At 35.5% G+C, this 112,798-nt stretch overlaps 2 protein-coding genes across 2 annotated transcripts; one reads left to right on the forward strand and one right to left on the reverse strand.

Moving 5' to 3' along the window:
* Positions 1 to 39,035: 39,035 nt before the first annotated feature.
* mical2a (microtubule associated monooxygenase, calponin and LIM domain containing 2a) lies at positions 39,036 to 102,366 on the reverse strand. The gene is made up of 22 exons (XM_059356495.1): positions 102,098 to 102,366; positions 80,810 to 81,174; positions 69,842 to 70,049; positions 68,793 to 68,909; positions 65,636 to 65,737; positions 60,562 to 60,717; positions 60,382 to 60,482; positions 59,470 to 59,727; positions 58,470 to 58,585; positions 57,813 to 57,939; positions 57,618 to 57,708; positions 56,385 to 56,532; positions 53,408 to 53,589; positions 50,639 to 50,742; positions 50,337 to 50,408; positions 49,913 to 50,047; positions 48,491 to 48,598; positions 45,453 to 45,716; positions 43,408 to 43,515; positions 40,796 to 40,976; positions 40,399 to 40,475; positions 39,036 to 40,022 (listed from the first exon to the last, which is right to left on the reverse strand). Exons 2-22 carry the CDS (start codon positions 81,062 to 81,064, stop codon positions 39,615 to 39,617), a joined length of 3,318 nt encoding a protein of 1,105 aa, XP_059212478.1. The 5' UTR covers positions 81,065 to 81,174; positions 102,098 to 102,366; the 3' UTR covers positions 39,036 to 39,614.
* A 1,577-nt stretch (positions 102,367 to 103,943) lies between these two features.
* On the forward strand, positions 103,944 to 112,331 carry dkk3a (dickkopf WNT signaling pathway inhibitor 3a). The gene is made up of 7 exons (XM_059356485.1): positions 103,944 to 104,239; positions 105,011 to 105,124; positions 105,200 to 105,259; positions 107,311 to 107,403; positions 110,596 to 110,740; positions 110,999 to 111,155; positions 111,804 to 112,331. The coding sequence occupies exons 1-7, from the start codon at positions 104,039 to 104,041 to the stop codon at positions 111,889 to 111,891; spliced, it is 858 nt and encodes a 285-aa protein (XP_059212468.1). The 5' UTR covers positions 103,944 to 104,038; the 3' UTR covers positions 111,892 to 112,331.
* The last annotated feature ends 467 nt before the right edge of the window (positions 112,332 to 112,798 follow it).

Below are 112,798 nucleotides of genomic sequence, written 5' to 3' on the forward strand. Positions count from 1 at the left end.
TACTAATATTATTATTTATTTATTTTAAAGTTTGTAGATTAATACTGAACATTATACTGAATTATATAGGATATATATATATATATATATATATATATATATATATATACAGTAGAAGTCAAAAGCTTGGACACATCTTCTCCTTCAGTGGTTTTTGTTTATTTTTACTGGTATTTTCCACATTTTGTACAATTAGAAAGGCATCAAAGCTATGATGGAACACATATGGAATGTGTTTTTTGTTTACGACATAATTTCATATGTGTTCCTTCATAGTTTTGATGTGTTCAGTATTAATATTCAATGTTGAAAATAATACTATTAATAATAATAATAATAATAAAGTTTAAAAAAAAAACATTGAATGAGAACTTTTGACTGGTGCTGTGTATATATTTTTTCAGTTCGACAATTCGACCCAAAATCATATATATATATATATATATATATATATATATGTATACACACATGTCATTATTTGTATTATAACTGTATTGTATAATTAGTATTATTATTGTTATTATTATATTTTTTAGACTTTTAAATTATATTATTGTATTATTATTTTATAGTATTTTTATTATTTTATTATTATTTTTCTTTTTTTTTAAATATTGTAGATTAATACTTAACATTATACTGGGAAAAAAACTACATATATACTGTATATATATATATATATATTCCAAATCTCCTGAGATATGTTTGGTGTCATTTGCACTTGGGTCCTGGCTGCATTCTGACAAAATCATACTAATAAATGCTCATTATTGTTTATTGTTAATTGTTAAAAGGATCCCCATTAGCTGACACCAAAATGGGACAAGCTAGTCTAAAAAAAAAAAAAAATTAAAACACTTAACAATGATAATGTAAAAACAATGAACATTGTAGACATCATTAAAAATCATCAGAAACTATTCAAATAAGTTGTTAAATTCACAAGTATTACATTCATTATTACATTCATACAGTCCATTCCCTACTCACTAATTTAAATAGTGCATTCTCAAATGGTACTTGAAAGATATTTAGCTATTCAGCTTATATATGTTCAGAACATTATGACCTATTAGTATTATAGGTCGGTTCATTTAGACTTAGAAGCTGTTTCATCTTCATAGTAAATCTCAAAATAAGGTATTCGGCTCCATTATGATATTTTTCTCTTTTTTTGGCCAACAATGGCCCTTAAGTTAGTAAAGGTTGCTGACCCCTCATAGCAGAATAAGAAAATAAAGCACCAGTGCAGAAATATGGCACATTGCTTACATTAATTAAAGAGTTCCCTCTTAAGCCTAAATGATGTATTCAGAATATTTACTCTGATTTATTTTATTTCAAAGTCTGTGAAGTCTCTGTTCAATGTTTGCTTTTTCGAGGCCAAGCGATGTTTTATCTGAGTGGAAGAAACAACCAATCTGTGGAATTTCTCAGCGGCTGAAAGGAATTACTTTTCACTTTGCTCTTGAAAAGAGTAGCTATTTTTCAAAAAACAAGCTTGATACATTTAAGAAATTGTTGAAAAATGTGAAAATGTTGTTTACAATTTCCTGGATGTTACATACAAATGATGGATGAATAATGTCATGATCCGACTGCTACTAGGGCTGATTTTTTATTATTAGAAATAATATTTAATTTATGTATTATTTGTTATTATTTTTGTTCCATTCATCTGCTTTTTTACATTATTGTCATATTTTTTTTATTATTAGAAATAATATTTAATTCATGTATTATTTGTTATTATTTTATGTTCACATTTAAAAATATATCAATATATTTTTTGTATTGAAATATCGCCCAGCCCTAATTCACATGTGAAATGTCTAAAATTGCATGTCAAAGTTTTTCATTTTTTCCATTTTTATTTGAGCAACTAAAACATCATATTAACATAATACTGAACTTTAACATCTGGGTTGGCTGCATGTTCAACCAGTGCACCAATGTGGAGGAACGAAATGTATAAATGCTTTTGATCATCAACAGAAGAAAAAATAGTTGCAGGAATTTGCACCATAAATTAAACCCTCTGAAATCTTTGGCTATTATGTCCTTTAAAAAAAAATTGTTAAAAAATCTTTACCATGCCATGTCGGTATCAGTTTTTTCAGCGTTACCTCACCTATATGTCCTGATAATTAATTTTTAACTTACTTGATAAAAATGTTGAACCCAAAAGAAACAAAGGAAAATATAAAATCTGATCTTGAAAATTATGTTTCAATACACAGAATTTTAAATGTTGCAAATATGAATACAGGTTGCAAATATTACATATAGCAGGTAAAATGAGGATAATCTCTAGTTCTATACTCAAACTCTAACTCAAATTACCTGGGGGCCTCTGGAGGCAGTATCAAAATGACCAAAAAAAGACACAGAATTACTAAAAACAAATTAAAAAAAGACATAAAATGACAGAAAAAAGACACAGAATTACTTTAAAAAAAGACAAAATGACAAAAAAAAAATCACAAAATTACAACAAAAAAAAATACACAAAATGACCGGGAAAAAAAACACTAAATTACTTAAAAAAGGCATAAAATTACCAGAAAAAGACACAAAATGACAGAAAAAAAACTAAATTAGTTTAAAAAAAGACACAAAATGACCAAAAAAAGACACAAAATTACCAAAAAAGACACAAAATTACCAAAAAAAGACACAAAATGACTGAAAAAACACTAAATTACTTTAAAAAGACACAAAATTACCACAAATAAAAGACACAGAATTACTTAAAAAAAGACACAAAATGACCAAAAAAAGACACAAAATTACCAAAAAAGACACAAAATTACCAAAAAAAGACACAAAATGACTGAAAAAACACTAAATTACTTTAAAAAGACACAAAATTACCACAAATAAAAGACACAGAATTACTTAAAAAAAGACACAAAATTACCAAAAAAAGACACAAAATTTCCTAAAAAAGTAATTAAAGGGACCTTCCGCACACAACACAGCCATTCATATAAAACTCACATTAAACTTTCATATCAAGGTGGGGGCCACAAAATATCGTCACAAGGGCCGCAATTGGCCCTCGGGCCACGAGTTTGAGACCCCTGATCTAGAGGGTTAATAATAATTCAATAACATGTTCATATGGTGGCTGTTGTTTCTGATAATCACATTCTATTGATGTGTCGGCATCACGAGATGGAGATCGACATTAGCAACGATTTCATGGTACAAATATTCACACCATCTCAAGACGCCGCGCTGTTAAAAATCAATAAACCGCCACAGCTACAGAAAGATACAATTATGAGGATTTAATGATGGAGCGAACACTGAAGCGTTCATGTTTGTTTGATAAACAGAGAGATCTGTTGTTTGTTTTCCCCGTCGTAATGTGGATTCATAAGATAAAACAACATGGTTGGCATTTTTTTTCCCATCAGTTTTTAGCTCATTCCTTTAGCACTCAGTTCTGGGATAAAATATTTCCTACAGGCCTTAAATGCAGCACCGGAATTCACAAATCTGGCCAAATTCAAACAGCAGAGAGGAGGAGAAAACAGGCCTTCATGCAGATTGAGTGTGGAGAAACTTTGTGAAGTTATAATCACCAGGCTGAACAGACTGTGGCCTCCAACCAATGTAAGCATGCATATATTATAAATATACATATATATATATATATATATATATATATATATGCTTACATTGGTTGGAGGCCACAGTCTGTTCAGCCTGTTCAGTCTCTTCAGACTATAAAATGATAAATGGTTAATAAAGATAGAAAAAAAAAAATAATAAATGATTAATTCAGTTCCAGTAACAACAAAACACCGTAAATGTATATATCAGCCAAAGCAGTATTTTTTACAGTTTTGTTGTTGTTGTTTTTTAAACCCCCACTGTAAAATTCACTGGCACCGTGTTTGTAACAAAAATATACTATAATATATATACAAGCCATCACTGTATTTTTTGCATTTATCTTTTGTAAAAATACATTTTCTAACTGTTAAATGTACTAAACACCATATCTCTTACGGAAATATACTGTAATATTTAATGGTAAAATCTTAATTTATATTAATTTATATTTAAATAATTTATGCAGCAGTTATAAAGTATTTTCTTGTCAATTATATGGCAGAACAGGGTTTCTTTTGTTGGAAAAACGTTTTATTTCTACGGTAAAAAATGGAATAAAATGGCAATCTTAAAACGTGAAATCAACAGTGCTAATATCTTTTTACCGTAATATTTTAAAAAGTTGCACCATATTTATTACGGTAAAGTTCTGGCAACCACAGCTGCTGTTTTTTTACTGTAAAAATAACAGTTTTTTTCTTTTTTTACAGTGTTTATGATGAATAAAAGCCAAATTTGACCTCACATTTAATCTTAAAGTCTATTAAATCTATAGTATTTTTGTTCACAGACCTGCTTTCTGTTTGTATAAAGGTTAAGCTGGAGTGTGAGTTCAAACACTTGCAGACAGAACAGCCAGTCAAAGACATCTGCGGTCCTGTCTGAACAAGTCGTCCATTAGAAGCCAGTGTTTTGACACCAATCCTTCAAAAGAAAAGGATCTATGAAGACGAACGACTGGCCCTCCGAAGACATCCATCAACACATTTTAACACCTGTCTGTGCACGTTTAGCCCACAGAGAGAAACACAAGGAGGTGTTTGATTTAAATGTTCTGATACGTGATTGTATTTCAGTGTCTGTCCTTTCAGACTGTGATCTGTTGAAAGTGCACTTGGTGGTGCAGCTCAAAGCTGTTGTCAGGTGTCGTTGTTTCACTCTATCACTTGTCCTTACTGTTCCCTCAATAACAAACTATTAATCATCAAAAGACATATGTATCCAGATGTAACAGTGGTAATTCATCAGCTGACAAAAGACTAAATTACTTCAAAAAGACACAAAATGACCAAAAAAAGACAAATTACTTCAAAAAAAGACACAAAATGACAAAAAAAAGACATAAATTACTTTTAAAAAAGACACAAAATGACAGAAAAAAACTAAATTACTTTTTTTTAAAAAGACACAAAATTACTAAAAAAATAAATAAAAATACACCAAATGACCAAAAAAGACACAGAATGACCAAAAAGACACAACATTACTAAAAATAAATAAATAAACTACACAAAATGACCAAAAAAGACACAAAATTACACAAAAAAAATACACCAAATGACCAAAAAAGACACAAAATGACAGAAACAACTAAATTGCTTAAAAAAAAGACACAAAATGACCAAAAAAGACACAAAATGACCAAAAAAAAGACACAAAATGACCAAAAAAGACACAAAATGACCAAAAAGACACAAAATGACTGAAAAAACACTAAATTACTTTAAAAAAAGACATCAGTTGTGAGCTGTCGTTGTTTCACTCTATCACTTGTCTTTACTGCTCCCTCAATAGCAAACTATTAATCATCAAAGGACATATGTATCCAGATGTAACAGTGGTAATTCATCAGCTGACAGTGTGTGAAAGCTAAACAGAATCTCTCATCACGTGTGGTCAGAAAACGCACCAATATGAGAATTCTTCAGTCTCGGTCTGCATTTTGTAGGTTGCTCAGCCAAATGATTGCAGTTAAATTATGTATATATGAATTCCTGATGTTCTTGTCTCTGTGTGTTGACTGTGTGGTTTGTGTATTTCATCATTCCTGCGTGTGGTGAAAGAGAAAAAAAGAAACCACCGAAGTGTTTACGCCAAAACAAATATGCGGCCCACCGAGCCCACCCCACTCTCACACTATTCATGCTCAGCCGCTCAGCTGTTGTGTAACAGGGTGTGGCCGCACAAGAGCCGGTGCAGCGGTGGAAGCTGCATAGGTGGCAAATAAGGCAAGACGGATAAATGTGTCAGCAGGGAACGAGCGTGACACAGAGTGGGAGAGTCACGTGCTCCGATCCATGATCCACTTATTAGAGACAGTACACACCTCTGTAAACACACACACACTATCACAATGGGGTGATTTAAATGAATGATTAGGACTTGTACAGGCTACTGTATGCAGAGTGCATATAGCTGTGTTTCCTTTAGGGAAAGTCTCAGGCCACGCCCTCTCAAATGTCCAATCACGCCACTACCAAAAGGCCCCCAGAGGGATTTAGAGACTCCGGAGGTGACAAATGTTTTTCCATCGTCATGTAATTGCTTAGTGATATTTTCAACCGTGATGACATACCCCACAGATTAAACAGATTAAACACTGCTGATCATAAACAAAGCAGCATGGCTAATTATGCTCCGCTTATCATAAATATTGTGATCGTGAATTAACCGGCATAGCTAACTGTGCACAGAGTGTCCGGTGCTTGTTGTAAACAAACAAAAAAAATTACTTTAAAAAAAGACACAAATGACAGAAAACAAACTAAATTACTCTGAAAAAAAGACACAAAATGACAGAAAAAAGACACAAAATTACTAAAAATAAATAAATAATACACCAAATGACCAAAAAAGACACAAAATGACCAAAAAAAGACAAAATTACAAAAAAAATACACAAAATGACCAAAAAAGACACAAAATGATAAAAAAAAAAGGACTGAAAATACATTAAATTACTTTAGAGATCGCTAAGTGAACACCTCCTGCAGCAGCAGCACATACAAGCTGTACTGCTACAGAGCTAACTGTTAGCCTGTTAGCACATACACACTGTACTGCTACAGAGCTAACTGTTAGCCTGTTAGCACATACACACTGTACTGCTACAGAGCTAACTGTTAGCCTGTTAGCACATACACACTGTACTGCTACAGAGCTGACTGTTAGCCTGTTAGCACATACACACTGTACTGCTACAGAGCTGACTGTTAGCCTGTGGCTCAGTTGGTAGAGCGTTCGTCCAGTAACCGGAAGGTCGGTGGTACAGCTACATGTCGACGTATCCTTGAGTGAGATACTGAACCCCAAATTGCTTCCGATGCTGCATTCATCGGTGTGTGAATTAATTCCCAATGGTGGCAGGTGGCACCAGTGTGCCCTGGTAGCCTCGGCCACCAGTATGAACGGGTGAATGAGCGTAGTGTGTACTGTAGAGCGCTTTGGATAAAATGGCTATATAAGTGCACTCCATTTATCATTTAGCCTATTAGCAATTTGCAGACTGGACGCTAAGGTGTTAACATCCCCTCCGGCTCTGCAGCTGGGAGAGACTGCTGCAGGAGGACTGTGGCGCTTTGACACGTTCTTAATCTTCTTAACGAGAAGAGTAAGTACGAGTCTCCAAAAGTCTCCAATAACACCAGAAAAAGTCGCTGGATTTTTCGCCAGTCACTTTCTTGAAAAATAGTCACTAAGGGGATCTGAAAAGTCGCTAAATATAGCAACAAAAAGTCGCTCAGTTGGCAACACTGCTTCGCCGGCTTTTACAAATGGCGCGTGTTGTTGTGGCGTCAAGTACTACATCACTTCCTGCTTAGCGTTCTATCCAATCAGCAACCAGGCTTTTTTCAGGGGCTCTGCTCTTCGACAGAGATGAAAAAAGTCCCGTCAAAAGACCTCTCAGGACGGCTCATATTTAAATTAGGGGCATTTAGGCGAGTGTACCCGCCTCATTCTGGGTATTAGACTGTAGTGGAAACACCCTTTATGCTTGTGCTCGTCTGGTGGGCGGGGCTTAGGGAAGAGCTGCAAGAGGAGGACTGTATTTCTTTGCCATTTCCAGAAAAGAAGCCTACCCCAGCTTTAAGGCCCTTATTATGAGCAAATTTCCAAACTAATTGTCAATTAAATTGTGAAACCCAGAGCATTCAGTGGGGAATCCTGTGGAAATGAGTTCCTTTGGCCAGGTGGTCCTCCAGCCTTGGAAGGACCGACCAGAGGACCTTCCTTCACAGGCCGTGTCCTCCACACAATGTTGTTCACTTTGTCCTCACCAATCTGTAAAAGTAAAAACAGGATAAGATATTCTTATCCACAAATGACATCTCATTGTGGAGCCACAGGCTTTATTCAGACCAGCATAATGGTGGCAGAGCAAATTATAATGAGAAACAGGAGGAACTCAGGTGAGCAAAGTTGGCATCATACGAACAAATCTCTTGCAATTTTAAAGAAAGGACTGAAAAATATACGACTATAAGTGGGGAGAATACTTGGATACATTGCAAATGTGGATATATCTTGATTTGAAGTATCCTGTATTAAAAATATCTTGCATATGCAGCTAGTTTGTACAATCTGTATGTGTCTAAGAATGGCAGAAAGATACACTAATTGATTTTTTGGTGTTTTCTTTTCCCTTTTTTTAAATGTTTTTTTTTTTGACAATGTTAAAAGATAAATAAAAACTTTCTCTATTGAGTTTTGTTCGTTTTTTAATTAAACACTACACAATGAACACAACAACCAATAATAGTCATAAAATCCCATAAAATAACCAACAGTCCTCTCGGAGCAAATTTATAATTGAGTCAGTAAAAAAAGAAAAAAGAAAAAAAATAAATAAATGAATAAATAAATAAATGAATAAATAAATAAATAAATAAATAAATAAATAAATAAATAAATAAATAAATAAACAATAATACAATAATAATAACATCTGTGTCTATTATTTATTTTTACTACGTTTACCTACTTCTTTTATTTAAATTATTATGTTTATCTGTTTGATTTTATTGTTTTATTTATAGCATAATTTAAGATTTATGCACTTATTTGATTATTTATTTGTTTATTGTTATATGGAAATGTTTGTTTTATTGTTTTTTATGATTCTATGTTCAGCACTTTGGAGACGTTTTTGTTGTTTAAATGTGCTATACAAATAAAGTTAATATGTAAATAGTTAAAAGTACTTATTGATGCACTAATGCTCTTACTGCACTCCGCCTTGATTGTTTGCTTTTTTCTTCCTGTAAGTCGCTTTGGATAAAAGCGTCTGATAAATGACTAAATGTAAATGTAAATGTAAGTGGATTGGATTGGTAATAATATTTTACATAATTAAAAATAATAAAATACTCATTGCCGAAAAAAAAGGATAAGAAAAAGACAAACCAAACAACAAAAAAGGCATAGAAAAAAAATGAAATAACTTAATTTTCTGCTGTATTTAAGGTATCAATGCTTATTATATGCAGCTTAAAAAATGATAAACATGATGTTGTTGTGGTTATTGTGCTGCACACTAATGGATTTTTTGTTGTTTTCTTTTCCTGTTTTTTAAATGTTTTTTTTTTACCAATGTGACAATGTTAAAAAAATAGATAAAATATAAATTTTTTCAAAACTTTCTCTATTGAGTTTTGTACATTTTTCATTAAACAATACACAATGAACACAACGACCAATAACAGTCATAAAATCCCACAAAATAACCAACAGTCCTCTTGGAGGAAAATTGATAATTGAGTCAGTAAAAAATAAATAAATAAAATATAATAAATAAATAAATAAATAAATAAATAAATAAATAAATAAATAATAATAATAATTATTATTATTATTATTATTATTATTAATATATAATTAAAAATAATAAAATACTCATTGCAAAAAAAGGATAAGAAAAAGACAAACCAAACAACAAAAAAGGCATAGAAAAAAATAAAATAACTTACATTTTCTGCTGTATTTAAGATATCAATTCTTATTATATGCAGCTTAAAAATGATAAACATGTTGTTGCAGACACAGACTGCTCCTGCATTACTGAGACCTACACTCTCCCATGTTGCACTCACTCTGCCCTGTGTGAGACGCTTTGCCCACAAATGGTCAACATTTTTTCCCAAACTGAACAAAAACAGGCTAATGGAAGTGACCCTGTCATGAAGCAGCATCACGGTCGTCCAGGAACAAACAACTCTGTAAATAACAAATAACATGTTGTGTCTACAGACACAGCTGTTTCCATGAGCCTAATAGTCTTCATTACTTTCAGTTATACTAACGAGAGCCCATCACCAGGGGCCGGATTCACAAAGCATTTTAAAGAAAAAAAAAAGCTTCTTAAGTGTCACTTTTTTCTCAACTTTGCTCTTAAGATGAAATTTAAGAAGATTTGGTATTCATGAAGAAATTCTTATCTTTTCTTAATTTTTTTCTTAACTTTCTTCTGAAGTTTTTCCTAAGATAGAACTTGAGAACAAATGAGATTCTTGAAAACAAAGTTCTTAGATTTCTTCTCAAATTTCTTCACAACTATAAGAGAGTTGCATGGGTCAGGCCCACTAAGCTCCTTTTTTTTTTAAATGTAAGTTTACAGCCGCTTTTCAACTTCAACATACATTGCACACAACAAAATAATAATAATAATAATAATAATAATAATAATAATAAATATATTTTAAATTATATTATTATTATTTTGTTGTTGTTATTATTATTATTATTATTATTTTGATGGTATAGTACTTATGTTAACAGCCAGTACAAGAAGAATATAATTTTAAAAATAATTAAATAATAATAATAATAATAATAGTAAATAAAAAAAGAAACAAGGAAACAGCATACTGTAGATATTGTATTTTCACCATTTTTAAATATAATTGCTTTATCGTTCATTCTGTCTAAACTTATTTTAATTATATTATTAGTAGTAGTAGTAGTAGTAGTCGTAGTAGTAGTAGTAGTAGTAGTAGTAGTAGTAGTAGTATTTTGTTGATGTTATAGTAATGATATTAACAGCCGGTACAAGAAAAATATAATAATAAAATAAAAATAATTAAAAAACAATTAAATCATAATAATAATAAAATGTAAAAAATGAAACAAGAAAACAGCATACTGTAGATACTGTATTTCACCATTTTAAAATATAATCTCCTTATCTGACACTTTCTAAACTTCTTTTTTATGCTTTTACATGTTTTTCCTGTCATGAAGGTGTGATGTTAACCATCTTTGTTCTGTCCATTCAAACAGACACAGCAGAACAAATCCCAAACCCTTTTATTATTTATAATCTTAATTTCTGTGTGCAGAACTCTCTCACTAATACCTTCACTCTGCTTCGTCACTCTCCACATTCATGCCATTTTCAGCTGAGATAAAATATGTCAGAGTCCTCTTCTTTTTTTTTATAAGCCAATTTGGGAGCTCGGGGGACGCCACCGATAATAACAGCCTAATCATTAAATGCATGCTTCAGAGAACACCAATCAGCTGTTCTGAACCAGTGAAGCTATAGTTCCCCTGCAGGTCTCACTCCTGCTTGATAAGGTTGCTCTGTGCTATAGAATTGCTTTGATTTGAACCTGCTGCTCCGAGCCTCTAAGGGAGGCCACGGTGCAATAGAATTAGCCTGCTTTAGTTCATTGTGCTCCAGATCTGCCACCGCCTGCCTGGCCTGGTCTGGTCTGGTCTGGTCTGGTCTGGTTCACCCTGGTCTGGCCTGCAACCTCCTCTAATCAGATACCCGTTCAAGTCCAGGTGCTCCTCTGGCTCTGAGCTGCGACTGCTCAGCCAGCCGCGCTGATTTGCTTTATTCAGAGATAAGAGAAGGACGAGTGAGAGCCACTTACTGGTTAAATGAATAGGAGTGGGGGGGCTGCAGCAATAATCAGCACAGCTTCTGATTATTTCATACTCTGTATTTGTGTTTAAGTGCTTCTGTTTTGTTTTGTTTGTGTTTAGTGTGAGTGCCTAAATAAATAAACCATCACTAAAGTTTGTTACCATGTGATTCAGAACAGCTATAGGAATTTTATTTAAGATGCTTCAACAACAAATAAATGAACAAAACAACCAGTAACAGTCATAAAATCCCATAAAATAACTAACAGTCCTCCTCGAGGAAAATGAATAATTGAGTCAGTAAAAAAATAAATTAATTAATTAATAAATAAAGGAATAAATAAATAAATAAATAAATAAACCATCACTAAAGTTTGTTACCATGTGATTCAGAACAGCTATAGGAATTTTATTTAAGATGCTTCAACAACAAATAAATGAACACAACAACCAATAACAGTCATAAAATCCCATAAAATAACCAACAGTCCTCTCGGAGGAATATGAATAATTGAGTCAGTAAAAAAAGAAAAATAATAAATAAATAAATAAACCATCACTAAAGTTTGTTACCATATGATTCAGAGCAGCTATAGGAATTGTATTTAAGATGCTTCAACAACAAATAAATGCAGTAGTTTAGCATTTAACTTAACCCTTTATTATTTTCTCTTAGGTTATTAAGTTTATTGATATACTGTATGTTTTTTGTGGTAATTATGTTTGATGTTTGTTTGTGTCTAGTTTAGTTGTAATGTTATTTAATGTGTTAAAGTTCTTATTTATTATTGTTGTTTTATTTATTTATTTATTCATTCATATATTTATTTATTTATTTAGGTTGGTTTTGTGATTTTGTTGTTGTTGTTCGTTTTCTTCTTTCTTTCTTTTCTTTTTTACTGTGTTTGTCCATTGGTGACTTATGTTGTGTTTGTGCAGTAGTTTAGCATTTTCACCTTTATTATTTTCTCTTAGGTTATTAAGTTTACTGATATACTGTATGTTTTTTGTGGTAATTATGTTTGATGTTTGTTTGTGTCTAGTTAATGTTATTTAATTTGTTAAAGTTCTTATTTATTTATTTAGGTTGTTGTTGTTGTTCTTTTTCTTTCTTTTTTTCTCTTTTTTTACTGTGTTTGTCCATTGGTGACTTATGTTGTGTTTTGTTTAAATTAATAATAAAATAATAAATAAATGGAGTAGTTTGTAATTTTTCTAAAATATTTTCTGAATACATATAAACCCTGTCAGTTTGGCATACTCAAATCAAATGTTGCTTTCGAAGCTCATAGATGAACTGATGAACAAGTGAGTGTGTAAATGCCCCCTTGTGGCAACTTAAAACCCTGTTTTCTGTTTCACTTATCAGCTCTTACACTTGAGAACATCTGCTCCAATTTATTCTGAATGATATTCTAAAGTTTCCATTCAGATATATATTAATTTAGATACTTTTTTCCAATCATTATCTATCTTTCTGATATTCTATTTCAACAATTGAAAGTAAATTATTATTCTTTTGACTCATCTGTCTGACAGAAATGAGCATAATTTTACCAAAAAAACAATACAAAATTACGAAAAATAAGACACAAAATTACGAAAAAAAAGACACAAAATTACAGAAAAAAGACACAAAATTACATTACATAACATTTCCACTTCTTGCGGTAACAACAACACGGCAGATAATAAACGCTCCGGTAGCAGCTGCCTTTCTTTTTGTTAACGTCGTCATAGAAACAAGTGAAACAAAGCTCCAGCTGGAGCAATAAAGGGACCTTCCACACACAACACGGTAAAGAGACATTCATATAAAACTCACATTAAACTTTCATATCAAGGTGAGGACCACAAAATATCATCAAGAGGGCCGCAATTACCAAATTGTTACCATATCGTGCAAACAGGTCTGTCACTGACGATGTGTCATTAGTTTTTCACTCAGCAACTTGCCGGCCACTTTTGTGATGATTCTGTTTGTTAGTTACAGCATTTTAAACATTTCTACTATCCAGGCTGTGAGCTGAACTCCTCCAGCTGGGAGTCCAAATGTCTTGGTGTCAGCAGATCTCACACTTCTTGAAACAGGTGGTCAGAGTTAAAAACAAGTTCTCCAAGAGTCCAGTTATCAATGAATGTATTTCCAACTCAGTTACTGATAGAACCAAAGGTCCAAGTTACTGTTTGTGATATGAGGTTTTGCACTGCAAAAAAGGTGTCTAAAAACAAGATAAAAACACTAAATCTGAGGGAAATGATCTTGCTGCATGGACAGATAATTTACCTTGACGAGATCATCTGTGGGGTTTTTTTTTTTTTTGCCCGTATCGCCCAGCCCTACTCTCATAATGCTGCTACACTTGGGTCACCAACGGTAATCTATGCTGTACTTTTATGTTACGAGGCTCAGATCAACAGAAATAAGCCCACCTCTTAACCCTTTGATGCACAACATGGGTCAAAATGACCCTTATTCATCTCCCATGTTATTTAAAGCTGCTGTGTGTTTCTGTGCTCTATCTTTTGATATCAACTTATTTTATGATTGAATATTCCAAGTATTCTTCAAATATCTTGTTTTTTATAACAACAGATCATTATTTCCATTTTGCTTCTCATACTTTATGAAGAAACAAAGTTTTACTACATTTACTATGTTTACTTAGCCAAGAAGTTAGCTAAGTAGTTAGCTTAGCAAGCTACTTAGCTAACTACTTGGCTGTAGCTTGCTAAGATAACTTCTTAGCCACAAAGTTAGCTAAGTAGTTAGCTTAGCAAGCTACTTAGCTAACAACTTAGCCAAGAAGTTAGCTAAGTAGATAGCTTAGCAAGCTACTTAGCTAACTACTTAGCCAAGAAGTTAGCTAAGTAGATAGCTTAGCAAGCTACTTAGCTAACTACTTAGCCAAGAAGTTAGCTAAGTAGTTAGCTTAACAAGCTACTTAGCTAAAAAAAAATGGATATGTGTCATTTTTGACTCATGTTGTGCATTAGAAGAGTAGTGACACAAAAAGGGATTTTAAAAAAAATGAATAAAGGAAAACATAAAATCAGGATGTATGATGATCAAAAACAAACTAATTAAGGAAAACCTGGAATACTGAATGATGAAGATAATTAATTGCAAAGATATAGAACATAAATGCTCATACATATCAGGTCACTTTAGACCCATGTTGTGCATCAAAGGGTTAAACCAACTCTGAAAATATTAAGTGACCATTTCTTTATGGTACTAATATTAAATCAAAGTTAGAGCCTTCTGATCAAAGTGAGGAGTAATGAACGGGATTGTAGTGAACTCAAATTGACTTAACAGACACAAAGGCTGTTGGCTTTCAGACTGGCACGGCCACTCTTCTGACCAGGATGATTTTTTTTTAATGCAGGATATAATAAATGTCGGCCCTCCACTCTGGTTATTAAGCAGGGCTCCTTTCAGAGGCAGGTCGGGTTGACTGTCTTTGGTCCTAATGAATGAAAATTACTGCTGCACTGTGTATTTGTACAGAAATGTACGAAAATGAATTTTAAATATGAGAGGAGTTTGCGATGACACAAACTGTTTTTTTCCTCGGTACAGTGGGGGATTTTTATTAAGAGTGGAATTATATTTTTTATGATCTCCACAGTGCATTTCATTAAGCTTTGTCAAAATGTCATAAATTATAAATGTCAAGAATCTATGGCTGAAGTAACTGCAGAAAATTATTGCATATTGCAAAATTACAAGTAGGATTTTTTCTCTCTGCAGTCTAATTTTATTTCTCTTGTGACATCCTGATAGAATTTATGAGAGCACCTGTTCTAAAAACGAGAAAACACGAATATTTTAGAAATCTTTCAAAAACTTAATTAAAAAAAAAAAATGTTATTGTTATTTATTTGTCAAATAAACTGAATTCACCTTTTTTGAGCCGGCTCACTGGGCTTCTCTGAGACTAACTAATTTCCCTGCAAGTAAATAACTATAGAAATAATAATGTGCTTTAATATTTTTACATTTTTTTTAGTAAAACAGTAAATTTGAAAATTTATGGATAACAATAATAATTATATTTTAGCATTAAAAATATCATTTTGATTCTAGGTGTAGCTATCTCTCTGTAAAGGGCCAAACTTTGGAACTCTCTATACACCGACTTAAAATTAGAGAAATAGTAAATAGTGAAGCTTTTAACAAAGGACTCAACAGTGGCTAGAATCTAATCAACAGTGCACACATGAATAGCTCTTAACTGGTTTACTGCCTGATCATATTGCCTTTGCTCTGTTGCCTTTTTATGTTCCTTATCGAAAATTGTTTATACTTCGTTGACTTCTTTTTCCCATTGTTTTGTTGCTATGTTATTTTAATTGCTCTATATTTTAATTGCCCTATCTTTTAAAAAACTGCCTTTGGACAAGTGTTGCAAATTAGCACTTGTGCTAAAACACTTAAACAATGCATCTGGTCTGTCCAATGTAATTGCTACGTCCATATCAAATAAACACTAAATAAATAAATAAATCACTCCCTGTCCGCTCTTTGCTATTTTTGGAGTTCCCTCAAATTATTCAGAATTCAGTAAGCAGACATTAAATGTTTTAGCTTTTGCCTCTCTGATTGTCTGCAGGCGCTTCCTTCTACACTGGAAGTTGCCTAAACCCCAGCAGAACAATGTTGGCAGACTGACCTAATGTCATTCCTTAAATTAGAAAAAAAAAATTTTAATGTTTAAATGTAAGATATTCTGTTTGAAAAGGGAAGACCAACTGGACATGCATCTATTTGTGTAGATAACACACTGTAACAAATTACTGTAAGAAAACAGCCAAATTGTGACAGTAACATACTGTTTTCCATTAAAAAGTTATTATACTGTAGAAAACAATGCATTCTGGGCAATATTTGTAGGTAGCTTGCCATTTACCATAATATATATATATATATATATATATATATATATATATATATATGATATTTTCTAAGTCTCTTCTTGTCCACATTTTTAATGGCTGTATTTTACTTAACTAACTCATTCAGTATATGGTATATCAAAATTACTGAGGTTACAGTGAAGACAGCACTAAATGTATTAATTGGCTTTCAGTAATTTACACTATTTACAAAAAAAATGACTGCATTGTATACTGTAACAATATTGCAACTAGCTTCAGCACTATACTGTGTTTTAGTCTACTGTAAAAATCAATGAATTGCATGATTTTACTGTAATTCAGTAAGTGGTTTTATCACAGTAAAATGCTGTAAATAACAGTAGAGGAACTGTTAAATTAACAGTAGAATCCTGGAAACCCTGCTGCCAGTAATTTACTGTTAATTTACAAGACAATTGTTTACAGTGCATGATGTGATGTGTTTCAATAAACAGATTATATATATATATATATATAATTTTGGTTAAAGAGCTTCTACATACTGATGAATTCACCATTACAGAAACATAAAAACCAGGGGTCTAATATATTTTTAAGCACTGTGTATTAACTGATACATTTAGTAGATTTAGTACTTTAAAATAAATAACCTGTTGCAGAATAAAAACGCTGTTACAACATACAAGCACATTAGCTTACGGTGCTGTTTGTGGAGGAGAAATGGGTCACTCGAGGAAATTGAGTTCTCACAAAATCCTCACAAATGCATTTTCAAATGTTTCAATAAACTGCTGCAGCCATTTGGGTGTTGTTGTTGTTTTTAAATATTTGATCACAGTTTTGAACAGTTTGCATACCTGCTAGTCTCCTGCAAATCTCTTTATCTCTGCGGCAGCTCAGTTGTCTATTCAACAGAAGACTCTGCCAGTAGGACACAGACATTAAAGACAGATTATTGCATAACCAATGTTTAAAATGTGATTATGACCAGATGTGCACGCAGATTGTATCTGAGGCAGAGGATTTTGTGATATCACACAGATGCATGCTTTTAGAACAGAGCTTTATGTCCTGCCATCAAAGAGAATCAGCGCGCCATCGAATTTATGCCATCTGGCAAAAATAATACTTGGACCTACAGTATGATGCAAAAAAAATTCAGAAGGAATAATTCCTGCAGAAAGTATGGTTTTAACTGCTACTTGTGTATATGTTTCTAATAAAGACATGTCTATAAAGTGTGTGTGTGTGTGTGTGTGTGTGTGTAGGGCATGGGTCTCAAAATCAAATTACCTGGAGGCAGTATTAAAATGACAAAAAAAGACACAAAATGACAGAAAAAAAAACTAAATTACTTAAAAAAGAAACAAAATTATTTAAAAAAGACACAAAATTACCAAAAAAAGACACAGAATTACCACAAGACAGAAAATTATTTAAAAAAGACACAGAATTACCGCAAAAGACAAAATTATTTAAATAGACACAAAATTACTAAAAAAGACACAGAATTACCACAAAAGACACAAAATTACAAAAAAAAAAAAGACACAAAATTACCACAAAAGACACAAAATTATTTTTAAAAAAGACACACAATTATTTAAAAAAGACACAAAATTACCCAAAAAAGACACAAAATTACCAAAAAAAAGTAATTAAAGGGACCTTCCACACACAACACGGTAAAGTGCCATTCATATAAAACTCACATTAAACTTTCATATCAAGGTGGGGGCCACAAAATATCGTCACGAGGGCCACAAATGGCCCGCAGGCCGTGAGTTTGAGACCCATGGTCTCAGGCATATCTCTCTGACCGTATGTGGCTTGAACATGTCTAACCATGTTGAATGATTAAGTTTCTTTTTCTTAAAATAACTATTTTTTTTATGTCTCTTTATATCTCAATGTACATCCATGTATTACCCAATATACACTTTGTATATTAACACTATTAGAGTATTACACCTCATTATACATCCCACTTTCACACACAACCTCATTTTGCCATAACTGAAAAATCTACTTAATCTCCCACTATATGAATACATACTTCCTACTTCGGGCACTGCACTAGTGGCTTTAAAAAAGAAAGAAAAGAACATTACAAACCACAGATGTGCAGTGATGATAGTGAGGAACATGGCCAACATTTGATAGATTCTCCTGCTCCGAGGCTTTAGCACAAATCAATAACAAACACATACGAGTTCTGAACCTCTAATAGACATTAACTACACCTCCTCAGTGTCAGCCTTACCTTTCTGTGGGTGTTTTTCTAAACTGCTGGCAGAACTGCTGTTGTCCTCCATAAAGGACAGACGGGGCTGTGGTCTTAGCATGTGCACAGAGGCTTATTTGATATGAATACAGAGGTATATAAAGGCAGATAGTGTAATTACACCTAATGGCTGGAAATGCTCCTGTTCAAGACATCTTGGCGTATGATGTCTGATTATAGGTGATCATTTTCTGCTTTTTGGTGAAAAAGCACAGCTCCCAGGTCCTGGGCTGTGCTGATGATAGTGGTTCAGAACAATGGGCTATTGAAGAGCATTGTCGCTATCCAAGCTTAAATGTCAGAGGATAAGGCTGGCGAGAAATCCAGGGCTCAATTTGTAGTAGCATCCTCAACTAAAACTAAAAGCAGCCTGCATGATGCTATGAACTGGAACCACACACACACACACACACACACACACACATACACACACACAGAGTGCTACAAATGTGAAATTCACATGTGAAAAAATTGATTTCTTCTTGTCGCTGCAGTGTCCCAATAATGTGCTCAAATTCTAATGATTATTTTTAAGTGGCGCTGTTACATATACAAGGTCCTTGTAATGACTAAAGTGTGCTGCTCGGGAATAAAAATGGCACGGTTTGTTAAAAACCTTGGAACCATGAAGAGAAATACAATACCATATAAAAGGGAGTAGTATATACTGCAAGAAGAAGACAGTAGCTTACATTAGCTGGCTGCCAACAGTGGTGGGAGAACCCTTTACAGAAACCTGCAGTATCAGAGCTTCACCCTTTAATCCTTAGAAGTCTAAGCATTCACATTACTTAACCCTTTGGAATTTGGGGCTATTTTGTCGGTTTTTGACTCCTTTTCATAAACCACTTAAAAATGTTTAACATGATGTGTTGGTATCATTGTTTTCAGCACAACCTCACCTATACGACCTGATTATTTTTTTCATTTTGACTTACTGGATCAACAATTTGAACACAAAAAAACAAACACAAAAACACAAAAAAAAAAATACAAAAACACACATAAAAACAAATAAAACACGAAAAACAAACCAAAAACACACAAAATTTCATTTTTGGTCATTTTGTGTCTGTTGTTGTGTCCTTTTCTCTCATTTTGTGTCTTTTTTGTCATTTAGTTTCTTTTTTGTCATTTTCTGTCTTTTTTTAGTCATTGTGTCTTTTTTTTTTGTCATTTTGTGTCTTTTTGTGTGTTTTTTGGTCATTTTTGTGTCTTATTTTGAAGTTGTGCTCCAGCGCTTTCGTGGACTCCAGAGGGTTAAACAAGCTTTTGAAAGATTTATAAAATATTTATGTTTTCTCGCTTTTATGACAGGGGGTCTAATACATTTCTTGTATTAGAAATTATTATTATTTACACTGTAAATGTTCTTTTTGAAGGTATATTTAACAGAAATAGTTTGTGGGTCACTCCATATATTATACAGCTTGTTATTCCCCGTCTTACAGTTGTTTCCAGTATTTCACCTGAATCCTACGTTCACCTGCACACCTGGTCTCACTCACTCACTCACCTCCTGGACATTAACAGACTGTTATCCAGAAATACTATGAAAAGCTGTGTTTCCATGGAACTCTGCATTTGACTAAGCATCAGAATATGAGTTCAAAAAGAATAAAAAAAAATGTCTTGTGTAGAGACACCCATGAAAAGGACAGAAATTTAACCATTCATTATGATCCTTGTATTTTAGGAACATCCATTCACTTAATGCACATGCTCATCTGCTTCAGTTAATGTTCTTGAATTAAAATGTTCTTGAGGAAAGATGCATCACTCTCTATTATACTCATTTTACAAGTGCTTACTCCCTTTTTTCTGGCGAGTGCATGTATCCTTGGGAGACTATCTTCTAAGAGGTGATATTGGTTTGTAGACAAGAGAGTTATATACTCAGATATAATTGTTGCTTCAGTACAAAAGGCACAGCCAATAACAGCACCTAGCACTCAAGCAAAGTCTTGAACTTTGCAGGGTGGAACCATCAGATTACACAACTCCTTATAACCTGCAGCATCTTTCAAACTGGGTTTTCACAACGACTGGAAATGCTGCTGAGAGATAAAACAAATAACCAGAGAGGCCAGACAGAAGCAGAGAGGTTTGGAAAGGAAGAGCTGTGATGCTTGCAGAGGAAGAGGCATGCTGATGTGCAGCTGATGTTTAATTTTTTTTTTTTTTTTAAATCAAAAGCCTCCTTATGGAGTAAAGGTTACTTCTTATTATTAACCCTTATTATTAACAAGATAAATTATCCAACACTTCTAAATCTAAAGTTTTTTTTTTATCTTGGTAAGAAACAAATAATCATCAGGTCACTCTGCTCGGGCCAGTTCATCGCTGCTGGCAGCTTAAATTTATCTTGTTTTAAGAGTTAATTTCTTATTTTAAGATTACAACATGCTTATTCCTAGATTAATAATCTTAATTCAAGAAACCTTGTCAAGGTAAATTATCTGTCCATGCAGCAAGATCATTTCCCTCAGATTTACTGTTTTTATCTTGTTTTTAGACACACCTTTTTTGCAGTGTACTGCAATATTGTTTACATTGTGCACAGCTCTACCCAAAGGGAGTTTATGTTTGTTGTAAATAAGGGTGTTTTTTTTGGGGGGGGGGTTTGCACAATGCTGTGAAAAAATTAGATTTGCAAAGAGCATATGCAGTAAAATGTGAAACATACATATTCAGTGTGTTGTACTCAGTTACCTCACTAAATACAGTAATAGATAGATAGATAGATAGATAGATAGATAGATAGATAGATAGATAGATAGATAGATAGATAGATAGATAGATAGATAGATAGATAGATAGATAGATAGATAGATAGATAGATAGATAGATAGATAGATAGATAGATAGATAGATAGATAGATAGATAGATAGATAGATAGATAGATAGATAGATAGATAGATAGATAGATAAACATGTCAATCATGCCATTATGAAATTTAATTTATTGAAAAACCTTGCATAAATTCAAAATATAGTTGTAAAACAGTACACAGTCACATTTTATAATGAATCACTTTGCTGGGACATGGTGGACATCATAGAAATATTTTGCATATCTTCATTATTTTTAAAAAGACGTCTCCCATTAACTGAAAATGTTTTTACTCTGCTCCAAATTCTTCCATGACGGGCTGGAAATGTCTTGCATTTTTCCGCATACATTTACTGCTCGCAGTTAATTCATAAAAAAACAAAAAATGCTGTAATTAACCCGGCATGCATATAAAATCTAAGCTCTTTCTTTTGGAAAATGTTGAGTCTAACAGGCACTTTATTGTGATTTTCACCTTTTTACTAGTAAATAAAACATAAGGACAGAAATGATGAAAACGTAAAAGGTCTTTGCACAAAAGTTATCATTACAAAAAATGATTAGAAACCTATAAATGCCAAAGCATCACATCCAAATTAGTAGCATGTTTAACATTAACAGACGAGGTGCAGACACTCGATTTGAGCAGCTTAATGGAATTTTGGTTCTTAGACAAAAGCAAAAATTTGAAGGATTCTGGTTGTAAAGGCTGTCGTGTTCAAATATCCCATTTTGAATCAGAAAATGCAATTACACATGTTTGTATTATGCTCTTAAGTATAATTCAGAAGAGACAGCGTGCAATTTGTTCAAGGATCTCGAACATCAACAACATTCTTTCAGTTAATAAAAATGACACAGCTGACTCAAAGCAATGATTACTGAATACTTTGTGGCATATTTGCACATTTAGAGTGATAAAGTTTCAAATATGCCTCTGAAAAATAAATCACTTTTATATAGAGTGCAGCTCAATCAATAAAAAGTACAGTTGGATAGTTGCAAAATGTGGCAATTAAAGCCATATACTTTAAGCTCCACATGTTCTTTAACTTCCCCAAAAACATTTTTTTAATACAGAACTTATAGGACGATGAGAGGGGTGTTTAAATCAACTTTGCATCAACTTATGAAGGTTGAAGGGAAATTTTTAGCATCATATTTGTTTCTGTTGAGTTATATTTTGCATTTTACAATCTAATAATATAATCAGTAAGTTATGCATGTCTGATATCGTTTTACCAAATTTTGTCAGTTTCTGAGCTCCATATGCAACTAGAGATGGAAAAAAATATTATATGACACGTACAGGTACTGCATTTAAAATATGACTGAAGTAAAAGTATGTAAGTATTAGCAAAATGTAATTAAAGGCAGGCAGGAGTATTGATAGCCTACTGTATCATGCACTGTTTAATCGAGCTATGCTTAAACTTCTGTCCTTGTTCCAGTTTACATGCAACTGAGAAAATCAAATAACTGACAGGAACTCGTCCTCCTCCTCAACACTGGGTGGCGATATGCGTAGTTTCAGCGGGTTAATATGGCGTCCTTTCTGGTTGACCTCAGTTCGACACTTTGTGCCGTTGCTAGTGACCGGCTAATGCGACCGGCTAATGTGTGACTAGCTAACGGGACCGGCTAATGTGACCAGCTAATGCAACCGGCTAACGTGACCAGCTAATGTGTGCCCGGCTAATGCAACCGGCTAACGTGACCGGTAAATGTGCAACCGGCTAATGCAAGACCAGTTAATATGGCCCCCTGTCCGGTTGACCTCAGTTTGACAATTTGTGCCGTTGCTACTGACCTGCTAATGCGACCGGCTAACCTGTGACCGGCTAACGTGACCGGCTAATGCGACCGACTAATGTGTGACCGGCTAATGTGCGACCGGCAAATGCAACCGGCTAATGTGCGACCGGCTAATGCGACCAGCTAATACAAGACCGGTTAATATGGCCCCCTGTCCGGTTGACCTCAGTTTGACAATTTGTGCCGTCGCTACTGACCGGCTAACGTGACCGGCTAATGTGACCAGCTAACGTGTGACCGGCTAACGCGCGACAGGCTAACGCGCGATCGGCTAATGTGTGACCGGCTAATGTGCGACGGGCAAATGCAACCGGCTAATGTGCGACCTGCTAATGTGTGACCGGCTAATGCAGTTGTGGTTGTGTAAAAACAAAATGACCAAAAAAGACACAAAAAGACATGAAATGGATTAAAAATTGGACAAAAAAACCCAAGACTCCATAGAGTTAATTGCTGCCAATAAGTTAATGTGAAAATCACAGTGAATTCCTTACAGTGCTCCTTTCAGACACACTGAGCAACAATATGAGCAAGCAGACTTTTTTCTGCCCAGTGATTATAATTAAATACTTTTTTATAAAGACATTTCCCCGTCGCTGCCGTCTGGTCAAACAGAGTGAATCAGAGTTCGATACAGACATCGAGGAGCCGTGCTGACGGGAAGCATCACCACACTGAACACAACTTCATTGTTCAGGCTTCTTTCATCCGTCCAGCCGGGCCTTAAATGTATTTCTGTGTTCTGTTATTTAGTATGAGATGCTCAGATACGATCTGAGTGGTTTGTTACACGAGGTTTATAAGATATAGAATGACATTCACTGCCATTAGTCCCTTTTTTTTTTTACATTTGTCAATGTGAAACAAGGAGCTCTGTCGTGTGTTTCTACTGGCATCTTTTACCATGTTTGCTTATATTTCATACAGCAGAAATAGTTTGTTTATTTGAATATTACCTTTTAACCCATAAGAACCCAGTTATCCTTAAAGGAAAATTATAGGGGATGTATACAGGAGCATGACTTCTTCTTGCTTTCCTCTTTTCAAGAACTCTGTCTTTTTTAGTTATTTTGTGTCTTTCTTTGGTCATTTTGTGTCTTTTTTTGGTCATTTTGTGTCTTTTTAGTTATTTTGTGTCTTTTTTGGGGGGGGTCATTTTGTGTCTTTTTTGGGGGGGGTCATTTTCTGTCTTTTTTTGGTCATTTTGTGTCTTTTTCAGTCATTTTGTGTCTTTTTGTGTCTTTTTTGGTCATTTTGTCTTCTCATTTTGTGTCTTTTTTTGTCATTTTGTGTCTTTTTTTAGTCGTTTTGTGTCTTTTTTGGTCATTTTGTGTCTTATTTTGGTCATTTTATGTCTTATTTAGTCCTTTAGTCCAACACAAAATGTGATTTTGAATCTTATTTTACTTTCAAAACACTATCATGCTCAATAAAGAATTTTAAATGTTGCAAATGTGAACAAAGGTTTCAAATCTAACATATAAGAGGGTTCCATCCAGTTCTATCATTTTATACTAAATATATTTGAGCTTGTCTCCAGTTTTACTTGGTATATCATCATCAAACTGAAACTGGCCTCATGGAGTTTACAGCCAGAACTTTAGAGGTAAATTTACAGTAGGGCTCCACGCTGCTTTGTTTTCTAGTCTGGATGTCATGAAGAAGTCTGGATTTGGAGCTTTTGGAGACTCCAGAGGGTTAAAGCCATTTTAAGAGCCCCACAACAAAATAAATGAGTTTGAGGAGTAAAAATGGCTCCAAAATGTCCTCCATTTATCCTTCTTTTATAATTTCCTCCTTAGAGGAAACATATATGTTTAAATAGAATATAGATTATTTACTCCGGCAGCTCCGGCGAGCGTCTTCTCTCCGCTTTGAAGATTTGTGTGTTGGCTGTTTTAAAAGGACGATTTGCGTGAAAGGGCTAAAATAATGACATTATATTTTTAGATTCAGCCCATCCCAGCGTCTGTTTTTCTTTTTTTTTTTCATCAACTTTCACAGCTTCTGTAATTTCAATGCAATTTCAGGCTCTGATTGCTCTGTTGCTTGAATGCTAATCATTGTTACTGTATAACTTGTTTTCTATTCTGCTCCTTTTGCATTTAAGGCCAAGGTTATTAAATAAATATAAGTGTGGGGACTTCTGCTCCTGCAAGACTTTGTCTTTTATAAAATAATCGCACCATCGTCCTGCGGGGTAGAAACTAAAAGAGATATTCTGTGCCTTCATGATGGAAAATGTCTGAAATTCAGTCAGAGCTCCAGCTTCCTGTTGAAAATCTCTCTCAAAATTAATTGAAATATTTAGTGAATGTCTGTCATCATGCTGTCAATACTCATATCCACAGAGCTCTTATTGTAGGTTTGATGGGACCACAATCAGATTTGCTAAATTCTGAATTAAAGTGAATTTCTTCAAATATCTCCCTCAGCAACTAATCACATAAACATTCCTGCTAATAAAAACACTCATTGAGGCTGAATTTATTTTCATGTCTGTTTTTTAAAACTTTTTAAAAACATTTTTTCTTTGAACACTTTCTTTTTTGCTGTTTTGGCGACATTGCAACCTGAAATAAGTGACTCAGGTGCAGCAGCACAAACAAGTTGTTGTGTAAGATGGCGCTTTGCAATCTTTTTTATTATTATTATAACAAAATGAACGACTCTACCAATATATTTCTCCCAACAGACTGTTCATTAATACAAACTACCGCCCAAAAAGTTTGGGGTCACTAAGAAATGTCCATATTTTTGAAAGAAAACCACAATCTTTTAAAATTAAAATAACATTAAATTGATCTGACATACAGTCTAGACCAGGGGTCTCAAACTCGCGGCCCGCGGGCCAATTGCGGCCCTCTTGACGATATTTTGTGGCCCCCATGTGTGGAAGGTCCCTTTATTTTCTTTTTTTGGTCTTTTTTAAATTATTTTGTGTATTTTTTTGGTAATTTTGTGTCTTTTTTTATAATTTTGTGTTTTTTTTTGTAATTCTGTGTCTTTTTTTTAGTAATGTGTATTTTTTGGTCATTTTGTGTCTTTTTGGGTCATTTTGTGTCTTTTTAAATTAATTTTGTGTCTTTTTTAAAGTAATTTAGTTTTTTTTTCCTGTCATTTTGTGTCTTTTTTTGGTCATTTTTTTGTCTTTTTGGGTCATTTTGTGTCTTTTTTTTAATTTTGTGTCTTTTTCTGGTCATTTTGATACTGCCTCCAGCGGCCCCCAGGTAATTTGAGTTTGAGACCCCTGCTCTAGACATTGCAAATGTGGTAAATGACTATTAAAGCTGGAAACAGCTGATTTTTTTAATGAAATATCTATTATATATTGTCATGTGTTCAAGTGGCACATTGTGTTAATCCACGTTTATAGTGTTGAATGGCTGATTGATCATTGAAACACCTGAGCATTATGTTAGCACAGCTGAAAAAAAACTAGTTTGTGCTGATTTGAGAAGCAATAAAATGATTCTTCCTCAGGCTAGTCGAGTACCAAGATGCAAAGTTGGAGATTTGTGCAGGTTAAAATGATTATTTTTACCCTTATCAATGTCTTTACTATATTTTCGATTCATTCTGTAACTTATTTCATGAATAAAACTGTTTGTTTTCATGGGTGACCCCAAACTTTTGAGCGCACGTGTATGTAATTTAATTAAACAGTAAATTAACTTTGTTTTTAACCCCATTTTACTGGTCGTTTTATCTTTCAAAGGCTGTAGCAGCTGTAGTTTTAATGTTGCAGAGGAGAAATTGTTATCATATGTAACTAGAAGGATACAACTTGCATCACATCTTTCAAAGTGACTCCTTAACCTTTAACCCTCTGTAGTTCAGGAGATTTTGGTTTTAATTTGTCAACTTCCTATGCATAAATTTCTGTTTCTGTTCAGCATCTTTCAGTCTGTCCTTACATCACATGCATGGCTCCTTTCTCTCGACAAACAGTCTGATTTTTCATTTTTTCAAACTAACAAAAGCTGCCAGGAACCCAAAATACAAACAAAAGACACAGGTTTCTATGGAAATGTACAATTTATTTTGTACTATTTATACACACAAAACAATAGAAAAAATAATGGATAAATAAAACTAAAAAACAGTCCTTTGCATGTAAACTAAAAATAGTAATAGTTTTCATTGTAGAAAGAAAATTCACATTTTAAAAATGGTCTAGAAACATAAATGGCACACTTTCAACTGGCTTTCTCAGCTTGTCTACATATCATATATAAATACAGTTATTACTGTAAATAAAAGATGCTCAGTATATTTTTAATGAATAGATGGACTCCAGAGGGTTAAACCTTAATATATCTGAATTAATGGATTCTGTAGGTACCCACAAGTGTCTCCTTTATGCCTCTACCCTACAGTTTAAGGCCTGTCATGCATTCATTTGTGTTATTTTCAACTATAGTATATGAATAGAAATACAGCTGAGACTCTTGTGGATTCAATGAGCACAATGTGCTGTGACCTCTGGGACAATCACAGCCTCTACATTCAGTTATTATTTATTGTACACTGAATACCAGTAAAATGTACAAGTTGTTCCGTACAGAACAGAATATAGAATATATATATATATATATATATATATATATATATATATATAGAATATTCTGCATATAAAAGTTGTTTACATTTGTACTGTATTTTTTGCAGCATTATTCTAGTAACCACAGCTGCCTTTTTTTTTCTGTAAAAGCAACGGAATTTTTTCACAGTGTACCTTTGATTGACAGGTCGCTAACAAGGCGAGTCGTCATCAGGAGAGAAGCGGAACAATGTGTATCCACGGCAACGTGTCAATAAAGTTCTATATAACGTTATATAGATTTTTAAAAAGGACGTTTAGCGGTTTGCTCAAGTCATTAAGTGAAAATACAGTGAAAGGGTCAAAGTTATGAGACCAAACCGCTAAACATCCTTTTTTATATCTATATAACGTTATATATAACTTTATTGACATGTTGCCGTGGATACGCATTGTTCTTCTTCTCTCCTGATGACGGCTCGCCTTGCTAGTGACCTGTCAATCAAAGGTAGCCCCGCCCCAAATCATATGATTCTTTTTCTGCTATTTTCTTCTAAATGGGGCCATTATTAGAACTATTAACATCAAATTATCTTGAAGATAATTTTTTACTAGTGATTGAGACTATAGTGTTGTCCTGAAAAAAAATTCTGAGGTAATAAATCAAGTGAGAAGTTTTCAAATTTTGCACTGAAATGAATGGACAGATTTTTTTTTAAGCCAAACTTAGCGCCCTCTGCTGGAATTTTCAGTAGAATGCAGCTTAAGACACTTCCTGGTTTGCCTCCCTGCTCAGACCAGGAGGTTGCCGCCTGGAAGAGAAGCAGAACAATGTGTATCTATGGCAACGTGTCAATAAAGTTAGGACGTTTAGCGGTTTGGTCTCATAACTTTGACCCTTTCACTGTATTTTCACTTAATGACAGTTTATTTGAACGTTTTGTTCATTAAAAATATCTTGTTCAGCGTTTGGTTGGACTAACAGACACTCCAAGGAGTCGCTGCTCAGTTTTCTGAGTTCAGTTATACAGTCTTTGGTCAAAACCTGGACCAGAGAAAGCTAAATCTCCCCCACTTATATTTTAAAAAGCGCTGCCATCAAACTGTGAGTCAAACTGATCTTTCATCTCTTTGATACTTAAAAACTTGAAAGTTTAATTAACCAAGTCAGGAGCTAAAGACTGTAATTCAGAACGTGAACTGATTTTTTAGAGTCAAGGACTTCTTTTAGTTCACAGTCTGAAGTACAATTGTACCACGCTGCCGAAAGTAATCTTTTGTTTTGGGCAATTTTCTCAAGTCAATGGACTCTAAGTGCATCGCTCAACACAGGAGACCGCTTTCCTTTTAACATCTTTGAGGAGTTAAGAGGATAAAAGGGAAATTCTGTTTTATTATGTGCTTTATTAAACAGATTTTAGTTCAGTTTTACAGGGCAGAGCAGAGATACAGAGGTCAAAATGTGCTCAGTGAAAGAGATGTGAGGGAATTCAGGAATTTAATAGTGTGATCATGAACCTTTGGACAGAAACCATCAAAGGTTCTTCACGGCCTTTGTGGAAATGTAACATAATTCTTTAGTTTGCAGGTTGAACATTTATTTTCATATCCATATCTGGAGCGTTGCCGTGTGCAGCTCAGCAGCCTTGGCCCTTTTTTCATTTCTTTTATTTTGAAAAATTGAGAGGGACAGCTGTGTTGGTCAAGCACAGAAAGAAAGACTTGATTTTTGAATGGGATCGTTTTTTACAAGATTAAAATAATTAATTGTAAAGAGACATGTTTGATATGGAGACAAACTCTATTCAGTAGTAACTGGTTTCAGCCTGAAGAGTCTTTATTCTGTAGGATTTACACTGATTATTAATGAAACTGAGCTTGAAATCCTTTAAAAATATTAAAGTCTTCTCTATCTAAAGTCAGACATCAGTAACAGAATATACACTGATTAAAAAAATACTGGCAGAAACTGCTCAAAACCATACGAGAAACATTTCTAACAGGTTTTTCAAGAAGTCAGCATTAATTATAAAGCGATATATACAACAACGTCATGAAGAATTGTCTTTAATCTCAGTCCTCTTGTGTGGCAGCTTCTGAATAAAAAACAACAGGAAACAACTATTGTAAAAGGGGATCAAGAAATCAATTTTTTTTTAAATCAAATAGAACCTGAAAGTGAGATATTAATTTAATAAATTTATTCAGATTTTATACACATCTTAAATTGTTCAGGATCTTAGAGGTTTTAATGCAAACAGTACTGTGAATGGCAGCTTTGTGATAATCTCATGCAGTTTGAGGCAGAAAAACATGCAGTTTCTCTCATGCATGTTATTTTTTTACCTATTTCTGCACACTGAGTTCCCATAATGTTGGTACCAACAGCAGCAGATTCACTGCTGTGAGAGCATTTATTGAAACTCAACCTCACTGTATAAAATTACCTGTTGTGACCTCTAGGACAGGGATGAGCAACTTAAATGCTGCAGGGGGCCACAATTTTTCATGGACACTACCACAGGGCCACATATTAACCAGATATGATGAAACTAATAATCACTAGAGACCTCAGGCATCCAGAGGATGTATCCTTCCAGTGACAATAAGGCCTGCGGGGTGTTCCATATCGTATCGTTCACGATTATACCGGTATAATTTTTTTATGAGTAAAAAAAATGCATATCATGATATTGGCACCATCCCTACTTCTTGACGTAGTGGCATAAGGGTTTCCCATAAATAACCTAGTGTGACGAAGCCCCGTCGCTAAGTTAACCACACATTTAGTTTCTCCAGTTTTTCTTGTTACTTACCTTTGTTTCTACTTCCACAGTCCCACAGTGTGAACCAGAGCTGAACACTGGTGCTGTCTTTTATTCAGGCTACAGTGATCACACACCTGAGGGCTAATCAGGATCGTACCATGTGTACCTAGAGCAGGGGGGATTCTTCCATTTTCAGGTAGGATTGGTAAAAAGTGGCACTTTATGATGGTGTATATCATGGGTCTCAAACTCGTGGTCATTTTGTGTCTTTTTTTGTCATTTTATGTATTTTTTAGTAATTTTGTGGTGTTTTGGGTCATTTTGTGTCTTTTTTTTAGTAATTTTATGGGGTTTTTTGGTCATTTTGTGTCTTTTTTAAGTAATTTAGTTTTCTTTGGTCATTTTGTGTCTTTTTTTGGTCAATTTGTGTCTTTTTTAAGTAATTTAGTTTTTTCGATCTTTTTGTGTCTTTTTGCTTTAGTAATTTTGTGTCTTTTTTTGGTCATTTTGATACTGCCTCCAGCGGCCCCCAGGTAATTTGAGTTTGAGACCCCTCATGTATATCATTTTAAAACAATGCTTCATTACATTATAATATGTTTGGTTGAGACCCATTAAAAGATGTTTGGGGGTCCAGTGGAAGCTGCTTAATTTCAATTAGCAGTTGGTTGGTCTTGGGGGAGGGGCTTAGCCTTTATAACAGACTGACAGCCAGGCAGTTAGGGAGAGAGGGAGACTTATTATTTTTTACGATCTGAAGCCGTTTCAGGGCGTTTTTTGCTCTTTTTACATTTTACTCACGGTGGTCTTGTATTTCACTGCAATATATAATTCCTGCAGCTCTATGGGATCAGAACAATCATGGCAAGAAGTGGAAACAACGTCAAAAATGTCTTTTGTGCAGAATAATAATGACATAAATCCCCAAAAATTAAAAAGTGCAAGTTTAATTGATCTGATAAACATTTGCAGAATTTAATGTTTCTAACGGGATCTAGTTGTTCCAGATTTTATTTTTTAGCTTTGTTTTAAATGGGATATGTAGAATAAAAATAATTTGACAATCACATCACAAATTTTAAGATTAATTTTGGTCAAATTCAGACCATAATGCCTGTTTTCACATTTTCTTTCTATGATAAACAGTGTATTTTTTCAAGAAAACATGTTTCAATCCTGTCGGTGCAATGGTTTGGTTAAATAGAGAGTAGCCGGTCTAAAAAATTCATTTTAAAAAAAAGTTTTTCATGCAAAATCCCAGCAAGGATTTTTCTACAGAGTCCCTCAAGGTTTTAATGTGTTGATGTGGGATTTTGGAGGGATTTGAATGGGGCTTTGTGGACACTGATTTGACTGATTTCTATCAACTTTCGAGTGGTCAAAAATGATTACACTTTGGTAATTTTGTGTCTTTTTTTATATATTGTGTCTTTTTTGGTAATTTTGTGTCTTTTTTAGTAATTTTGTGTCTTTTTTGGGTCAATTTGTGTCTTTTTTAGTAATCTTGTGGTGTTTTGGTTCATTTTGTGTCTTTTTTTTGTAATTTTATGGGGTTTTTTGGTCATTTGTGTCTTTTTAAGTAATTTAGGTTCTTTTGTCTTTTTTGGGAGATGTAGAATAAAGATAGTTTGACACAAATATAAAAAATGTTAAGATTAATTTTGGTCAAATTCAGACCATAATGCCTGTTTTTACATTTTCTTTCTATGATAAACAGTGTATTTTTTTCAAGAAAACATGTTTCAATCCTGTCAATGCAATGGTTTGGTTAAATAGAGAGTAGCCAGTCTAAAAAATTAGTTTAAGAAAAAGTTTTTCATGCAAAATCCCAGCAAACCTCAAGGTTTTCGTGTGTTAATGTGGGATTTGGGAGGGATTTGAATGGGCCTTTGTAGACACTGATTTGACTGATTTCTATCAACTTTCGAGTGGGCCAAAATGGTTACACTTTGCACCAAATCTATATAACAGATGGCAAGTTATGAATGTCTTTCATTTACTCATATCATAATGTTCTAAGTCCTTAAAACTCCAAGCATGTGACCTTGGCGTGCCCCGTCCATTTGCTATAATATTCTGAGCCAAAATCATTCAAAATAGGCCCCACACCTGTTTTAAACCACATTGATGAGATGAATAAAATAACTTGTGTGCATTAAATATATTTTGTCTATTCAGACACACTCATTGACTCGGGTTGGATCAGAAAGTCGAGCCTTTATTCCATGAAGAGTTTACATATCTCTCCACTTGTGAAGCTAACAGTAGATTGTCACTATTATGTGTAATAACAGAGCAGGAGTCACAGTAGAAATGTTAAATAGTGGACATCTTTTCATGATTAACCTTCAACATTAAGTGAAAGAAGCACAGAACAGAAACTTATCCGGTCTTGTAGAGTCAAGGACGTTTTTTTTCTTTTTTTTCTCCTTTCTTCTTTTTACAAGCAGAATCGTGATTCACGGCAATTTAACAAGTTAATGGAGGTTCAGTTCAGCTCAAAGTGCGTCCCTGAATAGTTTCTAACACGGTGTAGATGTACATTTTCACTTTAGGTAACTTAAGAAAAGGCCGAAAAATGCAGCTAATGTGTTTTTACAGACTGCATCAGTTGTGTAGTGGAAATATAAAAGTTACAGAGGTCAGTGCAGACAAAGAGAAAGTTTCTCTTAATGGTTTTTTTATTGAACCTCTGACTGTATGGAGAGATGTTAAGTGATTCTTTTCCCGTTATTGTCAAAAATCATCAAGAAAATATATCACTGGACAAATAAAAAAACATGTTTTTACACCTTCAGGCAGAGGCCGACGCTCTCTGTCTCTTTCTCTCGGTTACAAGGTGAGTTTGAAAGTACAGCGAACCACTTTGGTTTGTATTTATTTAACGCTCAGGGTCTTAAAGAGCACTTCAAGCATTCAGCATCACATTCCTGACATTGTCGCACTGATGCAATGGCTGATGGAGGCGCAATGTGTAAGATATGGCTGGAGTTATAGTCTAAAGCAGGGGTTTTAACTCTAATTACCTGGGGGCAGCTGGAGGAAGTATCAAAATGACCAAAAAAAGATACAAAATGACCAAAAAAAGACACAAAATTACTAAAAAGACACAAAATGACAGAAAAAAACTAAAAAGAAACAAAATGACCAGCAAAAAAAGACACAAAATGACAGAAAAAAACTAAATTACTTAAAAAAAGACACAAAATGACCAAAAAAAGACACAAAATGAACCAAAAAAAGACACAAAATTTCAAAAAAGGCTCAAAATTATTAGAAAAGGACACAAAATTACTATTTAAAAAAAAGACACAGAATTACAATAAAAAATACACACAATTACTGAAAAAAGACACAAAAAACGACAGAAAAAAACTAAATTACTTTTAAAAAAATTAAAAAAGACAAACAAACATACAATTGACATACAAACTCTGGAAGGACATTGGCTCCTTTGTTAACAGAAATATTTTCACTGGTTTTACTTTGCATTATGAAGATGTCATATTTGGCTGTTTTGATCACAAAAAGAAGGATGATGATGATGCATATTTTCTCATTAATTAAATTTTTCTTTTTGCTAATGTACACATTACACCTTTAAAAAAAAATAAGGATCAAAATGATTTGCTTTATTCTTGTTTGTAAATCCTCAGAAGTGGCTCCAGATGCATTAAAAAGGCTTTATGCAACTATTTTTACATATTGTAAATAATATTTCGTACTTCCCCTTTAAAATGAATCACTGGCTATTCAGCTCATTTTACATTTAATGCAACAAAATACTGTTAAAATGTGGAATTTGATGCTGAATCTTGGAATGTGATAAAACAATCTCACCACAAAAGTTTAATTGTAGATGTTCCATTTTTCAAGCACTCTAAAAACGTCTTATTCATGTTGGTTATAAGCTTGAAATGGAACTATTGACTGATAAACATTAGTTTGTCCAGGTACATATTGTACATGCTCGGAGAAATGAAAATTTGGAGATCTGCAATTACAATAACCATGACAACTGGGCAACTCAATGTTTTGAAGAAGGTTTTATGATTCAGTCAAAAGCTCTAAAAACAGCCACTGAATGGGCCTTTGTGGACACTGTTTCATCAACTACAATTTTTGGTTTTGATTTGAAAAGTTTAGATTTTTTTAGAAGAAAACTTTTGTGGAAGTGAAAATAAAAGCTTATTTGATATTTCCTTGGTTTCTGCTACTTGTAAGTTAGAACAAGCATACTAGACTCAACTGCAATGTCATTTTTGAGTGTAATTCTGATCTATTTACTAAAAAAAAATAGGAGTTACACAGCAGTGACCCTTCCCTAAGTCCTTGGTAATATGGTGTTTTCAACCAATACAGTGAGAAACATTCCAAACTAAATAACAGCAGATTTCTCAGAGAAAAGACGACAATAAACAGTTTAAAAGTCCATTCAATATCCGTCCCCATGTGTCAAAGGATAGATTGTAAAATCCTGATACTGGTTTAAAAAGCACTGAATGGTCTCAGGTCCAGACATATCTCAGAGTTATAACCTGGGACAGGTTTATTTAGTGTTCCCAGGATCTAAACAAGCAAAGTGAAGCTGCATTTAGTTTCTCCGATCTTCACCTGTGTAAAAAAAAAAACAAAAAAAAAAACAACAACCCTGAATACCTGAAGTCTGCTGAAACTGTCGGATCATTTAAATCAGGGCCGAAAACGTCTCAAAAAATCCAGACATAACATTGAACTTTATTTTTATTGTTTTCATAACAAACCAAGGACTGCACCATCTTATAGTATGCCAATAACATTGGTCTTTTGTAATATTATTTTTTTTTTTGGAGACACCTAATTTTAGGTCTTCATTAAATGTAAGCCATAATCATTCTAATTAGAAGAAATTAAATAAATTAAGACATAAAATGTTTCATTATGTGTTTAATGGATCTATATAATGTGTTATTTTCACTTTTTGAATTTAATTACTGACATAAATAAACTTTCTATGATATTCTAATTTATTGAGATGGTCCTACATATACACATATATATATATATACATATAATATACATATAAATATATAGATATATACATATATATACACATATATACATACATATATATAAATATATATACTTCTTAAAAATATCTTACATTTTATTTAATATTTTTAATGCAGCTTCTAATGATTTTAATGTCTATTTAATGTCTGATATATTTTTCAGGTATTTTTATGCCTTTGTAAAGCACTTTGAATGACCTTGTGTATGAATGTTGTTATACAAAAAAATAATTATCATAATTGGTCGGTGGAGTGTTGTACTCATAGAGGACATTAAAATAGAGCATCAGGCAGCCTGTATGTTTATCCTCCAGTTCACATGGAGGATAAACATACAGGAACAACAGTGTTTCTATAATATATATATTGTTTTATTTAATGCAAATGTTTAGTTAAGGGGGCGAGGGAGGGGCTTAGCAAAAAGTCAGTGTAGAGAGGTCTTTAACCCTTAATAGGACACTCATTGAAATACTTGCAAACTCCAAATTTCAACCCTAGAGAATATTGGAGGATATTACATATAGCCAGAATTTGTAAATAAAAAAAAAAAAAAAAAAACATACGGACCTCTAGTAATTTCTACGAGAAAAAAATGTTTGAGATTTAAAGAAAAAAGTTGTTTTTTTCCCCACTTTTGTCTCATAAATCTGCAACTTTTTTCAAGCAGATTTGCCACTTTAAATCTCATAAATCTGCAAATTTTTTTCTTGTAGATTTGGCACTTTAATCTAGTAATTTCTACGAGAAATTTTTTTTTATGATTTATGAGATTTAAAGTGGTGAATCTGCAAGAAAAAAGTTGTTTTTTTCCCCACTTTTGTCTCGTAAATCTGCAACTTTTTTCGAGCAGATTTGCCACTTTAAATCTCATAAATCTGCACATTTTTTTCTTGTAGATTTGGCACTTTAATCTAGTAATTTCTACGAGAAAAAAATGTGCAGATTTATGAGATTTAAAGTGGTGAATCTGCAAGAAAAAAGTTGTTTTTTTTTCCCACTTTTGTCCCGTAAATCTGCGACTATTTTCGAGCAGATTTGCTACTTTAAATCTCTTAAATCTGCACATTTTGTATTTCTATTTTTATTCATACTTGAATATAAATACCTTAATATGCCGTCAAATCCACTGAAGTTACCAAATATAGTTCTTTGCCCGATAAAGGGTTAACAAACCAGCTTAAGGATCAATAAAACACACTGAAGCCGTTAGTCATGAGTTCAGTTTAGTCAAAAAAACTCACTTCAAACAAACATCTTTAATCACTTCAGCATTGTAAATGTTGTTAAGGCGTATCAGACACTTTGGGTCAGTTTTCTGTTGCAAAATCTGCAGCCACATCACAATTATATGACACATGACCACGTGACCATGCAGGTGATCACCTTCAAAATGTAAGTTCTCCTAACCATCCAGCTGGCTCACACACTTCATAAAAGGCTTCAGCTGAATGGGAGGAGAAGAGAGAAATGATCTAAAACAGAGAGAACGTAAAGACACAAACAAAAAAAAGCACAAACGTGGAAAATATTTATGGTAAAACGAAGCACAAATACTGACATTCATAATGAAGACGCTGTATGTATGTTGGCACCGTTACACATTACAGTTCTATTGATTGTCGTCTTGTCAAACACATGTATAAAAATATGTTACACAAGTCCAGTCAGTGTGTATGAGAACAGTTATTTGGTTTCTCTTTTAAAAACGCTGTAAACCAGTAAAGGAGCGCATATTACATGCAGCAGATTCAGTAATTCAACAAAGAAAAAACACAAACATCATATTGCATATCCAGCAAATCATGCTGTAAAAACTTAAAATAATGCCTGAAGTTCTTTGCAATTATTATTTTCAAAATATATATAAACAAAACAAAAGTCTAAAGTGCTTAATCAGCATCATTAGATAGCGTTTCTGATCAGGAACTGTGTGGCTTCCTGCAGAAGAACAAACATGCTTTAAAGTTATGGCAAGAGTTGCGAACACATTCAAACACATCACAGCATGCTCACCAACTTCTGTTGTCTACAGTAAACCAGGAAATATTAATAAATCAATTATTAAAAACTCAAATAATCATCTGTAATGTTCTAAAGAGATGAAGGGGTGTGGTTTCTCACTTTGCCTTCATGTTTTTTCTGAGAGTCAACAGTAGATGGCAGCAAAGTAGAAGTAAATACTGAGAAGGAAACTCACCAGAAGAGAGAGATTCTTTGGTTTTATCCATTCAAGAATCAATAAAAAAAACATTTCATGAGAGTAAACTGAAAGTCCAGAGTGTAAAAAGATAATGAGCAAATTGGTGATGTGTGTGTAAAACACACAAACCTGCATGTAAAATAAAATAAAATGAAATAAAAAAAACATATGGCAGGAGCACATATGCACAGTCAAAAGAAAAGCTGTCTGGCTTTTATAATATGACAGTTTACTGCTGCACTGACGAGGCAGTTCCCGGAGATAAAGTGCATCAAGTTAGTCAGTCGTAACCTGAGTTAAGAAATCTTAACTGCAGGATCCATTTTCCTAAAAACAGGTTGAGTTCTACAGCAAAGATGATTTCAGCAGTCTCAAGTCTTTAATGCACCGACTGTGGCCTGTTTTGTTGTCAGTTAACTACCATGAAGAGACAGCTCACCCAAACAAATCGAAAATAAAACATCTTTCCTTTTACCTTTAGTGCTTTTTTTTTTTTTTTTATCAATCGACAGAAGATTTTTTTTTGGTGCGAGTTGGAGACGTCTCTGCAGAGATGTTTGACTTGTCTAGAATATAATGGAACTAGATGGCACTCTGCTTGTGGTGCAAAGAGACAAAAATACACTTGAAAATGTGCTTTGAGCACCACAAGTGGCATGCCACATAGTTCAAGTTATATTTGAGAGAAGGTAGACACTTTTAAGGCTGATATCTCAAACACTCAGCAACTCACACTAAAACAATCTAGAGCAGGGGTCGCAAACTCAAATTACCTGGGGGCCGCTGGAGGCAGTATCAAAATGACCAAAAAAGACACAAAATTACTAAAAAAAAAAAACACACAAAATTACTTTTAAAAAAAGAACTTAAAAAAAGAAACAAAATGACCAAAAAAAGACACAGAATTATTTTTAAAAAGACACAAAATCACCCAAAAAATACACAAAATTACTAAAGAAACAAAATTATAAAAAAAGACACAAAATTACAAAAGACACAAAATTACTAAAACAAATACACAAAATTACCAAATAAAAGCCACAAAATTACTAAAAAAAAGACACAAAATTACCCCCCAAAAAAGACACATTTACCAAAAAAAAACAAAATTATTTAAAAAAAAAAAAAAGACAAAATTATTAAAAAAGACAAAAACATATTTTAAAAAAGACACAAAATTACCCAAAAAAAGTAATTAAAGGGACCTTCCACACACAACACGGTAAAGTGCCATTCATATACAATGAATTCATTAAACTTTCATATCAAGGTGAGGGCCACAAAATATTGTCACGAGGGCCGCAATTGGCCCGCGGGCCGCGAGTTTGAGATCCCTGATCTAGAGTAATTAGAGAAAAATGTATTTTTTATTTTAGGGGTGAACCGTCCCTTAACATCTATTTGTTTAACTTAATTTAACCCTACAAATAATGCACAGTTTCCACAGCAAATCCACTGCAAAAAAACATTTGGTGCAGCATTCATTTACCCCTGTAGTTAGTAAATTGCAAACAGTTGCATGAGCAACCCACAGTGTCTCTTCTTTGGCTGATGCACACACTCTCACACACACACACACACACACACACACACCCATGACACTGAGAGCAGTATCATCATAAAAGGCAAGTAAACATTACAAAAGGTGCTTGTGCACGGCTACAAATGATATCATGACATGAACATTCCTGCTAATGTGCACGTCGGCCACAGATTTAATGGCATTTGGAGTCAAATATTAACAGCTAGATGAGCCTGTGGCCTAGTTGCTCCTGCAGCCACAGCACTAGAGGCTGCAGAGTGCCCGGCCCATCATCATGCACTGAGGCCTCTGTGTACATCTGCAGCAGTACCTCTTGTAAAACAAGCAGCAGGGGTAAGCTCATGCTCAGTAGCTCATACAGGGAAGCATAGTCCTGGGCATTGTCCCGCAGGTGGGCGGCGAGGGCCCGAGCGGTGCTGCGCACACGGTTGGACAGATACCAGGGGGCGTTACACACAGAGCGGGTCACACTCAGGGGCCAGCTCAGGTGTTTCCTCATGAAGGAGCTGAAGGTACCTGCTGACGGGCTCTGCAGGGCTGCTGGGCTGCTGGACTCCGAGCGCGCTCCATCAGGGGCACTTTGCTCCTGAACTTCAGCTCCGGGACGAATCTGTGACAGAGGACAGAGGTTGTTAGATGTCTTAACTCTCTGGAGTCCATCTATTTATTGAAAATGCACGTTTTATTTACAGTAATAACTTTATTTATATATGATATGTAGGCAAGCTGAGAAAGCCAGTTGAAAGTGAAATCATAGGAGCTTTATGTTTCTGTCTGAAGTTTGAAGAAACGATCTTGCTGCATGAACAGATAATTTCACTTGACAAGATTTCTTCAACTAAGATTGTTAAATCTAGAAATAAGCATGTTGAATAATAAGAAATAAGAAATATAAGAAATTAACTCTTAAAACAAGATAAATTATGTAACACTTCTAAATCTAAGGTTTTTTTTATCTTGGTAAGAACCAAATCATTTGTACTCACTGAGCGTAGAGAGAAAGTCCTGCGTATGTTTGTCCCACTGTTGCGTTGATCAAAATGAAGTTTGCAGTACAATTTCCCTGCAAGATTAAAACAATTGTGAGAATAAAATATCCAATTAAATACTGAACTTTGCTTTCTTTAAATGAGATGCTGTTATGATGCAATAAAATCATATCATAAAATCAAAATACCCTGTTCACTACATTCAAAGTCCCTGAAAAGCAACTTTTCTCTGAAACAAATCTCAATTTTGTGCATTTTTACACTGCACTTAAGATTTCATGCTCAAATGCATGTAGTTGTACTGAGGGCCACTTCAAGTGAGGGTGTGGGCCATATGTGGCCCCCGGGCCTCCAGTTGCCCATCCCTGATTTAATCTGATATGATGACACGTACCCTGTTCAGAGTCGAAGGCGTGTGCTCCCTGCCGCAGCGTGGAGCTGCAGGTACAGCAGCGGAAACACTCCCTGTGGAAGTAGAGACCCTCGGCACAGACCCGCTCCACCATGTAGACACGACGATCACACGAGTGACACTTGTCACCTGACGGAGGGAACGCCCTCCGTACTGAACCGCCCTGAGAAACAGGAAAAGTGAAGATACCTCGTTATAACAAAAGATTAAACACTCTGGCTAGTTATTAGCTACTTATTCTTGTGTTGTGATTCTGTCTTGAAGGACTGTAGAACCTGATAATGTAATAAATTCCCAATAATGTAATAACCCTCATAATGTAATAAAAATCTGCACTTGAGTCCATTGAAAATGTAATAAAAACCTGATAATGTAATAAAAATCTGCACTTGAGTCCATTGAAAATGTAATAAAAACCTGATAATGTAATAAAAATCTGCACTTGAGTCCATTGAAAATGTAATAAAAACCTGATAATGTAATAAAGTGCATTTCCCAATAATGTAATACACTTTTTTTTAACCAATAATGGAATTTTGTGTGTGATTTTGGTTTGTTTTTCATGTTTTATGTGTTTTATGTGTGTTTTTTGTTTCTTGAAAACAATGATACCAACAAGTCATGGTAAAGATGTTTAAGTGGTTTATACAGGCAGAATGAAAAGGAGTCCAAAACTGACAAAATAGCCCCAAACTCCAAAGGGTTAAGTAATGCGAATGCTTAGACTTCTAAGGATTAAGTATATTATTAAGAAGAGTGGGAGATAAGGAACACCCAGCTGTAATAATGAATGTTTTCCACCCAAATCAAATCAAATAAAAATTACTTTATTTATCCCTGAGGGGAAATTCAATTAGTTTGGTAGAATCAAACTAACTGAATTAAAATTATTTTAAAAATTCTTTCCTCGTCAGTGCCCCCTCATGAATGTTTGATATTATTTTGGGGATATTTTGAGTGACAGTTACTATCGTCTTGACCTTAAAGCCCTCAGATTCCTTCACAACTAACATTCAATCAGGACAAAAACATAAAAGCAAGTTAGATAATTACAGGAAGGAGATAATCACAAGGTTATATGGATAAACACACGTGGTACAGTGGGAAAGTTTGTCACGGCTTGAGTTTCCCTCTTCAGGAATCAGAATTCGATCCAAACATTGTGTACCATGAGGAGTTCTTCCTTCCTTTATGTTAAACTGGTGTAAGTGGTGCTGTAACATCTGGAGCAGGCTGTTTGGGATGGGTGGAGCAGAGAAACCCACAAAGTGCCACCACAAGAACACACACTTCTCTTCAGTGAGGACTGCTGCTAATTAAAAGCACCAGGGGCAGAAAGAGCAGTTAAAAGCAAAGCTCTCATGCAAAGCAGCAGTCCTTTCAAATAAATCTGTCTATTATAATCAAGAAGATACATGACAACAATGTAAATCTTGTGCTGTGAGGCTTGTTTTAGAACAGATATGTTGAGGCTTCACTACTGGAACAAACATGAACATCAACTGTTTCTGCCACTATATTAGGTACACCCAGATACAACTAAGGCAGTTCAAAACAACAGTCCTCCAATAAACTGTAGCTTCATTCATTTTTTTTCAACTTTTGAGGCTGTATTTTGTGATGCTGTTAAATTTAACCCTTTGATACACAACATGGGTCTAATGTGACCCGATATGTATGAGTACTTATGTTCTATATCTTTGCAATTAATTATCTTCATCATTCAGTATTCCAGGTTTTCCTTAATTTGTTTGTTTTTGATCATCCTAATTTTATGTTTTCCTTTATTAATTTTGTTTTTAAATTCCTTTTTGTGTCACTACTCTTCTGATGGACAACATGGGTCAAAAATGACACATAGCTATCCATTTTTTAGCGAAGTAGCTTGTTAAGCTAACTACTTAGCTAACTTCTTGGCTAAGTAGTTAGCTAAGTAGCTTGCTAAGATAACTGCTTTGCTAACTTCTTGGCTAAGTAGTTAGCTAAGTAGCTTGCTAAGATAACTACTTAGCTAACTTCTTGGATAAGTAGTTAGCTTAGCAAGCTACTTAGCCAAGTAGTTAGCTGTATGTGTATATGTATGTGTATATATATATTATTCATTTCTCACATCAGCATCATCCTGTTACATTTGCACTTTTGGAAGTGAATTTAAAACCTGCACTTTGGGTGAACTTCCACTTAAGTCACTTGCCACTTTTAGACTCTTGCCTATGTGGGGACGAGCCATGAATGAATGAATGAATGAATCATGCATGTACTATGTCTTATGTCTTATGTCTATGTCTGTGCCTTCCTATTTTGTGTGGTGCTTGTCTTGTCTGTTGTATTGTAGATCACACTGCAGCAAAGCGCTAACAACTTCTGTTGTATGGCAATTAAAGTATTGACTCTTGAATCTTGAATGATGTAAAAAAGCTATTGAATTATTTTGACTTGTGCAAAACATCTATGGTGCATAGAATAATGGACAAAGGAGAAAACTGGCTGCATGCAAATGATGGTTTCCACATGCAAATAAACACAGTGGGCAGGGCAGCTGGTGCAGGACACAGGGTCAGAGTGGGGTCACACACCAAGCTGGAGATAGTCACCTGGACTCCAGCAGAGAGTTCTGCTGAGAACAACCCTCTAAGGTGAACAGCTTTCTCCTTTATACTCTTTGCCTGAAACTCTCTCGCCTGTTGTGTCTGAGCTTTTTTCTGCAGAGTGACACGGAGCACAGGAACAAAAGAAAAGCCATCAGTCCTACCAACACATCACAAACGTTCTGTGTGTGGACATAATTAGGTGGACTAATGACCGTTTAATAAACATTACATGGTTAAATGATGAAAGGCCTTTCTGTTCCACTCTCCCAATAAGAAGGATTTGACAGCTAAGTGTGTATTGTTGGGAGGAGAACAATAACTTGGCTGTGTGGAATGAAGGACGCCTTATAACATTAATTTCACAGCCCACTTGATGTGGTGGCTCGTACTGTAGTGGAGCAGAAAACTGAGACAGCCACACAGACCTGGCACAGAAATCAGAGACAAGTAGGTCGGCTCAGCCAAAAAATACCTGCATTAATAAATCACATTATGAAGTATTGAGTCTTTGAGGCTTAAGTGAGTCAAAGCCACATTTCAAAGCACATTAATTACAAAGGATAATCATTAAATTCAAGATACTTTTGAAATAATTCTGTGTGCAAAGTTGGATTTTCTCCACACTTGCAGCAGACAAAACAATGAAGACTTAAAGGAATAGCTTTCACTTGTTATTTAAGAGTTAAAGGATCAATAATCATTCTCTTGTCTGTGTGTTAAGTATTGATCTAGATCCAGACAGCAGTTAGACTAGCTTAGCATAAAGAGTGGCAGGCTTAGCTAATCACCTCCTGGCTCCAGATCTGTACTTAACACACACACACACACACACACACACACACGAGAGTGGCATCAATCTTTTCTTCTCTAAGGAATAAAATGAAAAACCAAATTTCCCACAACTCTCAAACTATTCCTTTAATCTTATTTATAAACTCTGTTAGCCTATCCACCATATATTTTATGCCAGTAAGCAGCATTTTGTCAATCTGAAAATCTAAGGATGGGAATCGAGAATCAGTTACAAATTCTCCACTCCATCAAAGTCGAATGCCTTCGAGTTTATCAATTCACTTCGTCGAGGCCGGCATGTTTTCTGACAGTTCTGCTCTGCAAAACAATGATATCAATGCATTGATGGTGCATGGCACAGCAAGAAACGCTCCAAAAGCAGCTTTATTTCACAAAGAAAGATGACAACAGTGCTCCTAATGTCTGTAAAATGATCATTTCAAAAGTATGGAAAAACCAGCACACACACACACCTGCTTTATTATCTTACATAACTCCCTCCCCTTTTCATTCTCGTGACTTTGACTTATTTGTCGTCATTTTAACTTTTTTGTCGTTATTTTGGCTTGTGTCTTGTGACTTCCACTTTTTTTCTCATTTTGACATTTTTTTTTTACTTAGGTTTTTTTTTCTCATTTTGACTTTTTTTCTCAAATTTGACTTTTTCTCATTTTGAATTTTTTTCTCTTATTTTGATTTTTTTTCCTCATTTTGACTGTTTTTTTCTCTTTTTTTTCTCATTTGAGAAATTTTGATTTTTTTTTTCTCATTTTGATTTTTTTATCTCATTTTGACTATTTTTTCTCTTTTTTTTTTTCATTTGACTTTTTTTCATGGCTTCGACTTTTTTTCTCATTTTGACAACATGCATGTTAAATTGGGGGTTGCGACTGAAAAAGGTTGAGAACCACTGCACTAAAATGACTTGATAAGTGCTGCTCTGAGCCAACACTCAACACAATAATCAAAAAAAGCTTATTTGTAGATATAAGTCCGGCCAGTGATCGGTCTGTGTGCCTGTCTCAGATCGAGGCTGTTCTTGCCATTTTCGTCAGGCTGGATAATTTAGGGGCTGACTTCACCATCTGACTGCACATTACACAAGCCTACATGTATAATCAGGCCATGATGTATAATCAACATTCACTCTGGGGCCTTTTTGGGGATCAGAACATGCAACAGTCAAGGGTTTGAAAAGAGGACAGAGAAGGAGAGAAAAGAGAAGTTAAAGAGAAGAAGGAGGAGATAGTGATCACCTCAGAGACGTGTTCGTCCACCTCCCTGAGGCGCTGGAGGACTCTCGACATGAAATGGATTGCCGAGTTGAGGGAGGGAGGAGGAGGAGGAGGAGGAGGAGAAGGAGGAGCAGGGGGGTCTGCTGCTCTCTCCGGCTGCAGCTCCTCAACATGTCTGAGCTTCACTAGAGAGAACGGGTGCTGAGATGGAGGCGGGAGCTGAGGTTTGGGAAGAGTCTTTGGAGGAACTAAGTGTCCGGCTGCTTTTCTGATACTGACTTCAAACTGAAAGGGATCATAAATACACAGCAGCGGTTTAGCTGCTCATCAAGCAACCAAACTGTGAACTGATTTAGTATATTTCACTCAATAAGGGCACTATAAAAAAAAATGTTGTTTTTACGGTAAAAAAACAACATGGTCTCACAGGAATCCGTGAAATAGCCACTGATTTGCTTAACTCAAAATCCGTGGAATAGCCACGGAATCACTCAAATTTCCTTGAAACTGACACGGATTTCGCTACAATGCAAGTTAATGACAGTCATATCCCGTGGCTTGTATATTTGTGTTACAAACACTGGTGTGCCAGTGTATTTTACAGTGGAGTAATGTATTTTTCACACAAAAAAACTGTAAAAAAAATACTGCTTTGGCTGATATATACATTTATAGTGTTTCATTGTTACTGAAAATTAACCCATTTATCATTTTACGGTCTTTAATTGTCATAGTTTAGCAGTTTTTCACCGTAAAATCTACAGACATATTTTACAGCGGGGATGCAGATCGTGTAAAGAACCTCACAGGTGGTTTTATACGTTTCAGCCCATTAACTACAAATCAGACACTTTCAAAGCAGAGTGCAAGTTTTCTGGAGGTTTTATTCACACCAGTACTGCATGAAAACCAGCTTGGATCGGTAATCCATTCTGGTGAATAGTCAGTCTGCTTTATGCTTTGCCAGAGTTATGTAATCATCACATGGTAATGCAGTTGCGAGCAGAATGTTTTTAAAACATTTTTTCTTGGAGGAGTGGAGAACTGAAGAGGCAGTCTGACATCAGAGACCTGAGAGCCGACAGCCAAACGTTAAATTCAATAGAGAGAAACTGGTAATTGTACATTATTCTTTTTTTTTGTTGACAGTTTTTTGTTTGTCTCGTGGTTATGATTCCCCAAAAGCTAATTATCTCATCAATACAGTGCTTTGACTTCAGCTCCTGTGAGGAAGATGTGTTTTTGTCTGGTTAAAAAAATGGGGGAAAAAAAGTAGGCCCTATGTACTGTATTAGTTAGTAATTACAGCACATAGTTCACTTTATACACAAAAATCAAACAGCCCTCTTTGGGATGTAAGATGTGAGGCTGATAATTCAGCAAAACTCTAAAAATCCAAACTAGTTAAAGTGAAATATTGCCATCATGAAAGATGCATTTCCTGTCAACCAGCAGACTTTTTGCCAGCAGGTGAGCTGACAGCATGAATGAAGGTGTTTTATTAGCCGTTGGTGCCACAGAGTCTGCAGAAAATCAGCTAATTTTCACTTTAAGTGACTCTAACAACCGCAAAATTGGGAGTTATGATTCAATCACACTTGCTTTGACAAATTGCATTGCAAGTGCATCATTTTCACCGATTTTAATTCATAAAGGAATCATTAGGATTACAAAAAAAATGCTAGATCCAACAGAGCAAATTTACTTTTTTTAAAGTAGTTTTGTAAAAAAGTAATGTGTATTCTGTTAAGTTTTAAATATGAAAAGTTAAACTGCTGTCAAAACATAAGCCTCAACTTTACCTCCAAAGTTGTAGTTATTTTGCTGTGTTTATTATGTAGTTTCTTGTATGACAAAATAGTAATTTAAAGGCACTTTGTATGTTTTAGTTTGATCTCTGGCGCTACATAAAGTCAGTTACTGATGTGTCCAAATCAGTCGGGACCAAAGAATGTAAAACCACCAGTATGTTCATTTAAAGAAGACGGAAACTCCTATTTTAGGTAAATTATATCATTTGACACATGGGTGGTGTATGTGAACATATATAGTATGTCTGTGTGTGTGTGTGTGTGTGTGTGTGTGTGTGTGTGTGTGTGTGTGTGTGTGTGTGTGTGTGTGTTCTTGTACTTCCTACATAGTGAGGACCAGAACACGTTTTTAACCAACAGTGAGGACATTTTTGCAAAGTGAGGACATTTCAGCCGGTCCTCACTTCTTGAAAGGCTTTTTGGAGATTTCAGACTTTGTTTTAAGGGTTAAAGGTTACATGATAATGATAATTAACTAAAACTGGATTGTGTGGTTACAAAACGAACTAAAATTATAGTGAAAACGTCGTTAATTTTCGTCTTTGTCAACTTTTTTCATACATAATGAAGATGGATAAGGCAAAGGAAATAAAGGAAAAATTTAATGTGACCTCTTTTAATCTCCCACCCAACAAATACCCCATTACAAAAAACTAAAACTAATAAAAACTAAACTAAAACTAAAGCATTTCAAAAAATAAATACTAAACTAAAACTAGCAAACTCACTCAAAAAACTCATTAAAACTAACTGGATTTGAAAACAAAAAATCACAACGAAATTAGAACTAAAGCTAATGAAAAAAACAAAACTATTATAACCTTGGCAGGGAATTCACTATTCCAATGAGGGTCCTCACAAAGTTTCAGTTAATTATCCTTAACATATAACCTTTACCCCTTAAAACAAAGTCTGAAATCTCAAAAAAGCCTTTAGAAAAGTGAGGACCGGCCGAAATGTCCTCACTTTGCAAAAATGTCCTCACTCTGTTGGTTAAAAACTTGTTCCGGTCCTCACTATGTAAGAAGTACAAGAACACACACACACACACACATAGAAGTATAGGAATGTGTGTGTGTGCAGGCATGTGTATGTTGTATGTCTGATTGACGGTTCTCATGTATCATACAACTATCTTGGGACAGTAAGACAGAATTAGGATGCAGATAATCCTCTACTTTCATGTGAAGCTTTCCAGACTGTCACCAGCCTTTGGCCACTGTTTCTACATTTCGTGCTCCAGACTACCTGCAGCTCAGGACGAGGTTTAGGTGGGACCGGAGGAGGCCTGACTCTAACGGGCCGACTCTCGGTCAGGGGAAGAGGTTGCGGCAGGGTGAACTCCTCACAGTCTGACTGAGGTTTTGCAGAAAGGTCAGGAAGACAATTAACAGGAATAGAAAAGGTGGAAAAGATTAAAAGCTGGAAACAACAAGACAAGAGAAGACTTTGTAGCATTAGAAAAAGGAAAGTTTTGTCAGATCAAAACCGCACACCACTGTCACAGCTCCAGCTCCCAACAAGGGAAATTTAAAACATATTTATGAGCCATGAAAAAGAAGGCAAAGAGCCATTTGTAACTATATGCAGGCAGGAAAGATGTACAAAGGATTTGTCTGTAGATAAATAGATACTTAAAGCATATTCACACAATAAGCCTTAACCCTCTATGGTACGGTGTTGCCCCATTTCTGTCCTGTCAAATTTCTACAATGCATGTTTTTGAGTGATGCGATACTTTTAAAAAATAAGGAAGAGTATAGGGAACCAATAGCCATGCTTTAATTTGTCACATGATCTCCAGGAGGCCATATTGAAACCGTATTTTGCAGACTTTTCCAAAAGAAACAGCTTTGCCATTTTGCGCCACAATGAAAAAAATCACTCAAAACGTCGTTTCCTGGCCCTTTTCCATCTGGAAAAAAATATATTCCTACTGATATGTGAGTAAACCTTCATTTCTGATAGTTTCATCCACTTAGACTGTTGAAGACATTCATTTCAATGGGTCGTTGGTTCAATGGTTCAATGTTTCCTACAGGCAACATTCAGACAAGAAACCGGTTAAAAAAGTTCCTTTTTATAATGTTTTTAAATTTAAAATGTTATGTATTGTACCCTGTTGAAGCTACTGGATCTTTTACACATGTTTATTACATAAATAATATTAAAATTAATTTTTAAAAATGTATTTTTCACTTGTGCATCGTTATGCCTACGGGCAACAAACCCCAAAAACTTCCCCCCAAAAAAAAGAATTATAAAATGTCTTCAGATTATATTTATTTAGTCTATTTTAAGACAAAAAAAAAACACTCCAAGCATTTTTTTTCCTAACTGGCATCATAATGCGTACCATAGAGGGTTGAAATATTGATTTATGAGTTACTAAATCATTATTATGAAAAACAGAAATTTCATAATTCACTACCAGAGTTCATACTTTTTCTTTTGAAATGAATCCCCTAATCAAATGAATAACTTTTTAGAAAAAATAAAAAATTCTTCAGATTATGTTTATTTAGTCTATTTTAAGACAAAAAAAAAAACAATCCAAGCATTTTTTTCCTAACTGGCATCTTAATGTGTACCATAGAGGGTTAAAGGATGATAATGAAAACTGTAATCCTTCTACAATAAGATAACCAATATCGTTTTTGTGTTTTTTACCTGTGTTTTCCGGAGAGTGTAGTTGGGTTTGCTCTCAAATTTGGCCAGCAGCTGAGTAGCCATGGAGCGCACTTTGTTTTCTTTGGGCTCTGGGTCCTCTCGCACCGCGGAGCCATTACTGGACAGATTGGTGGCCTAACAGGAGACAGGCAACAGACAAAACACTTCAATCTTCTTCTTTGTTACTATAGAAGTTAAGTCTGAAATTACAAGTAAGTAGGGCTGGGCGATATGGACCAAAAATCATATCCCGATATATTTAGGCTGAATATCGATATACGTCGACATTTAAATTCAAGCATTTTCAAGGATTTCAAGCACCCGTATGAACCCTGAATATGGTCTAATTCCATATCACATTTAAAAATAATTAAATATATTTTTATATCGCCCAGCCCTACAGGTAAGTAGTTCAACAACAAACCTCCTCCAGATAACTGCAGAATTTCCGCCTCCTTTTGTAAATGGGATCTGTACCGTCTGACTTCTTCTCATCCTGAGTGTAAAACAGGGAAATAAGACTGAATATCCAACAAAAGAGTTTAAAAAAAAAAAAGGCGAGAAACAGCTGGAGAAAATCTCATATGGCCATTTAAATCTAATTTAACAATGACATGATGCATGAACATAAAATGAATCCCACATGAGCTGGAAATAAAGATATCAGAGGTCAGAGAGAGTCAACTTTTAGTACGTCACTGTGAAAGATTCCAGCGTGGTATTTACCTTCGGTACCCGCTTCCTGGGCTGTGCAAGATTGAGCACGTTATTATTACTTCTGACTTCCTTAGATGGATAATCTTCATTGTTTTCATCCACTCCTCTGGAACCTGCAGGAGAACACACGGCCGCATTAGAGTTGTCATAGTTTCCACTGAGCACGGCCATAAATGTCGGATAATATCAATGAATAATGAGCGTATAGATTAGGAAAGTTATATGAGAGTTAATGTTCTTGTCCAGAAATGTTTCACTGAACAAATAAAGTCTTATTGAGTCTCTCAGCTGAAATTGAATGATTGGCTCTATTCTGCCCTACAAAGTCTAACTGCAGTAACTACATTTTTGGGCGAAATTGGGTTATAACTAAAAATAAACCCCTTGATGTCTGTTTTATAATGTGACAAAGCTTTAGATTTTAATTTTGCTTTGTTGCAGATAAATAATGATATAAAAATTCAAAACAAAAATACAAAATGCAACTCAAAACCAAAGCAGTCCGCAGTAAATTCACTTACATATACATATCACGGTAAAAGTGAAGTTACTGCAGTCTGCTTTGATCTTATGCTTATATATATATATATATATATATATATATATATATATACATACATATATATATATATATATATATACATACATATATATATATATATAGTATATATATATATATACAGTATATATATATATATATACAGTAAGTTCACTTTACATATATATATATATATATATATACACATATATATACATATATATACACACATATATATACATATATACACATATATATATACACATATATATACATATATATATACACATATATATACATATATACATACACATATATATACATATATACACATATATATACACATATATATACACATATATATATATATATATATACATATATATATATATATATATATATATATAGACTGCAGTAAGTTCACTTTGAGTACACAGAGCTACACTTTCAGTGTAGCCTTGTATTTCTTCATTGTGTTGAATAGTGAAGACAAGAATAATAGAAATTAGAAGTTAATTTGAAAGGGAAATTATTATCTAGAAAGTGATTTTAAAAAAAAGTGACTCTAGTTAAGAGTAGTTAAGTTAAGAGTAAAATATAACATTACTTTACAATATTAGGTCTAAAATACACAAATATTTGAATAGAGTTGTTGAACACTTTTAAACACACTTATAAACACCTAAAGCTGAAAGAAGTTGCATTACTATTAGAACCTTTTACAGCAAAACCAGAGTGCAATAACTACATTTTTGGGGTCAAAGGTCAAATAAATCGTCATGACTTTTGAGCATATAAATTACATCATCAATACATGTAGAAATAAGTGACTTATCACTAACCTACCTATAACCTATTTGGCTGACCAGTTAAAAAACGTTAAATAACTTTAAAGCAGTTTTTCTCAGTTTTACCCTTTGCATAGTTACTGCAGTTAGACTTTGTAGGGCAGGATAGGTAAACATGAAATATGTCTTGAGTGGAGACAGACAGCTGTCTTCATGTTGTCTCAGACTGCAGCGCTGCTTCACATTCCTCTCATGCCTTCAGATACTTTGACTAATAGGACTTCAGCACAACACTCACATTTTTACAGGAAACCAAAAGAAATCCAATACATTCTCTCTCACTGGAATTCCTGTTGCTTTGTGGTTGTTTGTGCATATTTTAAATCACAGAATAGAGTGAAGAAGATCAAGAGCAGAAACAAAAAGGAGTCCAGACACAGTGTTTTAAACTACAGGCATCAGTTTCTATTACTGCTGAATAGATCACAATAAAGCAGAGTAGAGGAAGGTCAAGTCCAGTTGAATCTGATAGACTTGAGTCAAATAGAGTCAAGTAGAGTAGAAACAAGTCAATTAGAGTGAAACGGAATACAGTAAAGTGCAGTTGAGTTCTGTTTAGAAGGGACAAGTATAGGCGAAAAGTAAAGTACAGTAGAATATAGGCGAGTAGAGCCGAGCACAGTAGAGTCCCTGTACAGCAGCGCTGAGTTGTCTCTACTAGAGTAGAAAAGGGCATGATGAAACTAGAGCTGAGTAAAGCTGAGTAAAGTAAAGCGGAATAGAACAGAGTAAAGTAGCTTAAAGTAGAGCAGACTAAAGTAGAGCAAAGCAGAGTAAAGTAGAACAGAGTAGAGCAGACCAGAGTGAAGTAAAGCAGAGCACAGTAGAATAGAGAAGAGTCTAGTAGAGTAGAGTAAAGCAGAGCACAGTAGAGTAGAGCACAGTAGAGTAGAGTAGAGAAGAGTCTGGTAGAGTAAAGCAGAGCACAGTAGAGTAGAGTAGAGCACAGTACAGTAGAGCACTTTACAGTAAAGTAGAGTAGAGTAGAGCACAGTACAGTAGAGTAGAGTAAAGTAGAGTAGAGCACAGCAGAGTAGAGTAAAATAGAATGGAGTGGAGTAGAGTAGAATAAAGTAAAGTAGAACAGAGTAAAGTAGAGTAGAGTAGAGTCTAGTAGAGTAGAGTAGAGCAGTGTAGAGTAGAGTAGAGTAGAGTAGAGTAGAGTAGAGTAGAGCAGTGTAGAATACAGTTCAGTAGAGTATAGTAAAGTAGAACAGAGTAGAGTACAGTAGAGTAGAGTCTAGTAGAGTCGAGTAGAGCAGTGTAGAGTAAAGTAGAGCACAGTAGAGTAGAGTAGAGTCTAGTAGAGTAGAGTAGAGTAGAGTCTAGTAGAGTAGAGTAGAGTAGAGTCTAGTATAGTCTAGTAGAGTAGAGTAGAGTAGAGTAGAGTACCTGAGGCCGGTAGCGGTGTTCCTCTGAACAGCTCGTAGAACTTGGACAGGTATGAGATCATGGTGGTCTTGTCTAATTCCTGGTCGACGCTCAGCGGTTTGATCCCAAACTCTCGTTCGCTGACGTCGAAGGCGAGCTGCAGGTTCTCAGAGTGATCCTCCTCGTTCAGGGACTCAAAGTCTCTGAGGGACAAACACCAGAAACTTGGCTTAAGAATGGTTTCCATTTTTATTTTGAGACTCACAATTTCTTTTAATGTAATTTATCCACTTATTTTTGTTTCTTAAATGCAGAGTTGTCAGAACCGTTTAAGACGGCCTGAATGACGACACAGGAATGTGGCCGTAACGTTTCTGACTGAGATTCTTTAAAGGATTATTTCCTGACTTTCATTTCATGCGGGCGTCAGCTGACTAGAGTGTAAGATAAAAAACACACTGATATGAAAACAGGTAACGTAAGCACAGTGGAATGACTCAACGGAGAAACTTTTCTTACTCCAGTATTTATATCCAATTTTCAGCCCTGCAGAAGAACTTGTTTCTCATATTGCAGGAGAGAAAATGGCAACAAATTACGTCTAATGGGAGGAAAAAAAGAGCTCTGACATCTCTCCCTGCACTGACGGTGTGCAGACACCATCAGAAATAATGTAAAGGAGAGAGCGGTAACCTAGCAACAGCACACACAAACTTTGGTGTTATTCTGTAAGTGCAGCCGCTCGCTCTTTCTGCCTTTCTTCTTCTGCGAACCTGCTCAACTCTGCAGCCCGCTCTGCTGACAGGCATGCATATGGAGGAGGGAAGGGGGAAAAATGCCAGTGGTTCCTGGAAACTTACAGGACCACATGAAATTGTAGTGGCATGTGGCGAGGTATGAAGGCAATAATTAAAGAGTGAGAGGATATAATTAGATTTGTAAATGTACTAATCTACAGTTGCATGCTGGGCAGCACAGTCTAACCCCGAAGAGTGGGACTTTAGATAGAGTTTGTGCGCTTTTTAAGAAGGATTTTCTCCTATAAGTAGGCACTAAAGTATGCATGAGTTGTTTTTCTCCACAGCTCCACATCAACACATGGAAAAGGACCATTAATTTGAATTAAAGGGACATTAAAGGGTGTTTTTCAACTCTTATTTTCCCACATTTTTTGCAACACCACCACCCTTTTTCTTCAATTTCTTGTTCATTTTAATGTCTGGTACAACTAAAGATACAATTGTTTGGACAAATATTATGATAATAACAAAAATAGCTCATAAGAGTTAAATTTAAGAGCTGATATCTAGACATTTTCCATGGTTTTCTTGATAATGATTTTGGTTCATTATCAAGAAAAACATGGAAAATATCCCTCTCTCTCTCATATATATATATATATATATATATATATATATATATATATTTATACATATATACATACATACATACTGTATATATATATATATTTATACATATATATATATATATATTTATTTATACATTTATACATACCGGTATATATATTTATACACATATAGATACATATATATGTGTGTAGACGTCTTTTTTTAATCCTTTACAATATTGTTATCGTCTTCTAAATACACTTTTACTTTCATTTTATTTAATATTTTTAATGCAGCTTCTTCTTATTTTAATGTCAATTTAATGTCTGATATATTTTCATGTATTTTTATGCCTCTGTAAAGCACTTTGAATGACCTTGTGTATGAATGGTGCTATACAAAAAAATAATTCTAGTTTAGTGAGATGCACCAGTCGTGATTAAGGAGTTAGGGTGGACATAAAAAAGTCTCTTGTTCTACCATCAATCTACCTGCAATCTAATGCATAATACTGTTGGTAGAATCAGCCAATCAGGCGAAGCTCTGAACAACTGATCCAGAATCAGCAGCCAGGAACAACTTGACCAAGCCCCGAGACCGAGACAAGTCCAAGTTCAACAAGTCTTCTGCTTGAGCGAGACTTGGATAAACATTATAACAAACGGAGCATGTGATCATGTGATAAAGTGCTCCGTCGGGTCCTTTCCATAATGTTGTCAGACGATTACAATAACAGTCTGAGCCTGTCGGTGGCAAAAACAAGCACTTTACCTCCTGTACCATTACACTGCAGCACTCTCACTTAAAACTGGACCAATTTCAAAAATTGTCGTCCCCATTAAGCACTTAGGCAAAAAAGAATGAGGTAAAATAGGGTTCAAATTGATTTAGAGCATGGGTCTCAAACTCGCGGCCCATGGGTCAATTGCGGCCCTCGTGATGATAGTTTGTGGCCCCCACCTTGATATGAAAGTTTAATGTGAGTTTTATATGAATGGCACTTTACTGTGTTGTGTGTGGAAGGTCCCTTTAATTACTTTTTTCGGTAATTTTGTGTCTTTTTTTAATAATTGTGTGTCTTTTTTAATAATTTTGTGTCTTCTAATAATTTTGTGTCTCTTTTTAATAATTTTGTCTCTTTTTTTTTGGTCATTCTGTGTCTTTTTTTGGTCATTCTGTGTCTTTTTTTGGTCATTCTGTGTCTTTTTTTGGTCATTTTGTGTCTTTTTTTTGTAATTTAGTGTCTTTTTTGGGTAATTTTGTGTCTTTTTTTGGTCATTTTGTTTCTTTTTTTAAGTTATTCAGCTTTTTTATGTCATTTTGGGTCTTTTTTGGTCATTTTGGGTCTTTTTGGGGTAATTTTGTGTCTTTTTTGGTAATTCTGTGTATTTTTTGGTCATTTTGTGTCTTTTTTGGGTAATTTTGTGTCTTTTTTTGGTCATTTTGTTTCTTTTTTAAGTAATTCAGCTTTTTTATGTCATTTTGGGTCTTTTTTGGTCATTTTGGGTCTTTTTGGGGTAAATTTGTGTCTTTTTAAATAATTTTGTGTCTTTTTTGGTAATTCTGTGTATTTTTTGGTCATTTTGTGTCTTTTTTAAGTAATTTTGTGTCCTTTTTTGGTCATTTTGTGTCTGTTTTTTGTTACGTACATCAGCTGGGGTTTGAACCTGTGGATGAGGGCGCACAGGGCGATGCCACTTCTCCACGAAGACGTCAAGTCTGTAATGGTGACGTTCCTGTAGCCCTCCGTCTGTTTCTGGCACCAGGTGAGGAGCCTCGCCGGTCTGATCTCTGACTCTACAGAAGAAACACCACAAATAAGATTTTCCATCAATGCAATTCCTCAAATTACTTCTGACATAAATTGTGGTCTGTGTGTGCACGCTATATGATGTCACAACATGTAGCAACACATGGCGTGCCAGTAAATGAGGTCATGACAGAAACAGTGGCGAGGTGTTTACACATCTTTGTGATATTTGTCCGGACACGTAGATCCTCGCTGCCCTGATGAGTGACTCAGGTTACCTCACTGGAGCTTTTTGTTCCACTTTAAACAGGAACAAAGAGCTAGGAGAGCAACATTACTGTGTTTGACTTCTTTCCTCAACTTATATATTTACAGGTACATCTCAAAATATTAGAATATCTCGAAAAAGTTCAATATTTTTTGTCAATCATTTCAGAAAGTGAAACTCATACATTATATAGATTCATTACACATAGAGTGAAATATTTCAAGCCTGTTTTTCTGGTAATTTTGATGATTCTGGCATAGAGATAATGAATGACACAAAAATGTCCAAAAAAAAGACATAGAATTACCAAAAAAATAAACAAAATGACCAAAAAGAGACATAAAATTACCAAAAAAAAAGACACAAAATTACCAAAAGAGACACAACATAACCAAAAAAAGACACAAAAATTACCCAAAAGACACAAAAATTTAAAAAAAAAGACACAATATTACCAAAAAGAGACACAAAATACCAAGAAAATACATAGAATTACCAAAAAATGATGTAAAATGACCAAAAAAAGACAAAAATTACCAAAAGAGTTAGGCCTTTTTGCATGAATTGCTGCATTATTACAGCGTTACTCTATGTGTAATGAATCTATATAATGGATGAGTTTCACTTTCTGAAATGATTGACAAAAAATATTGAACTTTTTCAAGATATTCTAATTTTTTTAGATGTGCCTGTATATCTTTATATGGGGATCCTTTCAAAGTAAAAGAAGAGTGGAAACTCTTCAGTCTCAATCAGTCAAATTACTACTCCAAATGTTCTAAAGATCCGTCAAGAACAAATCTGAGCTTTGAACTACGGATCCACTCATGAAACCAACACACAGCAGTCTGTGAGTTCAGTTACCTCGCCTGCAGAGATTGACAGGTCGGCGGATGGTAGCAGCACGCTCCAGAGAGCAGGAATTCAGCTCGCTACTGATGTACAGGTGACGCACCTGAAACAGGAAGGAAGGAAGAAACGATTACAATCAGGAAACTCAAGAAGTCGTGTTCTTGTTAAATATTGATGGACAGGCAGTAAGTGAGTCGTCGCTGTCACCTGGTGCGGCCTGACACAAGACGAGTTGAGGTTCGGGTATCTTGTCCCGGGGTCGATGGTGTACTGGTCAAAGTTCTTGGCGATGTTCTCTGTTGTTGTCTGAGGGAGCAGCCTGTAAATACTCTCCCTACGGAGACACACAGGGACATGGTGCAAGATTAATATCACTTTAACATACTTTAGCATACTTTTTTATTACGTGTGTGTGTGTGTGTGTGTGTGTGTGTGTGTGTGTGTGTGTGTGTGTTCTTGTACTTCCTACATAGTGAGGACCAGAACACGTTTTTAACCAACAGAGTGAGGACATTTTTGCAAAGTGAGGACATTTCGGCCGGTCCTCACTTCATTAAAGGTTTTTTTTTAAGATTTCAGACTTTGTTTTAAGGGTTAAAGGTTACATGATAATGATAATTAACTGAAACTGTATTGTGTGGTTACAAAACTAACTAAAATTATAGTGAAAATGTCCTTTGTTTTCGTCTTTGTCAACTTTTTTCATACTTAATGAAGATGGATCAGACAAAGAAAATAAAGACAAAATTTACTGTGACCTCTAATTAAAACTAACTTAAAAACATTGTTGAAAACAAAAATTCTCAACGAAATTAAAACTAAAACTCATAAAAAAAATCCAACACTATTATAATCTTGGTATACCTTTCTGCCAGCACCTCCAGAGCGGTGCGACCCTGAGCCCAGCTCTTCACCATCCAGGCCGTGTCGAAGGCAGCCAGGAAGCCTCTAGCACAGCCGGTCCCCATCGGCCAGAAGGGCTGCACAGGAACACACCACACATATATATTAATATCACTCAGTGATTTTTATTTTATTTTAATCAGAGTGGCAAAATGCCTAAACTACACACTCACACACTTTCTAATTCCCTAAAGGAGTTCACTCCTTGTGCAACATATTTTAGCTTATAAAACATCTTAAAATGTATTTATTTTTTCTCATTTTAATTTCTATTCATTTTAACATAATAACTTTTTCCCAAAAACAAAAGATGATACAGTTATCATATACTGTACATAGAATAAAAAACTAAACAAACAACAACCTAGAAAATAATAATAATAATAATAATAATAATAATAATAATAATAATAATAATAATAACAATAATAATGATAATTATAAAAATAAAATTATTATTATTTTATTAATAATAATAATAATAATAATAATAATGGTAATATAATAATTAATAAATAAATAAATAAATAGAAATAGAAATAGAACAAGAAATAGAACAAGAAATAGAAATAAAAATAAAACATCTAACTTAAATGGCAGTGTTCCACCTCCCCCCCAACCCAACAGCTCCTCATCAGTTCTCATGAAAATATACAGACCTATAAACACTCAATAATAATCATATACATGTACCTACATACTGTACATAAATAAACACATCCTCTCTACTAGTGGCCCTGAGCACAACAATGATCTCATTGATGATGGGTTTTAATACACTGAGGAGGTGAAGCAGCTCAGAGACTGGAGGAGAAACATCAAGTTCATCAGTTTTCAGAGAACCCGTTTCTCCTCTCACAGACTCTTCACTCTGCAGCTCTACGTGACTGACAGCTTGTGTAACAGTTTATTTTCCAGGCGGTCAGTCTCATTAACCCGACTCCACCCTCAGCTTCCTCACCTCCAGCAGACTGTCTCCGACCAGCGCCACCAGCAGCTGGTGTCCGTATCTCTCCCGGACCAGAGCGGCGTTCTCGGAGGCGTACATGTTAGTGAAGTCAAACATGGCCACGTCTGGCTGCCCGAGGTGGTTCATGGCAAAGTCCAGCGTGGGAAGTTGGTAGTTGGTGCCAAAGTCAGCAGCCTCTCGGGCGTAGCAGAGCAGAGCTTCCTGGTTGACGTTCTCACTGCTCAGCAGCATCTGGGTGTCAACGTAATCCTGTCGACAGAAACAGGAGAAGGTCATACAGTCAGACTGAGAATTAATAAAAGTCTATTTTCTTTATGATCTGTTCCCTTAGAAAGTACTTCTAGGAATGCTACACCAAAAAAGTCATTTTTAATATTTTTTTATGCATTTAGATGAGAACATATATAATGCACCATAAAAAAAAGAGAGAATTATTTTACTGAAATTTACTTTATTATTTTACAGTATTTTCTTGTTGTTGTTTTTTTCAATATTAAGCACATAGAAATATTTTATGCATTTAAATGAGTACAGATTATGCACCCTAAAAAAAGAGTTTTAACTAAATTTACTTTATTACTTTTACAGGATTTTCTTCTTTTTTTTCTATATTAAGGTAACCATTAAATAAAAGTTCAAATCTGTCAATTAATATAACTGAACACTACAGATTTTTCTTCCACAGAAATATTAATTTGCAGCAAAAAAAAGATAATTTACAAGCTGATTTACTAATTATTACCTCTCTAACACAGTCCTAATAAAGTAAGATTAATATTTGTTGAAGATCATTTGATGTCATCATGCTGTAACATGAAACTATGCTGAAAATAAGCGACTGATTTAAAAAGAATGAAGAGTAAAAAAAAGGACACAATGGATCCTTGAACTAGTTTTTCTTACATTAATAACGACTCCCTTGTCCAGCAGACTCTGTTTCTTGGCCGTCATGACAAAGTAATGAGTGTTGTCCCTGTAGTACACGATGTTCTCCAGATCAATACCTGCAACAAATCACACGCTTTAAGATCTCTGAAGCACCGAAGGGACATGAAATCGATCTGGAGGACATCAGTTCTCTACCTGTCTCCTCTTTGAGGTCCAGAAAGAACTTCTGGTTGAAGATGAAGGCCACGCCGCTGATCTCCTCCACTTTGGCCTCGGCGGTGGTGTTCCTGTTGATGAAGTTGGCCGTGATGGCGATCGCCAGCTTCCCCCTGAACTCCTTCCTCTTGAAACCTGAGGGGGAAAGGGAGGAATCAAGGTTATAGTAGTTCTGGAGTTTTCATTAGTCTTAGTTTTAATTTCGTTGTGATTTTTTGTTTTCAAATTCAGTTCATTTTAATTTGTTTTTAGAGCGAGTTTGCTAGTTTTAATTAGTTTTTATTTTTTGGGAAATGCTTAGTTTTAGTTTAGTTTTTATTAGTTTTATCCATCCATCCATCCAATCTCGTCCGCTTATCCGGGGCCGGGTCGCGGGGGCAGCTCCTCCTCATTCAGATTTGCACATATTCAACTTTTGTCCACAACTTCACATTGTTTGGTACAAGTACACAAATTTGTTTTGCACCAAATATACTACAACAATAGGAGCAGTTTTTTAATCTGTGACTTGTAAAATAGGATTTGTGCACCTGTGATTAAGAATTTGTGAATGTGTAAGTGTTGTGTTGTATTTGTGGAGGGAAAAAAATCTACAAGTACACAACTCATAGAGTATGTGACTTCAAATTTACTGATATGCATACACAATCACTGTACACAACTACAAATTCCACTGTTAGAGGTGCTCAAATCTTTTGCACCAATAAATATATAAATATATATAAATACCTTCATAACTACCCCCATCCCACCCCAACCGCTTTGTACCCCTTGTATCTCTTTTCTTCCATCCCTGTCTTCCTGTCCTGTCCAATTCTTTGTCATATTGAATGTATGTTTACGTATATGTTTGGACGGGTTGATGGCTAATTTCGTTGTCGTAGTACTTGTACTCTGCTCAATGACAATAAAGTTGAATCTCATCTAATCTAATGTAAGTTGACAAAAAAAGGACATTTTCACTATAATATTTGTTTGTTTTAGTTATTTTTGTAACCACAAAATACAGTTTCAGTTAGTTATTGTTTTTTTATTTCTATTTCAGTTAACAAAAATGTTTTTTCAATTCTAGTTTTCGTTATTTCGTTAGTTTCCATTAACTATAATAACCTTGAAAGGAAGATAAAGAGTGAAACAGGCCAAGAGGGAATAAAACAGAAAGGATGTTGATCTTCCCAAGCAGACCAACCCTATCGGCTTGTCTGCTAAAACCAAAGGAAATCTAGCCTTAAACCATAATTACACAGCAGTTATTTTAGGATAAGAGGCAGCTTACCAAGGTGAGCCTTTATATAGCCGAGAGGGAACAAAAGCCCCAGAATGTAAAAAGCACCAGGAATTAAATGCTATCATCCAAGTTAAATGCCTTTTTGCTTAATTAACCTTCAGAAGTGCAAGTGTAGCCGTGAAGGGCCACTTGTAAAATGTTCAAACCATACAGCAATCTTTCACTTTATTGAGAATTTACTTTATGATTCAAGAGTAGGTAGAAATGTTATTGAATTCATAGCTTCAAGGAATATGATTCAATGGATGCTATGCAATACTGAACCTAAAAAAAAATTAGTTCTTTTGACTAACTGTCTATTCCAGATATCCTGAAGGACAAAACAGGAAACTAAATTCAAGGATTCTCTCAATATTAAAAGGGATAGTTTGGATTTATTGAAGTGGGCTTGTATGAGGTACTTATCTATAGTCAGTGTATTAATTACAGTCTGCATGCCCCCAGTCTGGAGAAGCAGGCAGAAGTATCACAAGTTATGTAGTGGTGTGGTCAGGGGCAGCAGGAAAATGAGCTTTAAGTGCTTTAAAAAGAAAAAAAAATCAAGACCAGTTTAGGTGTATAATATATTTCTAATATATTTCTATAAAAGCAAGAAGCGTCTGTGTGTGTGTGTGTGTGTGTGTGTGTGTGTGTTCTTGTACTTCCTACATAGTGAGGACCGGAACATGTTTTTAACCAACAGAGTGAGGACATTTTTGCAAAGTGAGGACATTTTGGCCGGTCCTCACTTCTTTAAAGGCTTTTTTGAGATTTCAGACTTTGACTTTCAGACTCAAAATCCGTGAAATAGCCACGGATTTGCTTAACTCAAAATCTGTGGAATAGCCACAGAATCACTCAAATTTCTGTGAAACTGACACGGATTTCGCTACAATGCAAGTTAATGACTTCCATGGATATTTGTTCCTATTGGTTTGTTCCAAGTCACGTGACTTTCAAGGTCCCGGCGGTCAGAACAAAAAACATGGCGGACAGTTCTCTCATTTTTAGTGAAAAAATCAATATTTTGACTTAGTTTCTGCATAAAAATGGATTTTGATCACATTTCTAGCAAGAAATATATGTTTTATTTTCTAAATATTCACTCAGTGAATGTACATAATCACTTTGTATGTTGGAATAGCCACGGGATATGACTTACATAGCGAAATCCGTGTCAGTTTCACGGAAATTTGAGTTATTCCGTGGCTATTCCATGAATTTTGAGTTAACCCATTGAGGCCTGAAACGCCTGTAAAACCTCTCGCCAATTTTAAAATAAGCCGCTAAAACCTGAAGTTTTTCTGGAAATTCAACAGAAGTGTCAACGCTTCTACTAAATAATAGATTTTTCAGCCTCTGTAGCAGATAGAAATTAAATTCAAAAAGTATTTGAGAGCTTATACAAATACTACAAAACGACATATCCGCTTTGCAGGCTTCAATGGGTTAAGCAAATCCGTGGCTATTTCACGGATTCCTGTGAGACAATGTTGGTTATTTTACAGTGAAATTCATTACAGTGTAGGTTGTGAAATAACCTTTTCAAACCTGCAAGAACTCACCAAAAATGTAAAATAATTCTAAAGCTGTAAGTGCAGTAATGAAAAGAAAATGAGCTGGTTGCTTACTACAGCGTGATGTATGAGACAGTGGAAGTACTTTCAGAGGGCAGAAGTCTGAACTTGTGTCACAACTCCTCCATATATACCGTCCCTGTTCTAAATCACTGAGGTTATTTCCCTCTGTCTCTGTGTCTTCACTGCAGATCTGATTGCATTTAACTCCGTGTTCCCGTAGCTCGGCCACGAAAGCAGCTCAGAAGCAGGCTGACTGCAGGGGAAAATCATTCCCCCCTGGCTCCATCATAATTGAAGAATGAGCTAAACATCTCGTCCTGCCCCAAAAAATGCCCTTTTTAGGAATAAGCATCTGATGCGAATTGGTTGTTAGATGACAGCATTTTTTAGGAGAGAGGCCGAAACAGTGAGACAGAGAGATGGAGACGGTCCAGTGTGAAAACATCAGCTGCCAAAAAGCTCTCGCTCTATTTATGTACACTGTGTCATGAATAACCTCTCCCACTGGGACGGATCAATGGCTTCACACGGGTTTACAAAAGGTGAGTTTCATTTATAGCTTCACAGCAGAAATAATGCAGCACAAGTTAGTCAAAGTGAGTCCAGAAGCACGACGCTGTAAACAGAAGGAGTGCTGGCTCTCATCACAGTTCACTCTGAAACGTGACAATATAATATGTGTGTATATATATATATATATATATATATATGTATATATATACACACACACACACGCATATATATATATATGTATATATGTATGTATATACACATACATATATATTTTTTTTTCTAAAAAATGTTTATATATATATATATATATATATATATATATATATATAAAACATTTTTATAATAATATATAATATCTTTTGAATATTTTTTCTACAATTTTCTACTATTAAATTTTTTAAATGGATACATAAAACATAAATATATATATATATATATTCTTTTTTATTTCATTATTAAAATGTAATCATTATTATAATAAATTGTTGCAAAAGTTTTTTTTTAAAAAGCATTTATGTATATATATATTTATGTATATATTTTTTTTTATTAATTTTTTTTACCATTGCAACATTTTTTTTAATTTTTGAAATGGAAATTATTTTGAAATAAATAAATTATATATTTTTTGAATGTATTAATTTTTTATATTTTTTCATTATTCAAATTTAATCATTATAATAAATTGTTGCAAAAGTTTTAAAAAATCTAGTTAAAAGCATTTTTTCATAAAAAGAAAAAAAATTCAAACTGTAAAATAAAAAAATAAAAAAATCAATGTCATGTAAAACCATTGTATTTGATATGTAGGTCTTTACAATGTACATTAAAAAAAGTTTTAACATGTATTTTTTTTTTATGAAAAACGAGTGAATTATCCTCATTGAACAGAAAGTGTGCTGGGTTTCATCACAGTTCACTCTGAAATGTGACAATGTAAACACATGAACACAAACCTTATTAACTGAAATATTAGTTGAATGGAAGCCATCTGGAGTTTTGGGCTATTAGGGCCTTTTTTAAAATCTTTTTCATTCAGCCTGTTTTTACCACTTAAAAAAATGTTTACCATGCCACGCTGGTATCATTTTTTTTCAGCACAACCTCACCTATATGAGCTGATAACTACTCTTTCACAATTTGACTTACTGGATCAACACTTTGAACCCAAAAACACTCACAAATAAAAACATAAAATCAGATTTTCAACACAATCATGCTCAACGGGAAATGTTAAAATGTTGCAGATGTGAAAACAGGTTGCAAATATAGGATACAAGAGATATAGCAGTTATATATTTAACCATATCTCTGGTTTTACTCATCATAACTCAACTAGCATGGAGTTTCAAGCCAGAACTTTAGAGGGAAGTTAACAGCATGGGTCAAAGTTGCTTTATTTTTATATCATGATGTCAGTAAGAAATAATGCGCCAGCACTTTCTGTGACTCCAGACGGTTATTAACTGACATTTAACCGCATCATTGAGTATTAAATATGCTTTTTCCAAGGGACATGTACATAGACTCCAACCCTGTGCTTCGTTTGTTTTTGGTGGGAAAAAATACCCATTCAGGTCACAGATTGTTCCTTCTCTGAGCAGACGCAGGTAACTTTATATTGTGTACAAAGTGAAGTACATCCTTGAGGCATATTTACTGTTTAACCTTCTTTTGTTTGCACACTCCTCACCTTCCAGAGTGTTCCTGCGTCCGTCAGCCCCAACCACCACATCAAACTCAAAGTTAGCCACGGGGTGATCAGCAGGTCGGATTGCAGCCCTCCACCCGAGCCCTGAGACGGAAACAAAGACGGAGAAGAATAAGACACAAAATATAAATATCAGGAATATTCCTTTGGTTACGGAAGCGCTGAGAGGCGGATTAGAAAAAAAATATGGTGGATAATCTTTCTAAGTTCCTTATTCATTAAAGTTTTATTCATAAAACAGGTGGAGAAAAAAAAAGTTAACAAAACTTTTTTTTCTCCACCTGTTTTATGAATAAAAGGTGATTTTTTTGCATGTTGTTGTAATACTTATTTTGGCCACAAGAGGCTGAAGTGCAAATACACCAAGCGGCAACCTCTGCAGCTGAAAAATGAAGCTAACAACTGTGCAAAAAACTGTAGTTCCTTGAATGACCACTTGAGGCTGGCTCCAAAAGTGAGTCATTCCCCATAGGCCCCATGTTAAATTGCCCAACTTCACATTAGAAATTTACAGCCTGCTACAAAAAAAACAACATGTTTTTGTCAGGCGGCAACCTCCCAGTCTGAGCAGGGAGGCAAACCAGGAAGTGTCTTAAACTGCATTCTACCGAAAATTTTTCAGGACAACACTATGGTCTCAATCGCTAGTAAAAAATCTTCTTCAAGAAAATCTGATGTTAATAGTGTAAATAATGGCCCCATTTAGAAGAAAATAGAAGATAAAGCATCGTATCTCAGCCAAATGAAAAAAAAGACTTATCCTGGCAAAACCTTTTTCTCACATGTATTTAAGTCATAAACACAGGAGAGAAAACAACCAAGATCAGACTTAGAAAATGGATCACCGTCATTTTTTATAATCCTCATTTGCCTCTCAGGGCTTCCATACTTTGTGCTGTACTCCACAGAATAATATTAGCACAATAAAGGCCGGTATTTAAGTTTTGTTCAAGCACACTAGTAATGTTTCAGTCAAATCCTCTTTTTGGACCATTCATGATATAATGGCACACTTTAACACTGTTTTGTTGCTGTGATGCCAGAAAAATGCAGCCTTTTAATGTCATGTTTTATAAAGTCATGCTTAATGAAATTGACTGGATTCAACCTGCCAACTTGAGGAACAAACAGAAGCCTGTTTCAGGTTTAATATTAGTCGTCTGAAGTGTGCAGTGTGGGTGTTGCAGGAGTGTGAGAGCTTGGCATGTTGTTGTGTAATATCACCATGTGGAAAATGCATTCCATGATGTCAAGGCCACGGCTGAATCCGTCACAGCAGAACAGGAGGGATAAGTTTGTGTCTATATTTAGGCCGGGCTCTCGTTGTTATCAGAGTCTAGATATTACAGCTGAGGAAACAACACCTGACAACAGCGTGTCAGTGATTTTCCTCCTGAGAGCCTTCAGTCCTACGTGAAGTGCTGAATGTCACAGAAATATCCATGAGAGGGAATTGTCTTACCATTCTATTTTGCTTTAACCCTCCTCTTATGTTGCAGGTCAAATTGACCCATATATAGAATATTTTTTTGTACATTTTTTTATATTATTTAAAAATTTGTTGCAATAGTAAATATATATATAATATTTTTTTAAATTAATAAAACATTTTCTACAATTGCAACATTTATTTTAATTTTTGAAATGGGTCAATTTGACTTGCAACATAAGAGGAGGGTTAAAGCAAAATTGAGTGGTAAGAAAAATAAAAATATTTAAATTAAAAAGAAATGAAAAAAAAAGTTGCAATAATAAAATATTTATATATACGTATTTATTGTTTTACTATTGCAACATTTTTTTAATTTTTGAAATTATATATAAAATATAAATATATAAATATGAAAAAAAAAAATATATATATATATGAATGTATTATTTATTTATTTTTTCATTATTTAATTTAATCATTATTATTATAAATTGTTGCAAAAAGACAAAAAAAATGTAAATCAATGTCATGTTAAACCATTGTATTTTATATGTAGGTCTTTACAATGTACGTTAAAAAAAGTTTTATCATGTATTTTTTTTAATGAAAAACGAGTGAATTATCCTCATTGAACCTGATATATGAGAGCTAAATAATATCATTGCCCAAAAATATTGATTGAAATGGTCAGAAATGTTTATTGGGATTTTTTTAGTTTCTGATACTTTTGGATAATTAAACATTCCCCGGGTTATTGCTGTTTCTGAAAAAAACAAACATAACAGGAGGGTTTAAACAAAGAGAACCATGTTTATCCACCGGCATTAATGTGTTAGGTGGGCGTGAGAGCATGCAAACATTTGTGCACTAACAGGGAAGTCGAGCAATATACTTGACCTCCGCTAACCTCATCTAAATATGATGAAAAACGGCATCAGTGCCAATGTTTGTCTCCTGTTTATTGGTGGCTGTCAAGGAAATTAAATACAGCAGGATGAGAAGTCCCTTGCTGCCTGACCAGCCTCAAGCAGAGCGCCAAATTTCAGAGCGGGAGAGTAAATACAGATCCTCCACTGAGCTCTGCAGCAGGATCTGTCGAAAACTGGCACATGCAATCCATATCTATATCTTTATTAGGGCCACGGGGCAATCGCACCGAGCTCTGGTCCCTGGGGCGAAGCATTGAAGTGAATGGGACGGCCGGAAAAAAATGAGCGAAAAAGAACAATAATTGGAGATTTTCAAACATCTACTTCTCCGGCATAATTTCACTGAGAGACTCCATTTAAACTTTAAACAGTAGACACAAGTCTTGTGTATCGGTGTATTAATCCACGTTTCGATAGGTCATATAGTTTTTTATCAATCCCTGTTCAATGACCATGATCATTTTTGGAGAAATTCTGAGATTATAATGGGTGTGTATTGCACGGAATGTTCGTGTCACAGTGTGTGACATCATTGCCAGAGTGTAGAGGGAGAGAAAAAATTGTCAAAAAATAAATTTGAAAACTGCGCTCCAGGCCGCAAATTCCACTCTACAGAAATAATTTATACATAGAAACGTAGGAAAATTAGTCTTCTCACTCACAATCCTCTGGTAAAGCTGTCAGAGTTATAGTTTGGGCGTAGGACGCACAGATGCGCCACCAACTCTAACAGCTGTCAGAGAGTGAATATAGGAGCTCTGGTGGTCTAACGTGATACCTTCATTCTCCTGATCTTCTGGAGGTTCCAGCAGCTTCACAAACTCCACGTTGATGTGAAACTCGACTGCAACGATCAGGGCGACCTTCAGCAGGACCAGCTGCAGCTTCTGGATGCCTGTTAGTCACAGACACACACACGTTAGTGTTTGCTTACAGATGTTGAACGCTGCCAGACTTTGTGTTTTGTGTTATGTTGTCTTGACGCTGTGGAAGCTTTAGAGGCCTCACACTCTCTCCAGTGTCTGTGCTTCTTCTCTTGTTGTTATGTTGGAAATAAAAAAGTTGAAAGGTGAAAACATCAAATAAATAAGAAGGTAATTAACAAGCCAACTGTTTTTTTTTTCTCAGAGGCTCCAAGTTATTATCCAAGTTATCATATGAAATTAGAATAAGGAATCAATTCGTAGCAACCATGTGATTCAGCATGTTAACCTCTAGTTTCCCTTCAAAATATATTTAATTTATGCACCATTTATTAAGTTTTTTCTTGTCAATTATATGGCGGAACAGCACTTTTTTTTTCTAATGGAAAAACTTTTCATTTATATGGTAAAAAATGGAATAAATCTTACACTGTAATAAATTATTCTGTAGTCATTTCATTTTACTTAATATATTTGATAAAATGTATTAAATGTAAATGCGTCCTTGGTTTTTGAGGCAGTTGTTTAAGTAACTTTAATGTAAAAATGTTTGGGATAGAATCTACTTATTTTAATCACATTAAATATAATCTTTATGTGTATGTAATTCTAAATCAAGAGAATTTTGAATGAATCCAACACAATAGAATTAGTCTGTTTTTAATTGACAGGCACTTCCTGTTAAGTTGTTATTAGCTCAGCTTGTAACGTAGTTAGATTTAATTAATAATATTGAGTGCAATCTGTTGCCTCAATTTTATTGAGTCGCTATTGTTTATCTTTTTCTACAGTGTATATAATCTTACATATGTATATTTACAAAATAAGTCACAACAGTATGACTTCCCTGATCTATTTCCTGAACTCAGCAGCATGTTTTGTGCCTTCATAGTCAGATACTCACTGATGTGGTCTATGGCCCCGGCACAGAATTTGCCATAAAACTTTTTGGCCCCTAGGCCCCGCAGGTCGTGGATGGTGTAGGGCCAGAGGTGCAGCACGTTGTTCCTGGAGAAGGAGTCTCTCTTCTCGATCACAACCACTTTGGCCCCCATCAGAGCCAGTTCTATGGCCGTCCGCAGGCCACAGGGGCCTCCTCCGATGATCAGGCACTAAAAACAGGATGACAAATAGAGCTCATTATTCCACAGAGATATCAGCTGAATCATGAAGACGTCTGTAATCACACACCGCTGAGACTCTTCCTGCAGAGGAGGCTGGGGTGAAAAATGGCTTACATCCTCCTTGTTTATTAACATAGCAGCGAGCACTAGAACATCTCCATAGATCATGACAGGAAGCAGCACTTTACTGCACCACTGGAGCATTTAGAGGCTGAGTGTCTCACTCAAGGACACTTCAGCAGCAGAGACAACGACTCGGAGGATCGGTCCACTCTTAAAGGAGCACTTCACTCTTAAAACGTCCATTTTGCATCAATTACTCACTCTGTTTTCTGAAAGAAACCTTTGTTTTTCAAACTCAGTCAATACTTCACAGGAATTCACAGAAATTACCAACAAATAGGGCTGGGCGATATGGACCAAAAGTAATTTCCCGATATATTTGGGCTGAATATCCATATACGATATATATCCTGATATTTTTATCACAAAGTGAGAGTCAAAGTCAAATATGACATGTCACAAGTAGTTTTATTGAAACCGTTTATTTAAGCAAACATAAATACTGTTGTTTTTTTTTTTTAAATCAAAGCCCCATAGAGTGCACATTTAAATAAGAAAATATCTTAAATTAAAATAGTCCATGAAATAAAATAGGCCAATCTTTTTCTGAAATAAATATATTTATATGAGAAAAACATAACATAATAGCGTGACTCAAGTATCGGAATAAAATCATATCATGAGGCGTCTAGTGATTCACACCTCTACTGAACGAATTGTGTAAATTTGTAAACTGTTTTTTTTTACTATTATTTATTTATTTTATTTTATTATTTTATTTATACAATCTTTTTGCTTTAATTCATCAAGAATTAACCGTTTCTGGATTCTTCCTTCACCGTAGAGACATACAAAAAAAAAAAAAACATTTTCTTCAATGTTTGAGGTAGTACGGGGTGAGCAATTGATACACAAATGGTGATTTTAAGGGTGAAGTATCTCTTTAAGAAGACGTTTCCAGGCCACCATGTGTGCAAATGATGTTATCAGAACATAAAGGAGAGTTTACGCGTGCCTGAAGGAATGTTTTTGAGAAAACAAACCATTAGAACAACTTCTCCATATCTAAGGTGTTAATCATGCATCAGCCTCTCCAAAAAATGCATGAAGTCAGTTCATTGAGGTTACAGCGTCTGTCTGAGAATGTGTGGCTGAAACATGACATCACCCTCTTGAATGATAGATGAAAGAAGTGACGCATGTGTGTTGGCAAGCTGCGTCTTCTTCCCTCTCTAAGCATGTTAAGAGGCATTAAAGAGGAGCTGTGTGTGTCTGACTGCAGAGCCTCTTCTGAAGGTTTCTCCTGCTGTGCTCAACAAGGTGAACGGTCTCCTGTCTCGATAGCTTCACCAAATTAAAGTCTTCTTTCACCTTCCCCCGGACAGACTTTCATCCAGCAGCACAAAGAGCGTCCACTCTGTTTGAACTCTGAATCCCAGCAGCATGGAGACAGGGGTTTGTAACATATTTGAACAGGAGGATTCACTTCCTGTCATCCTGTGTGTCCACCAGGGACAGGGGGATATGTCCCCCACTTTTCAGTGACAAACATCATCGGTAAATCAGAGGAATAATGTTCTGTTAGTTAGATTATTTACATTGCAGCACATAGAGAGTCCAGCTGCTAATGGTGCATTCAAGGTCTACACGGATGTCAGAATTTTCAACGTAGTTCTGAGCTCCAAGTTCAGACTTTCAGTGTTGTTAATATAACACACCATAAGGTGTTACAGTAAGAAAGTGTAAGACCCGCCTTCAAAATAAAAGCAAACACGTGTAGCTTTCAAAATAAGAGCACATGGATGTGTTAGCAGAATCCACCCCAAAATTTGCAAGAAGACTGTGAAAATATGATGGCTTAAATAAAACATAGAAGAACTCTTATTCTCCTTTACAGTAATTCATTAAAATATGCAATGATGGAATATTATTATTAGAATGTGCGAGAGGCACAAAATTTATTAATAATAATAATAATAATAATAATAATAATAATAATACATTTTATTTGAAAGGCGCCTTTCTTGGCACTCAAGGACACCGTACAAAAAGGATAGAAAAGAAAAGCAATAAAATACAATAAAATACACTGAATTAAGAACAATACAGTACAATAGATTGGACAGGGTAATTGTCATCAGAGGGAATAGGCAGTTTTAAACAGATGTGTTTTGTTTTTGGGTCCTTCATTGAGTCAGCTTCAAGTCAGTAAATTTGTTTGGCTGCACTGGGAATTTCATGTAAAAACTTCTTTTAATTTATTTTAATATGTTGGTTGTTGTTTACACTACAGTTAATTTAAAAAATGTTTATATAAAACATATTTTGGTTAAGGCATGGAGTGGAAAAATAACTAATTGGGGTAAAATCCTTTGCTGACAGCTTCGTCCCCCCAGTTCAAAAATCCCCTCGCCGCCCCTGATGTGTCCACCGACAGGACAACACTGGATGAGGCGACGAGGTGCCGATCAGTTCTGTGAGACAATCAGAGCGGCTGCTGTTTACAGAGTTTACAGAGCGCCTGGTGCCAGCTGAGCAGAATCCCAAATCCTCCCCTAAATGGCTTTCAGCTCCTGCACCAAAAACAGGATGATTGGGGCTTTAGTCATCGGTTTGTTCCCCTCTGGGAGTGTGTGGTTAGACTGCTGGGTGGTTTCACATGGGACGCTGGTGAGGAGTGTGTGATCATGTTGCCTGAGGTTATCAGGATGAGGTATTCTCAGGTGTGAAACACACACACAGGTGGTGGAGGCGTTGCCTGGACAAGCCTGCCTGCTGGCAATGTTCTTTTTCTCTCTCTCTCAACAAAGGGTGATTAACCCTTTATGGTACACATTTTGATGCCAGTTAGGGAAAAATGTTTGGAGGGTTTTTTTGTCTTAAAGTAGACTAAATAAACATAATCTGAAGAATTTTATTAAAACAATTTTGGGAAGTTTTTGGGGGTTTGTTGCCTGTTGCCATGTGTGGAAATTTAAAGCAAATAAGACATAAAGTTGACTATAATAGTAGACTATGGCCTACAAGGTTTAGTAATGGCCTTTACTTTACTTTACTGCAACCAACATCAATATAGCAATTTTTCATAATGGTACGTTGTTGCCTCCAACAGTTGCATTTTAACAAGTTTCCATTATTTAATTAGAAAACAAACTGCATGAAACTATCAAAAATGAAGGTTTACTCACCTATCAGTAGGAAGGTAACACTTTATATTAGGGAACACATATTCAACATTAATTAGTTGCTTATTAGCATGCAAATAAGTAAGATATTGGCTCTTAATGAGTCATTATTAAGTAGTTATTAATGCCTTATTCTGCATGACCTTATTATACAACCAGTAAGCCATTAACTAAGAGTTTTCCCTCAATAACCTCAGAATTATTGATTATTAGTAGTAAGTAAGGAAGTTGTTGTATATGAGTTATGATCTTAATATGCTTTACTTTGTATGGACTTTATAATCTCTACATAGCGGTGAACAAATCCATCAATATGGCAAATATCCACCTTCTCCAGACCTTTGACGTGACTGGTGGCTCCTTTTGGATGATTGGATGAGGATTGGTAGAATATAATGTCAATCATTACTCCACCAATGTTAGTCTACCATAACTACTTAATAATGACTAATTGAGAGCCAATATGTTACTTATTTGCATGCTAATAAGCAACTAATTAATGTTGAATATGTGTTCCCCAATCTAAAGTGTTACCAGTAGGAATATATTTTTTCCAGATGGAAAAGGGCCACGAAATTACGCTTTGAGTGATCTTTTGTGGCGCAAAATGGCAAAGCTGTTCCCTTTCGAAAAGCCTGCAAAAAACAGTTTCAACATGGCCTCCTAGAGGTAATGTGACATATTAAAGCATTTCTATTGGTTCCCTATACTCTTCCCTCTTTTTTCAAAGTATCGCATCACTCAAAAAGATGCATTGTAGAAATTTGACAGGCCAAAAATCGGTATGTTGTCTGAGGGCAACACTGTATCATAGAGGGTTAAGTTAATTTCCACAGCCAGAGACGTTGCGAGACGAGTGTTGTAAGGACGCTGAAAATGTCATTTCTGTGCACTCACTAACTCAGTTTATTCAGATCACATTTTTTATCTAAACACATGTTTTCATCTGTCTATCAGCAGTCAGCAGTAACGGGCTGTTTGTTTTACTGTTTCCATTCGCTGATATATTATTCCAGATATGAGGCTTTTTCCGGACAGCCGCTCCACATCTGTTGAGTCAGGACACACTCACTTCCCTTCAGCTTCAGAGCGGTGACCTCGCTCTCATCCCGGCTGCACCGCGCCCTGCTCTCCTTCGACCCCCGGCCTCGTTAATGGATCCTATCTGTCAGTCACAGTGTCACTGTTTACTGTTTTATCTCAGCAGACTCACTAACAGGGAGCTCTTTTACATCCACAGCATCTGTTTGAACTGTTGGGACACTGCTGCAACTAATGATTCTTTTCTCAATTCATTGGACAAATATTTTCTTGATTAATCGTATGAGAAACTGGGATGGACATTTCTCACTACTTATAAATAAAACGGACATGTGCAATACAATTGATATGTGCAAAACATTCAATCTACCTCATCTATAAATTATAGCATTTTCGGAAGCCCTTTATTTATTTTTATACTTATTTATTACATCACATGTCCTTGTTCTTGTTTTGTCCTTGTTTACCTCGATATCTTTTAAATGTTTTTACTCATGTTGTTCTGTGTTATGATTGTCATAGCTATGCACCTTATGCAGTGGCACTATGCACTTTCAATTTCGTTGTATAGTGAACTACATAATGACAATAAAGACGATTTGATTTGACGACTTTCAGAGTCCAAGCCTTTAAAAGTTTTGATATGTCAGTCCAAAACCCAAAATATTCAAGATATAAATCAGAAAAAAGCAGGGAATCTCCATATTTAGAAGCCTGAAAACAGCCTTTCTTGCAGGGAAAGTTACTTCAATGATTAATCAATTATCAGAATGGTAATAATATTTTTTTGACAATTGACTAATTGATTAGTTGGACTGGTCGATAACACTGACGCTCTCTACAAAAAGGGGCGGAGCCGCCTCTTTTTCTTCTTGAAGCTCAGATCTCTGGACATCTGTAGTAAGATGCTGCAGATGTTTTATCACTCTGTGGTGGTAGTGTGTTGTTTTATGCTGCAGTCTGCTGGGGATGGCATGTTTAGTGTGCAGGTGTTTGACAAAGCATGAAAATATTATAGTTAAGTCTGTCATCTGTGTGCAGCAAACTGAATCTGAGGCTTAATGTGCCGATAGAGGTGAAAGCTGCTACATTTTAAATCAGACTATGTATCTTGAACACACTTTTTCTGCTCTATTCTCTGGGTAAAAAGCACACAGAGCTCTGATGAAGTGTGCTGAGAATGATTCACAACATCACATCATAGCTTATAAAAATAAAAAAATACATTTAGCCTTTTCTTTGTGCACACAGGGAAACTTTACGAGGAAGTAACACGCTGTGGTTACGTGTCGGTGTCACAGCAGCCAGCTGTGGCGGGCCATTAAAACACGGATGACATCACATCCTCTAAAGATTGCTGCAGCAGCGGGAATATGAAGACGAGGCGCCGAGTGATATCACATCTGTCACTTGTTAAACAGCTGAGTCGCCATAAAACCACGAGTCGCCACCTTGTGATTCTCCCAGCGAGACGAGCAATTAGCCTTCAAGTGAAAGCAGATCGTCTGTCCTGTGAGCGATTAAAACAAAAGGCCTCATGCTGCACCGTACATGTGTGGAAATTAATCAGCATTCTCATAAATTCACAATAAGTTAGTGTTTCAATAATGCACACAACTCACTGTTTGTACATCTGGTTACTACCCGATAAAGTCACAGTACAGCAGGGGCAAAGATGGGATTTTTGAACTGGGGGGACGAAGCTCACCAAAAGATTTCAACTCAATTAGCTATTTTTCAACTCAATGCCTAAAGCAAAATATGTTTTATGTCGGGTCCAAGGCGGGTCTAACACACTCTTACAGTAACGTCGTATGGTAGCCTGGGTATACCCATACTGCCTTGCGCGCTCAAATTTAATTTCGAACCTCCATCCAGTCTGGCAACCAGGGAGGTTTCTTAGCCCTGTTTTAGGGATCCATTCACAGAGCGGGGAGGGACGGCAAGACGATGACGCGTACTACTCGGCACTTGGAAGCTTGTAGTTTTCTTACGGATCCAACATGTCTGCAGCAGATGCAAAACTCTCTTTAGCTGTAGATGGTGTTTTAAATAGTTTAGAGGGAAAGTTTGGTTACCCCCGGCTGGTAGCGAGATCACCGGTAGCAGGGCTATTAGCCGCTAGCAGCGCTAATCACCGGCGCTAGCGTAAGGCCGGTGATCTGGCTAAGAGCCGGGGGACAGCGGAGCCGGCCAGAGACCCGCAGCAGCTTGTTTATTGCCCATAAATCAGTGGATGTGTGTGGCTGAATGACATGAGGGGGAATAAAGCGTGAAAATAAATTATCTTGCAGAAAGCGAAAACTGGAGAAGCAAAGCAGCAAACAACACTCTCTCACAGACACACACACAACAAACATCCATTTCTGTTGCTCTACTACATCATCTGGTATAACTGATCTGATTGGCTAAGAGCTACCTACAGACGCTTTTGATAGACATTCTAAGCGCCCAATAAACGGCTCCGGAGGATCGTAAACCACACCTCCTCTACGGAGAAATGAACGGCTGGTTCCCAGACTAGATCTCATTTGAGATTAGTCTGGTGTTAGCCAGGCTAGCCGTATGGTGTGTTATATTAACACTGAAAGTCGGAACTTGGAGCTCGGAACAACTTTGAAAATTCTGACTTCGTGTAGACCTTGAACGCACCATTAGCCGCCGGACTCTCTATGTGCGATGCAATGTAAATAGTCTAACTAACGGAACATTAATCCTGTTTTACTGGCGATGTTTGTTGCCGAAAGTGGGGGGGACGGATCGGGATTAGTATAAATCTAGGGGGGAAATATCCCCCCTGTCCCTAGTGCCATCTGTGCACATGCAGTACAGTACCACTTTTTTATTTTACAACACGGCCCCGTGGAGCGTCAGAATTACAAAAGCTTTTGGCTCAGAACTTTAGGAGAGTCACACTTTCTTCTTACCTATTTTGGTGTTTGCTTAAATCACACAGAACCTGTAAAAGTGAGCTCACACTGAAGCATTTATAAAAACACACTTTAATAACAACCTGGGCCCGGCTCCAAGCTTTTAGGAAGAGCCCATAAAGAGCAAGAGAACAACTGGGGCCAAATAATCATAGCTGCTGAGTGATGCTGTCTGTTTCTCTGTGCAATAAAAACACTCTTTCAAGCTGGAGGCAGCTGATGCCTGAGAGGTAATCAGACTCCTCCAGGTTTTCCTACTTTCCCTCATCACCTTTACTGCCAAGTGCCCCCCCACCACCACACACCCTGACGGGATCTCTTTGTCCCCATTGCAGCTTCATAAATCCAGTCAAGAATAACTCTCCAACAGCTCTCTCTTCTTATCTGGAATTGATCTTTTGTCTGTAATTTCCCTGCATGTGATTGGCTGTTTGTGTTATTTTGTTAGATGAAGAAGTGCACAGCTGTCAGTTTTTCTTCTGTGTCATGTTTCATGTGATTATGTGAACATCTGTTGCTTGTTGTGTTTGACGTACAGTGTGTATATTTCAGCTGTTTGCATGGACAAACAGCTATAAACTGATGGTTCAGTGAAGCCTGCGTCTGTGCTATAATGTTACATGATGTTTGCATTTCATTCTGCACAGCTTTGTCATGTTGCACCTGTCTGAGAGCCACAGAATGAGTGTATATCTCTTTAATTTCCTGTCCTGAGTTTTTTCGGAGCTGCTGCAGCGAGAGAGTGAGTGTTACTGACGGTCCGTCACTGGGCAGGTAGAGGTTAAAAGTGCTATAGTGCACTCTGTGGTGCACTTTAACAGACAGAGTGCTGATTGTTTAAATAAATAAAAATGAGCCACCTGAGGTGAGGTCACTAAGACGCTTCCTAAGTCATGAAACATCAACGTTAATGATGTATGAACGAAAGCTGGTGATATTTTTAGACCTTTTTCAGACACAAAAGCCGTTTCAGGGAGTTTTTTTGCTCTTTTTAAATTTTAGTGTCATGAATATTGGAAAAATAATGACTCTCCACAAGCTATATATATTGACCTATTTGCATTTTTCCTGTCCTCTCCTCTCTGCTCTGTGTAAACAGCCTGCAGTATCGTTCAATTTTTGGTGAATATTTGTCACGTTCATTTCTTCAGAATCAATCATGCACTGCAAATTATTTGGTTCTTACCAAGATTTTTAAAAAATGTGTTTGATAATTTATCTTGTTTTAAGAGTTGGTTTCTTATTTTAAGCGTTCAACATGCTTATTTCTAGATTTAATAATCTTAATTTAAGAAATCTTGTCAAGTGAAATTATCTGTCCATGCAGTAAGATCATTTCCCTCAGATTTAGTGTTTTTATCTTCTTTTAAGACACCCATTTTTTTGCAGTGTGGTTTCATGTTTTTCACAGGATCTAGTTTTTCCAAAACAGTTTATTTTTGCGGACCAAATGAGACATGTAGAATAAAGTGATTTTGACAGAATGTCACAATTTTTCTTCACGGAAACTTTTGTAACCGATGCCTGTTTTTACATTTTCTTTCTAAGACACATCTTTGGAGATATTTCAACGAAAACATACGTTTCAATCCAGCTGGCTTTTCCAAAGCATGCAACACATTTTTAGGGCTGTCAAAATGACAATTTTGATTAATTAATAACAGGAAAAAGCTTCAAAATGTCTTTTCATTGACTCACTCTTCTACCAAAATCCATTTAAATATTTCTTTATGCTTCCCGCGGCGAATATATGTATTTCATTTAGATACATTAATCAGAAAGCATGTAATTAGAAGATCCAACAGTGAAGAATTGAAGGTTGACTGTTTTCACAAGCAGAAATATATTCGTCAAGCAAATAAGGACATTGTGAAAAGAAATTGGTGTATTGTTGTTACTTCTATTGAAAAAGGGCTGCAGTTAGGCGGTCGATTTACAAAGTCTGGGATCCTTGAATGCATCGACAAAGCTTTTTAAAATAGCTGTCTGACCAGACGGTGCACCAAACAGTAAACAGTGGAATAAACATACTGGAAATTAACAGCACACACAGCTCCAAACCTTGAACAGTGTATCCGGGGCATCAAAAAATAAACACTCACAGATAAACAGTCTGCAAAAACTAACACAAGGTCGCTGATGATGAAAAATGTTAAAGCCACAATAGAGTGTTTATCTGTGAGGGTCTGTATTTTGTTTCTTTGAATTGAAATGAATGACATATTCAACATAATGCTAAAAATACTTGGTAGGAAATCAATGCCTGCCTGGAAAGTAGAGTGGAGATAAATCTAAAAATGCATGACTGGAAAATGTCCAGCAGTTATGAAAATAGTCATATTTTCATGCATTCTTTGGGGGAAATAGATAGTCACGTGCAAATATGGTTTAACCCTTAAAACAAGTCTAACAAAAGGTTTTCTCAGTGGTTTACAGTAGTATCACATATACTTAAAACATACTAAAAGTTGACCAATTTTTGACTCCAAAAAATGCCCCATTATGTAATAACCACCAGGTCTTTAAAATGACCATTACTCCTTTTAGTCAAGGGAACACGTCAGACAAAAGCTACTCATTTTTTCCACATGCTCTCCATCATCATAAGTTTCAATTAGAAAGATTGTGGATCGGGGATGGCAGCCATATATATCTATGAGAACAAAAATATCTTCCAAGCCACTCAGAAGGTCAATCTTGGTGTCAAAATCTAAATTTTCTGGGTCAAGGAATCATTTAAAGCTCTTGAGAATATCACTAGATGATGATTTGATCTAATAGATATGTTCATTTTGGCCACATCATTTCCAACTCATTAATATAGGTCATATACGGTGCATATGTTCTGAAAGATGAATAACATGCATACATTTTATTTAACTTTATTAGCTTCACTTGTTTTATTTATTACATTTACAACCACAAAGATGTGATCAGTTCCAGTGAGTCTTCCTGCATTAGCACCTTCACCACAGACACTTTACAGTTTCCCTTCAGCAATTATTATTATTATTATTATTATTTCTCCTTTCTCATATGGCTTTGCCTAGTGTTGGTGGCTTGAAAATGTCTCCTTTCTAGTGGTCAGATTTTGGTAAACTTTTAGTATGTGTACTCCTCCCGTCGACTTTACACCCATAAAAATGATAAAACATGTAAAAATGTATTTGTAAGTTGAAATTTATATCACCTATAAAGGATGCAGAGGGGCACATATGCTGAAACTTTCAAGCAATTCTATGAAAGTTAACCTATAGTAATCGTATGTTGAAAATGATTTGGGATTTCAAAAAGAACCCCAGGACCACAGGAGGGTTAAAGACATCTAATACTACAAAAAAAAAAACAGCTGAGAAACCTTTTGTTAGATTTTTTTGAGGGTTAGATGTTTTTTTTTTTTTTTTAAGATATAAATGGATGCTTATGTTGTTCTCTATCCTTTCAAAATCCATCATCTCCACTCTGAATGGTAATTTTTTTGTGGTGTGAAGTACAGCTGTAAAAAAAATAAAAATGTAATTAAATGTACCTTAGTTCCCACACAGGCTTGGCCTTTCTTGTACTCCTTCTGGGACGTCCTCTTGTCCAGTTTAGTCCACAGAGCTTTGGCCTTCCAGGAGGTGACTTTGGCCTTCAGACTGCTGTAGAAGGTGTCGTTGTCCGCCGGGTCCAGGTCCAGCTTCCTGCAGAGCACGTTGAAAGCCTGCAAGGTTCCTTTGCAGGTCGAGGCCTGGACGAAGTTCTCAAACAGCTTCCCCACATTCTCCTCCTCCGTCTCTCCCATCTTCCTGCTGCAGTGGATAGTTCGGTGTGCAGTTCAGGCTCCTGCTTACTTCAGCAGTCTGTGCCAGATGTGGCTACACCCTCAGCTTGGCCCGCACCGTCATGCCCAGTCTGCAGAGGCAAGACACATTACAGTCTGATGTCATCTCATGGCAGAAAGTCTCTCACACATGGCTGCAGGCAACTCGCTTTTTTTTTTCATATTCTATTATTAGCATGTTAAATGGACATGTTTCATTATAATATTTCATAGATTAGTACAAATATAAACGCAGCAGCTTGGCTTCTTACTGGTTTTAACCCTTTGGAGTCTACTAAACCACCAAATCCAGACTTCTTCACCACATCCAGACTAGAAAACAAAGCAGCGTGGAGCCCTACTGTAAATTTACCTCTAAAGTTCTGGCTGTAAACTCCATGAGGCCAGTTTCAGTTTGATGATGATATACCAAGTAAAACTGGAGACAAGCTCAAATAGATTTAGTATAAAATGATAAAACTGGATGGAACCCTCTTATATGTTAGATTTGACACCTTTGTTCACATTTGCAACATTTAAGATTCTTTAGTGAGCATGATAGTGTTTTGAGAGTGAAAAAAAGATTTAAAATCACATTTTATGTTGGACTAAAGGACTAAAAAAGACACAAAATGACCAAAAAAAGACACAAAATATCTAAAAAAAAGACACAAAATGACCAAAAAAGACACAAAACAAAATAGCCCCAGACTCCATAGAGTTAACAAATGACATCACATCACCCTGATTTTAGCTTCTTTGCTCTGGCTCCCTGTTGGTTTTAGGATTGATTTTAAGATTTGACTGATCACTTTTAAAGCTCTTTCAGGTCTGGCTCCTAGCTATTTAACAGAATTATTATCTCAGATCCTCGAGTCCTTCTGACCGTTACAAAGTCTAAACCAAGAACCAAAGGTGAACAGGCTTTCTCCACCAGAGACCCTGGAGACTCTGGAACCAGCTGCAGAGTCACTAACTTCTTTTAAATCACTTCTTAAAAGTCACTTTTATACACTTGCTTTTATGTAATGCTTTCTATCTCACCACTCCTTTTTACTTCTTCACTTTTTTACTCCTTTTCCCTTTTATTTTCTGTGTCTCTGAGAATGTCTTGTTATTGTTCCTGCTCTGTCTCTTATTGTTTTTCTTTTACTGTAAGAACAGTTTTCAGCCTTATGTCATCATTCTCCTTGTGATTAACTGCTCTCTGTCCAAGCACTTTATAAACTGCTGTTTTTAAAAGGTGCTATATAAATAAAGTTATTATTATAAAGTAATTGGAGCTGTATTTTATCTTCAACTCACATTACCGAATTATCAAGAGGGACCTCAGTACCAGTCCTCATTAGGACTCTGTATCTGAGTCAACATGCAGCGAGCTTACACCCACGCTGACGCGATAAAGTGGAGACAAGGCTGTGAGATAAATACTGGGGAGAAAAAGGAGCAAGGGAGTAAAATGAGTCAGTGGCCTGTCGTCATCAGACAGCTGTCGAGCATATTCACCACTTGTGCCTTATAGAGGCAAAACCCAGTGGGCCTATAAAAAGGAGCTGTTTGTGGTTCTTGATGCTACTTATTGGTTCAGCAGAAAACTTTTTAAAGGTTTCAGGGTTCAGTAAAAACTTTACACAGAGTGAAACCAGTGAAGCTTCTACATAAGGCCGCCACCGTGGATAAAATAGTTTGATACAAGATATTAGGACTTGATTGATTGGATTTAAACTGTATATTCTTGTTGTAGAATATTTAGTTGTAGGCAATATATGTTTTGTATCATTAAAGCTGGGGTAGGCAAGACTTAGCAAAGACAGAAAAGACAGCACTCGATTTAAAGCTGGGGTAGGCAGTTTTCTAATAAAGGAAATAAAATGCAAGACTTTGAAAAGACAGCACAGGACTTAAAGCTGTGGTAGGCAGTTTTCAAGTAAAAAACAACCAAAATTTGAAAATGTAGCCCACCTCCTGCAGCTCTCCCCTCTCTGTCCTGAGTCTCCAGGCTAAACTATTTGCAACAGTTTCTGTCAATCTAATGCTTCACCTATAGACACATTTTTAGTGGTGTTTATTGTGAGACTCTCTTTGGTTTTTTGAATAGTCTGTCTTCCTTTTTCTGAGTTGCTTTGGAGTTTTTGAAAAAGCTAGAACATAAACTTTTTCTGCAGCATTTGTCTGCCATTAAATCACGTTAACTCTATGGAGTCTTGGATTATTTTGTCCATTTTTTGAATCCTTTTCATGTTTTTTCATGTCTTTTTGTGTCTTTTTTTGTCTTTTTTTGTCATTTTGTGTCTGTTGTTGTGTCTTTTTTTGGTCATTTGTCTTATTTTGTCTTTTTTTTGTCTTTTTTCTAGTCATTTTGTGTCTTTTTTTTTTACATCATGAAGAAGTCGTGCTCCGGAGCTTTCGTGGACTCCAGAGGGTTAAACAATGTGCACACATCTGCATTTATACAAGATTCAAGATTTCCTTTATTGTCATTGTATGAAAAAAAAACATACAATGAAATTTACATCTGCTCTCATTTATAAGGTGCTTAAAAAAGACATTCAGACATTATGCATATGTAATAAATAGTCTAAAAATATTTTTTAAATAGTTTAAAGGTAAAAGATAAAGTTGCGATTGTTGCAAATGATGTGTTATTGTCCATTTAGGGTAAATATTGCTGTGGGGGAAAAAAACTGTTATTTAGTCTGTTTGTCTGTGATTTATATGACCTGTAGCGAAGCCAATAGGAACGAACTCTCTCTAAAAATAACCTGCGATCGATCAAATTGTCCCGTCAGAAGCCTGAAAACAAGCCAAGAGGAGGTTCAGACCACTTGGATTACAACATGCTGAGAGGTTATTATGGATTTATTTTTGCCTACCTCAGCTTTAAATCTACAATAGCTCAATATAAACCTTCCTAAGGTATTATAATATCAGGAAATCAACAATTCTCTATAAATACCATTTCTACTGCATATACGATCTTCTCCAAAGTGGTTTCAACCTGCAAGGAATGCAAAGCTCTCATTCCTGGTGCTCAGCAGCGGCCATGGACGAGTAGACTGGAAAACTATTTGTCTTGTGGTATTTTTCATTCCAGCCGAACCCCAGACAATGTTTTTAGCAGTAGAAAGAGAGCTCTTTGAAGCTATTGTAAGCCTACACGAACACTGATTGATTGGGTCTGCATGCTTAATACTCCACCTTCCACTCAGGTATTCTAACTTATGAGCCTGCGTGTGAAAGACAGCGTTACTAAAACACATGGTCCTGTCAGAATAAAGCTGAACTGACAGAATTAAATACAATGTCGTCCTCCCCTTCCTCCAATCAACCATCAAGCATTTTGAAAACCATGCCAGAAAGTCTGTGCCAGGACTCCACATCAAAGCAAAATGTGGAAATTTTCTGCATTAAGCATGTGTGTGTGTGTGTGTGTGCTCACTTGGGTGGAGACCGCAGCTTCTGTGAGTTTTGGGAGAAGTCTGCCTTTGATATTTTAATGTCCCATGGAGCGGGATGGGCCGGGTTAGAGGAGAGGTCAGGCTAACTGAAACAGCCCCCCCGCAGTAATCCACTATGACTGTCAGACCCCGCCCCCCCGCCCCGGGGCCTCAGGTGGGAGTGGGACTGGGCCATGAAACACAGTTGCTCATTTTAGGTGGCTTTGGGGTGGTTTTTGAGGTGTTTTTGTTTCTAAGTTGTAGTTTCTTCCTATACAGTACAGGCCAAAAGTTTGGACACACCTTCTCATTCAATGCGTTTTTCTTTATTTTCATGACTATTGACATTGTAAATTCATCAAAACTATTAATGAACACATGTGGAATTATGTATTTAACAAAAAAGTGTGAAATAACTGAAAACATGTCTTATATTCTAGTAAGCAAAGGGTGGTTACTTTGAGGAATCTAAAATACAAGACATGTTTTCAGTTATTTCACACTTTTTTTGTTAAGAACATAATTCCATATGTGTTCATTCATAGTTTTGATGCCTTCAGTGAGAATCTACAATGTAAATAGTCATGAAAATAAAGAAAACGCATTGAATGAGATGGGTGTGTCCAAACTTTTGGCCTGTACTGTATGTCTCCTGTCTTTCTCCACTACACCTGTCCATTCAGGATCCATCTACAAACCCTTTCCTCCACTTCTACCTTCCAACTAGAAGTGGGAATCCCCAGAGGCGCCACGATACTTTTTTTTTTTGTCAAAAAAGAGAAAATTCTCAGTCTATTCATCCCACTTCAGTCTTTTTATTTCTCCACAATGAGAGTCAAACCCACAGATTGACCAGCAAAGTTTCCAGTCAAACTGAACTGAACTGATATCAAACATGTTGGACGACAACAACTGCAGCATTTTATCAAACTTTTCTTAACTTAACTTTTATCAACTTAAAGCTTCACTGCACTGAATTTTTTTTTAATGAAACATTAAAAAAAAAAACTAACTTTGCAGTGTTATTTTGACAACTTCCCAACAAGAAATCCTGACGCACATGGTGCCGATAGATTCCTGAGATCTTCTAGTTTCATATAGATTTATATATGATACCAGTAACTCCTAAAAGTCAGCCCGCAACAGCCTCCAGGAAAAAAAACAGTAGTAGCTCTACACCTGACTGAAACTTCTCACTCCAGGTTAACTAACTCCTGACTCCAATCAGCTCTTGTTGGAGTCCTTAGCTAAAGGATTCACTTACTTCTCCAGCAGCATTGTGACTGTTTAATGGATGTCTTCAATAATGATATGAAGGATTATGACAGTTTCTAGGACAGACACATTTTGTTTGTCTGTACTTTGACGTAGATCAGATCAACTTTTATGACCAATTACTGCAGAAAACTAGGTCATTCCTCAGGGTTCACATGCTTTCTCTTGCCACTGCAACTTCTTAACTTGCATTTAAAATGATCCATTCCTTATTTTGTTAAAAAAGAAAACTGTATGCATGACAAGTAAGAGTTTAAATGGTTGCTTATGAAGTGAGCAGCTCTAAGAAGTCATCTTTTCTAGTTTTGTTTCGCAAACTTGGCATTCTAAACATTTATCAAATCAACAGCTTCCAAATTGCACAATTTGTATTTGGTTCATGAAACAAAACACTTCCTCCTGTTTTTAGTAATCTCTTCATAACCAATAATCAGCTTCACAATTATCCTACAAGAAAAGCTTTACAACTTCGGCCTCCCAAATCACTAACCAGCATTACATAAAGAGGATCCAGGATATGGAACTCACTTCCTCTCACTTCCTCCTTACTTAGTCAACCTTTCTGATAAACAATTTTAAAAATCTTTAAAAAACCTAATACTATTTCAATAACCCATTATAATTCTTGTTTCATTGCTTTGTTGTGCCTTTGTTTTGTTTTTCTAGTTGTATAATTCTATGTTCCTTGTTCTTTTTTATTTTTATGTTATATTAGGGAATCCCACTATTCAAGCCCCATGAGGGTTTTTGGGGTTTTCCTGGCATGTCTTTATTTTATTTCAATATGTATATGGAATATATAAATTGTATTATTGCTGTTGTTATTATGTTATTTTCTTTCTGGTAAAACTGTGTCTCTCTCACACATTGTAAGATACAGAAACTCTGCAGATGAAACTGTTGATGGAGAGCTGTAACCGGGGGCAACACGCCAACGAATGCAAAAGTTAGTCGCTATATTATCCATGACCATTCAGTCCTGGGACACAACATTTTTGATTATGATTTGAATGTGGTGAGTTTTGAATGTTGCTCCTACAGCAACAGTGTCCCCGTGCTAAAATTAGCATATTCATTTGCACAATAATATCCTGTTTGGCTGCATGTTTGCATCCTGTTTCCAGGGAAAGATTCAGTCAGAGAAAGAAACACCAAACAGCCCGTAGAAACACTGTTCACCCAGGTGATCCTGAGCACCTCTCTAGCTTTATTAAGCCCCTCTGTCCTGATACTGTGGACCCTTTCACAGCCTGAACCTCAGAGCGCTGACATTCCTCTGCCACGTGCGTAGACGAGCCCTGAACTGCTCCATCAGCACCAGGCCAACACTCAACCGGCCAGTCACAGGACCACCTCTATAGTTTTTGGGGGAATTTACTGTGTGATTGTCAATGAGTGAGGAGCGATGACTGAGACAGGCTTGATATATGATGCAGGTGCTTTAATCTTCCATGCATGGCAGCAGACTGTGATGGGAAAATTGCTGTGTATTCTAGCATGTGGTATGTGGTGTGTTTGGGGCCTATATAATAACTTCCATAAAGCCTCTGAGGAGTCATTTCTTCTGACAGATTAAAATAAGTTTGTTCTCTGGCGTCCCAGTGGATCGCTGGTAGAGAACGTACCAATACGGCTGAGTCCTCGTCACAGCAGATTTGGGTTCTGATACTGTTCTGATATTGCCGTAAAGATCTGTGCCGACTTTTCTCCTTAGGGCGTTTATAGTGATCCAACCAAGGTAAAGTGATATTTGGGACGATAGTGCTGTCCAGCGTTGCGCAACGAGGTGGTAGGAGATGATAATGACGTGTAACAGAGCAGAAGGGCTACACGTACAATAAGCAACAAGCGGCGGCAGGTAATTTTAAAAAAATGATGGCGGAAGAACTGCACGTCGTGTTGTTTCTCGCCTTATTTCTTCTTCGGCACGTAGTGTAAGGAGCTCTGTAAGTCTGTGTCTCTCCAGTTAGCCGTCTTCAATCTTCTGTTGATGCAGCCCACTTGCTTTCTTATGTTTGTTGCACAAATAATACGTGGTTAGACGCAACACGCAACGCCACATATTCCACCTTGCCGGGTTGGCTTATTTATAGTGGTCCCGCTTCCAACAGTCCCACCAATTTTACGCCTCTGTGACTACTTCTGAAGGCGTTACAGAGATCAGTATTACCATGTTCGAGAAAAAAAAGTGAAATATGGGTCCCAAAGGTATTTAAAAACTCTCATTCACAGCGAGGTCTGATTAAACTAAATTGCATTCACTTCTACTGTATTACGCCTGTAGCAGAAGTTGCATGGTTATATATACTGTAGCAGTAAGTGGGAAATTTTTTTTTCATTACTATTTTTATTTTCATGTTATTTGGATTGACTGACCCTCTAATTAAAAATCTCTCAAGCAGCAGACTGAACATTAATTTTCTTGGTGTTGATTGGTGATGCTAACCTCCAACTTATAGTCTATAACCTTGAGATGCAAGCAGCAGCACAGATCTAACTCTGCTTTTGTTGATTTTTTACATAGCTGTAAATGTTGCGGCTCGAAAGGGCCTTTTGATGCATGACTTCCCCTTCAATTCTATCTGTCACTATTTAAAAAAGCGTGAAAATGCCCCAAAAAACAAGTTTGTTTGAGGAAGTGATATGTATTTCTGCCAAAAAAAGGACAAAATGTACTGTACAAAAGCCAACTTTTGTATAACCTCTGTTTGTGTCTGTCTTTTGACAACAACAGCCAATAATAATAACTTTATGTTAACATCACTTTATTCTAAACTCTTGGCCAGCGTTCAGGATCTATTGAGCCGTTTGGTGGAAAGTTCAAATAAAATACATGTTGACTGAACTTCTGCTTTCAGTCCGAGCAAAGTGGTAAAAAAGGTGCACAACTATTGGAACCATGTGTTGCACGAGTCTGCGAGGACTAATGAAAAGGTACCATTTACTGTCTTCATCGCCAAGTCGGAGCTCAACACTCAAACTGCATTGTTTCAGACAGAGTCCAATGACTTCACCATCTCAGGCTGACAGCATGGAAAGTCACTTGTGGGCAGACAGAACAAACCCACAGAAAGGCTGTAAAAATACGACTAATGACAGACGAAGCGGAAAGAATACACACACACACACACCATACATCCCAACCGAACCATATAACGCTTAAGAGGATCAGAGAGTTTAATAGCGAGCAGGTTTTAAGTCTCCTGTCTGTTTGGAAAATTATTTGATTGAGTGAAACCAACTGCAGCTCGCTGAGAAAGTGAAGGGCAGTGATTCATTTCTCTGTCAGCAGAGAGGAATGGATCCTGTGATGTACTGTGTGTGGTTTGCTACTTTTATTTAGCAGTTTAAGCCCTTCTATTTCCTACACTTTATGTATAACTTTACAGCTTTCTCGAGAATTGCTCGTCCAAACAACATTGCGCTTTGTTGGGTCCTGAGCAACACACCTGCCATGATACAGTCGTTTTTAAAGTGAATATCCCATTCATTCACTCCAAAGATGTTTCAGAAAATCTGCTTAAAAAGTTTTAAGCCTGAATCATCCAAACCAACGTTTATCGTAGAAAGAAACAGTAAAAACAGTCATAATCGTGGAAATTTGAACTTTCCGACCAGACAAAGAAAGTTTCTGTTAGAAAAAGTAACCAAAAGAAAGCTTAACATTGTGACATTTCAAAATCCATTTTTTCTACATTTCTCAATTAAAATGTTGCCAAAAAATAAACCGTTTCGTGTATCTAGATCCTGTTGAAAAGTTTTAAGCCTGAATCATCTGAACCAACGTTTATCGTAGAAAGAAACTGTAAAAACAGTCATTATCATGGAAATTTAACCTTTCCAACAGTCCTTGAATAGATCATAGGTTACAAAAGTTTCACTTAGAAAAAGTAACCAAAACTAAGCTTAAAATTGTGAGATTTCTGTCAAAATCACTTTTTTTCTACATTTATCAACAAAAATGTCTTCAAAGATAAACCGTTTCGAATAACTAGATCCTGTTAAAAAAGTTTTAAGCCTGAGTCATCTGGACCAACATTTATCATGGAAATTTAACCTTTCCGACAGTCCTTGAATGGACCATAAGTAAAGAAAGTTTACCTAAATTAAATTTTTTACAGTGTATAACAAACTTAAGGGACATAGTTGAACATAGAAATGGACTTCAGATAGCATAATATTAATGTTATGACCCTTTATACACCATAATAGGTTTCAATAAATAAATAATTAATTAATTAAGCCATTTTTTATTAGATATTTTTGAGCTTCATCTCAAATTAATCTTCAGGTTCACAGCTTCCAGATGATGTCACCACTTCTATGTGTTATTTATTGTTGACCTGCTGTCTCCCCCTAAACATCCACTGGGTCAAAAGGACCCTGAATACTAACTGGTTAACACATGCTATGGATTTGTAGTGTACTAGACAAAGTGTCTGTACTGTGTAATACAGTACGTGTCTATAGGATGGATGGAGCGTATAGAAATAAAAGCAGGGCTGTGTGTCTGAGAGACATGCTAGATATCAGCTTCCAGTGTGATAGACGAGGAATGTCAGGAATGTGAAAAATGTACCTGTTACACCTGGACGACATAATGAAAGAACAAATATAAAAACATGAACAGTCGCACTTTTACACACACGCACACACACACACATTCCTGCAAACATGCACACACCCACTTTCTCTTATGATATTAAACATCATGTTTTTTATACTGTAATTTTATAATGTAATTCACCATCAGTAGTCAGATAACCAGACAAGTAGACACCAGGTGATTTTCAGTTCTCATAAAGACAGCAGGATTTTTCAACAAATCCCAAGAAAACCAAGTTGTTACTTTAAAGGTTTCCGCCCCTGCCACTTCATTTACTGAAGACTAAAAACTTTAAAATGGGTCATCTTTTTTAAAGCTGAAGTATAGTTGTTGGGACTATACTGCCTTACAAAGTCTAACTGCAGTAACTAGGCCAGACAAATGGGTTATAGGTAGGTAAGTGATATGACACTTATTTCTACATGTATTGATGATGTAATTTTTATGCACAAAAATCATGATTTATTTGACCTTTGACCCCAAAAATGTAGTTACTGCACTCACTGTTGTGTAACTGTTGTGTACTGTAAAAGGTTCTAATAGTGATGATAAACAGAGTGCAGTTAAAACAATGTTGTTGTCTTCTTTCAGCTTTTATATTTTGTTTTCAGTGAAAAAACATTTTCAAATTGATTTTGTTATCAGTGTATTTAAAAGTGTTTAACAGCTCTATTCAAAGATTTTTACTTCATCACTATCTAGATAATGATTTCCCTTTCAAATAAACTTATAATTTCTATTATTTTTATGTTTAAATTAGTATATATATCCAAAGCAGACTGTGGAAAGTGCAATTATCATCATTATTTCTCTGAAATAAAGCAAAATTGAAATCTAAAACTTTATCACAAGATAAAACAGACATCAAGGAGTTCATTTTTAGTTATAACTCAGTTTCGACCAAACATGTAGTTACTGCAGTTAGACTTTGTAGGGCAGTATACTTAGCAGTGGATTAATATACATTGGGTGACCTTGTGAGTATTTACAACACAGGATAAACACCGTAGAACAAACTCAAAATAAACTACAGTGTCCTTGTTTGTTTTATAACACAATGGAGGCTCATGAGTCAGACGAATAAGATCTCAGGCTTTGGATACTATAAAAAGGCAGTACTGTCAATTCATGGTTGGATTGGGCTGTTTGGTTGGATTTGCTGTCAGTAAATAACTTTAGATTGTTGCAATTCGTAAACCCAAAATGATTAGTTTAGTGCATATGTATATTTTAAGACCACCCAAAGGTGACCATGTGTTTGCCAGAGCTACTTCAGTAAAAGTACAACAAAAAAAATACCACACTGTGAAATTACTCCACTACAAGTAAAAGTCCTGCATTCAAAACTTACTGACGTAAAAGTACAAAAGTATCAGCATCAAAATGTACTTAAAGTATCAAAAGTAAAAGTACTTGTTATGCAGAATGGACCCAATTAGATTGTTTTACAGTCATGGAAAAATGATTAGACCACCCTTGTTTTCTTCTATTTCTTGTTCATTTTAATGCCTGGTACAACTAAAATATCTCATAAGAGTTTAATTTAAGAGCTGATATCTAGACAGATCTTTTCTATGGTTTTCTTGATAACGATTTTGGTTATTATGAAGAAAACCATGGAAAATGTCAAGATATCAGCTCTTAAATTAAACTCTTATGACATATTTTTGTTGTTATATCGACATAACAACAAACATATCGATACATACATATTAGGCCATATTGCACATATCGATATAGTTAATTTTTTTCTTTTTCTTATACCAATTCAGTACTTGAGTAAATGTACTTAGCTACTTCCCACCACTGGTTGAAATATAGTGACCGACAATGATAAAGACATTGAATCAGAGCAGTGACATAATGTCTTCATGTGTTTTTTTCCAGAGCACAGAGCTTCAGGCTATCAGAGCACAATAGGAAGCTGACAACACAAGGAAAACATTGGGAGTGCTGGGAAATGCACATACTGTAGTGTGGTCAGCCAGCAGCAGTAATTACAGGCTGGACTGAAGAAAACCAGGAAGGAACCCTCTGCAGGCCGATAAGCAGGCAGCGTGCCTCAGAAAACAGAGCACTCATGTGGACTGTAGCCCTCCGGCTCTGCCCTCCACCAGGCCCCCGGAGCTCCACACCATTATCTCAGCTCTCTGAAATCTGGCTGCGTGTTCGGGCGGCGGTGCCAAAACAAAAGAAGATCTGTCACGAGCAAAAGGTAGAAACACTGGCAGAATGCAGCAAACGTCAGTCAGAAAACCCTTAATTTACACAAACAGGAGCAGGCTTGTGGCCCAAACCCAGTCAGGTAGTACACGCCTAGAACTTTTACAGTTTAATTGGTTAATGAGAGTGTATATTACACCAGTAAAATTAAACAAATTAGACAGTAACATACCTGATTCATGCACTAGATGTGGTGAAGATAAAGGTACACTCTTTCACTGCTTTTGGCTGTGCCCGAGAATCAAAGAGTTTTGGGAAGAGGTTCGTGTATTAGTTCAGGAGATTAGGGAACCTTTTTTACTTGGTCTATACCAGTGGTCTCAAACTCAAATTACCTGGGGGCCGCTGGAGGCAGTATCAAAATGACCAAAAAAAGGCACACAATTACTAAAAAAAGACACAAAATGACTGAAAAAACACTAAATTGCTTTAAAAAGAAACAAAATGACCAAAAAAAGACACAAAATTATTTAAAAAAAGAGACAAAATAATTTAAAAAAGACACAAAATATCCCAAAAAAAAGACAAAAAATTACCAAAAACACACAGATTTACCAAAAAAGACAAAATTATTTTTTTAAAGACAAAATTATTAAAAAAGACACAAAATTATTTCTAAAAAGACACAAAATTATGTTTAAAAAGACACAAAATTATTTTAGAAAAGACACAAAATCACCAAAAAAGTAAAAATAGCAAAAATTACCCATATCCATTTTTTTTTTTTAGCTAAGTAGCTTGTTAAGCTAACTACTTAGCTAACTTCTTGGCTAAGTATTTAGCTAAGTAACTTGCTAAGCTAACTACTTAGCTAACTTCTTGGCTAAGTAGTTAGCTTGGCAAGCTACTTGACCAAGTACTTAGCTATGTAATAATACAAAAACATTTTTTTCTTCATAAAGTATGAGAAGCAAAATGGAAATAATGATCTGTTTGGATCAAAAACAAGATATATAAAGAATACTTGGAATATTCAATCATAAAATTAGTTGATATCAAAAGCTGGCATGAATTTTATGGGCAATGAATGCGGGTCATTTTTGACCCATATTGTGCTTTAGAAGAGGAGTCAATATTGTGCATCACAGGGTTAGGAACAATAATCTGGCTCATTTATAAACGCAAAATAACTTTACCCTCTGCATATTTATACTAATGTTCATTTGCTCTATACTCATGTACTCTTTTTTGAACGGATCCTCAAGGACTCCTGTTCTTAAACTATGCTACCTTTGGCCGCCATGTTCTTGTATGTTTGCTTGTTTTGTATTTTTCTTGTGACCTATGTGTCAATTTTGTAAAACAAAACTCAATGAATATATTGTTGGAATAAAGGAGCAGGCTGGTGGAGCTGCAGGCTGCAGACCCGTCTGGTCTGGAGGTGTTTCTCTCCACATGGCTCCTCTGGAGAATGATTTATCTGGACACGCTGAGCACAGACCACCGCCTGCCCAGCTACTGACAAAAACAATTCACTTGAACAATTATTCTGACCCTAACGACACATTCTCATGTGTTGCACTTAATTAGTCTGCTGAATTTGGTATAATTTACACCGAGCGTGTGCAATGTTCTAAATTTATCAGAAAAGGCCAAAGAAAACAGATTCACACAGCAATTTAGAACATTTCATGAGGTTTAATATGGAACTTATCTGCATTAAAATGCCATAAACTGACGAGATCTATGTTTTATATTTTGTTGAGTGCATCTACATTATCCCAAATGTTTCCAACAAACCCAGAGAAATCCATAATTTTATAATTATAATACAATATATATAATTATAATATTGTGTTTGTCTGCCAAAAGCTGTCAGAAATGTACTTTTTCTCCAATTTTAAGCCACATTTTTATGATCACTTTTGAGGTCATGGTTGTTTTAAACTATATATTTTAACCAGATAAAGGATTTTAGTTGTCGGAAGTCGATCTTCAGTTGTCAGAGAAACAAGTTGAGCAAATATTGGCAGCAGCTCCAAAATGTCCTGAACAGTGGCAGAGAAACTCTTCTGTTAGAATTTTTTAACAGGTCTTTTTTATTGTTTTTAACTGGGTTTAATCAGCTGGTTCATTTGTTTTGGAGAGGAGGAGACCTCTGGGGATAATTCAGTTCCCACACTGTAAAAAAATATATATTTAATTGCTGAACCGTAAAAATGACAGTAAGTGGGGTTTCTACTGTAAATATAAATGTGAATATCAGCAAAATTTAGACTGAAAAGTTCCTTTATTTTTAGGGTAATTGTGTCCTTGTGACAATATGCTATTTCTCCATTCATTTAACATAAAAAAAAAAAATGTTTACAGTAAAACTGTGTGTTTTCAAAAGTTTTTTAAAGTTTTGTACTATTCCTGGTTTTACGGTAATTAAAAGTATCTTCTATGATGATATGCAATATTGAAATTTATACCGTTTTTCATGTAATTTGACAGTGTTTTACTGTCATTTCTATAAACAATTTTACAGCAACAAACCTCCAATGCATCAACAATGAACACTGAAGGAATCCTAACCAGGAGAAGTGGTAAAGACGTCACCAAACTCTGTCTATTGTTATTGTTTTGACCAGAATATCACCTACTATATGTACTTCTATGCATCAAAAATGATAAATATAAACCAGGAGGTGAAGACAAGCTGCTGACTGACACTGAGGATCAGAGATCAGCATCTTTCATCCATCCGTGTCACCAGGGAGCCCAGTGAAGGTTTAGACAGCAGCAGCATTACTGGCTGGCAGGAATAGCAGATTCTGTAAGCCAACAATCCTGATAGCCAGGCCCAGAATAGACGAGAGTCATGTTTCAGAAGAAAACAGCACATGACGTGAAAAGACATCAACAGGGCAAGATGAGACCTTGTAAACAAGAGAGCAGGTAAACAAGGATAGACTCAGATAAAAAAACAAATATGTTCAAAGTTCAAATCAATAACAATCAAGAGTTCTGGGTTCCCTGTCGATAAACTCTAGCAGAGCCAGGTAGAAACACAGAGCAGGGCTTCTCACTAAACTAAACATTGGACGCTGGAGACTCGCTGCAGAATTTTGCTGACAGGGAACTGAAGCCGTTATCTACAGTCATGGAAAAAATTATTAGACCACCCTTGTTTTCTTCAATTTCTTGTCCATTTAACAACTAAAGGTACATTTGTTTGGACAAATACAATGATAGCAACAAAAACAGCTCAAAATTGTTTAATTTAAGAGCTGATATCTAGACATTTTCCATGGCTATATTGATAATGATGTTGGTTTGGTATCAAGAAAACCATGGAAAATGTCTAGATATCCGCACTTAAATTAAACTCTTATCAGCTATTTTTATTTAAAAAACGTTTGCCGAAACCCTTAAAAAAGTCAAAGCACACTTGTAATGGCCGAGTCGGTCGATTTGATACCTTTTAGTGTATGTGGGACCAAAACTCTGGGAGGAGTAGTCGATTGAAACAAACACAGAAGAAACTGAAGAATAAGAATAAGCTCGGTAAATACTATATAACAGGGATGGGCAACTTAAATGCTGCAGGGGGCCACAGTTTTTCATGGACACTACCACAGGGCCACATATAGGACCGTGCACTTAACCAGATATGATGAAACTGCAATTTTAAATACGTTTACAGTGCAGTAACTTAACATATTTCATGCTCAAATGCATGTTTAACAGTATAAATAGGATTACATAAGGTTTGAAGCAAATAAAAAATAACCACTTACTGTTTTTTCAGTGCAAGAACAGCAGACCAACATTAATTGCAAGAAGTAATTTTGTGCATTTTTACACTGCACTTTTAAGATTTTGTGCTCAAATGCATGTAGTTGTACTGAGGGCCACTTCAAGTGAGGTGCGGGCCATTTGCGGCCCCCGGGCCTCCAGTTGCTCATCCCTGGTATATAGTGTGCTTCTTCAAGCACACTCAACTAACCAATTAAGGCAGTGGTGAACCAGCAACTCCCGTTTTCTGCAAGGTAAAGTTACTGTTTCTGCCACAGGAGTCTGGTGGCTTAGAGAACAGCCTCAGTATACTGTCAGAAAACGCTGTCTGACAACAAGGCGAGGTATTCAAAACATAGCGTACATAACGTGTTTTTTCAGGTGGCTAAAATACATTTTGCTGCAGCCAAAACCACAGCAGTATGTTGCTCAGCTCCTGCCTGCCTCTCCAAACCGCCATCGACTGTAGATAACACAGCGACTGTGGATAAGTGCCTCATACAACCTCACACTCAAACGTCTCCAAGCTATCCTTGAATCCCTGTGATGCACTGAGAAAGAGATACCTTATTTAACATTGGGGAAAAAAAGCTCAGAGTGCTGTGACAAAGTGCGTGAGAGTCTCTGAGACGACTCCCATCCAAACTCTTCCTGTGGAGTGTGTCTGGTTTCCTGTCCAGATCAAAGCTCTCTCTAAAAATCCACCTCTGTGATTTTAAAGTGTACCTTTATAACCCTGTTCAGCAGGCTCCTGTCCCTGACCAGATGGAACGGGTTAATGATGTCCCGGGGTGTATTTACTACAGTCTCCTTCACTGGCTCCATCTTTATGGTTTACACTGCAAAAAAGTCAATTTTTTTTGGCCTAAAACAGTGATTTAAGTTGGTAAAACTTGGAAATATAAATTACTGACATTTAGGGCAATAATGTACGTTAGCACAACAAAGAAAGCCAGTTGTCTGCTCAAAAACAAGTTTGTGAGTTGTTGTTACTTATATCTTTAAGTTGGGGTTCACAACAAGGGACAATAGTTCTGCTAACTCTTATTTCTTTGTTGTGAAATGCGGGAAAGCGGTGAAATTCGGTCATTAGCAAAACTGATGCTAGCGGCTAAGTGACGCTAGCGGCTAAGTGACGCTAGCGGCTAAGTGACGCTAGCGGCTAAGTGATGCTAGCGGCGCTGCTTGTTGCAGCTACAAGAGTAGCCATTAGCGTATCAATGCTAACTCAAAATTGTGGTCGCAACATTAGCTGACATTTCATAGCAGCGTTACAATCGTGCCAATTCAGCACATTGCAGAAGTTAGCAGAAGTAAGGATTAAAAGTTATTACAATGTAAAATTATAAGTTAGTACAACTTACAGTTGAGTTGACAAAAATCTGAATTCAGAGTTGAGCAAACTCAAAAACAAAACTTAAAATATTTAGTTTAATTGTCCAACTTAAAATTTTATCGAAGTTTGTTGCCTTGAAATTTTGAGTTCACCCAAATTTTCTTTTTTTTGCAGTGTAGTTGTGATATGCATGTGTGAAGAAAGCGGAAATCATGTTGTTTTTGTCTTTTTTGATACAGCCATTTAAGGACAAACAGGGAACAATGTGCCCCACCTATCTCTGAGAGTTCCTATCTCTCTTTTGTGTGGCCGATTCCTGGACGCAAGTACGTTTCTATGCTGTGGAACGAGGAAGGAAACATATTGCAGAGCGGAAGGAGAAAGTTTACGATACCTCCCCTGGCAATAATGTGCACCAGCTTCCTCACAGGCACTTCATCGGGCTGCATGAAACACAGTTACATTGTTTTCATCCACAGCTTGACGTCCTCACATTATCTGATGTAGTTACTGATTCATTTATTCATTCATTCAGGCTTTCAGTCATTGATTTAACCATTTAATTGTGTAATTATTTAACTACAGCATTCCTTCTTCACAAATTTGAGACACTAAGAATATAAATATTATTCACATGCGTTAGTGTTAATTATATCCTTACACTGTACCTGTTAGCTTGAGTTACTTTTCAGGTCGAGATTTAACATGAAAAACATGATCAATTTAAAGTGATTAGACTAGCTAGAGAAAATTTAAATGTTGCTTACATAAATGCATCAAAACTAGTAATACAATAATATATTTGGAATATGTAAAACAATCTGAGTGGAACCATTCTGCATATTTTCGTTACTTTAAGTACATTTTGATGCTGATGCAAGTCCTCGCCTGTCAAAAAACACAGTCAAGTAAGTTAGTAGTTGAGGATAAAAGTTGGTAAGTGACATAAAGATACTACCAGTGGTGGAAGTACATTTACTCAACTACTGTACTTAAGTACAATTTTACAGTATTTGTACTTTACTTGAGTATTTCCATTTTATGTAACTTTTTACTTCTATTCCACTACATTTTAGAGGCAAATATTGTACTTTTTACTCCACTAAATTTAGCCGACAGCTTGAGTTTCTTTTCAGGTCGAGATTTAACATTAAAAAAAACATTTAAATTGATTCGACTTGTTTTGTTTTTTTTATTACTAAACTTCATAACAGTATATTTAGTAGTTAAAATGATCCCTATCTTGATTAAATTAAACACTGCTTACATAAATGCATCATAATTTCAATCCAATAATATATTTGGAACATATAAAACAGTCTGAGTGGGTCCATTCTGCATATTGTCGTTACTTTAGGTACATTTTGATGCCGATACTTTTGTACATTTACTTCAGTAAGTTTTGAATGCAGCACTTTAACTTGTAATGGAGTAATTCAGAAGTAACTGACCTAAATAAAGGACCTGAACACTTCTTCCCCCACTGCTGCCTGCATGATTTGAGGGACCTGTGCTGCTTTCTGTACTGCCGTTTTTACCTCCACACACTGTTGTTAAGTCAAACGCCAGTAAAGCTGCTAATTACAAACTAAAAATGAAAGGCTGGCACAAGAACTCACAGTTGTAAGCTGCTGTGTCGGAGCCTGTCGAGCTAAGAGCCTTTTTTTTTTCAGACGTGTTGCCAAACAGTCAAAGGGCAGTTCAAAAAATGTGGAAGTTTGTATGTAAATCTGTTTGCTACACAGGTTTCTCACTGTGTTACAGTGAAGTCTGGGACATTAGTCACATTTGTTCATACAGCTCTAATAAACAGCCTGAATGTTCTCTCAGCTCTGACAGCATTTGTTGAAAGGAGGAGAACATAATTCAGAGTTAAACCTGTAATCATCCAGCATGCTCACATCATAAGCCTCGCAGCTATTCTGGCAAAGACTGTTTGATAAAGCATCTACTTATCTTATTGAGAAATACACTGTTTATTGTGTCTTTTCATATATTTATATAACAGCATGAATGGCTCAAAAAAAGAGGGAAACTCCAGCAAAGGGGGGATAATGTGGCTGCTGTTGAATAGTTAAACACAAAGAGGTTAATGATCAGGAGGATAAATCACATGGAGCATCGGTGTCTGGGCCAGATGCTATTTTTATGATTATTTTTCACATGTTTCACTGTTTGGTGCATGTGTGCAGATGGAACTAGGGACAGGGGGATATGTCCCCCAGGATTCATAGTGATCCTGATCCGTCCCCTACAGTGGCCCTGAAGTACAAATCACAACGGCAAATCAGAAAACACAACAGCAAATCAAGAAACACGTTTTGTTGTTGTGTTTTTTGATTCGTTGTTGTGTTTTCTGTTTTGTTGTTGTGTTTTTTGATTTGTCGTGTTTTCTGTTTTGTTGTTGTGTTTTTTGATTTGTCGTGTTTTCTGTTTTGTCGTGTTTTCTGTTTTGTTGTTGTGTTTATTTATTTTTTTGTTGTGTTAGTGTTTTGTTGTTGTGTTTTATGATTTGCTGTTGTGTTTTTTTGATTTGTTGTTGTGTTTTATGATTTGCCGTTGTGATTTGCACTTCAGGGCCACCGTAGTCCCCCCCACTTTCAGCGACAAACATCGTCGGTAAAACAGAAGATTAATGTTCCGTTAGTTAGACTATTTACATTGCAGCACATAGAGAGTTCGGTGGCTAATGGTGCGTTCAAGGTCTACACGAATGTCAGAATTTGACGTTGTTCCGAGCTCCAAGTTGCAACTTTCAAGTTCAGACCTTCAGTGTAGATTAAACACACCATAAGGCGTTACGGTAAGAACGTGTTAGACCCGCTTTCAAATTAAAACCAAACACATATAGCTTTCAAAATAAGAGCACATGGATGTGTTGGCAGAATCCACCACAGAATTTACAAGAAGACTGTCAAAATATGATGCCTTAAATAAAACATATAAGAACTCTTATTCTCCTTTACAATAACTCATTAAAATATGCAATGATTAAGATGGAATAGTGGCATTAGAATGTGCGAGAGGCACCAAATTTAGGCTTTTAGGACAAAAATGTTCTCCGGGAGAGCATGACCCGGGACACTGCAGTATGTTCAGGGTAATGAAAGGAGGAGAGACGTTTTTGGGTCCTTCATTGAGTCAGATTCAAGTCAGTAAATTTGTTTGGCTGCACTGGGAATTTCATGCACAAACTTCTTTTTATTTATGTAAATATGTTAAATATGTTTACACTACAGTTAATTTAAAATTGTTACAATAAAACATACTTGGGTTAAGGCATGGAGTGCAAAAATAACTTATTGAGTTGAAATCATTTGCTGACAGCTTCATCCCCCCCAGTTCAAAAATCCCATCTGCGCCCCTGCTCTGTTGTCTGCTGCTGTCGCTTTAACAGATGTAAAGTAGACAGGAAATGATTGCTCACACAGCAGTGGGAAGGAGAACTACCACTGTTTATATGACTCCTTAAAATTGTTGCAGAACACATCATGCATCATCCTGCGAGACGCCATGAATCATAGCGGACAGAGATCTCGTGCAGCAATGTGTTGAAACGTGGAAGAGACAGAAGTTGTCTCACTGAGTCAACCCTGGTGTTTTTTCCTGGAATCTGGTGTTTATTTATCAAAGGTTCAACTGCTGCATATTAACCTGCAGTCACACTAGAAAACATTAACAGTAGCAGTTTCAGTCAGCAGCCTGTCAACACCACACCTTTCTTTCTTTACTACAACCCCTAAAGACAGACAGGCTGCTGAGAAGCTGCAGAGCAGGTGAGTCAGCCTGGAGAAAGACTGAAAAGAATTAAATCAGTGGGCAGAGTTCATTAACCTGCACTGACAGGACTGCTTCTAGTGATATTACAACAAAACAATACCAAGTCAGAGTGGATGTACCTGTTTGTTTTTACTGTCTTTGAACTTGCAGAAGCTGCAGGTCTAGTTCTAAACGCCAAGAGGCATGTTCTCAGAGATGATTTATGCTCAAAAAGTCATTTATCAGCCTGACAAATATGCAGGTTGCACAAGAGCAGATAACATTCCTGCTATCAGGGACAAGCCCAGATACCTGACTGACTCCTCTCAGACAGCTTCAATCAACGCGATAATCACAATAAAACACGAGATAAAGCACGTGTTCGTTTAAAAAACCTCACCGGAAACAACATCACCTTAAATGTCAGCACAATAAATCAGAACATCAACTTCAAAACGGATCATATAATCACTCATGTTCGTCAATTGGGATACTTTTACGAGCATTTTATTCCTTGTATAATAACTTTTAATCATACTAGAGTCAAACCAGTCCTATCAGAATAAAGGTGATATTTTCACAATAAGGAAAGCAGCACTTCTGTCAGGTGTCTCGCGCCAAATTAAAGACACACAAAGGTGTAAAACAGCAGATCTTACCTCATATATCAACACAATCCAAACTCTTCTTTTATTCTCAGTGTCTCCGGAGTTAAACGCGCTGCTTCTCTGTTTGTGTGTGAAGTTTTGTCGGTTCTCAGTCTGACAGACAGTTTGTGTGCAGCTGGGTCCACAGGCTGAGGGCGGGGCTGCACACAGCGGACACATCCCTCAGCTGCTACTGTGCTGCTGTTTAATCCAGAGGAGACAGACTTTCTCAAGACAAAGTTCACTTCAGAGACCACCCGCAGTCTGCACAGGAATCATCAAAAACTAAGAATAAAAGATTAATTTAAATTTAAAGGCACGATCCTAAAGTAAATGTGCAAGATTATAAAAACAAAGTTTCATAATACAGCAACAGCTGAATGAAACTATCAGGAGGGACACTTTGTTCTGTTTGTCAGGTGTGGTTGTTTCCTCATTTTGCACGAAACCACCTGGACCCCATAAGACCCAAAGACCAGCACATTATACATTAAACAGCCTGTCAGCAGAAACTGGAGTCCACGCAGCACATGGACTAAACCACTGAACAAACACTGGGAACGTGTTGCTGCTGGGGGGATTTAGTGTGAAAGGGAATGGCGCCATCATGTGGTCAAACTGTGGAATTACAGGTTCACAGGGAGTCTGGTTCATAAAGGGTCAGTTACACTCAGTATTTTATCATTTAGCAGAAGAGAAGGCAGGCTGGTTGTTGTGAATGACAGTTCTTAGATTTGTATTTATTTTTATTATTTTTAGTTAGTTAGTTAGTTAGTTAGTTAGTTAGTTAGTTAGTTAGTTAGTTAGTTAGTTGGTTAGTTGGTTATTTTATCATTTTTATTTTATTCATTTTATTTATTTATTTGGGTGTCACGTTAGTTGTTGTGAATGTGTAAACCTAACAGTTTTTAGATTTTTTATTTATTTATTTATTTATTTATTTATTTAGTTAGTTAGTTAGTTAGTTAGTTAGTTAGTTAGTTAGTTGCCATGTTAGTTGTGAATGTGAAGACCTAACAGTTTTTAGATTTTTATTCTATTTACTTTATCTGTTTTATTTATTTTATTTTGTCTATTTTATTTTATGTAGCCTATTAATGTATTTATTTATTTATTTGTTTAGTTAGTTAGTTAGTTAGTTAGTTAGTTAGTTAGTTAGTTAGTTGCCATGTTAGTTGTGAATGTGAAGACCTAACAGTTTTTAGATTTTTATTCTATTTACTTTATCTGTTTTATTTATTTTATTTTGTCTATTTTATTTTATGTAGCCTATTAATGTATTTATTTATTTATTTGTTTAGTTAGTTAGTTAGTTAGTTAGTTAGTTAGTTAATTAGTTAGTTAGAATTTCTCCACCACAACACAATGGAGATTATTTTAGGAAGATGTCACTCTTGTTCATTCTTGTTCATTTTGATTGGGTCATTTTACATTAAAGTTATTGAGAAAAAAAAAATTTTCATAAAAAAAATATGTCTCTCGAATATCCAACAGTATACTAACTTAATTACGATGAAAACCTGGGTCATCTTGGTAGATAGGAGCTACCCAGGAAGGAGCCTCCTGGAGGTCATGTGAAAAATTAAATCATTGCTATTGGTTCCTTATAATCTTCCTCTTATTTAAAGAATTGAATCACTCTAAAACATACATTGCAGAAATGTGACAGGCCAAAAATAGAAATGTTGTCAGAGTGCAACACCATACAATGAAGGGTTGAAGTAAGTTTCTCATTAAAATGACTTATAGATTATTAATTTTTTCTTCGTCACATTGGCAGAAATGATCTTCCATACATAATTAAACAATAACGAAACTAATCGGAGCTTATGTTAAATGTCCACGAGGTGATGACCCTCAGTGACGGAGCCGGATCAGCTGTGGTGTCGCTGTTTGTTCTCAGCATCCAGCAGCCACACCCTCCACCCTCCATACAGCAGCAGCAGCAGCAGCATGATGGTGCTGGTCCGGCTCTCCCTGCTCCTTCTGGCTCTGACGGCAGTCTGCCATGCCATCCTCCCGGAGATAGTGGACTCAGGTCTCAGTCACATCCTGGAAGAGAATCCCTCGGAGCTGGACCGCGTGTTCGTGGAAGTGGAGCAGCTGCCAGAAGATCCGCAGCAGCAGCAGCCTGAGGATGATGCGTCTCAGCAAGTAGCACACAGTTGCATCTCTCACTCAGCTGTTTTTTTTCATGACTTGGCACAATTTTACAAATAGATTTTTATTTTTTTATTTTTTTTATTTTTTTATTAGTTCGTTAGTTGGTTGTTAGGTTGACTGGTTGGTTAGTTCATTTTGTTTTATTCATTTTATATATTTATTTATTTATTTATTTATTTATTCATTCATTCATTTAGGTGTCATGTTAGTTCTTGTGAATGTGTAAACCTAACAGTTTTTAGATTTTTATTTTACTTATTTATTTAGTTAGTTAGTTAGTTAGTTAGGTGGCATCTTAGTTGTGAATGACCTTACAGTTTTTAGATTTTTATTTATTTTATTTATCTTATTATATTCATTTTATTCATTTTATTTATCTTATTTTATTCATTTTATTTTTTTGTTTATTTATTTAGTTAGTTAGTTAGTTAGTTAGGTGGCATGTTAGGTGGCATGTTAGTTGTGAATGACCTTACAGTTTATATTTTATTTATTTATTTTCATTTTATTTATTTTTATTTTATTCATTTATTTATTTATTTTTTATTTAGTTAGTTAGTTAGTTAGTTAGTTAGTTAGTTAGTTAGTTGTGAATGTGAAGACCTTACAGATTTTAGATTTTTATTTTATTTATTTTATCTATTTTTGGCACAATTTCACTGCAGAAATAAGTTACTGGCTCCCATTAAAATGATTAAAAATAGAACCAGAGCTAGAATATGGGAGTGACTTCTTACTGCATCTCTGATTCTCTTCTTGCAGAGGAGCAACGAGAGTCTCAGCAGTCATCCCAATAACCTTCCACCAAGCCCCCATAATGAAACTGTTTCTGATAAAGTGATTGATAACGAATCCATCCACACCTCAGTGGAACAGGTAAGCTTTAAAAACAGTAAACAACAGTGACTTAGTGCTTGTTTGTCAATAAAACTTGGTCCCACCTTCCCTCAGGAGACAAACAACATCAGCACAGCCGACCTGACCAGTGACCTGGGCAACAACATCGACCATGTGAGTTTATTCTGTTCACATAAATCCATCTTTAGCTCGTGTTTTTCATGCAACCTTTGACTACTCATCCGTTGAATTTCTCAACATAAAAAGGCCTCTAGGTTGCATAACGTCTGGCTGCAGCATCAGGAACACTGACTTGGCAAAAAGACTCAAACAGAGTGTGCATGGTGTGCAGTGTGTTTGCATTATTCACCTGTGCAATGTATCAAATTACAGTTGGAAGAAATGCTGATATGCAGCCAATCTGTTAGGTGCATTAATCAAAAAATGATAACTGTACATAATTGTTGATTAAAACCCTCTGGAGTCCACGAAAGCCCCGGAGCATGACACGTCATGACGTTGCAATGTAAAAACGAAGCAGCATCGAGCTCTAAAGTTTTGGCTTTTCCAGAAGTTTCCATGTCCCATTTAGCACATCAACTCTTTTTCAGCAAAGGTAAAAACCACCTCGACCAAGTTTAACATGATATTACTGCAGATTTTGCAGAGATTTTATTGAATGTTGCAGTGTGCATTCAGCATTTTTGATGCAATCTTTTGTGTTTAATGTTTTTTGTGTGATTTTTGTGTGTTTTTATGTTTTTGTGTGTTTTTTGTATTTCGTGTTTTTATATTTTTTGTCATTTTTTGTGTATTTTTTGTTTTTATGTGGGTTTTTTATGTATGTTTTTTTGTCATTTTTTGTGTTTTTGTGTGTGTGGTTTTTGTCATTTTTTGTGTATTTTTGTGTTTTTATGTGTGTGTTTTTTTGTATTTTTTTGTGTTTTAATGTTTTTTGTCATTTTTGTGTATTTTTTGTGTTTCTATGTGTTTTTTATGTATGTTTTTTGATATTTTTTTGTGTGTTTTATGTTTTTTTGTGTGGTTTTTTTGTATTTTTGTGTGTGTTTTTGTGTATTTTTTGTGTTCAAAATGTTGATCCAGTAAGTCAAAATGACAAAATAATAATCAGGTGAGGTTGTGCTGAAAAAATGACACCAGTATGGAATGATAAACATTTTTTAAGTCAAAACCCCTCGAAATAGCCCCAAACTCCAAAGGGTTAAAAAAAAAAAAGTGATGATGTGTGATTTGTCTGCTTGTAAGTAGAATTCACTTTCAGGATTAATGCTTCTAACAGAACGGAGCCTCATAAATATGTACAAGGTTCTCTGCCAAGGAGCCTCTGCAACCAAAATCTTTTATTCAGTTAGTTCTTCATTTTGCAAAAAATCATTCTGGAAAAAAAAATACTGTGGCATTAATATGTATTACCAGGGTTGGATAGTAAATGGGATTACATAACTACATTTTAGCTGCAACAAAAACCTAAAGAAACAACTAAGTTTCAATTCAGAATTAGTATTATTATCATTCTTTTTTTTCAGTATTCTGATTTTCAACTTAGAATAGAATAGAATAGAGTCTTTATTGTCATTGCACAGTAGTATAAAAAAATACGTTAGCATAACAAAATTGAGGCACAGCTCTCCCATCAGTGCAAAAAAGATAAATATTAAATCAATAACCAACCAAGGCATGCACCCATCAAACAAACAAACGAAAAAAAGGACATCACACACAAATCAGAAAAGTAAGGGACTGTAAACAGAGACACATGGCAAAGGAAAAAACGATGTTTTTTAATTAATTAAATAAATAAATAAATTTTGCACATGTCACACAGTGAAAAAGCTTATTGCACATGTTATACAGTAAAAATAAAGCAGTGGGGTTTTTTTCCCTGGGAAATTCTGACGTCAAATAATTCTGACTTTATTGTCAGAATTCTGAGATTTCTGAGTTTCCTCAGAATTTCAAGTTTGGAGTCAGAATTAACTTTAATCCCAGAATTGCAAACACTGATTTCTCAAAATTCAGATTTTAAATTCAGAACTCAATTTATGTATTTTCCACATGTGGCCCTAATCTTCTTCCCCAGTAAGTAGACTGTAGGAAACACTCATGTTCTTGAAATCATAAACAACCCGTATTCTTTTTTCCACATAACTCCTGGGCCGGTCCGTGTTGTTACTGTAGCTGTGCTGTAACTCTCTGGTCTGTAGGGCTGTCTGACTGATGGAGACTGTGGGAAGGGACGATACTGCCTTAACAACAAGCATGACTCCAAGTGTCTGCCCTGCAAAGTGATCGACATGGTGAGTGACCTGTAGTTCCCTCTACGTCCCTTTATATGTTACCTTCACACTTCTCTTTTCTATGGAACTCAGATGAACCTACATTGCTGATTTTCTGAGACACTGGGTTTTGTGTTTTCATTCTCTCTAAGCCAGAATCATCAAAATTACAAGAAATACAGGCTTAGAATATTTCACTCTATGTGTAATGAATCTATACATTGAAAAAAATATTGAACTTTTTCACAATATTCTAATTTGTTGAGATGTTCCTGTATATTTCATTCCTTTTAATTAATTCTGTCACTCATCATCCTTGTTTGAAATACACTTGATTTGACTATATGTGTACCTGCACTATTTCGGTCGTTTTTGTCTTTCTTATAATTCCACTTTTAAACAAATGCACACACACACACACACACACACACGCTTCCGGCCAGCTGGGGTTTCACTCCGACTGCATTGCAGTGCTTCCACTCCATTATTTTTAAGCCAGAATCATCAAAATTACAAGAGAAACAGGCTTATTAAACTTTTTCACAATATTCAAAAATATAATAATATAATATAATAATATAAATATAATATGTACCTGCTTTTTTCATCCTTTTAATGAATTCTATCACTCATCATCCTTGTTTGAAATACACTTGATTTGACTATATGTGTAACTGCACTATTTCGGCCGGTTTTCTCTTTAATTACACTTTTAAACAAATGCACGCACACACACACACACACACAGTCGCTTCCGGCCAGCTGGAGTTTCACTGCGACTGCATTGCAGTGCGTCCACAAGTGTAATCGGAGTGAGTTGTTGGTGGACGCTGCGTCCTGTGAGCTTCACATGAAACATCAGCACATGTCAAGGTGAAGGAAGAGACGCGTCTCTCTCTCAGAGGACGTCTGGGATAAAAGGAATAATTATATTAAAAGCCTTCTCTCTAGAGTCAACCTTTGGTTTATTTAAGACTCCATTACTGATGCAGATGTTGTAGTGTCCTTATTGTATGAGCTGCTTTATGTTTAGCAGAGTAAAAAGCAATGCAAAGGGATAGAGAGGCTGGCCGTCTGCCAAACAAGCCTAGTGTCCATGATAATAAATACACAGAGAGAGGATCTGGGTCTCGTCATAAAGTGCTGCACTGGAAAGTTTCTGGGGAGGTTTTATTGCATTCAGCATTTTTCATGCAACCTTTTGTGTTTAATGTTTTTTGAGGGATTTTCATATGTTTTTATGTGCTTTTTATGTGTTTTTTGTAATATTTTGTATTTTTTATGGGTTTTTTTGTATTTTTTGTGTATTTTGTTGTGCTTTTATAGTTTTTTTTTACGTCTGATTTTTGTCATTTTTTTGTGTGTTTTATGTTTTTTTGTGTGTGGTTTTTGTAATATTTTGTGTTTTTTATGTTTTTTATGTTTTTTGGTATTTTTTGTGTTTTTGTTTTTTTGTCATTTTTTTGTATTTTGTTGTGCTTTTATGTGTTTGTTTTTTTTATGTCTGGTTTTTTTTTTGTCATTTTTTGTGTGTTTTATGCTTTTTTGTGTGTGGTTTTTGTATTTTTTTGTGTGTTTTTTGTGTTCAAAATGTTGATCCAGCAATTAAAAATTACAAAATAATAATCAGGTGAGGTTTTGCTGAAAAAATGATGCCAGCATGGAATAATAATTACTCCATTACTGATGCAGATGTTATAGTGTCCTTATTGTATGAGCTGCTCTGTGTTTAGCAGAGTAAAAAAGCAATGCAAACGGATAGAGAGGCTGGCCGTCTGCCAAACAAGCCTAGTGTCCATGATAATAAATACACAGAGACAGGATCTGGGTCTCATCATAAAGTGCTGCACTGGAAAACTCTGCTTGGGAATAAGCAGAACACTGTGTGCTTCATCAACAAATTAACAATTCACCGTGAGTGTGCAGGAACAGGAACTTGTCTGGCCGCTATCAGAGAACAGTTGACCTGCTGATCTCATTTATATTTTAAGGAAAAACATCAGCAGACTTCACGCTTGGAGAATAATTAATGTCATTAATGCTCCGGTGAGTTTCAGCCTTGTTAACCTGAAGGTGCATGCCATCTTCCCAGAAAACAGTGTTAAAAAGAGAAAATTTGCATTAAATAAAAGATATCTACACTGTAAAAAAAAAACCCTGTTGTTTTTACGGTAAAAAAACAGCAGCTGTTTTTGCCAGAACTTTACCGTAATAAATACGGTGCAACTTTTTATGATATTACGGTAAAATTATATTAGGACTGTTGATTTCACGTTTAAGATTGCCATTTTATTCCATATTTTACCATAAAAAAAATAAAAAGTTTTTCCATCAAAAGAAACATTGTTCTGTCATAAATCAGGCAAACAATTGACAAGAAAATACTTTATTAATGGTGCATAAATTAAAGATTTTTACCATTAAATATTAGTGTTTTTTTGTTTTGCAGATATGGTGTTTAGTACATTTAACAGTGAGAAAAAGTTTTTACAAAAAACAGTATACTTTTGTTACAAACAGGGTGCCAGTGTATTTACAGTGGAGTAATGTATTTTTCAAAAAATAACTATAAAAATACTGTTTAAAAAGACACAAAATTACCAAAAAATACACAGAATTACTAAAGACAACAATATTAAAAAAAGACAAAATGACCCAAAAAAGGCACAAAATGACCAAAAAGACACAAAATTGTTTTAAAAAAAGACACAAAATTGTTTTAAAAAAAGACACAAAATGACACAAAATTGTTTTAAAAGACACAAAATTGTTTTTAAAAAAAAGACACAAAATGACCAAAAAAATACACAAAATTATAAATAAAAAAATACACAAAATTATTTTTAAAAAGACACAAAATTATTTTAAAAAAGACAAAATTATTTTAAAAAAGACACAAAATTACCCCAAAAAAGTAATTAACGGGACCTTCCACACACAACACGGTAAAGTGCCATTCATATAAAACTCACATTAAACTTTCATATCAATGTGAGGGCCACAAAATATCGTCACGAGGGCCACAATTGGCCCGCGGGCCGTGAGTTTGACACCCCTGATTTAAAGTGTTTCATTGTTACTGAAACTGAATTAACCCATTTATCATTTTATGGTCTTTTACTGTCATGTTTTAGCAGTTTTTCACCGTAAAATCTACAGACATTTTTTACAGTGTACTGAATTGTTTGCTGACCTATTTTTCTCTTCTTCCAGACCTGCACTCAGGATAAGGAGTGTTGTGGTGACCAGCTGTGTGTGTGGGGTCAGTGCAGTGTGAATGCAACAAAAGGAGAAGCAGGAAGCACGTGTCAACACCAGATCGACTGCAGCACGGACCTCTGCTGTCTCTTCCATAAAGGTACACAACAACAACAACAACAACAACACACAGATCAGTGATGCTGCTTAATCATTCTCTGGCAAAATGTACAGGTACATCTCAAAAAATTAGAATATTGTGAAAAAGTTTGTTATTTTTCGTCAAATATTTCAGAAAGTGAAACTCATACATTATATAGATTCATTACACAGAGTGAAATATTTCAAGCCTGTTTTTCTTGTAATTTTGATGATTCTGGCTCAGAGATAAACTAAACTGTGTTGTCTTCGTGTCCAGCCCTGCTCTTCCCCGTCTGCTCTGCTAAGCCCATTGAGCGTGAGCGCTGCTTCGGCGCCTCCAACCACCTGCTGGAGCTTCTGTCCTGGGACGTCCAGGACGACGGACCCAGGAAACATTGTCCCTGTGCAGGAGATCTTCACTGCCAGCACCTGGGGTGAGTAAAGTGCCTGCAAAAGCACAGAATGTCTCAAATCCTTAAGAAAATTATATTAAAGAAACAACAAGGCTTTTAACTGGTGATTAAACTGGTGAACATCATCATATTTCTATAGTTATTTTTAAATTGATGGGACTTCCTGCAAGATCAGATGATTTGATTTACAGTATGGAGAGCAGAAAAGTCTATGTTAAATTTTCCCAGGCAAAATTTGGCAGGGAGTACGTCAGCCAGTTAACAGAGAGCAGGAGAATATTATTATTATAGATATAATATTATTATTATTATTATTAACCCTCCTGTTACGTTGCGGGAAAAATTGACCCATTTCAAAGTTTAAAAATCTAAAAAAAATAATAGTTAAATGTATTATATAACAACAAAAAATGTATAAATGTAAAAAAAAAAATTTTAATGTATGATTTTTTAAAATATTTTTTATTATTAACATTTTATAATTATTTTGAATATCTAGTAAAAAAAAGTATTTTTTCATAAAATATTTTTAAAAATTATATATAAAAAATCTAGTATTTTTGAAATTATTAAAATGTTATAATTATTATTATAAATTGTTGCAAAAGTTATTTATCTTTCTGTCACTTACCAACTTTTATCCCCAAACTTGACTGTTATTTTCGACAGGCGAGGATCCATGTGCCTTAAAGGAGAGGACTCGAGTGAAGAGGACATGACGGATAATCTCTACTCAGAGATCGACTACATCATTTAGACGTGTGACTTGTTCCACATCGACTCGTCTCCACTGACTCGAGCTTTGTTGCAAAGAGCTAAAGCACTTTCTGTTTGCCGGCTTTATCCAAAGTGGTAAAGCTACACAGCATGTACAATTAATGACTAGATATTTATTTGCTGATATTGAGACCGGAGATGAAAATGTATTTATATACAAGTAATAATAAGTAAAAGACAGGGAAACACTATATTTGCAAAATCCTGCGTTGATACGATTTGCTGCATCTTTGCATTGTATTGCACACTAATACCAGCCATTCAATGAATCAGTCTGCACACTAAATATCTGTTGACTCTATTCAAAACTTCAACTATTTAACTCACTATGGCACGCATTATGATGCCAGTTAGGAAAAAATGTTTTCGGTGTTTTTTTGTCTTGAAATTGACTAAATAAACATAATCTGAAGAATTTTATCTTTTTTTTTTTTGGGAAGTTTTTGGGGTTTGTTGCCTGTTGCCATGTGTGGAAATTATAAGCAAATAAGACATATAGTTGACTATAATTGTAGACTATGGCCTACAGCAGGGGTCTCAAACACAAATTACATGGGGGCCGCTGGAGACAGTATCAAAATGACCAAAAAAAGACACAAAATTATTTTAAAAGAAAGACACAGGATGACCCAAAAAAGACAAAAAATGGCCAAAAAAGAGACACAAACTGACTTAAAAAAAGACATAAAATGACCCAAAAGACACAGAATTACCAAAAAAAGACACAAAATTATTTTAAAAGACACAAAATGACCCCCAAAAGACACAAAATTACTAAAAGACACAAAATTACCAAAAAAAGTTTTTAAAGGGACCTTACACACACAACAAAGTAAAGTGCCATTTATATAAAACTCACATTAAACTTTCATATCAAGGTGAGGACC

This window comes from Centropristis striata, chromosome 2 (genome assembly GCF_030273125.1).
Source record: "Centropristis striata isolate RG_2023a ecotype Rhode Island chromosome 2, C.striata_1.0, whole genome shotgun sequence".
Lineage (NCBI taxonomy): Eukaryota > Metazoa > Chordata > Actinopteri > Perciformes > Serranidae > Centropristis > Centropristis striata.

Excerpts from the sequence above, each read along its gene's own strand:
- mical2a (XM_059356495.1), bottom strand. The coding sequence starts at position 81,064 with ATGGGAGAGACGGAGGAGGAGAATGTGGGGAAGCTGTTTGAGAACTTC. Across the intron at positions 70,050-80,809 it reads AAGCCTGTGTGGGAACTAAG|TGCCTGATCATCGGAGGAGG; the intron begins GTACATTTAATT and ends TCCTGTTTTTAG. Across the intron at positions 60,718-65,635 it reads ACGCAGGAACACTCTGGAAG|GTTTCAAGAGGAAGGAGTTC; the intron begins GTGAGGAGTGTG and ends TTTCCCCCTCAG.
- dkk3a (XM_059356485.1), top strand. The coding sequence starts at position 104,039 with ATGATGGTGCTGGTCCGGCTCTCCCTGCTCCTTCTGGCTCTGACGGCA. Across the intron at positions 110,741-110,998 it reads CTGCTGTCTCTTCCATAAAG|CCCTGCTCTTCCCCGTCTGC; the intron begins GTACACAACAAC and ends CTTCGTGTCCAG. Across the intron at positions 111,156-111,803 it reads CTTCACTGCCAGCACCTGGG|GCGAGGATCCATGTGCCTTA; the intron begins GTGAGTAAAGTG and ends TATTTTCGACAG.